The sequence below is a fragment of the Gossypium raimondii genome, chromosome 9, assembly GCF_025698545.1.
Source record: "Gossypium raimondii isolate GPD5lz chromosome 9, ASM2569854v1, whole genome shotgun sequence".
In the NCBI taxonomy this organism is placed as follows: domain Eukaryota; kingdom Viridiplantae; phylum Streptophyta; class Magnoliopsida; order Malvales; family Malvaceae; genus Gossypium; species Gossypium raimondii.
In genome coordinates this window covers 48,692,576-48,830,487 of record NC_068573.1, presented here as the reverse complement: position 1 = coordinate 48,830,487, position 137,912 = coordinate 48,692,576, and the positions used below count along the sequence as shown (strand labels likewise).

The 137,912-nt window shown below is 32.4% G+C and overlaps 21 protein-coding genes across 29 annotated transcripts; 13 read left to right on the top strand and 8 right to left on the bottom strand.

Annotated features, from left to right (window-relative positions):
* Positions 1-219: 219 nt before the first annotated feature.
* On the top strand, positions 220-3,745 carry LOC105800698 (probable protein phosphatase 2C 42). Of its 2 annotated transcripts, none has more exons than XM_012631968.2 (4): positions 220-955; positions 1,745-2,115; positions 2,715-2,951; positions 3,280-3,745. In XM_012631968.2, the coding sequence occupies exons 1-4, from the start codon at positions 622-624 to the stop codon at positions 3,493-3,495; spliced, it is 1,158 nt and encodes a 385-aa protein (XP_012487422.1). In that variant the 5' UTR covers positions 220-621; the 3' UTR covers positions 3,496-3,745. The 2 variants fall into 2 exon arrangements, with proteins under 2 accessions (XP_012487422.1, XP_012487424.1); XM_012631970.2 differs by having other exon boundaries at positions 744-955; positions 1,684-2,115.
* A 2,872-nt stretch (positions 3,746-6,617) lies between these two features.
* Positions 6,618-7,616, top strand: LOC105800697 (calcium-binding protein CP1). The gene has a single exon (XM_012631967.2). The coding sequence runs from the start codon at positions 6,681-6,683 to the stop codon at positions 7,173-7,175; it is 495 nt and encodes a 164-aa protein (XP_012487421.1). The 5' UTR covers positions 6,618-6,680; the 3' UTR covers positions 7,176-7,616.
* A 1,172-nt stretch (positions 7,617-8,788) lies between these two features.
* Positions 8,789-9,811, bottom strand: LOC105797995 (uncharacterized). Its single transcript, XM_012627854.2, has 2 exons — positions 9,001-9,811; positions 8,789-8,905 (listed from the first exon to the last, which is right to left on the bottom strand). The coding sequence occupies exons 1-2, from the start codon at positions 9,800-9,802 to the stop codon at positions 8,835-8,837; spliced, it is 873 nt and encodes a 290-aa protein (XP_012483308.1). The 5' UTR covers positions 9,803-9,811; the 3' UTR covers positions 8,789-8,834.
* Positions 9,812-11,512: 1,701 nt separating this feature from the next.
* On the top strand, positions 11,513-15,448 carry LOC105800693 (uncharacterized). The gene is made up of 11 exons (XM_012631963.2): positions 11,513-11,830; positions 12,075-12,182; positions 12,275-12,429; positions 12,515-12,608; positions 12,946-13,016; positions 13,091-13,197; positions 13,690-13,811; positions 14,135-14,223; positions 14,319-14,378; positions 14,804-14,908; positions 15,032-15,448. The coding sequence occupies exons 1-11, from the start codon at positions 11,683-11,685 to the stop codon at positions 15,146-15,148; spliced, it is 1,176 nt and encodes a 391-aa protein (XP_012487417.1). The 5' UTR covers positions 11,513-11,682; the 3' UTR covers positions 15,149-15,448.
* A 5,587-nt stretch (positions 15,449-21,035) lies between these two features.
* LOC105800696 (CASP-like protein 1D1) lies at positions 21,036-23,047 on the top strand. The gene is made up of 3 exons (XM_012631966.2): positions 21,036-21,341; positions 21,823-21,949; positions 22,658-23,047. The coding sequence occupies exons 1-3, from the start codon at positions 21,085-21,087 to the stop codon at positions 22,877-22,879; spliced, it is 606 nt and encodes a 201-aa protein (XP_012487420.1). The 5' UTR covers positions 21,036-21,084; the 3' UTR covers positions 22,880-23,047.
* Positions 23,048-23,935: 888 nt separating this feature from the next.
* LOC105800694 (uncharacterized) lies at positions 23,936-26,857 on the top strand. The gene is made up of 4 exons (XM_012631964.2): positions 23,936-24,102; positions 24,201-24,335; positions 25,202-25,450; positions 26,462-26,857. The coding sequence occupies exons 1-4, from the start codon at positions 24,031-24,033 to the stop codon at positions 26,702-26,704; spliced, it is 699 nt and encodes a 232-aa protein (XP_012487418.1). The 5' UTR covers positions 23,936-24,030; the 3' UTR covers positions 26,705-26,857.
* Positions 26,858-39,492: 12,635 nt separating this feature from the next.
* LOC105800692 (sodium/hydrogen exchanger 1) lies at positions 39,493-46,365 on the top strand. Of its 3 annotated transcripts, XM_012631961.2 has the most exons (16): positions 39,493-39,695; positions 40,128-40,206; positions 40,494-40,842; positions 40,947-41,065; positions 41,680-41,777; positions 42,447-42,506; positions 42,604-42,650; positions 42,743-42,937; positions 43,017-43,063; positions 43,151-43,217; positions 43,317-43,417; positions 43,617-43,718; positions 44,251-44,389; positions 44,494-44,556; positions 45,422-45,505; positions 45,637-46,365. In XM_012631961.2, exons 3-16 carry the CDS (start codon positions 40,666-40,668, stop codon positions 45,961-45,963), a joined length of 1,626 nt encoding a protein of 541 aa, XP_012487415.1. In that variant the 5' UTR covers positions 39,493-39,695; positions 40,128-40,206; positions 40,494-40,665; the 3' UTR covers positions 45,964-46,365. The 3 variants fall into 3 exon arrangements, with proteins under 3 accessions (XP_012487415.1, XP_012487414.1, XP_012487416.1); XM_012631960.2 differs by lacking the exon at positions 40,128-40,206; XM_012631962.2 differs by lacking the exons at positions 39,493-39,695; positions 40,128-40,206; positions 40,947-41,065 and having other exon boundaries at positions 40,673-40,842.
* A 4,659-nt stretch (positions 46,366-51,024) lies between these two features.
* LOC105800691 (acyl carrier protein 1, chloroplastic) lies at positions 51,025-52,792 on the top strand. The gene is made up of 4 exons (XM_012631959.2): positions 51,025-51,257; positions 51,587-51,679; positions 52,302-52,424; positions 52,507-52,792. The coding sequence occupies exons 1-4, from the start codon at positions 51,192-51,194 to the stop codon at positions 52,633-52,635; spliced, it is 411 nt and encodes a 136-aa protein (XP_012487413.2). The 5' UTR covers positions 51,025-51,191; the 3' UTR covers positions 52,636-52,792.
* Positions 52,793-53,832: 1,040 nt separating this feature from the next.
* Positions 53,833-69,581, top strand: LOC105800688 (chromatin structure-remodeling complex protein SYD). 2 transcript variants are annotated; one of them, XM_052620857.1, is made up of 34 exons: positions 53,833-53,970; positions 54,305-54,425; positions 54,515-54,576; positions 55,598-55,713; positions 55,825-56,601; positions 57,101-57,336; positions 57,535-57,701; positions 57,820-57,884; positions 57,973-58,304; positions 58,412-58,547; positions 58,760-58,935; positions 59,604-59,701; positions 59,857-60,042; positions 60,148-60,328; positions 60,412-60,594; positions 60,707-60,750; positions 60,889-60,945; positions 61,069-61,165; positions 61,257-61,429; positions 61,526-61,739; positions 61,914-62,039; positions 62,122-62,211; positions 62,586-62,702; positions 62,803-62,883; positions 63,206-63,313; positions 63,700-63,869; positions 64,494-64,572; positions 64,653-64,727; positions 64,816-64,913; positions 65,021-65,128; positions 65,405-65,462; positions 65,582-65,812; positions 65,915-67,139; positions 67,222-69,581. In XM_052620857.1, exons 2-34 carry the CDS (start codon positions 54,318-54,320, stop codon positions 68,994-68,996), a joined length of 7,749 nt encoding a protein of 2,582 aa, XP_052476817.1. In that variant the 5' UTR covers positions 53,833-53,970; positions 54,305-54,317; the 3' UTR covers positions 68,997-69,581. The 2 variants fall into 2 exon arrangements, with proteins under 2 accessions (XP_052476817.1, XP_052476816.1); XM_052620856.1 differs by having other exon boundaries at positions 57,961-58,304.
* A 1,101-nt stretch (positions 69,582-70,682) lies between these two features.
* LOC105800690 (uncharacterized) lies at positions 70,683-72,177 on the bottom strand. Its single transcript, XM_012631958.2, has 2 exons — positions 72,013-72,177; positions 70,683-70,974 (listed from the first exon to the last, which is right to left on the bottom strand). Exon 2 carries the CDS (start codon positions 70,970-70,972, stop codon positions 70,796-70,798), a length of 177 nt encoding a protein of 58 aa, XP_012487412.1. The 5' UTR covers positions 70,973-70,974; positions 72,013-72,177; the 3' UTR covers positions 70,683-70,795.
* A 544-nt stretch (positions 72,178-72,721) lies between these two features.
* LOC105800689 (NADH dehydrogenase [ubiquinone] 1 alpha subcomplex subunit 8-B) lies at positions 72,722-75,192 on the top strand. The gene is made up of 3 exons (XM_012631956.2): positions 72,722-72,884; positions 72,984-73,194; positions 74,890-75,192. Exons 2-3 carry the CDS (start codon positions 73,007-73,009, stop codon positions 75,020-75,022), a joined length of 321 nt encoding a protein of 106 aa, XP_012487410.1. The 5' UTR covers positions 72,722-72,884; positions 72,984-73,006; the 3' UTR covers positions 75,023-75,192.
* A 5,095-nt stretch (positions 75,193-80,287) lies between these two features.
* Positions 80,288-84,030, top strand: LOC105800685 (nucleoside hydrolase 3). Its single transcript, XM_012631953.2, has 9 exons — positions 80,288-80,711; positions 80,781-80,960; positions 81,043-81,666; positions 81,738-82,145; positions 82,229-82,423; positions 82,529-82,782; positions 82,874-83,075; positions 83,203-83,508; positions 83,599-84,030. The coding sequence occupies exons 1-9, from the start codon at positions 80,532-80,534 to the stop codon at positions 83,893-83,895; spliced, it is 2,646 nt and encodes an 881-aa protein (XP_012487407.1). The 5' UTR covers positions 80,288-80,531; the 3' UTR covers positions 83,896-84,030.
* An 86-nt stretch (positions 84,031-84,116) lies between these two features.
* Positions 84,117-85,996, bottom strand: LOC105800687 (histidine-containing phosphotransfer protein 1). The gene is made up of 6 exons (XM_012631954.2): positions 85,694-85,996; positions 85,482-85,612; positions 85,299-85,367; positions 84,550-84,621; positions 84,396-84,468; positions 84,117-84,293 (listed from the first exon to the last, which is right to left on the bottom strand). Exons 1-6 carry the CDS (start codon positions 85,751-85,753, stop codon positions 84,234-84,236), a joined length of 465 nt encoding a protein of 154 aa, XP_012487408.1. The 5' UTR covers positions 85,754-85,996; the 3' UTR covers positions 84,117-84,233.
* A 2,895-nt stretch (positions 85,997-88,891) lies between these two features.
* On the bottom strand, positions 88,892-92,882 carry LOC105800682 (probable prolyl 4-hydroxylase 4). The gene is made up of 7 exons (XM_012631950.2): positions 92,579-92,882; positions 92,433-92,490; positions 92,230-92,334; positions 91,553-91,610; positions 89,904-90,079; positions 89,560-89,626; positions 88,892-89,449 (listed from the first exon to the last, which is right to left on the bottom strand). The coding sequence occupies exons 1-7, from the start codon at positions 92,722-92,724 to the stop codon at positions 89,154-89,156; spliced, it is 906 nt and encodes a 301-aa protein (XP_012487404.1). The 5' UTR covers positions 92,725-92,882; the 3' UTR covers positions 88,892-89,153.
* Positions 92,883-94,527: 1,645 nt separating this feature from the next.
* Positions 94,528-97,832, top strand: LOC105800681 (receptor-like cytosolic serine/threonine-protein kinase RBK2). Its single transcript, XM_012631949.2, has 9 exons — positions 94,528-94,689; positions 95,180-95,310; positions 95,389-95,826; positions 95,921-96,172; positions 96,282-96,436; positions 96,517-96,596; positions 96,688-96,823; positions 97,061-97,210; positions 97,480-97,832. Exons 1-9 carry the CDS (start codon positions 94,655-94,657, stop codon positions 97,654-97,656), a joined length of 1,554 nt encoding a protein of 517 aa, XP_012487403.1. The 5' UTR covers positions 94,528-94,654; the 3' UTR covers positions 97,657-97,832.
* Positions 97,833-99,663: 1,831 nt separating this feature from the next.
* LOC105800683 (protein DMP2) lies at positions 99,664-100,513 on the top strand. Its single transcript, XM_012631951.2, has one exon. The coding sequence runs from the start codon at positions 99,727-99,729 to the stop codon at positions 100,291-100,293; it is 567 nt and encodes a 188-aa protein (XP_012487405.1). The 5' UTR covers positions 99,664-99,726; the 3' UTR covers positions 100,294-100,513.
* Positions 100,514-101,734: 1,221 nt separating this feature from the next.
* LOC105800680 (putative E3 ubiquitin-protein ligase RF298) lies at positions 101,735-106,424 on the bottom strand. 2 transcript variants are annotated; one of them, XR_008188775.1, is made up of 4 exons: positions 106,283-106,424; positions 103,685-105,798; positions 103,235-103,325; positions 102,275-102,417 (listed from the first exon to the last, which is right to left on the bottom strand). XR_008188775.1 is itself a non-coding variant. In XM_012631948.2 (3 exons), the coding sequence occupies exons 2-3, from the start codon at positions 105,788-105,790 to the stop codon at positions 101,884-101,886; spliced, it is 2,640 nt and encodes an 879-aa protein (XP_012487402.1). In that variant the 5' UTR covers positions 105,791-105,798; positions 106,283-106,424; the 3' UTR covers positions 101,735-101,883. The 2 variants fall into 2 exon arrangements, 1 of the variants encoding a protein (XP_012487402.1); XM_012631948.2 differs by lacking the exon at positions 103,235-103,325 and having other exon boundaries at positions 101,735-102,417.
* Positions 106,425-109,664: 3,240 nt separating this feature from the next.
* On the bottom strand, positions 109,665-112,151 carry LOC105800684 (peptide methionine sulfoxide reductase B5). Its single transcript, XM_012631952.2, has 3 exons — positions 111,842-112,151; positions 110,506-110,662; positions 109,665-110,407 (listed from the first exon to the last, which is right to left on the bottom strand). Exons 1-3 carry the CDS (start codon positions 111,937-111,939, stop codon positions 110,243-110,245), a joined length of 420 nt encoding a protein of 139 aa, XP_012487406.1. The 5' UTR covers positions 111,940-112,151; the 3' UTR covers positions 109,665-110,242.
* A 431-nt stretch (positions 112,152-112,582) lies between these two features.
* LOC105800679 (SAC3 family protein B) lies at positions 112,583-121,742 on the top strand. Of its 4 annotated transcripts, XM_012631943.2 has the most exons (18): positions 112,583-112,899; positions 113,143-113,181; positions 113,415-113,453; positions 113,707-113,745; positions 114,159-114,254; positions 114,534-114,764; positions 115,185-115,427; positions 115,919-116,137; positions 116,215-116,474; positions 116,695-116,795; positions 116,874-117,089; positions 117,430-117,657; positions 117,734-117,825; positions 117,904-117,997; positions 118,337-118,429; positions 118,527-119,458; positions 119,533-119,647; positions 119,904-121,742. In XM_012631943.2, exons 1-18 carry the CDS (start codon positions 112,787-112,789, stop codon positions 121,620-121,622), a joined length of 4,869 nt encoding a protein of 1,622 aa, XP_012487397.1. In that variant the 5' UTR covers positions 112,583-112,786; the 3' UTR covers positions 121,623-121,742. The 4 variants fall into 4 exon arrangements, with proteins under 4 accessions (XP_012487397.1, XP_052477306.1, XP_052477307.1 ...); XM_052621346.1 differs by lacking the exon at positions 113,143-113,181; XM_052621347.1 differs by lacking the exon at positions 114,534-114,764.
* Positions 121,743-122,428: 686 nt separating this feature from the next.
* LOC105800677 (probable protein phosphatase 2C 35) lies at positions 122,429-125,372 on the bottom strand. Its single transcript, XM_012631941.2, has 3 exons — positions 123,802-125,372; positions 123,415-123,546; positions 122,429-123,080 (listed from the first exon to the last, which is right to left on the bottom strand). Exons 1-3 carry the CDS (start codon positions 124,711-124,713, stop codon positions 122,841-122,843), a joined length of 1,284 nt encoding a protein of 427 aa, XP_012487395.1. The 5' UTR covers positions 124,714-125,372; the 3' UTR covers positions 122,429-122,840.
* Positions 125,373-131,981: 6,609 nt separating this feature from the next.
* On the bottom strand, positions 131,982-133,483 carry LOC105800676 (S-adenosylmethionine decarboxylase proenzyme 4). The gene has a single exon (XM_012631940.2). The coding sequence runs from the start codon at positions 133,334-133,336 to the stop codon at positions 132,305-132,307; it is 1,032 nt and encodes a 343-aa protein (XP_012487394.1). The 5' UTR covers positions 133,337-133,483; the 3' UTR covers positions 131,982-132,304.
* Positions 133,484-137,912: the final 4,429 nt, after the last annotated feature.

Sequence of the window (137,912 nt, the reverse complement as noted above, 5' to 3'; positions counted from 1 at the left end):
CTTCAAAGTGGAAGGTGCAAGCAAAGTGAAATAAAATCTTTAACTTAATAATTAAATATTTCTTATTCTCCATTTTAGAAATAAAACATGTTTTGAATGCTGAATTTAGTAATAATTAGTATGAACAGAGTAGATTAAATTTCAATAATTTGATTCTGTAGAAACATAGAAATTTACTTTAAGAATTCAAAATGTTTGGTTTTTAAAGAAAAAACAAAAGAAGCCTACAAATATGAATAAACAAGAAAACTGAAAAAAACAAAGAAAAAACTACAATAAAGAGCTTGAAAAATAACACCCCAAAAAAGAAAACCACCCAAGACCACCGACACCTCCGCCGATCATCCACCGCCGACCACCACTACTTCCATTCACTTCCCAACTGGAAAGATCTTTGGGTTTTATTTTTAAATGTGTTTTTTAATTTCAATTAATCATCATATCATTCTTTGATTCCTCAGTTTTAGGGAATTTTTGGGGTCTTTAAAAAGACCAAAAAGGGGTTCATTTTTAAAAAAAGCTTAGATCAAATCTTAAAAAAATGGGGATTATTCGGTGGATTTAGGATTTTGAGGGGGCTTTTGGGTTTTGTAAGGGTTTTTTTTTAATGAGAGATGTCTGATGCTTCAGGGATTAATGAATCTGCTCTCGGTTTGTTGGAACCCATTTGGGCATGAAGTAGAAAGTCACGAAACAAACGGCGTCCTTGGCGGCGGCGATGGCGGTGGTAGTGGTGGCTCAAGGGAAGGTAAAGATGGGTTGCTTTGGTTTCGTGATATAGGGAAATATGGGTCCGGTGAATTTTCCATGGCCGTGATCCAAGCAAACCAAGTGCTCGAGGACCAAAGCCAGATCGAGTCCGGCCAATTTGGTACCTTCGTTGGGATCTATGACGGACACGGCGGCCCTGAGGCGGCGCGTTACGTTTGCGATAACTTGTTCAGCCACTTTCGAGGTCCGTCCTTTTTCATGGATCTAAAATTTTTGCCCACAATTCCACTTACAAAAAAATAAAAAATTTCAATTTCCAGGGTTCTGCTATTCGGTACATGTGAACTGTATAGTATTAATTTTCATCCATTTATTTTTATTTTTTTTAAGAAATTTGACTTTTGATTGGTGGTTTTATTGAATTTAGAAATTTTAGTATCCAATAAGATTACAATTTAATTGAACTTGAGTGTGATTATTGGATACTTGTATAGTTCTGATAAGGTTATATTTCGAGAATCTTACGAAGATCATACCGAAGAATCGGAGTAATGTAGCTTTAAATGGTCTTAACTCTTAAGTTCATTTGTTGATCTTTGTGGCTATATGACATGCATGATGTTGAATGGTATGGAAGCCCCTGAATTGGGAGTTAGAATGCATTCTATCCCTCTATTTAAAAAATGACAAATTGGTCCCTATACGTTAGATTAAAGAGTAAATTGGTCCTAAATTAGTCCCTATACGTTAGATTATAGAACAAATTGGTCATTTTTTTAAAAAATTTCATCCTTTGTACTTTGAAAAACTAGCATGCCTGACAGAATAACCAAGCCGTGATACATGGCATGTCATGTGTACCTCTTGCTAATGTACAAGAGCTAATTTGCCTATTTTTTGACTATAGAGGCCAAAATGCAATCTGACTTTTAATACAAGGGCCTTCATGAAACTTTAGTTTTGAGTTTTCAGGATAGACGGATCTTAGTGCGGCATTGCGTTGTTGGTATTGTTAAGCTTTGTGTTTATGCAGCCATGACAGCCGAATCAGAAGGAGCTGTCACTGCTGAGACCATTCAAAGAGCTTTTCGACAAACTGAAGAAGGGTTTACGGCCCTTGTGTCGGAGTTATGGAGTACTCGACCAAATATGGCAACGGTCGGGACGTGCTGTCTGGTTGGGGTAATATATCAGCAAACACTTTTTATTGCAAATCTCGGTGATTCACGCGTTGTGCTCGGCAAGAAAGTTGGCAACACCGGAGGAATGGCTGCTATGCAGTTGTCAACTGAACACAATGCTAATATCGAGGCTATTAGACATGAACTTAAGGAATTACACCCGACTGATCCGCATATTGTTGTTCTCAAGCACGGAGTTTGGAGAGTAAAGGGCATTATTCAGGTTATAATATACACGCTTCTTATCTTCTGAAATTGAGTGTATTAATGGTAAAAGCACTATGGTGGTCCTTGTACTAAGAGTAGGATCGTATTTTGCCTCTCTACTCAAAAAATGGGTTAATTAATCCCTGTAAATTAGATTAAAGAGCAAACTAGTCTTGTTAAAAATTTCATCCACTTCTACTGTTAAAAATCAATCTTTTTTGTCAGAATGAGGTATTTGTGGCATGTCATGTTTAAATGTTTGGTTATTCCGTTAATCACGCTAGTTTTTAATAATAGAAATGGATGAAATTTTTAATAGAAATGATCAATTTGCTCTTTAAACTAATGAACAGGGATTAAGTTACTTATCTTTTAGTAAAAGGGGTAAAATGCAATTTAGCTCCTAGTATAAGGGCCTCCATGGTACTTTTACTGCATATTAATGCACGTATACATCCTTCAATTTTAATCTTTCCCGTGTTTTGAAAGCTTCATTATCTGTGGAAACCGGCAAAATTGGCCTAGGTGTCATTTGTCGTATTTCTTTTATCATTTATGTCCGTTGTTCATTAATCACTGAACATATCTTCAATTCCGTGATTGTATGTGGTGCAGGTTTCTAGGTCGATAGGTGATGTTTATATGAAACACGCACAGTATAACAGGGAACCGATTAATGCAAAATTCAGGCTTCCTGAACCAATGAATATGCCGATATTAAGTGCCAATCCAACTATTATTTCCCATGCTCTCCACCCAAACGATTCTTTCCTTATATTTGCTTCTGACGGTCTATGGGAACACTTGAGCAACGAAAAAGCCGTGGCTATTGTCCATAGTCATCCACGTGCGGTAAGATTCTGTCCTTATTTCCATGTTTTTCGAATACATAAATTCTCGCATCAAAGCTTGTGTTTTCACACTGTTTGCTGTTAGGGATTAGATGGCCTCCAAATTTGAAACTCAATATAGGTGTCTTCTGGTTGGTGACGATATAGAACTTCAGGTTTCTGATCATTTTTGTAACCTATCCGCTTTTTCCGAGTCTTTGAACTGTTTTATATCGGTCATTGGTTGACAACATGTTGTTAGCTCCCCCTTAGTGTGTTAGCATTTGCGGTTTCTGTTTCGTGCAATCAGCTGGTCGTATTACTGTGCTCACATGTCTCTACGAATGCAGGGCAGTGCGAAAAGGCTAGTCAAGGCTGCCCTACAAGAAGCAGCGAGAAAACGAGAAATGAGATATTCGGATCTTCGTAAGATCGACAAGAAGGTTCGACGCCATTTTCACGACGATATAACTGTTATTGTGTTATTCTTTAATCACGATCTTATCTCCAGAGGTGCCGTTCAAGACCCTCCGGTATCGATTCGAAGTGCATTAGAACACAATTAAATTCATATGGCCGAATAGATTTCTACTTCGTCCGGTTCCCCCGCCCCCCCTACATACACATGAAACTGTACCAACGGACGACCATTCCCCGATCCACCGGCTCGTATACTGATTATAGGGAGAGAATTCACATCTGTAAAATGATTAAAAAAAGTGTGACCAACATTTACTGCAATAACTTTGTTAACTCATCAGTGTATAATCTAATTGAATGCTTGTGGTATTTGCATTTGATCGCATTTCATGATAACTTTTGGTGAGAGGTCCCTGGAATTTGATCAAATTAACCCTTCTATTATTAAATAACTCAATCAAATAAGGTTAAATTGAAACAAAATTTAAACTTATTTGGTTCTTTTTAATAGTATACGCTGGTATAAGAGAAGATTGCCCGTGTCAGCGATTTGGATCCGAGACTTAATATAATTATTAATTTATGATTTAAGTCTTGAATTATATATTTTTCTTGTTTTCATAATTAAAATTTCTTTTATAATTAGAACACGCCATTGGGCGCTTCTTTATAAATGTCATTTGATGATGTAACATATTTAAAGAATATTTATGCATATACAAATTCATAAAAATTAAAATATATATAGATTATAATATATATTTCATATAAAATAAAATATTAGAAAAGCATTATATTAAAATAAAAAAATTAAAAGGAAATTTTTAGAAATATTAATTCTTAAAATTCTAAAATATATATTCTTAAAATTCATAAAAGTTTAAAAGAAATTAAAAGAAGTAGTTAAATATTTAGAGAATAAAAAATTCAAAAGATATATATATTTTCCGGTAACAAAGTTATATTCTAGAAAAATTCTTAATTTTTTAAAAAACTTGAAAATTTAATAATATATAATATTTTAAAACAACTCTAAAATTCAAATTAAAAGTAAAATTTAATAATGAATCAATGGTTAACATTCACATCATTAAAAAGGATATACACGGTGCACTCAGTAGCTGGATACGTGTGTTGGTTTTTTCAACTCCGTCAACTTTTAAATTAAAATTAATTAAAATTTTTTAAAAAGAGAGAGTATAATTTAAAAATCAGAACGTGACTTAAGCTTACATTTAAATATTCTTATTTAGAATTTTGATAATTGACACACAAAAAAAAACAAAATGTAAATTAAATATGATCACCTACATGTCAAATCTTTTAAAAAATATATAATAATTTAAACAAGATTTTTCTTTTACAATATTTAGAATTACTCAAAACTCCTCTTCAATCTATAAATTGGAGAATAATACACTTCAATAAACTCAATTCACGTCTTTCTGAATTGACAACAAATTAAACTAAACACGTTTTTGAAATTTATATAAAATATGTATTAACAAATATAAAAATTATATCGTCATTTTCATATGGGAATCGTAGCAAGTTTGATAACTTGGTTATCAAGTAAGCCGTGTTGACTCTCCATTACATTTTGTTTTTACATTAAAAACAATATTGACTATCAGAATGTACTTTATTTTAAAATAATTTATATAAAAATAACCCTAAAAAATATAGTGGTGTTAGAATTTGGTGGGATTGATTAAATCAATTGAATCTAAATTTGATGATATAAGTAAAAGTCGAAAACCAAAATAAAAAAAACTAATAATTAAACCAATTTTATAATTTCTTGTAAACATTTTTATTTAAATATTGTGAATGTGAAGTCATGAATTTTGTTTCAAGATCAAAATTTATGTTAGAGGGTCATATTTAATTTTCTTTTTTTTTAAAAAAAAATTAGGGGAAGAGAGATGAATTATAAAATATTGAGAATTAAAATGTAATTTTATTATTATATTAGCTTATAATTTTATAAACATTTAAAGGGGTCAATAAGAAATCTACCAATTTTTAGGGGGTGAATGACACTGCTGCCTCCTTGTCTCTTTCTCTGCTTACCTGCTCTAACTACGCTTGGGAATTATTGATCGCACATCCTCGATTGTCAATTTTTTTCTTAAAAAAAAAAGTCTAAATTTTGTATTATTTGTTAAAAAGAAAGAAAAAAAAATCTAAGAATCTTCTCGACTCTTTACAAATTGAGGGGCTCAAAACTCTTAAATAATAGAAGGCCAGAAATGAACACTATAAATCCCCCACGTGACCTATGACCCCAACCTACCACTCAAAACTCCATAAAAGAAAATCCATCTAAACCTAAAGAAATAATATGAGATAATTTTACTATAACTCCCCAAATCATGCTTCATCTTTCAAATTAGTCCCTAAATTTTAAAGTGTTCCGATTGAATCCTCAAAGTATCCGTACTAATTCGTAATAATCAGGTCCTACGATCAACCTAAAGTCAACTTGGTCCTTACATGACAGCTAGGACTTGAAACGAAACATTTTTAAAGCATGAGAATCAAATTTTAAATATGTATATACTTATTTTATGGATAATTTAGTTTTGATATGTTAAAATAAAAAAGAAATTGTTATTAAAATTTAAGAGGTTAATTCTTAAAATGTCAAATCTAAGGTGTCCATGCAATAAGATCGTACTATTTAAGACTTAATTCACGTGTTTTAAATACACTTAATCGATTGATATAATATTGATTTTACAAACTCCGCTTCACTAACAATATATCAAATTATTTTAATAATTTATATATTTTGTTAAAATATATTCAAGTTGTTGTACTCTTCGTACATTTAGGATTTAACCTCTATTTTTATTTCCAAAAATTAATTATCTCCTTTTCAATTTAAAAATCTAAGTTCAATTGTTAATACCAAGTAAAATAAAAAAACACTAATTTTGTAACCATGTGAAAATATTACATTGTAATGGATTAGAATTAAAAAAAAAGAAGTATAAGGATGTTAACAATCAGAAATTTATTTTTAAATTAAAAAAATAGAGGAATTGGACTAAATTTTAAATTTACGAAAATTACAGAGACTTCAAACAAAATTTAACCTGTACTTTTATGTCATAACGTCACTCCATACGAATGATCGAATTGGCAAAAATCCTAGGTGGCATCTTCCCAAAAAAAACCCGTGTGTTGACAATTCTAAAAGAATCTCCAATTTTACGGGGGTCCCACTTTCGTCCCTCTATAAATAGGGCTTGAAAATCAAAGCCAAATTGTTCAAGTTATTTGCCAGTAATCAAACCCTTCCCCCCCAAAAAAACAAAACAAAAAAATGTGTCCGTCGGAAAGAAACTTGAGACGGCCGGAAAATCGAGTTCCGACACCGGAAACCGATTTCAGATCGGCGTTCGAGGTACTCGACGCGGATCGCGACGGGAAGATAAGCAGAGACGATTTAAGAAGATTTTACGCCGGATTTTCATACGGTTCCGAAGATGCCGACGAAATGATCGGGACGATGATTTCGTTAGCGGATTTAAACAGCGACGGATTCGTGGAGTACGACGAGTTCGAACGCGTTTTAGGGGGGTATAATAACAGAAAGAAGGTTTCAAGTTACGGTGTAATGGAAGATGTTTTCAAGGTTATGGATAAAGATGGAGATGGAAGATTAAGCCACGAAGATTTGAAAAGTTATATGAACTGGGCTGGGTTTTCGGCTTCCGATGAAGATATTAAAGCGATGATTAGATTGGGCGGTGGTGATGATAAAGGTGTTTGTTTTGATGGTCTGCTTAAGATTTTAGCTGTTGATTTTTCTGGCTAATTTTAGAGTTTTTTTGGTGATTGAAATGATGAATCAAAATTCAAATCAATAATTGTTGAAAAAAAAAAAAGCTAAGAATGTGTCTTTGTTCATCATTTCTCTTCTGCAAAAAATGTAAGATAACTTTTTTTTAATGCAAAAAAAAAAAAGCCCCTTGAAAATAATGTGTGAACCCGTGATAGCCTGGTAATTAAGGTGTTTATCTTTCCAGACGTGAGTTTATGAATCCGTGATAGCCTCATAATTAAGGTGTTTATCTTTCTAGATGTGAGTTTGTAAACCCGTGATAGCTTGGTAATTAAGGTGTTTATCTTTCGAGATGTGGGTTAAATTTAAGTAACGCTAATCGGGTTAGTTTTAGGAATTTTCCATTCACTTGTAATTCAACAAAAAGACAAAAAAGATTATGACTTTAATGTTTAAACTTTTCATTCATCCGCACTTGAAGATATCATTTTCATCTCATTTAATTTGAAAATTTATGTCGTTTTTATTTTCAAATTTTTAGGTTAAATTCTGCTATCTGTCCTTGTCCTTTGTAAAATTGTCTATTTAATCCCTCTACTTTTATTTGGTCATTTTAAGTTCCTGAATTTTTTAAATTTTAAAATTTTCGGTTATCATCAAATAATAACTGCTAAATTCATTAAGCTCTGTTTTTCTAAAATTTGACGCACCAAACATATTATTATATGAATAATGTCATGCCAATTTGTCATTTATGTTGTGACTATAAGCATAGTACAATACGAGTAATTGAATTTAACCAACAGATTTATCTGTTACTATTGGAGTCAAGACTAATGACTAAAATTGACCAATTAAAAAAGTAAAGGGACTTCAATTGATAAAATAAAAATACGGGACTAATTACAGAATTTAACCATTTTCATTTTAAGAGTAATTGAACAAAAAAACTAAAATATTAAAGTCAATAATTCCAAGATTCTTTTTCGCATTTCTTGTTGGCCTCTCACTGGATGACTTGTGGACGAGAACTCAGAAGAATATATTCTATAAAGATAACAAAAGAATAAAATAATAAAACCTATCAAGTTATTTGTATTTAGGATAAACTATAAAAATAGTCATTTTTGTTTGTCTCGGATTATATTTTAGTTCACTTATATTTGAAATATTACTTTTTAGTCACGTTATTATTTTGTTACGAAGTAGTCATTCTACCATTAAGCTCCGTTACTTCCCTAATGACGGTCCTATGTGGCAGTCCAAATGGATTTTAAATGCTAATTTAGATGTCATACGTGACAGTCCAAATTAAATTTATTTAATTAAAAGCCTATTTTCATCCCAACAACTGGACATCCAAGTTGGTTACATCATTAAATTCAACAATTGGAATTTTAAAATATTAATCAATAAAAATTTATTGAAGTATATAAAACTTTTTGGTAAAAAGCCTCTCTTGTCTTTCTTAATTTGAAAATTGAACATTAATTGTTAACTTTCAAAATTAACACGGATTAAATTGTTTCAACTTTTTGTGAGGGATTAATTTGCTCAATTTATAAATTAAGAGGGTCTAGAGAGATATTTTTACCAAACTTTTTACACTAATGTAAGTATTTAAAAACCCTTTTTGTGAGTACATCCAAATTTCATTTAATAATAACTAATACTTCTTTAGCAACTGGGGATCTAAACTTCAACTTCTTCGGTTGTTTTTGCTTCTTTTGCCAACTTCTCTCCCTTCACAGTGTCTGGTTCTTCTGGAAACATACAAACATTAAGGACTTAAATTCAATCAGTGAATCCATTAAAAAAGTAATAAAATGCCATCTTCAGTTAATAATTATCACAATACCATTTGCACTTCCTTCTCTTGCATCATCTTCGTCTAGTTGCTTGTCCTCCAAGGTATCATCTCCTTTAGTTTCTTCACCAAATGTCATCTTCTCATTACCCTCATTTTGCTCTGCATTTTCAGTTATGCCATTTTCATTATCTACAATAGCTTCAGAGTTGTCTGCAATGGAATCTTCCCCTTCCTCTTTCGTTGAGGAGCTCATGTTTTCATCGGGTTCGCTTGTTTCTTCAATGGGTTCCTTCGATTCTAAGCTATCGATCACACCGTTTCCATCAACAATAATCTCGGAATCGTCTACAACGGAATCTTGTACGACACCTTTGCCATCTTCTTCAATTAACAACAAGCTCATGTTTCCATCAACTTGGCTTGTTTCGAGTTCGACTACACTGTTTCCATCAACGACAACCTTGGAATCGTCCGCTATAGAATCTTGTTCGACAATCTCGCCTTCCTCTTTCCTTAACGAGCTAGTTTTTCTATCAAGTTCACTTGCTTCGCCCGAATTTTCACCACCCATCGTGTTTTCGACCGCGTCGCATTCCGTTTCACCGCAGCCCGTTTCCATATCTCCGTTTCTCTTCTCTGTTTTTACCCTCTTGAATTCTTCTTTCGAATTCTTCCTACTAACAACAATTTTACCCTCCTCTTCCATTAATGAGGTAGCATTTCTTTCAAGTAATTTACTTGATTCTCCGATGCCGATTTCCGGAGTTTTGCCCTTCCTCGACCCGACTATCGAATTTTTACGGCTGATCGTGTTTTCAATCGCGACGTGTTTCGATTTACCGCAACCCATTTCTGCTTATTCCGATTTTAGACAACAGAACCACACTGCTACCCTTTTTAAAACAGGGAAAAGAAAACATAACAGTAATTTACTTCTTAATTACAGTTTTTATTTATTTATTTGAAAACGACCTTTATGTTAATGGAACAAAAGAAGCAATGGTTGTTATTAAATAGCTTTAACTAATTAACTGAATTCAACGAGAGGATGTTCGATGATATTGCTTGTTTTACATTAGTTTTGAACTGGTTTGGCCGGAACTTCAAACTAGTTATAACCACCTCGTTTTATAAGCATTGTTTCGGATCCTGAAATCTGTTTTTTTTTTCCTTTGTCATTTTATTAGGACGGAATTTGAGATTTAATCCCTTTAATTTAGGATTATTTAATTATTCTAATTTTATAATGTTATCAATAAGTTAGTTGATGCCCTTAAATTGATGAAGAGAATTTTTTAAAATTCACATATTTTTATATCGTCAACACATGTTGATTAAAATTTCAAGCTATCCAAACCACAATAATTAAAAATTGAATTTAATATAATATTGTAAAAATACACAACTTAAATAAAGTCAAATTAAACTCAAATGGTTAGATATTAAATTTTAGCATAATAAAGAGAATAAAACCATAATTAAATAGTATGTTAGTAAATAAAATAGCTTACCTCGTATTATATTTTAGTTATTTATATTTGAAATGTTATGTTTTAGTCACTTACATTATCGTTTTGTTACGAAGTAGCCACTTTACCGTTAAGCTCTGTTACCTCCCTAACAGCAATCCTGCGTGGCAGTCTAAATGGGTTTTAAATGCCATCTTGGATGTCCAACTGGAATGAGAATAGCTTTCTCAGTCAAATGGAAAAAGAAAACAAAAATAAAAAGAGACGAACGGTTTTTCTTTTCCAGCTCAAGGTGTAATCAATTTAAAGTTTTCAATTAATTAAATTTATTTATTCTCATCCTAGTTGGACATTCAAGTTGACATTTAAAACCCATTTGGACTGCCACATAAGATTACCGTTACGGAGGTAACGGTAGAGTGACCACTTCGTATCAAAATGATAACATAAGTGACTAAAACCTAACATTTCAAACATAAGTGATTAAAATATAATCCGAAGATAAACAAAAGTGACTATTCTTATAGTATACCCTAAAATAAATTATTAAGCATGTCAATTTTTAAATAAACTTAGTAATATGTCAATATTACAAGCTTATAAATTGAAAGACTAATAATCAAGACTTGAACATCAATATTAATTAGTAATCACCTTTTCTTTGTGTTGGAGATGATATTATTGAGAGGAACAATTATAAACCACGAATAGATAATGATTTTTTAATTTCGCATAAAATGAATTACTATATTAAAAAGTTTAAGTCACATTGTCCTTTGAATTATGTATTTTTAAAATTTTGATATCTAAATTTTTATTCAATTGTGATGATTGAATTATTGTTTTCGTCCCATTTTATTAATAAAAAATTACCGGCGTCCAATAAAATTATCACACCTAGTACATTTTTATTGGTAATTTTGTAATTTTGAGCTAAATTGAGATAAAAATGATGTTACAAGTATAAAGTGGAAAAATTATTAAGTATCAAAATGAAAAAATAATATAGTTCAAGGGTTAAACCATGAATTATGCTTAAAAAAAGTGAAAGGTCCATAGAAGATCCATGGACCGCCACCCCAAGGAAGTAAATCCTTCCTTCTTCCCTAAAACCCTGAATCAGCCACTTCCAGAGAAAAGAAAAGAAAAACCCATACGAGTTTTCGTATATAAACCCGCCGAGTTAACCCGCTTCATTACCTGACTCAGCTACCACTCAGTCCCAACTCAAAAGAAAAGAAAACGAAAAATAGAAAGAAAGATGCAAGTCCTTTCGAACGCTCGCAATCTCGCTAGGGTTTTAGGATCTCGAACAATTATTTTCAATTCTAATCAACGTTACCTCTCATCTTTGATTCAATCTCCTTGCTCTTCTCTTCAATGCCAAATTCATAGTGACGCTTCCTCAGGTACCGTCAAAATCTCTGTGTTTTTTTTATTTACTTCGTTTGGATACTCAAATACATTAGGAAATGATTGTGGTTATTTAAATAATTTAATTTAATTTTGTTATTTTTTCCCTGTTCGTTTCAATGCTAATTGATTACGTTATTAGCTAAGTAGTAGAAAAACTCACTAGTTCTCGCCGAGAAAGAAGATAAACAATTCAATATTGTTTATGTATTTTTAATTTTTAGTTATTGAAATTTACAGGGATTAATGGAAGCTGTTCTTATCCAATGCCACTGCATTCAATTTATCCGATGATTTCAAGGACATTTTTTTCGACAGAAGCTGGAACAGTTAATAGCAATCCAACTGGTACTTGATTTGCTCTATCTTAGGTTAGTTTGATATCATGTCCGAAGCTTTTTGTTTTATGTTTAATGTTTGGATTGTGTTGTCGAATTCAGAGGCAGTTAAGGAGCTCTATGATGACATGCTTCAATCTGTAAATGTTAAGCGAACAATGCCTCCGAATGCTTCTCTATGGTCAATGATTGGAAACTGCAAAAATCGTGAAGATATTAAGCTTCTTTTCGATGTTCTCCAGAATCTACGAAGATTTGTATATTCCTTATCTTCGTTTCCCCTGTTTTGTTAGTTTTAAGCATTTGTTGTTTATGGATGTACTGTCTGGTTTTTGGTTGCAGCGATTATCGAACCTACGGATTCATTCAAATTTTAATTGCAATCTCTGCCAACAAGTTGCCAAGACTTGTGCTCGTGTGGGAGCCATTGATTTTGGTATGCCTTATTGTTCTTCATATCTTAAGCCTATATTAATTTAACTTGAGTGGGAGTTTGGCATGCTGATATGTGTCAAAGACCAATTTTTTTCAAAGTTTTTCTACACATTACGAAGGTTCTTGGATAGTGCTTCGGACATGGGTACTTAAGAAACCTGAAGAATCAGTTTGACCAAATTAGTCTTTTTATAGGCCTCGAACAGTTCTCTGTAGTTTTACTGTTAGTTCTTTATTACCAGTTAGCAGAAATTTATTTGTTATTTAAAATATATACATACTGCCTGGTTTATTTAATGTAATTATATGAATATGATTTAGCTTGAATGCTTATGCAGGAAAGAAAGCTTTGTGGCTGCACAATGTTTATGGACTGACTCCTAGTGTTGCATCTGCACATCATTTATTGGTATAATTGACTCATCAATCAAGTTGTTCAATTTTCAAATTCTTTTGTACGTATAATTAATTATTGGAGTGCAGTCGTATGCTAAGGCTCATAATGATGCTAAACTCATGGTGGAGGTAATGAGGCTTCTAAAAAGGAACAACTTACCGTTACAAGCTGGCACTGCAGATATCGTTTTCAGGTAAATCAGTCTTCAGTTATGTCACATGTTTCACTTTTGCATTGCTAAATGCCCTAAGAATTCCTGTTTTAATAACATTTTTTTCCCTATTCGCAATAAAATTTTAAGTCTATGAAAAATTTGACCTGGCATGAAAGACTCATTCTCTTTCAATTCAAGTTTGATCCTTGTCCTTTTTGCTCTCCTGCACTAGGACACTCAAGACAATCAAATCCGAGCTATTTGAATGTGATGTGTGTCTATATGACTTTGCAGTATTGGATATTTGTTCTTTGAATGAACAAGCTATATATTGGTACAAATAGATGACCTGCTATGCTTTTTCTGACTAATTTTCTAAAATATTCGATTTTGTGTTCCAATAAGTGCCCCAAACTTAACAGATTAGTTTTCGCAGTTGTTTTCTTTTTTTTTTTTTGGTTGAAGGGATGTGTAATTATTTTCATGCTTCTTTTAAGTTGATTTAATATTTATTTGGATTAAATGTTGCAGCATTTGTTACAATACAAATGATTGGGAGTTGATCTCTAAGTACTCGAAGAGGTTTATGAAGGCTGGTGTTAAACTACGACAGACTACATTTGACACTTGGATGGAATTTGCCATCCGAAGAGGTCTATAATCTCTGAGTTTTTAGTTCCTTTCTTTTGCATCTCTTTGGATCTTCTCTGTGATTTGCATTTCTTTTTAAAACTGTCTCACTTAGTGGTGATGGTCGGTAAGAATATATTCCGGTTTTTGACTTGTGACTACAAAGCTACTCAGCTTTCTGAATAGACTTAGATAATCTTTGGCAGTGAATTTCTAGCCCAGGGTTAGAAAATTAGGGGGCACCGATAAAGGGGGAGAGATAGAGAGAGAGAGATAAAGCGAGAGCCAGATGAATGATTTTCTTTTTCCTTGTACTTGCAATTGATCTATCATTTCTTGGTAATAGGAGACACTGAGTCACTGTGGAATATTGAGAAACTGCGATCTGAGTCAATGAAGCAGCTTTCTCTCACCACTGGTTTTGCTTGTGCCAAGGTACTTTTTGATTCTATGCCTGTATGGAAATTGATTTCAGTAAATAAAAGAACATGATATTTGATGACCTATACATGTTATTTCTGCATTTTCAGGCTTTACTACTAGAACGCAAGCCCGAGGATGCTGCAGCTCTTATCCAATCCCTTAATGAGGTAAATCCGGTATCATATCAAGTTATGCCTTCTTGTGGTTTATATTTAAGTCATCCTCCCATGGATTCTCCACCCGTATCGAGCATGCTGAGGTAGGGGAAAATAGAACAAAATGGAATTTAAAATAAAAAGGAAGATAATTGGTAAAAGTCTTATGGAGGCCTTTGTATTAGGAATCAAATTGCATTTTGCCCTGTTTACTCAAAAAATGAGCAAAATGGTCTTTTCTGTTAAAAATTTCATCCATTTCTACACTTAAAAACTGGCATTGTTAATAGAATAACCAGACAGTTACATGTGGCGTGCCCTCATAAGTTCATAAAAATTTAAAAATTTTTAGTATGATATTTTGAGCTTATTTTCTATGTGCCCTTGAATGTATTTTGGTCTTACAATGTTTATGAGATGAACTCTATTCATGACAGACTCTATCCGATAGAAGGAAGCAGAGCATTACAGTTGAAGTTGAAAAGCTGGTAAACGAATGGCCTTCAGAAGTTCTTAAACATCAAAAAGAGGAGGATAAGAAGGTAATAATTTTTAATTGTACCATCAATTCCCTCTTAAAATTGAAAACCTTGTCATTTCTTTCAGAATTGTGTACTGAAGAATCTAAAGCTAATAGTTGTCTTTCAATGAATCAATTTGGTCAGGCATTGGCTGCGTCTTTGAAATCAGATATTCCTACCATGGTTGCTAGTCTACTAAACATTGGTTTAGCGAGGGACGTAAAATTGGAAGACTTTACGAAAAACGAAATTCTATCGTAGGGCAGGGAAGATCGGAGTCAAAAAAAACTGGAACTATGGTACCTTTGTCTCAACAAAGCTTCCTTCAACAATGTTAAGACATTTCTGAGAATTGTTGTCACAAGGTAAACACTTTTTTTTTTTTTTATCACTTTAATGCTCAAGAAATCCTTTTGTTCATTTTATTTTACAAAATAAATTTTTGAACATTTTAAGATTCATGATTTATGTTTTAGTTAGGAATTAATTTCTATCAAATTTTAAACATGCGTACTTTATGGAAAATTTGGATCTAATGTATTAAAATAATAGTTTTTCCAAGTTTTATTGATTTTTTATTAATATGTCAAATCTAAATTGCTAACACAACTAAGCATATAAGTGTTTATAATTTGTTTTATTTTAGTGTTGAATTTACATTCAACACCTAAACTGATAGGTAATTAGGCTAAAGGAAAATTTTGATTGTTTAAAATGTTTTGAAATAGACCAATCTAAAGTTTAGTGGAATTAACTATTTTATTATTTCGATTAATAATATTATGAGTTAATTGCACTAAACATCTTCGGTTTATGATACTCACTTTAAATTGCTCTCTGAATTTTACATTCGTAAACTATTGATATTATATCAATCAAGCTTTTCTATTATTAAAACCATTCATTTAATCATTAAATGATACGTAAAATTTTATGCGACATAATGTAAAAGGAAAAGAAAATTTAAAAGAAAAGTAAAATATTATTGTATAATTTTTAAAATTGAATTTAAAAATGCAGTAAAACCAACAAACAAAAAAAATTGTGAAAAATTAATAATAAAGAGTTTTGGGTCCTACTCCAACTTGAATTAAGAAAGGATTAAGTTTTATCACATCACTTTCAAGCTTTTTCTTGATCTGCAAATCATCAATTAACATATTCAATACTTAGAAGATTAAATAAAAGATAACTAAATATCGTGATTTATTATTAATCAATAAAATAAATCCGTTGACTTCAGATTTTAATTACCTAACAACGTGACTTGGTCCGTTGGTCTTATCCAAAATGATATTTATGATTTTGACCAATTAATTCCATTGGGTAATATATTATTTTCGGACTCCTTGTATCATAAGAATTTGATTAAATTAACCTCTCTAATTATTAAATAGATCAATTTAGTCTTTTTACTGTTAAAAAAAAAGCAGATAAGTCCAAATTGGAATAGAGTTGATATCTTTAAAGTTTTTACCATTTTGTAAATGAAATCTTCTGCTTGTAATTGAACTGCAATTGAAAAGAATAATTTTGAAGACATTTTTTATACAGTAAATGTTAACTCCGTTACAGTTTAGACTTATTTGATTATTTTCAATTGTATAGGGACTAAACTGATCCGGCCTCTTTTATACAGGGACCTCCGAAATACTTTAACCTTTATTTTTCATTTAAATAATTAAGAGTTTAAGACCCAATTAGTGTTCTTTAATGATATAATTAAAAAAATTAGCAGGCTTTCCCTTTCGTTTTGTCGTGTAAATTTTATATATAAAAATTCTTTCATTAGTTAATATACCATTTCTCCTTCACAATATATGAATACTTAAAATACTAAAACAGTGCTTCGACTTTTCAATTTTTTAAGGTAAGTTTTATATATTTACTTTGAATTTATTTTATCCAAAAAACATAGGTTTGATTTCAAAGAAAATATTAATTTATGTAATGATTTGTTATGGTATAAATAATATTTAAGTTTATTTTGGTGCAAATTAATGGTTAAGTAAAAGTTATGATTTTTAAAAAATTAATTTAGCAATATATCTCAATTTCCTTTTCATTAAAATAGTATATGATTTATTTATTTTTCAACCGGCTAAAAAATTATAAACTGCGAAATGATTTAATGATTTGGGTAAACTACACCAAAAGCTTTCATTTTAGTCAATAGATTAGTAAAACCAATGTTATATAGCTTTCTTTGTTCGTGCTGTTTGCATCAATCAAAAACTCTTTTTCCCTTCTCTTCTACTGTTCGATTTTTTTTTCCATAAAATAACTTTGGACGTCATGAATCTGCGTACCGAAATTCAAATAACTTTTTTCTCTAATCTCCGGCACTGACCGTCAGATCGACTTGGATTTAATGTGTGTTCTTCGACTCGTAAATTAGAATTGATCTATCATACCGATCATCGAATCATTGCTTAGAACTCGCTGATGGAACTTTTTTTCTTTTTAAAAAAAAACTTAACAACCTAATGATTTAAATAAAACCTTTTGAATAGCTCACTGATTTAAATGAAAATTTTTTGAATAGTTCAGTGACCAAACTGTAACTTTTTTAGTTAAGTGATTAAAACGAAAACTTGCCTATGATTTAGTGACTAATGGTGTAGTTTATATTAATGATTTTTATTTTTTATAATTAAAGAAAAGGAATGGAATTACTTGAGATTAAACCCAAACTCTTGTGCCTATTTATATAATAGGAAATATAAATCATGAATTAAAACATGGATGGTAGGTATTAACCATAAATTCAAAGAATGGAATGGTAGGTATTATTCATTAGTGATGATCCCCTCTGAACAGAGTGCCAGCCATTGGTTTAAATTTTTTATATTTTAAAACAATAAATATGCACTAAGTCCATTAACTTAGACTGACAGATGCAAGGTAAAGAAAATAAATGGTCAAAATACCTAAGAGATTTCTTTACAAATGAATTTGAATATTGGTTGCAGTAAAATGTAAAAAATGTGCCAAAAATGGTTACCAAGGGACACAATGGGAAATAGTGTTTACTTTGGAAAAGAACGGATTTGGCTATTTTCAGGGGTCAAAATTTTAGTACAGATGAAGTCTTCATGACCATTTTATTTTGGTCTAAAGTATTAATGTGGGTGACATTTGAGTCACAACAGATTGTATTTACATGGTGGGAAGCTCTTCGGACAAGGTGGTATAAACTTAATATGAATGGGGGAGTTGACATGTGATCTGGAAGTGCGATAGCGGGTGGGATAGTAAGATTCTACCAGGACGACTGGGTAGTTGGGTATGGGCGTAACATAGGTGTTAGCTCGATCCTAGAGGCAGAACTCCGAGCAATTGTTGATGGGTTAGAAACAGCTTGAGAGAAGGGGGTGCGTCAGCTGCTAATTGAGAGTGATAGTAGGACAGCAGTAGACCTAATACTTGGAGCTAAAATGGTGGGATTGCCGAGATTAGCACCGGAGGTTCACAACTGGATATCGAGGGATTGGCAAGTGGACCGGAGATCCGACATGTACCACGAACAGCAAATATGGTTGTTGATGCTATACACAAGACAATAAGGTGTTGCCAAATAGGTTTTTTTATTTTTTCTCACAATCTGCTTTGACGACGCAAAATGTAATGTTGAGAGATAATAGTTGAGTAACTAGTCTATTATTATCGGTTGAGCGTTATAGCTGAACTTCCTCTTGTAACTAAAAAAAAAAATACCTAAGAGATCCATGTGTTATAGGGATTGTATCAAATTAGTCATTCTATTATTAACTGGACCAATTTATTCTCTATACCATTAAAAAGAATATAAATTCAAATTTTAACAGAATAAACAATTGTTCTATTCTAACAAAATATTAACATAAAAAATTTAATTTATAAAACCATAAAAACTTTAAAAATATTAACATTACTAAACAATAAATGATGTTTACTCTATTTTAATTTGACATTATTTAATTATTTTTAATAATATAAATATTAAATTAATCTATTTAATAACGGAGGGATCAATTCGTATGAAATATTGAATCAACCATCCCATTGTGCCAAACACTTGGTGGATTATCAAGTTCTTAATAGATGCTGTTAATTTTTAATGGTTTATTCGAAACGCGGCGTTTTCACGTGATTTTAAAAAATAACGCTTAAAGTGATAAAAAGCGTAAACATTAGGGATCAAGCTCAGAATTATGCTTAGCAGCCATGTTCAACCGCCATAATGTGAAAAGGGGAAATTTTCTTAAATTCCCGTTTTGTTTTCGCCATACTTTCTCTGACTTTTTTTCTTTTTAATTTAATACCAAGTATAGAATGATTGGACGACTTTAAAACTATCTTTTTGATTCTAGATATTGCATTGAATTGAATAATCTCTCTCTCTCCCTATCTGACTTCATATGCAAGCTTTATAAAAACAATTGATATCTTGAAAGCAATGGCTTAGGGTCATAAATGCTAATTTCCCCATTCTTTATTGTTTTATAAAAATGTATTCCTATTCTATATAAATGTATATCGACCCAGACAGCAAATTGCTCAAAACCAATAAAAAATTAGATATCGAGACAAAAAATCGACAGTTGAACCAGTATAGCTAATTTTATTATATATTATTGTTTCTATGGTTTTTTAAAATTCTCGAATATCGACTTGAAAATCAGTAATTGGATCAATTCAACTACGAGTCTAATTATTAAAACATTGACATTGAGCAAAGGTCTCATTTGTTAGACCCGAATAACAATGGTCCATAAAAAAAGTGGATTAGACTATTTTACAGTTATAATGTCAAATTTAGCCCTCAACATTTATATCCATTATAAATTTGGTCCTAATTTTGTAATTTATAATGTAATACATTAATATTAATTTTATGCAATCTTATACATGACATTTTAATTTAATTTAATTTTCACAAACCACTAGCACCATTACTGATATCACATAAACAAATAATTATACTTATCCAGCATAAAAATAAAATGATATATTCATTTATTTAAATTTATAAAATTGAATTAAAATATATATATTTTATATTTAAATCAAAATCAATGTTTAAAATATGAGGCTAAATCAAAATTTCCTTTTATATAAAAATGAAGTTTCCTTATGTGAACGCTATCTCTGTTATGCAAACTAACCTATCTTTTCTCCTCATCTTACATCAAAGTCAAATATTTGATTTTCAAACAAATACTGTATATGTACATATATATATATATATATATAGACATCTCTTTTGGCTAGCAGTAGTCGCTTAGCCAGCGGGGCTGGTTGCTTAAAATAGATTTTTTTATGTAAATTAATAATGATAAAATTAAATTTTAATATTTTAAAATGATAAAAAAAATTAAAATTTTAAAAATTATGAATATATAAACTATTAAAATAATAAAAACATATTTTTACTATCATAAAAATATATAATTTAATTCTGACTCTAAAAAAATATTCTTCCTCCTAGACTAGCTAAGAGCCAATTTGCAAACCTACGGTTAGTGTAAAAATAGCGGTGGCAGTGAGATTAGATACTATAGCGATACTGTAGCGTGAGACAAAAAGTAAACTAAACGCACAGCACCCAGTCGCCCATCCAAACCCACCCCTAGTCAAATGTTGAAACAATATAATATCAACATTAACACAAATTGCAAAAACCATGTTGACATATATATATATATATATGTTGACAATCTACCGTTATCTAAAATTATTTTTATATTTAACACATATATGGTATGGATGGGTAATGTGGAGTATAGTGGCCCGTAAATATTACCCGACCCTTTTATTTTCTTTAAAATTATTCATTTAATACGTATTTAAATATGGATGATAAGATGTGGATGAATCAAGTACAGTGACTCACAGCATAATTTGACCAACATTCCAGAACCAATTGCAGATTATAATAAATTTCATCCTCCACTCTCCAACATGGTGTGAAACAGCAAGAAAAGTCCCCAACCAAAAAAAAAAAAAGCTAACATAATATTCAAAAAATTAAATTAAAAAAATAAGAAATCTCAACAATTGAAATTAGTAATCAACTTTTGAATGGCGTGCGGGGAATTCCAACCAAATTTGATTTCTTTACTCAAAATTTTCATTATATAAGTACCATTCCATCACTTCATAACTCTCTATATATCTATCATTTTGCCTTTGCTAGTTTCCTTTTAATTTGAACGATGGAATCTACAGATAAACCGGCGGCGGTAGCGGCGACGACAACCACACCACCATCAACGACGGTTGCTGCTAGCAAATGCCCTTTTAATTATTCAGCTGTAGATGTTGGTCTTAGGGTGGTATTGTTTGCTGCAGCTGTAATTGCTGTGGTGGTTATGGCTACTAGCAAGCAAACTGAAATGGTTCCTGTTCCAGGCTTGCCTACTTCAGTTAGGGTTCCTTATTCGGCCGAGTTCACTGATTCACCTGCCTTTGTGTAAGTCTTTTTTAACTTATATTAACTTGTACTCGGGTTTGGTTATATTCGATATATGTACACATTTCACATGAATACGTTGAAGAGTTATATTATATTTTGTCTTCTTTATTTAAAAAAAATGAGTAAATCAATATTTATTTGTTAGATTAAAAAGTATTATTAAATTTCATCCGTTTTTAATGTTAAAATTTGGTCTTTATACACTAGCATATCATGTGTTATTTTTGATTAGTATCGATTACGTGAGTTTCAAAATAAATCGAGATCATATTATATGAGAGATATATCATGTCGAGGTCAGATAAAGATTTAGTATTAAACAAAAATTCCAAGATGGATGTTATTGGATCATGATTTTTATTATTTAAATTATATCTCGGTATATTATATTCATAAAATGAGTTTTCGATAACCACTATGAGAAATCTAGTTTTATAATAATGTAATTAATAAAAACAATTATTATATAATTGTGCAGATACTTTATGGCAGCATTGTCAACAACAGGCTTATACAGCATCATCACTGCTCTTGCATCAACTTTGCTCGGCCGCAAGCCTTCTTATACCAACACCATCTTGCTCGCCTTTGCATTGATGGATGTGGTAAGGCTCATAATTATTCCTTTCAAACCCCTTTCATTAAGGGCTGTCAATTGATTTGTTTTGAATCGGGTAAATTTAAGTTTGTTAGTCGAGCATTTCGAATTTAAGTTATTTTTAGATACATTTTTTAGGTCATTTTATATTCAAGTAAGGTTTTTAGAATTTTAATCGATTCTTAATTCAAACATTTTGTCTAATTTAAACAAGGTTGGGTTCAAGTTATTTTGGTCGATCTTTAGGGTCAAGTCATATTAAATTAAAATCATTTCGGGTTTGAATCTTTTTTGTTTGGATCATTTCGAGCTCAAATTAACTAAATTTTAAGTTTTTTTTATAGATTCACCTAAAAGTAATTAATAGGTTGGGATATTCAATCAATTTCAATTTAATTTTTTTTGGAAAATCAGTATAAAATTAGCTGAATCAAAATGCTTTAAGGGTGAGTTTGGATAGGCGGTGCGTTTACCTGCGGTTAGTGTAAAAACAGCGGTGGCGGTGAGATTAGATACTGTAGCGTAAGATAAAAAGTAAACTAAACGCACCACACCGCACCCAATCGCCCATCCAAACCCACCCTTAACCGATTAACAAATTTTCGAAAAAACCAATAACAGACTAAACTAACTAAATAAATTAATTTTCAGATCCGATTAATTTTATAATCAAATAAATCAAACCGAATTAATCAATCTTGATCATACAATGCAGGTATTTGTAGGAATCGTTGCCTCAGCCACCGGTGCCGCTGGTGCAGTCGCATACATCGGATTAAGAGGCAACAGCCACGTCCGGTGGGACAAAATCTGCAACGTTTACGACGAGTTCTGTCGACACGTTGGAACCGCAATCGCATTCTCGTTATTTGCGGCCATCTTGTTGGTGTTCCTCACCATGTTCTCCACCTTCGCACTTTACAAAAAGATCCGTTGATATTTTTTAGAAACACAGTTCTTAGTTACTCTCATGTCTGAATTTGTATTGTGTGTTCATCTTTTGACTATATAGGTGGCAAGTGTTATTGTCTGTAAATGATGGCTTAGTTTGTATGTTTTTTTATTACATAGTAAATTGAATTGTTTCACATTTAAATCGTTTAAATCAGATAATTGCCCATGGAATAAAATATACTAGAATTTATTTACAAAGTGAGTAAAAAATATGTTAGAATATGTAATAAGTCTATCTATTTTTCATAAATTTAAAATTTAGTTTATGTATTTTTATTTTTAATAATTTAATTTTTATTTTAAAATTCAAGTTCAATTGTTAACTCTATTAGTTTTTGGTCAATTTTATTGGTATGACATTTTGAAAAAAAATACTCATTTGATAGCAATGTAACTATAAAATGTGTTACAACTTAAATTTAACAAAATAATTTTTGACAGTGTTAATATTTGGATTTGAATTTGAAATCTGAAAAATAGAAGAATTAAATTCTTAGAAATAAAAGTATAGAGATTAGATTTTAAATTTTCAAAAATACAAAAATTTAAAATGATTTGAAGTTTAAGACCGATTTAGAATGGGTTAAAGCACACGAGAGGCCTTTTTATTATAAAGACTAGATCAGATTAGTCCCTTTATTATAAAATAGATCAATTTAATCCTTATACCATTAAAAAGAATAAAATAAGTTGAAATTATAACAAAATTAACATTTTATATAAAAAATTTTGAAAATTATTTTTTAATTGTTCAAATCTAAACAAAAGATTTCATTTATAAAACTATGAATACTTTAAATATATTAACTTTATTAAACAGTAAATAACATTTTTATACATTAACATTAATTTTATTCAAATTTAATCTTATTTAATTTTTTTAATAAAACAGAAACTAAATTTATTTATTTCAGCCATAACTCGGCAACAACAAATGGAAAAATTCATGTACCTAAAACGACGTAGTTTGTAACTTTAAATCACAGAGTCCAAGATCTCAAAACAGACAGCCAAATCCAAATTTGGCCCACGTTGCAAGAATCCGACAATCGAACATGTTTTCTGAGATCTTCTAGTTCCCATAAATTTCAGACAAAACACAAAATCCCACTTTCAAAAAAAAAAAAACCCCACATGAATCAATCAGATTACTCATACAGTACACTACCTAATGATATAGCTCTCAAGATTGCTTCTTCCCTTGAGGTTCGCTTACTTGCTTTATCTCTTTTTTTTTTTCTTTTTCTTTTTCTGGGTATTGAATTGAAAGTAAATGAGATATTCTTGGGTATTCGGGTTTCTAGGTGCCGGATCTTTCATCATTGGGTTGTTGTTCTCGGGTTTGGCGAGAGATATGCCAGTCGAATTGTTTATGGGAGTCACTTGTTAAAGAAAGATGGCCTCTTTTATATGAAGCTGTTTATGGGAGTCACTTCAAGGTTGTATTTTTTGTTTTGTTTTTTGGTTAAGTTTTTAATGTGTGTAAATATATGGTGTTTTTTCCCCTCATTTAAGTTGTTTTGGACTAATTGCTCTTGTTTCATGGCTTTGAACTGGGTGTTTTTAGCGAGGTTATGATTAAGGGTGTAGATGAGATATTGGTGCTCATAAGCTATTCGAGTCTAATTTGGAAAAACTTGAATTTGCCCTGGTAACTATCGAGCCGAATTCGAGCACTATAATACACTATTTGGATGGCTTACGAGCCTAATCAAGCTTTTTCCTTTTTAGTATATTTTTATATCATGAAATTAGAAAGAGCTTAATTACCAATTACACGAGAGCCTAATTGAGCTTTTCCTTTATGAAGTTACATTTTTATTATAGAAAGAGTTTAATTACAAATGAGATCGAGCTTAATCAAGCTCAAGTAGTTGGATTATGTTTGGAGCTGAGCTCAAGCTTAGAAATTGATGTTCGAGTCGAGCTTGAGCTTGCCACTATTCGATTACACCCCTAGTTATGAGTTTTATACTTGTTTGGTAGAAAGGAAAAGGAAGGAAAATGGTGAGGAAAGAAAATATGGAGGGAAAGGAAGGTAAAGTTTCATATAAAATTATTAGCTTAAATTCATGAATGTTTTCTTTCTACACTTGGAAAGACAGGATTTTGAGGGAAGGAAAACTGTAAGTCCACTCATTTTACTTCACTCTTCCTATTCTCCTTCCTACCAAACAGTGAAAATGATGGAAAAAATGTAACTTTTCCTTTCTTTTTTCCCCCTCATACCAACCAAACTATTACTTTTTGTTGATTAAGCAAAAAGTACAATTCCTCATTAACTTGTGAAATGTATATGATATAGGATTGGCGAGGATTTTATGTAAAGCAGCACGAAGAGAAGAAGGGTCAAGCCGATTCTGTCATTAACTTGGTGGAACAATGCTCGCAATCCGATTCACTCAAGGTTATAGACTATCTGCATGCAATCAGATGCCTGAAAACGATGCAGTTCGGATTCAGAGATGTTCAAATGCTGCTGTTGAAACAGAAGCTGAATGTTCTGCTTAACTTGATTGGACTACATTACTGCCTTAGCATTCTTCAAGTGCCGGTAAACTTCTTTACCATTTGTTTTTGTTTTGGATCGTGTTGAAATAGTGTAGTGCTGTAGTGAAATATTTTGGTTTAAGTTGTTAGTTGATATATGTTGGTATTGGTTGTTCATGTTGTGGAATTTGTGTTTATGTTGAAGATCGGTTCTAATAAGCTTTGAAGAATTGAAATTCTTCGATGACTGGTGGATCGGAAGCTTCTTTTATTTGATGATGATAAGACGAGATGACGTGTTAAAGAAAATTAACCCCTTAAATTTTATTGACATGGTATGTTTTCTTTAACACGTCATATCCAAGTCGATTGTGAGGTAGGTACACTTACGTGTTCTAAATATGCTTCATGTATATGTGAACTAGCATTTAATGCCTAAATTGACAACTAGAATGACGGGTAAAAATATCAAGGAGGCCCCTATACTCTGTGACAAATTGCATTTTACCCCCTACTAAAAAATAGGCAAATTAGTCTTAGTACATTAGATCAAAGAGTAAACTTGTCCTTTCTATTAAAAGTTTCATCCATTTCTACAGTTAAAAACTTACATGATTGACAAGATAACCAAACAGCAACATGTGTACCTCATACTGACATATAGAGACCAGTTTTAAATAGTAAAAATGGATGAAATTTTAACAAAATGACCAATTTACTCTTTGATCTAACATAAAAGGATTAATTTGTCCATTTTTTAAGTGGAAGGGGCGAAATGCAATCTGGTTCTTAGTACAAGAGCCTCCATGGTACTTTTGCCTAGAATGACCTGGTTAATAAAAGACTAATATTTGAGTATTCAATTAGAGTGTTTTGAAGTCTAAGGACTAATTTGGAATCTTCATGATAGCTTGAGGGTGTTTAGTGCCATTAACCCTAGATTTTAACTCTTCATTTCCCAAAAGTAGAGAGCTAAAATCCTCTACGTATGTGGAAAACTTAAATTTTCGAGTACGCCTGTATGAGATATATATCGGTTCTACTCGCTTCCGATTTTAACATCGTAATTTTACAGGCTTTTTGTATCACGGAAGCACTTTGGGGTGGTAAGATAGTTAATCGACGAGTTTGCGTAAAGTGGCGACAGCCCGGGAGATGGTTCAACGGCTTCCGTATCCGAGATGGATATCATTCCCGTTGTGTCTATCTCGAAGATCTTGTGACGGGAGAAGATGATGGCGAAGTGTTGACGGTACTTGAACGAGGAGCTAGTCGTGAATTTTTACGAGTTCAGGTGTTTGTTGTTAATTCCCCCTAGCAGTCTCCGGTCTAGCCAAACCTCAAATGACTGGTTTCATGTAGTACAGTGTTCATGTCATAATGGTAATAACGTAGTAATATAACTAAAAATGACATTGTAATGAATTTAAAATTAACAAAATAGTTAATAATGGTAACAGTTGGACTTTAATTTTGAAATTTAAAAATTATAGAGATTAAATTCTAAATTTACCAAGAGTTATGACGTATTATAACATAATATATAATACCTTAAACATGATTATAAACGATGTTTTAAAAATCGGAATGGTGGCTAAACCGGTTAGATCATGGTTTCTCGATTAAATTGTTGGTTCAATAATAAAAATTTAAAAAACATATTAAAGATTGGTTTTTTTTTATTTTTTTATCTTGAATTGCTTTTTTTTAGTTTCGAGCGTCTCACTTAGAGATTGGTTTTATCCCTTTTGTTTTAATTCATATATCAATCTAATTATAGCAAAGGGAAAATTATATGAATAGTAAAAAAACAACTTTGAATCATATTAACTTAATTTTATCTTAATTTGATTTGATTATAAAAATTGAACTCGAATCAATTAGCTAGAACATAAATTGACTTAGGGTGGGTTTGGATGGGCGATTGGGTGCGGTGCGGTGCGTTTAGCTTACTTTTTGTCTCACGCTACAGTATCTCTACAATATCTAATTCCACCGCCACCGCTGTTTTTACACTAACCGCAGATAAACGTACCGCCCATCCAAACTCACCCTTAATCTAAAACTAGTTTAAACTTAATGTTTCAAAACAATAGATCTATTTTTTTTAACTAAAAGAAAATAAGTAATCTAAAATAACTCGAATTCATGATAATACAACTTCCAAAATTAAACTTGAAATCGTATCTATTTCAAACAGATTGAAAACATGTTGAACTGTTATTCAGATTAGAAAAAAGAATCCAATAATTCAATACTTCAAACATCGACAACCCATATATTTGAACCCCAAGCAGCAAATTTTCCCGGAAAAATAAGCGAAAAGAGCTCCTAAATTCTTACCAATTTCAACAAATTTGCAGTCACCGTATATTCGTTTTCCGATCATCGGTAACGATAAACAGCATAAGCAGGACGTCGTGGCTGAGGGCTACAAATCGACATCAACAAAATCGCCAAGATTAAAACGATGAGAAATCCGGTGAGACTTAAACCGGCATCATCGGATTCTTCCACGCAACATACTTTCCCCATTGTGAAATATGCCCTTCGGCACAGAAATTCTTTTTCTTTGTTTATTTGCTTAAATATATCATATGATGAAAATGAAAACATTTATAAGAAAAATATCTAGAGAGAAAAGTCAATTTGGATTTTCTATGGTTTTATTGTGGAATTTTGGTTTTCTTTGAAAATAAGTAAACAGGGTTTCTAATATTAAATTTCTAATTAAAATTTGACTTTAGCACTAATGAAAATATAAAATTTGCTACTATTTTTCCTTTGATAGTTGGGAGTGAGAGAAAGTTGGTTCAAACAGAGGGGGCTTTAGTCTATGAAAATAAATATATGGAAGACTTGGAATAGGTGTGCCAATACTAATGGGAGCGTCATAGCTCAAACCACCAACCAAAGCTTTACCTACCCCCATTAATCGAAACGCTTCTCTCTTTGAGCTGTACACAATTCCCCACAAAAAGCTAAAGACAAAACTTAAAAGTTCGAGTCAACTGTCTAGAGAACGACACTTTAAATGTTTCTCTTAAAAGAGTTGACTTCCCCAACAATAAAATGATTTTATTACTTTTATTATTTATTATTTATAAGTTATAACTAGTTTTTTTATTTAATCGTTGATGAATATAAGTGTTCAATTTTCTTGAAAAAGTTTATAAAAAACACGAGACATAATTTTAAATAAATTGATCTTAAACATAAAGTGAAGTCTTATAAATGAACTGAATACTATAAATAGAAAAAAAATAAACCAACAAACAAAAACCTTTATAATCATCTCAACATTTTTTTAGATGGGATGGATTGGCCATGCCTCTTTGGGATCATTGATTGACGTATTTGGAAGAATCAATACTTGTTTACCTTTCAAGCATTTCTTGGAGTAATGATGAGATTCTTAAATTTTCATTTAGTTGGGCAAAGCAATACATTTTAATCTCCAAAATTGCATTTCATAAGCCTCACAATTATCTCCACTCTTCACCTTTAGCTAGTTGTTGGGTTTGTTTGAGAACAAATGGTTCAGTTATGCTTGACGAAGGTTTTGCAGTAGTTAGAGGTTACATATGTTACCATAATGGTGGGTGGATCATTGGGATCTGTCGATATTTGGATAATTGCACAATGATGGAGGCTGAACTTTGGGAGATCTTGGATGGGTTAAACCTTCTTTTGAAAAGACGATTTGATAGGGTCTCAATCTAAACTGACAGTATTGAGGCAGTTAACATTATTCAAGATGGCTCTTCCGAAAACTTTAATTTTATCCTAATCAGGAGAATACTTCAAGTCCTAAATATGTTTAAGCAATGGAAGATTCAGCATTTGCCTAGAGAAGACAACTCAATTGCAGATAGTTTGGCTTTGGCTAATGTTTAATTTAGCAATGCTTCTCAAAAGTACTTTTGGGAAAAAAATACTTTTGGGGAGAAGCTAAAACTTTTAGCTTATCAAAAAAGTGCTTTTGGGTTAATTTTTGGCTTGGAGAAACACTTTTTCTCTCAAAAAGTAGTTTGTTCAGGAGTGCTTTTGTCTTAAAAGTGTTTTTTATCCCAAAAGTGCTTCTTAGAAGCAATACTAAATACACCTTAACCCATTTCACATTAGAAGCCTCAATTAAAGATTGTTTGAGGATCCTCCTTTGTTGATCTAGTTTAATTACTTTATAATTTTTAATTTTTCACTCAAAAAAAACTAACCCCGAATTTAACCCAGTTAGATGCATTCTATAACAGCCCGTTTTCAGTGAAATAGGAACAGTGGTTTCGGGACTACAAATCCAAGTCAAAAAGAAAATTTTATTTCAATATTATTGCATGGTCTGCATTATGATAGGAAAGACGTATAAAAATTCGATAAGAAAATTTTACCGATTTCATGTTTAATTATAGAAAGAACCAAATTGCATAAAATGCAAAAGTTGAATTCTAGTAGCTAGAAGGATTAAATAGCTATGGGATTCAAAATTTGAGGTCCTTATAAGACAAATAGACCATTAAGAGAAGTTAGTAGATATTTATGATGATTCATCCATAGAAATTTAAGAAAAGAAAAGGACTAAATTGGAAAGTGAAAAATAAAAGATGATAATTAAATTAAATAACAAAATATCATCTTTTTCATCATCTTTCCCCCAATTATTTTCATGAAAACCCTAGCTAAGTGAAAAGAGTTCAAGCAAGCTAAATTGGCCCATTTTTAGTAATTTTTATATTTCCGATATCGTAATTTCCTAATCTACCTTTTTTGGGGATTAATTTGTAAAGTTATCAAAGTATTAAAATTTTGTCATGGATGAGTATGCTGAAATTTTTAAATTTATGGTAGAAAATGAAAGGTTGTTGATAGATAAACAACTTCTGTAAAGTGAATTTTGATGAAATTGTGATTTAGGGACTAAAGTGTAAAGATGTAAAATTTATGGAAATTTTCTAAATTTTATGAATTACATGGGCTGTAAATGTTATTTGAAAAATTTAGTTAGACTTGAAATAAGGATTAAATTGCATGAATTTCATTTTCCGAGCCTAGGGATAAAATCGTCATTTATTAAAAGTATAGGGGCAAAATGGTAATTTTGTCTAGGATGTGAATTGGATGAAATTGAATGTGAATTTTATTAAAATGAGTTAAATTTACTCATATAGATCCGGATAGACCTAGTTTAGAATTGGATTGAGGAAAACAAAAAGTATCGGATTAGTGACCTACGAACACGAACAATTATCGAGGTAAGTTTGTGTAACTAAATTATGTATATTAATATGTTTGAATTGAATGTTATACATGTGTGAATTGTATAAATGTCTTATGTACGAAAATTAGTCACATATCCAATAATACCCGATAAACATTGTCTCGTTTGAATAAATGAAATTCGATGGATACAGGATTTCCCCTATTGGTTGTTGTCCTACATATGTTGCAGACACACTATAGCTCTTACGAGCATCCTGTTATAAGCCCTCTCGAGTTTCCCGTTATATAGTTTCTGCGAGCATCCCGATCGATATTGGCCCTGCATGTATTGCGGTCAACCTCAGCTCTTTGTGAGTGTCCTGTTATATGATTGGTATGGATCCTGTATATAATGTGGACATACCGCAGCTCTTTATGAACGTCCCGATATAGGCTCTTTATGAGCTTCGTAATATGGCTCACTTGAACTTCCTATTATATGGCTATCCGGAGCTTCTTGATAATAGCTATTCGGAGTTACCTGTTAAGCTCAATGAGCTTCCTGTTTTAAACTCTTATGAGTTTCTTGTTTTAGCCCGGATAATCTTCCTGTTACATGGCTCACATGAGCTTCCTATTATATGGCTCGAGAGAGTGCTTCTTGATTATGTGCCCTAATGGGTACCCCTGAATATGAGTTGACGGATTATAGTTTTGTACACTTCGAGTGTACTACATGTGTATCCATTCATATTTCAAATAAATTCAACGGGCAAAGTTCTGATATAGTTAAACTAAGCTTAAGATGATTTGTCATGGAAATACACATGTTAAATGGAAATATGATATGAAAAGCATATGTATATGAAAGTTATTACATGATGAGCTCATCCTTGATTCTTGATGTTTACATGTAATACATGACTAACAAGTTTCTTGAGATTATATGTGTTTAGGCAAATTGTCAAATTTCTTTGGATATATTTTGAATGCTTATTTTAAATGTAAATGAGTGGTAAGTTAATTTTCTGTTATACGAACTCACTAAGCATAATATGCTTACTTTGTTTTACTTCCTCTGTTTTATAGTACTCGGAAGCTCGTGAAGGTTGAAACTTGGTCGGAGACATATCACACTATCCCTTGGACTTCTCGGTATATAAAGTAAACTAACTTTTGGTATAATGACATGTATAAGCTAAGTTAAGCATAAAGAAGAAATATTTTGGTTCGAACTAGTCATTGGAATGGCTTGTAATAGTTATATTGTGAAGTAAAAGTATATATATTTGTGTGTATCTTTATCATGCTTGGTATGTGTTTGAAGTGGTTAAGTGATGCAAAGCATATCGTTATATTGATGGTTAAATTGAGTTAGCACATTAGTTCCAATATGCATATAGGTGATATTATGTCATACTTAATACATGAATTTGGCTTGATTTGAATGGTTTCAATTGGTTGGTGAACATGTTTAAGTGTTTTTGTAGGTGGAAGGTGATTTGAGTGAGAAATAAGGTTTGGAAATGGTTTTATTTTGTCCACACGAGCAGAGACACGGGCATTTGTCTCAGCTGTGTGTGACACACGGCCATGCGCACGAGCGTGTGGTTTGGTCATGTGTCCCCTGCATCTTAAAATTTGAGAAAACAGAATGCTTCGAATTACTCACACGAGCAGAGACACGGGTGTGTGTCTCAGCCGTGTGTGTCACACGGCCTAGCACATGGGCGTGTGACTTGGCTATGTGACCCCTGCACCTAATTTTCGAAAATTAAATTGTTCACACAGCCTAGTACACTGGCGTGCAGCTGGCCGTGTGATCCAAGTCAGAGAGTTACACAAGTATGGATACGGGCTAGGACACGATCGTGTGCCTTACATCGAATGCCCACACGGCTTGGGACACGAGCGTGTCACTTGGCCGTGTGGCTTATACGGCCTAGCCACATGGGCGTGTGTCCCCTGCAACTAAGAAAAACTTTGAGATTTTGCGAAAAATTCTTTGAGTTCCCAATTTAGTCTCGACTTGTTTCTAAGGTATAAATCGGGTCTCAAGGGCCAATTAAAGGGACATTATGATTGAATATGTTTGATTTCGGTTATGAATAGTAAGTGATATGTATAAACTATTTTTTAATCTGTAAACTCCGGTAATGCTCTGTAACCCTGTTTCGGTGACAGATATGGGTTAGAGGTGTTACACAATCATTGTTAGTATACATATAAAATATTAAAAGGTAAAATATATCTAAGGTAGTTAAATTATTAGAAAGTTTACATTTTGGTCACTCAACTTCAAAAAGTTACAAAATAGTCACTAAATTATTTGAAAGTTTTTATTTAATTCATTAGGCTGTTAAAATCGATGTTGTATAGCATTCTTCGTCTACACCGCTTGCACCAATCAAAAGCTCTTCTTCCCTTCTACAATTAAATATTTTTTCATGAAACAACTTTGAATATCATATATCTATGAACCAAAATCCAAACACTTTTTTCTCTGATCTTCGACATGGATCGAAGGTATGTTATTTTACTCATCGATGAGTACCGATTCACTCAATGGCGGAGCCAGAAAATTTTTTTGGGGGGGCAGAATTAAATTGTATATTTTTACGATAGTAAAAATGCAATTTTACCATTTTAATAGTCTATATCTTTATAATTTTTAAAGGAGTAAATCAAATTTTTATTATTTTGGAAGAGCCAAAGTGTAATTTTATCATTATTAATTTAAAATTTTATAAATTATAAAGGGTCTAAATAGAAAATTTTCCATTTTAGAGGGGTCGTGCCCGTTGCTATCCCCCTGGCTCCGCCACTAGATTTACTGTACCAATCTTCGAATCATCGTTTGGAACTCACTAACTGAACATCTTTTTTTCTTTAGAAAAAATTTAACAGTCATATGACTTAAATAAAATATTTTGAATAGTTTAATGACTTAAATAAAAACTTTTAACATAGTTGTATTTTAATTTTAATTATTTAATTTAGATTTTCTCAGGTTTAGTTGGTGGAATATTTATTTGTATCCCTAAAGACTCGGATAACGATTACTTTTACTAATTTTAAGAGTAATTTTAAAGTAATAATAATATAATAATATGAGGGATACATTTCTTAATTTAATATAATAATGCTATAACAAAATTATTCTTTAATGTTAACTTTTTCATTTAATATTAGAAAATTAATTATGTCTTTTATGAACTTTACTGACCACTTTATTAGTCATAACAGTTTTCTTTAATCAAATGTTAATAAAAAGTAGTTTCAAAAGATAGAATAAATTTCGTATTTTAAAGGTAATAATATTGAGAGCGATAATCACGAATATTGAATATGAATAGTAGAACGAATATAAAAGAATTGTTATTTTATTAAAAGATGACCCACTTTTTTTTCTTCCTTTTTATCTGATTTAAATTTGAACGGTCGTGATCATCATGATCACCATAAGAACAACAAGCAATAATAAGTGAAAATACATTGTAAAACCAAAAATAAACGGTACGGATGTTGGTGACTCACTGAGTCGTGTACATATTTAACGCAACAAAGGCATCATTACAGGCTGAGTCAAATGCCGGCAGCACTGTTCCCAACTTTTTTATTTTATTTTTCTTTTAAATGCATCAGTGGGAAAAAAGGGATATCTCATGATGAATCTCACGGTCCACATGATTGCCAGGTGGAGTATCAACTAAATGGATCCTCCAATTTTTTTAAAGGGTTAATTCTACCAAAGTCCTCTGGTTATGGTCTGGATTTTAAATTCGTCCTTGATCACCAAAACGTTGTGATTGATTCTTTTAAGTATTAATATCATTTTAATCGGGTCCTTATTACATTAGCCGTTAGTTTAGAAAATAAATGTCAGCTCAAATATGATGTGATGCATATTTAAAACACGTTGATTACATTGTAGATATGTATATATCTATTGCATAAACTTGGGGGCAGAATGTCATTGGAACCAAAGGGGCCGTAATTTTGAAAAATGTTCAACATGTCCTTTGTTTGAATGTTTTAACTAGGTCCCTCAAAAATTTTAAAGATACTAATTAAGCCTTTCAAAAGGTGTAAAAAATTTAATTAGCCCCTCTCAAAAATTAAAAATTCTCATTAATTTCAATATATATTTTTAAAAAATTTAACTAGACTCATTGAGATTTTTGAAAATTTTAAGAGGTACCTCAACACTTAATGTCATGTTCCGCCGCTACATAGGCTACTTGAATTGACGTATTAAAAGAAAAAATTTAACCAGACTAAATTTTATTGACATATATATATTTTAATATGTAGCTTTGTATTTACAAATCGATTTACGTGTTAAGCATGCTCAACATCAAATTCGAACTTCATTTAACATCTAGATTGACATTGAGGCTATCGTACAGACCTAAATTCAATACTCTTAAATTTTGATTATCCAATTAGAACATTTCGAAGTTTAAGACCGATTTATAATCTGAGTAATTGTTTAGGGGAATTTATTGAAATTAACCCTTATTTCTAAATTTATGTTTCCTGCTCCCCACCCGTGGGGTTTTTTTGTCTGCACCGCCACTCGCGTGGGCGTGGATTGCAGGCACCATGATTATGTCATTTGTTTCACTTTTTTTAAAGATCTTTTTTATAGTTTTAATTATGTTTGATTAATGTCGTTTGGTTTTATGTCATTAATGAAATGAAACAAAAAAAAAGGACAAATTTTATAAATAACCCACAAACAAGGAATAATAATATTCGAAAATTTAAAAAATCTACATCATTTAATTATTAATTTTTTAAAAAATATAAAATATAATTATATTACAAAATAAAATACAGTTAAACTAAAATTGCTTATTTTATTGCAACTAATGAAAGTTGCCGCCAGCAAATGTCACTGGTGCTAGTGAAGGTGGCTTTTCACAATGGGTTCGTGTTCCATTAATTAAAATAATTTTATATTTATTGGGAGAAATTTTCGAAGCGTTATCTTTTGAACAATTGATTTAGATCTCAATAATTAAATATATTATTCTCGTGTGAGGTTTTGTCTTCAACTTTTATGGAGAGGGTGTTTCAGTCGGTACAGAAGTAGATACTTGGCCTGGTGTTAATTTTGGACATCTCAATGATAATAGAGATGAATAAGCATGACGTAACTCAAACCATCAACTTTAGCCTTATATGTACCTTATTTGCAAACATTGTGCCACTTGGCAATCTTGCAAGTACCTACCTCCACCAATTGATACGTTCCCTTCCGTAAATCGTATACGACTCTCCGTGAAGGTTGGGAGTGAAATCCAGAGACAATATCTTTAATTATTGGAATTAATATTTGCTGCCTAGACTACTTCAAAAGAGTCAACTCTCTCTTAACAATTATAAATAAAATATAGCACAAATAAAATTATTAATTATATTATGATTTAATAATAAAATAAATATTAAGCTATTCTCGAAAGAACTTTTTCCATAGAAATAAATAAATAAAAATAACTTATTTGAGTTTGTTTCAAACAGTACCAAATTTTTTGTGCATGATTGTTTATTTAAGGGTTAATGTAACATTTGGCCTTCAACTTGTAAGTGGGTTCATATTGACTTCTCAATTTTTTTTATTCACTTTGGTCTCTAAATTTGTAAATCGTTATTCATTTAAGTATATTTTGTCAATAACTATGAAAAAAAATGAGATAATGTAACTTTTGTCCCTTGAATTTGGTAAGTAAGTCCACATTGACATCTGAACTTGACAATTAGGTTCACTTTAATACTTGTACTTTTTTTTGGCTCACTTTGGCACTTGAATTTAATAACTAGGCCTATTTTGGTCCTTGACCTTGAAAAATCTAAAAGATTGATGATGTGGTACTTTGAGGTTGAAAAATAAAAATAAAATTTAAATAATTATATGGTACAATTTTAGAGTGTCATATTTAGTGTTTTAATAACCAAATCGATAGCTGAATAAGTTAGGACACCAAATCTCGATTCAACCAATTTGATTGATTTGACCGTATGACCACAATAAATAAATAACCATAAAAATCTTTGAAAAAAAATATAATACTGGTTTTACTTGGCTTTCTAGACTTTTATGAATTTTTAATTGTTTATTAATTATTGTTGGTTTAACTGGTTGAATCTAGAATAGGTGATCTAACTTGTTCAACCATCAATTCTGTTATTAAAACATTGAGTATGTCACTCTGAGATTGTACCACATCATCATTTTTTTCCAAGTGATGATGTGGTATAATCTCAGGGTATCATATCATCAAAATTTCAGATTTTTCAAGTTTGGGGATCAAAATGAACATAATTGTCAAGTTCAAATGTCAAAGTGAACCCAAAAAAATTATAGGTACCAAAGTAAACCTAGTTGTCAAGTTTAAGAGCTAATGTGGATCTACTTACCAAGTTTTGGGGCCAAAAGTTACATTATCTCCATTTCTTTTACGGTCATTAACAAAATGGACTAAAATGAATAACAATTTTTATGTTCAAGGGTCAAAGTGGATAAAAAAGTTTAGGGGCCAAAAGTTGCATTATCCCTTTATTTAATTCGATAAACATTGAATTATTTGTCAAATCCTTAAAAAATCTTTTAAGGAGGTAGGTTAGGGTACAGTTGCACTTACATAAGCGCATTAGACTTGGTCGGCCAAGTAATTTTGTTTATTCAGACAAACCTTTGTTTCCGACAGGAAAGCGACAGACAGAACAGAAGGCTACAAAAACTGAAGCAATAACCAAAAGGCGAATCTCACTGGTTTTCACTTATTTTATACACTTTTGTAATCTTTATATTGTTTTAAATAAATCATGAAAAATAATAATATAAATATATGACATATAATAAAACCATTAATAAATCACTATAAATTAATACATAAATACATATAATTTTGAAAAAAAGAGAGGTAATTTGACAGTAATTGTAATATTAGAATAATTCAAAAACAAATAAATCATACATCAACTTGATCAAATCGTTAAAATTTGTATCCTAACTTTGCCATCGTCAAATTAACCTGATAATGAACACCAATCAACCAAAAAAAAACTATCAAAAGTCCTGAAAGACACACCAGATCGATGATACACAAAAGTCAAATCTCAAAGGCCTACACCCTCCTCCTCATCTTCTTGAATTTATCACAATCATTATAATCTATCATGGTAAAACCATTCGAGAATGATTCTTAAGAGATTTGACTGTACCTTTATATTGGCAAATCTCATGTATATTTGATAACATAATTAAAAGTGAAAATAAAACTATGTATACTTTAAAAAAATGGACTGGACAAAATTAAAAAAAACTAAAAATGTAGACAAAATAAAACCACGAAACTAAAAACAAAATAAAAGTAAGAAGAAAAAATATTGAAGACATCACTACCCATAATTAGCCCAAAGTTCGGCATTGTCATCGACAAAACAAGGATTTAATTTGAAAAAGTTGAGTGGTTAAAATTTTTTTATGAAAGGATAAGAGAAGATTTATATTTATACTATTGTTATTTTAATAGTCATTAGTTACATTCAGTATAAATTATGTAGGTTGAGTATTGAGTAAATTAAAAATAATGTAAATTACACTTAAAGTTATTAAATTATTAGTAAGTTTACGTTTTCATCATTTAACTTTACAAAAGTTATAAAATAATAACTGAATTATTTAAAAATTTTCATTTAAGTCACTAGACTATTAAATTCATTGTTGTCTGACATTTTCTGTTTGCACCATCTGCACCAATCGAAAGCTTTTCTTTCCCTTCTCTTCCACGATTCATTTTTTTTTCATGAAATAACTTTGAAAATCACAATTTTGTGAACCAAAATTCAAATAGCTTTCTTCTACGATTTTCAACACTGATCGTCAAATCGACTTGGATCTAAGGTATGTTTTTTTACTTTTCAATGGATATTGATCTACCATACTAATCGTTGAATTGTCACTTAGAGCTCAGCACTTGGATTTAAAAAAAAAAAAAACAACCCAATGACTTAACTTTTGAATAGTTTAATAACTTAAATAAAAACACTCGAATAATTCAATAACTATTTTACAACCTTTTGAAGTTAAATGAAAAAAAAACTTAATAATAGTATAGTTTACCCTTATAAATATCTAAATATTTAACATTATTCAGTATTATTAATGTTACAACATAACCCAAATCACAAACATTCTTAAAAAATTCCAATTGCTATATACGTTTAATCTCTAAATTCAAAATTTTTACTAAACCAGTTAAATTGATGATTTTGTTTTGGTTTTCAAGTTTTATCAATTTCAAGTACTTTTTGAGTCAAACGATTCAAGTTTCAACCCTGTTGTTTAAATCAATTCTCAGTTCATCTGATCTAGTCCTATTCTAATAACATTGGTCAGATCATTAAATATTAACACAATTTAAATTCAAGGCTAAAATAGATCAAGTTACCAATTCGAAAGACCAAAATGAACAAAAAAAAGTACAAGTACAAAAATAAATGTAGTTGCCAAGTTAAGGGACCAAAAATTATATTATCCAAAAAAAATATAAAGTACATTAATTTAATAATCCTAGGAGAGCGGAAACCCTCCTATTCCATTACACCAATATAGATTCGACAAAATGATACTGTGTGGGCCCATCCGTAATTCATTCCGATTTTCTTTCTCTTTCCCCTTTTTTTTCCACCTTCAAAAATTAAGGAAATAATCGCATGCAAACCGAAACCATACTACAACTCCATCACAACCGTTTATTTATCATACTTTCTATAAATTAATTCTCATCAACGGTTAAAATCGTTTCCATCTTTTTTGAACTTCTCATGAAAAAAAAAAAACTATAAATATTTTGGCGGACTCTCTCACTTTTCCCATCTCTTCGCCTTTTGCTCCTGCACTCCCACTCTCAATTGAACTGCAAACTCTCAAAGCTTTGGACTCTCTCATTTATTAAAAAAAAAAAAATCTCTGCTGATATTCGTATTTTTTTTGTGTTAAATTGAAATCAGCATTGCTTTGATTCAGTAGGAAATTTGATGATCCAAAAAGGAATGTGTTTTGTTACTGGATTGAAGCTTTGAAGTACAGAAATCGAGTTAAGGTGAGTTGAATTCTGAGTCAGTTTTTTCTTTCACTGATTTATTTATTTATTTTTGTAAATAAATTCTCCCTTCTCTCTGTTTCTATAATATTTGAAGTTCCCGAGATGAGTTGTCGAGGTGGATCTGTTTGGCCGGTAAGAAAAACCGTAGGAAAAATATTAAAAGAAACGAACATTAGTTAACTTGATTTTCTGTTTTAAACTTTTCTTTCTGTTTTTGAAAAGTTTTACTTTCTTTGAGTTTGAATTCTTCTGCCTTCTTTTTTCTTTAAAAACGCCCTTCCGTTTTTGTTCAAAAGTAGAAATTATGGATTTTGAATCTCATTTGTTTTCAACTGATTTTTAACGGATCTAGCTGTTGGAAGTTTCCGAATCTGGTTCCAGTTGGAATTTTATGATCCAAAACGAATCCGTTTTATTCCTGATTTGCAGTTTTGAAGTACGGAAGTCGAGTTGAGGTGGTTTGGATTCTGACTCAGTAAACTATCTTTCACTGATTCATTTTTTTTTGGTAAATAAATCCTTTTTTCTCTCTCTGTTTCTACCATATTTGAAGTTTCAGAGTTGAGTTGTCGACGTGGTTCTGTTTGGCCACCAAGAAAATGTGTAGGAAAAGAAGAAAATTTGAAATAACATGATTTTGTGTTATAAGCTTTTGTTTTATTAGTTTTTCGATTTTTCAAATGTTTCACTTTGAGTTTATTTCTTTTTGAGTTTGAATTCTAGGATTTTGAATCTCATTTTTGCTTAAGAAACAGAGCAATCGCTAATGAACTTATCTTGGTTTTTTTTCAACAGATTCTTAGGGGAGCTAGCAGCTGGACGTCACTGGAATGAGAGTTTTCTGATCGAAATTCAAATATTTAAAGGAAAAAAAATCTGAATTATAAAACCGAGCTTTGAGTTGTAATATAAATTAAAAACTCTTAGCAAAGACTTCAAAATCATTAAAGTTTTGTTCGTTAACACAATGGCAATCGGGATATTAAGCACTCTTTTAGCAAAACCAGAGACGATTTTAGGGTCTGGTCACAGCTCAGTAGTTTCAATGAATTTATTCGTTGCTCTTCTTTGCGGGTGTATCGTGATCGGTCATTTGCTAGAGGAAAGCCGATGGATGAATGAATCCATTACTGCCCTTGCCATTGTAAGCTTTTTTGATTTTTGTGTATAGATTTCTTTATTATTATATATATTTATTAATAATAATAAGCTATTAGTTTTCGTAATTTTGATAAATTTTTATGATAGGGGCTGTGCACTGGAATTGTAATTTTGCTTACAACAGGAGGAAAAAGCTCTCATCTTTTAGTTTTCAGTGAAGATTTGTTCTTTAATTATTTGCTTCCACCTATTATTTTCAATGCAGGGTTAGTTTTTATGCTTGTATTTAATCTTTATAATAAAACGATTGATTTTTGCTTGTTTTGATTTATAAAGTGCAATTAAATGTAATTTCAGTTTATTTCGAGTGTTGGTTTTGTTTTAGGTTAATATAACTTTTAGTTCTTGATCTTAATTATTAGATTCACCTTGGTATCTATTTTTTAGTTCATTTTAATACATGAACTTGGTAATTAGGTTAGACTCTAAACTTGACAAACGTAAAAAGTTTGATAATGTGATACTTTAATATTGTGTTACTGAAATCAAACTTGAGATGAAATTTAACTTCAAAGACTAAAATGAACTTAATTATATAAGTTTAGGTATTAAAGTGAAAAAGTATAAGTACTAATAATCATTTTAAGTGTGTGGGTATTTTGAATGTGAGTTTTAGCATAGGAATATTGACACTCGTAAAGATAATATTAAACGAAAGAAATATACAATTAATGGATTATTTTTAGTAATTAAATATTCCTTAAGCTCCTTACTTTTAATTTAGATCATACAATGGGATAATACTTGATAATATAGTCTGCTTTAGTGGAAGCAACTAGACATTGACAATGATTGATATTATGTTTTTCTTTGGTTCCAGATTCCAGGTGAAAAAGAAGCAATTTTTCCGCAACTTTATGACCATAATGCTGTTTGGTGCAGTTGGCACTTTAATATCCTTTGCCATCATATCTCTAGGTAATGTGTTAATGGGGCTTGATGATAGATAAACCTTGGTATGCATGCACATGTTTTAATCTTATCATTGCCTCTAGAAGTTCAAAAGTATGGACGTTGTTGCATGCGTTGTCTTCAACTACTTGACATTGTAGTGATGCTCTATGAAAAGTCCATTGCTTTCAAATAATAGTCTTTATTGGCCTATACAAATAATACAAACATGCACTTTTGTTGGTAAAAATATTATTGAGGTTTTTGTACTAGGTGTCAGATAAAAAGAGCAAATTGATTCTTTCTATTAAAAATTTCATTCATTTCCATGATTAAAAACGGACATAGCTGACATAATAACCAAACAATGACATGTGGTGTGCTATGTGTAACTCATGCTAACATATAATGACCAGCTTTTAATGATAGAAATGGATAAAAATTTTAACAAAAGGGCTAATTTACTCTTTTGATCTAAGGTATAGGGATTAATTTGCCTTTTTTTTTTTGCGTAGAAGAACAAAATGCAATCTAACTTTTAATATAAAGGGTCTTCATAATACTTTTACCTACTTTTGTTCATACACAAGAACAAATACAACATGAAATTGGTTATTTTCAGAGAGTATGACCTTAAGCTGTTTGTGTTTTTAACTCACCGCTATTTCTTATATCTTTCTTTATTGTGCGACATAGGTGCCATACATTTTTTCAAGAAAATGAGTATTGGTAATCTCAAGATAGGGGATTATCTTGGTAAAATTTTCATGCCACTATATCTATTTTAATTCAATTTCTTTTTGTTTTTATATTATAGTCTTTTGTTAATTCTACTTGCTCTTCTTAATTGCAGCCATTGGGGCAATATTTTCAGCAACAGACTCTGTTTGCACTTTGCAAGTATGCATGTTTAAGAACTAGAATTCCCTCTTTACAACTCTTAAAGACCAGCACTTGTGCTTTAACCTATTTACCTCTCCTTGTTGGCTCAGGTGCTTAATCAGGACGATACGCCTTTATTGTATAGTCTGGTTTTCGGGGAGGGAGTTGTCAATGATGCCACAGCTGTTGTTCTTTTCAAAGCAATCCAAAGCTTTGACCTTCCTCACATCAACACCACCATTGCTTTGCAATTTGTTGGGAACTTTTTATATCTATTCATCTCGAGTACATTGCTTGGAGTTTTGGTAACTCTATTTCTCTTCTCAGTCCTTGATTGTTGGTCTCTATCTGCTCCTCATGATCATTTTTGTTGATCTCCTGCAGGCTGGATTGCTTAGTGCTTACATTATTAAAAAGCTCTATTTCGGAAGGTTCGTATACGGTCCGGTGTTCGTATGTCTGAATATTAAGTTTTTAAGATAATGTCCTTGATATCTCTTCCCTCTTCTTACAAACAGGCACTCAACGGATCGCGAGGTTGCTCTTATGATACTCATGGCTTACCTTTCATATATGCTGGCTGAAGTAAGGTTTTCATAATTCTAATGGTGACCCCTTTTTCTTTAACATTATGCAAAAAACAGTCTAATAATCACAATGTTGGCATTACTGTCTTTCTTGCAGTTTTTCTATTTAAGTGCGATCCTCACTGTGTTCTTTTGTGGGATTGTTATGTCTCATTATACATGGCATAATGTTACCGAAAGTTCAAGAGTGACAACCAAGTATGTTCAATATCCACTATCGGTTACTTTTAACACTTGAATTAGTTTCCCACCTTTTCTTGCGGAAAAGCCAGCCAACTCGGAATGGCAACGGGTTTTCTCACTGCAATCCCGGTTGGATTCGGGGTTTTTTGGCCAACCCTACAGCCAACATTGTCGTGCTATTGATATTTCATTACTTACCAATTGATTATTGCAGGCATGCTTTTGCCACACTATCATTTGTTGCTGAGATTTTCATCTTCCTCTATGTTGGTATGGATGCTTTGGACATTGAGAAATGGAGAGTAGTTAGTGATAGGTGAGGTCAATGGTTAAAATATTTATATTTGATGCATTGATAGTGTAAAGTTAACGAACTAGATTTGGACATATATCTGATTGGCAAATTACCATGCATGTTCTTATTTTATGAGTCCAATTGCATTATATCCCCTTCATTAAAAAAATTGGCAAATTAGTTTCTATGTATTAGATTAAAGAGCAAACTAGCCTTTTTGTTAAAAATTTTATCAATTTCTACTGTTAAAAATTGATCCCTTTATGTCAACAAGAGGTATGCGTTTATGTCTAGTTATTTCTTTAGTCACGTCAATTTTTAACGGTAGAAATTAATGAAATAAATTTTTAACAGAGATCTAACATAGAATGACTAATTTATCTATTTTTTTAGTAAATGGAATAAATTGCAATCTAACTTCTAGTATAAAGACATCTATGATACTTTTAACTATCTGATTCATCGTGACATTGTACCAAATATAAATAAATTTGAACTTAAAACTCGGTTTTTTTGAATTGTGAGGTTGATTTAACTCATTTTTTCTTCTCAGCCCTGGGAAATCAGTTGGAGTTAGCGCAATTCTATTAGGCTTGATTCTTGTTGGGAGAGCAGCCTTTGTTTTCCCTTTATCCTCCATTTCCAACTTGACTAAGAAAGCTACAAGTGACAAAATTGATTTCAAACAGCAAGTATGAGTTTCAAAACACTTATTTGACTTTGTATGATCTCTATTCGGTCTTTGAAATGGATTGATGAATGCTTACTTCGCTTTGGACTTATTTAATTTTTGCAGGTTACCATTTGGTGGGCCGGTCTTATGCGTGGTGCAGTTTCAATGGCACTTGCTTATAATCAGGTATAAAAGATTTTCTTCTTCCGTAGATAATACATTATATAATTTCCGGAAGGATGGATGTTTGGACACTAAAAAAGAGTGGTAAATTACAAGTATGATAATTCAACCTGATTTTATCATAAAAGTTTTACGATTTAAATTTATTCAATCAATTTAATTAAATTGATGACAATTTAGATTCAAATCGACTTCAACAAATAAGTTGAAATGACACAATTCTAAAGTAATCAATACATAAAATGATTTAAACTCGTAACGACCCTACTAAAAAAACTTGAGCTTTAAATCCAAATGACTTGAACCAAAAACATGTAACTAATATGATCCAAACTTAAAATTAGCTTGAATTTAAATGACTTGAAAATTTTAAATAATAAATTGATCCGGTTGTAGATTAACTAGATCCAAAATTAACTTAGCTAAGTCTAGTTTTCCTTTGGGCCATTCATGAATGTTCCTTAGGATTAGCAACAGTGTGGGGGTGGGGTGGGTGGCTTTTTGCTTGCCCTAACCTTGACCTGATCCAATTTTTATATATACTACCCCGACTCTGCTTGAATCTAATTTTATTTAAAATTTTTGCTTTCGTCTTTGAAATAGTTTTCTTGATCTTGTCCTAATTCGTCGTTAAATTTTAAATAACATTACATAATATATTGTTTTAAAAAAAATTAAACCAAATATATATTATAAAATCCTATAAAATTAGTTTAAAATATAAAAATAGTTATAAATTAAAAAAGAGGTATTTTAGAAAATATATAAGGTAAAGGCGAGACAAGATGAAAAGGGTTTTTACCTAAACCCGACTCTGCTAAAGTATAAGAAATGTGTGACAATGAGCTTTACTATTCGTTTTTTGCAGTTTACCAGCTTGGGCCATACTCAATTGCGAGGGAATGCAATGATGATAACCAGCACAATCACAGTTGTACTTTTCAGCACTGTGGTAAGAATCTCAATTCATCCAACTCGATTCGAACTGTAACACTCTGGTTTTATCACATGAAAAAACATGGAAAAAAATCTGAAACTTATTAAGTTCATGATCCCCAATTTGATCATTGGAATCATTTGCAGGTTTTTGGCTTGATGACTAAACCATTGATTAGAATCTTGCTTCCTTCACCGAAAAATCGAATGCTCTCTTCCGAACCGTCTACACCTAAGCCCCTCACCGTGCCGCTTCTCACTAATGGCCACGACTTAGAAGCTTACGAAAGCGACCGAAATCTAATAACCCGGCCAACAAGTTTAAGGATGTTCTTGAGCACTCCTTCCAACACTGTGCACTACTATTGGAGAAAATTCGACAACGCGTTCATGCGACCTGTATTCGGAGGAAGGGGTTTCGTACCCTTCGTTCCGGGGTCGCCCATTGAACAAAATGATCAACAATGGCAGTGAATAATGAAGAGATCACATATACCAGGTACTAAAATACTACACTAATTTTTATAAACTTGTAGGATAGTGGAATGAAAACCGGCTTTTCAGTGTGAAGTTTGCTAATATATACGTGAGACTTATGTTATTCGAAGGGTTTGAGTTTTTAAATATGGGTATATGTCTGACATGGATATATTCATAAAAAAAATCAAAAACAAAATAGGAGGACATAAAAGTGAGAGTTTGGCAGGTTGATTTGATTTTAACAATTTTTTTCCAGCGTTTGCTGTTTAATGTTTGGTTGCATCTTACATTGAATGCTGTTTTGGAGATTTTTTTTTTTGTTGTGAGGGTTTTTTTTGTAAAAGGCTTAATTTTATTGATTGTATATCTTTTTATTAAAAATACTCCCTTCCTCTATTTATATTTTCATTTATAGACTCTTGCTATATAATAATAAGGTTAAAATATATCATAGGTTCCTATATTTTTTTAAATTTAGAATTTAGTCATTGTATTTTTATTTCAAAGAATTTAGTTTTACTTTTGAGGTTTCAAATTCAAGTTCAATTGTTAAATTCTTTTGTTAAACTTATTGTGTAACAATTTTTGAAATAAAAAATACTCACTTGGTAGCAATGCAGTTGAAAAATGACATTATAATGAACTTGAATATAATAAAATAATTTTAAGCGTGTTAATGACTAGATCTGAATCATGAAAAAGTAGAGGAATTAAATTCTTAAAATAAATGTATAAAGACTAAATTTTACCATTACTAAAAATTCAGGGACACGACTTACTATTTGACCTAATTTACTATTTAATAATAAAAATAATTGGATGATTAGACTAATTTAACCTATTCCAACAATGAATAAGTTAATGTTAGATTTTAACATATTAACGATTTAATTTCATTTAAGGGATTAAACTCGGGTGAATTTTTTATTTAATTGTAATTATTGTTATGATTAAATATAACATTCTTTTTTATTTTTCAAAGGAGATTGAGTTAGGCTATCTAACAAATCAAAATAGTTGGTATTAGGTAATTGGAAAAATTTGGGAAATAAAGAGAATAGGTTTGATAGTGTACAATAAGATATAATTATTTTCTTTAAATAAAAAAATGTTTTTCAGGTCGGGTAACTATTTAGTTGGAACTTTGGCCATCTTAAATGAAATTTTTTTCAATTTGGTCACTCAACTTTTAGAGCGTTTTCATTTTAATCACCCAAATGTTAAATATTTAATAACGGTTAACTGTATATGTCACATCATGTTTACACTTTCATTTTAGTCACCCAACTTCTAAGTCGCATTCATTTTGGTCACCCAATTTTCTTTTTTAAGTTTTGATTGGGGTAAAAAAAATTAAAGTGAAAAAGCAGTAGAAACTAAAATATTACACAAAATTTGTGAAATTGTATTTGTTTATACCATCACAGGAAATTTAAAATTTCTATTTTTAATATTCAAATTTTAAAATTCAAAACATCAAAACAATTTGAATAAATTGCTAAAAAGTTATCTATTGATAATGTCAATCAATTTGTTACTATAATATTAAAATTAATTAATTTAGTCTCTTTTTAATTTTAATTTTTATTTTATGTTTTCAGACCATCCTTAACCAAATCAACTCAAATAACTCATATTTAATAAATGTCTACAAAATTTAAATTTCTTTTGATTATATAATCTAAAATATTTCATGCTAAGCTAAAATTAAAAGAAAAGATACTTGTAATTAATTAAATTAAATGCTTGTTCTTCGTTTGGGTAAAGAAGTGATGAAAAAATTTATGAGTTTTGTTTGGAATAAAAGATAAAATTAATTAATTGCAAAGACTTTTTTTTTTTGCTTTTAGCTTAGAATGGAAGATTCAATATCATATAATCAAAAGAAATTTGGGTTTCATGGACAATTATTAAAGATAATAATTTTCATTTATAATTTTGAAAATAATTTCAAACATCAAAATAAATTAAATAAATTGCTGAAATTTTTTATTCATTAATAATGTCAACCGATTTGTTATGATTCTTAATATTTTATATTTTATATTTCAAAACCTAAATTTAGAATTTTCGCAATGGGATAAACAAATACAATTTTGATAATTTTGTGTATTATTTTAATTTCTATCATTTTTTCACTTTGATCCTAAATTTTTTTACCCAATCAATACTTTAAAAAAATATTTTTTGGGTGACCAAAATGAAAACAACCTAAAAGTCGGGTGATCAAAATGAAAGTGCAAACATGATGTGGGGTATACAATTAACTGCTGTTAAAAATTTATCGCTTGGATGATTAAAATGAAAGCATCCTAAAAGTTGAGTGATCAACTAAGTAGTTTACCCTTTCATTTTTAATTAGATTTTTTTCACAATTTAAAATATTTAAAACCGGTGTTAGAAACATATGATGGCTTTTTTAATCTTATTTATATTATTTTTCTGAAATTATAATTATATTGACAATTTCAATCAAAATCAATTAGTTTAAAATAATGAACTAAAGAATTAACTCCACAACTAACTAAACCCAAACTAACTAATTATAATCGTAATAAATCTGGGAGACGATACATATATTTCAAGAGGATTGGACTTGAAATTGGAATCTGAAAATCCCCGTTTTCTCAACCTTGTCATTGAGACGAGACCTCGATGACATGTTTATGGAGTGTATTAATTTCACATTAAATGCATCTAATAGTGATATTTAAAAGGTTAAAATGTGTCATAACTCTTTAGATCCTTCATAAATTTGAAATTTAGTCTCTATTTTTTTATTTCTAAGAATCTAGTCTTTTATTTTTCAAATTTTAAAATTTAAGTTCAATTGTTAACATTGTTAAAATTATTTTATTCAATTCAAGTTCATCACAACAATTTTTGATTACATGACTGCCAAATGATTTTTTTTAATTTCAAAGTATCACACCAAGAAATTTAATAACAAAATTAATATTGTTAATAATTAATCATGAAATTTTAAATCTGAAAAAGATGGACTAAACCCTAAAAAGTGTAGGCCCTAAATTCCAAATTTATAGAAAAGTAAAAGAAATTGACATGTTTTAACATATTTAAAATTAGGATAAGCTACAATTGTTTTCATAGGTTTATTTTTGGTCTTTCAACTATGAAAAGTTACAAAATAGACACTCAATTATTTAACTTTTCTTCTATTAAATGACTTACAAAAATGTGGCGTGAAAGCTTTTAAATTTGACATAATAACAACTTTAGCCCTCAATATATATACATTATATCAATTTAGTTTTGATTCTAAAAAATTAACCTCAATATTTACACATTGTGTAATTTGCCTCCCACCCTTTTAAAACTAAAATTGATCAATGTGCAAAAATGAAAACACCAAAAATCCAAAATAATAATTTTCATAGTTTCTCTTTATTTTAAAACTTACTCTCAATGTCACAAATAAAAGTAAAACTACAAAAAGACTAAATTACACATTATGTAAATGTGAGGGTTACTTTTTGGAATCAATATTAGATTGACACGATTTATAAATGTTAAGAGTTAAGGTTGCTATTATCCCAATTTTAAAAGGTTTAAATTTGCTATTAGTCATTGTACTTTGCAAATGTTGTGAATTTAGTCCCTAAACTTTAATTTGGTCATTTTAGTCAGTGTACTTTTTAAATTTTAAAATTTAGTCCTCACCAAATGATAAGTATTAAAATTTTAAGGTCTATTATTTTTAAAATATGACTTAACAAATATATTATCATATGTGTAATGCCATGTCATATTGTTATTTCCACAAGTTACTTACTAAAATTTCAATTAATGGATTAACGATGTTATTTTGCATCAAAACTGAAAATTTAAAATTTGAAAAGTATAGCGACTTAGAATAATTAAATTGGAGAATATCGACTAAATCTACAATTGTACGCATGCTACTGAACTAGTAATTGAATTTAAATAAGCGATTTAATCATATTGTTTGGTGGATGACTAAAATTTTAAAATTGAAAAATATAAAGACTAAAATTGACCAATTCAAGAAGTACAGAACCAAAATTAATTAAATAAAAGTATAAGAACTAAATCCATGATTTCCGTAAAGTATAAAGACTAATAGTATAATTTAATATTTAAAAACTGTTGAGCTACTTTTCTATTAGTAAATTTTCATCCATGAATTAAAAAAATTGAATAATTGAATAATTATTTTATAACGAAGTCCAAAGATTTTGCCAAAATAACAAACACAAAATTCTCATATTCCTAGACAAACTTGAAACATGCAATTCTTGTTTAGTTTTTGTTATTCTCCAATTCAATCGTATGGGTTGAGACCATCTCCTTTTAGTATAATTATTTTTCCAACACGTGAATTGTTGGTGAATATATTCTGTCTTTATTTTCATTATTTAATTAATAAATTTATTTAATGCAATTACATAAAATAATTTTAAGGATAAATTACATAGGTCGGGAAATTATTAATAAATTTATGATTTAATTTTTAATTTTAAAAATTATAAAATGATTATTGAATTATTTAAAAGTTTCTATTTAAGTCATTAAGTTATTAAAATCGTTATTGTATGACTTTCTAAAATTCTAATTTTTCAGGAAATAACTTTGAACATCATAAAGCTGTGAAATAAAATTTAAACAACTTTCGTCTCTGATATCTAACACTAATCGATAGATCGATTTGGATCTAAGTTATGATTTTCTACTCATTGATTGACACCAATCCATCATATCAATCGTCAAATCGTTAATAGTCCATAACTCAAATAAAAAACTTTTGAACAGTTCAGTAACTTAAATGAAAATTTTAGAAAAGTTTAATGATTATTTTGCAATTTTTTAAAGTTTAGTGACTGAATTATAAAATTGCTAATAGCTTAGTGACGTTTGATACAGTTTGCCCAAAATGTTATCATTATACTATATTAAATTATTTAAAAAAAGTTTGCCTGATGGAGAAGGCAAGTAAGAACAGTGTTGTTTTTTCGATACAAACTATGAAATGCAAATGGGAAATTAATGGCCAAAACAAATCTCAACCAAATTCCAATACCTTCATAAGGCAAAAAAGCAACCACCAGAGGCATCTATAAAAACATCTCATTCTTTAAAGCTTTCCAAAGAAAAATTATAACTTCAAAACACCCCCCTCCCTCTTTCATCGTGATCTCCGCTCTCTTCTCTCTTTCATATCGAACCAAAAAAACCCGATCCCAATGGCTTCTTCAACTGGATTTTCACTCAATTTCTCCCCTCTTTCAACTTCTTTGAAGCACAACCAGGTCTTCCTTTTTCCTTTCATTTTTTGGTGTTTTTTTTAATCTGATTATTGTGCTTTTTTTTTTTTTTTGGTTTTTTTAAGTTGGGTTTTGGCTATACATTGAATTTTTTTTCTTCTGTTGGGGATGTTTTAGATTTGATGCTGAGATTTGAATATTTAGCTGAAAGATGATCTTTTTAATCACTAATCAGTTATTGAATTTAAGTACAAATAATCGAGTTCAAGCAGTTGGATTTTTATGTTGAATCACATTTAAATTCTAAAAGTGAAACACGATCGAGCTCGACTTCGAATTTTTCATTGATTTTATTCAATTCTATTTCTCTGCAGGTACCTCTTCATGGGATCTCTAATGTCAAGTTACTTAGTCTCCCATCTCTTAGAATCCGACCGGGACCTATGCGCCTCCGGGTTTCTTGTGCGGTACGTATCGATTCGAGCCTAAACCGTTACCGGCATATACCAATATGTGTAGTTAGGGTAATACCGAAATGATATATTTAAACACACCCATATCCGGTTCATACCGAGAATGGTATGTTACCGCATCCGAAAATATAGTCATTTAATGGTACAATGCTGACTAATTAACAACCGGATCCGCATCGCTAAATGGCTAATACGATGCCGATTAGCCGATCATTGGAATCCTTTTATACGAAAACAAGATCATAAGTGTGTAACTGTACCGGTGAAAGGACCTTTAACTGCAACTGTTTGGGCCTAGCCGAAGTTGTTTTTAGGAAAATATATTATGTTAAATCGGATTTTTCGATTTCTATGAAATATCTGTATCTGATATTTGCTTTCTTTATATAGTTGGATACATGTAAGTCTAATTGTGTAAAAATGTGTGGAAACTTAAACTTTGAGCATGCTTGTATGTAACATTCAGTTTCGAGTTCGGGTAACATAGTCCATATGATGAAGCCTTTACATGCATTTCTCCGTATCAATATAGTCCATAGTCCATATGATGAAGCCTTTACATGCATTTCTCCGTATCAATATGCTTAACTGGCTCTGGGGATGTTAATATCTTCAGGCCAAACCTGAGACGGTGGACAAAGTTTGTAGCATAGTGAGGAAGCAACTAGCACTACCCGAAGATTCTTCTGTTACCGGAGAATCTAAGTTTGCTGCACTCGGAGCCGATTCTCTTGACACGGTAACCAAATATCTACCCTATAGGATCTATTAATAAACTCGAAAAACACTAAAATCTGATGGTACTTGTTCTTGTGATTCAGGTCGAAATTGTGATGGGACTCGAGGAGGAGTTCGGAATCAGTGTGGAAGAAGAAAGTGCCCAAAGCATTGTCACCGTTCAAGATGCAGCGGATCTGATCGAGAAGCTCGTGGAGAAGAAAGATGCTTAAAACACCATTGAAAACGGCTGGCTGTCCGGCAACGAGTCCTTAAAAAATATATCCCCTGTTTTTTTCTTTTTGGCCTCTCCTATGTTGTTTTAATGGTAGTTTTGTTTTTGTTGCTTATGGAACATGTAAACCAACATGAAGTTTGGCTGTTTCTTCATTGTGGTTACAGTTTAAGGGTAGAAAACTCAGTGTCTCATTTCCATGTTGTCTTGAGCCATTTGTTCTATGAAATCTCGGATTTAATTAAAAAAGATTCCACGAGATCTCACTAAAATAAGGTTATAAATTTACGGATTTTTAAATTAAAGTTTAATTATAAAATTCTCCCGTCTAATTTATGAAATTTGGGAAGTGAGAAGTTAACCCCTTTTTACTAAAATTGTGAACTTAGTGCAATTGATACTTCTAAACCATATCATTTAAATTGCTGACTTTAAATTTTATACATTAGCAATTTATAGACTAGTAATAAGCAAAAACCAGCACTGCAGCAATGTATATGTCATAGTTCAGCAAAAATCAACCGCTTAATTCATGTGTTTACCAGAGGATCGAGTTTTGACAAATTATAATTCAGAGGTCAACTTTTCAATTTTCATAAAGTAAATGGTAAAATTCAGAATTAAAAATATAAATTCCCATTATCTTGGTTCACAAAAACAAAAAGGGTTAATATACCATTGGGTACCTAAGTTTTTCTTCAATGTTTAATTTGGTACTTGAATTTTTTTTTAATTTAGTACCCAAGTTTGCTTTCAATGTTCAATTTAGTACCTATATTAAACAACATAACGTGGTTTGATAAGTGTGTTCTGATAAAAAAAGGACTTAATTGAGTAAAAAAGCTGAAGTACGAAATTGAAAAAACTCATTTACCAAAGTAAATATTGAAGCCAAAATTCAGCACCAAATTGGGGAAAAAAACTCAGGTATCAAATTGAACATTGAAGCCAAATTCAGGTACTAAATAGCACATTAACCGAAACAAAGGGAGAAAATAAGAAATTTCCCCAAAGAAACTCGGCACGCACGTAAAAGGTGTACGTGTGTTTTAGGACCATTTTTATTTACTCTCTTCGTCTTCCTTTTGTTTCCTACAAAATCAGAGAGCTCCATTCCCATTAATGAAGAGGTTTTCAAGTTCGAATCACTCTATGTAGCTTACCTGAGAACTCTTCGATCTCCGACTAGGTTTGTTTTTGGGCCTTTTATTTGATTGAATTTTCTTCGGGTAGGGTTTTCTCGTCATTGATATTATAACTTTTTCGAGGAAAAAAGAACGATCGTTTGTCGAGAAACAAACAAATTGCTAAGCAAGTCGCATTACAGTGTGGTGTAAGTAGTTTTGGATCTTAATTTAGTGGTTTTCAGCTTAATTATAGATATTCTTCCATAAAAATGCGGTTACTGTGCTAGGAAGTTTTAGGTGGCCAAAGAAAAGAAAAAGATTAGGAAATTTTAAGTCTCTGTTTTATTTTATTTAGTGTTTTGTTGTTTTATTTTATTGAATTTTCAGTTTAATTACGATCATATACATGGAATTGAAAATTTGTAAGTCTTAAGTGTCTAAGGAATCGGAAATTACAAGTTTGGTGTGAAATGTAGGGATTAAATCTGATGGTTTGGGACTAATAAAATTTTACTTGCTTATTGGCTGTTAATTTTGTAGTTCGTAGGAGGAGATGGCGTCTTCTTCGCATCATGTTGAGTTGGAGGCCGCAAAGTTTCTGCACAAACTCATTCAAGATTCTAAAGATGAGCCAGTGAAGCTAGCAACTAAACTTCATGTGGTATGCATAGGTTTTTGGTCAATTGAGCTGTCTTATTGTGTACTAGTTAGCTCTTAAGTTTCATACCATTTATATGGATTTTGTTTTAGATATTGCAACATATGAAAGCTAGTGGAAAGGAGCATTCAATGCCGTTTCAAGTAATATCAAGGTGAAGTATTTTTGTCTTATCCGTCATTAGATGGGCTTTATTAATAATTCTTGTTAAAAGACCATTGGATTTTTGTAGCTTGGGGAGAGAATGTATCCAAGTTATTTTCATCTATATGGAGATAGCAAATTAGCAAATTGAGTTAATTAAGATAATGTTGGATCTAATAAATAATTTTGATAGAGTGTGCTGTTTACTTTGCTTATCAATTGGCACTTGAAGTGTTAGTTTCTTTATTTTCCTTTAAAGGGATGCAAGTGCTTTATATTATTTTGTAGATATTGAAATGACCAGTGGAACTACTTGGTCTTTATTTGGGTAGTCATGCAAATCTTGAGACACCTTTAATGAAGAGTGTGCCCTCTGCTGTTATCAGGGCATCAATTACCCCACCATGCATATGGTTGGATAAGCTAAATGTCTCTCTGTTGCAGTTAAAACTTTTACTTTGGTCTGCCCTCTTTTTCGCCAAATGAAGCTGTTCTTACTAAATGAAGCTGTTCTTACTTTTCTCCTCCTGGATGGAACCATGTATTGTAGCAACCAAGACATGCTTGAATTAAATTAGAAATTTGGGTTAACATTTAGCTTTGTTCGCATATATGATAATTGCTTTTTAACTTTGATTCAAGCTGTAAAATATAATCATATGTAACCCTGAAGTAAAATATACAAAGTGTTCTGAGCTGCAATAAAATTACACTCACCTAAAAATCAAATTACAACTTGATGTATCCTCCTTGTTCAGTGTACTTAATTTTATGTTTATTAAAAAAAACCTGTACATGATTTCATATATCTTCATCTTGCATTTGTTCTTTGGCTGATCCAACTGTTGTGTTAACTTTTGTTTGTCCTTTTTAGTATTGGCATGGTTGCAATGGAGTGTTGAACTTACTGTTTCAACTGTTATGTTAACTTTCTTTTGTTCTTTTCAATATTGGCATGGTTGCAGTGGAGCTTTTAACTTCCTATTCCAGGATGTGCACCCTTTCTCTGATGTTTTTTTTCTTTATTGAAGGGCAATGGAGACTGTTATCAATCAACATGGTCTTGATCTTGAAGCTTTGAAGTCATCTCGGCTTCCTCCAACAGCGGGACCGCAAACATTAGATGCTACATCTGGACAATATTCTGGTAAATTGCTGTTAATCAAACTTCAGTTAGCTTGAAAAAACATTTTGCAAATGTGTCCTTGTTAAGTGGCATACTGAGCTAATCATTTACAAATGAGACTCTTCTGTCCAGGATCTTCCCAGGGTGTTGCAGTTCCAAAGGATTCTAAAGCAGGATTGGCCCAAATTGAGATGCCTAAATTTGATCCATTTTCATCCGGCAGGCAGCCTGTTGGTCCAAGCATTGCTGGACATGACTACTATCAAGGAGCTGGAACTCACAGGAGTAGTCAGTCTTTGGATCATGAAAGTCCATCTAGTTTGGACACTCGGTCTGCTAACTCACAATCCCAAGAAAAACAAATGAGTCAAAATGATAATAAAAAGGCTGCATCTAAGCGAAAGAGGGGTGATCCAATGGAACCAAAATTTGACACTTCCCAGCAACTTGATTCTAGTAATGCTCCGATTGATCCAAGGAAAGGGAAGATGAATAAGGCTGAACCATCTGGCTCTAGTAACTACAACATGGTCCAAAGTAGTGTCCAAATGGAGCATTTTCCATCTTTACCTGGTAATATCAGATCAGTGCTTAGGGGAAGACAGGATGGTCAGAATGTTACAGAAAACCTAGTGGATTCAACTAGCAATTTGATGTCACATGCTCCTAGTTCAAAGTATCCTGAAGAAGTGGAAGATTCTTCCACTCAAAATGCACCTGGGCTGCAGCAAGAGGGACTACTTGGTGCACATGAAAACTTTCCCTCCGGGGGTGGTGTATGGAACCAAAACAAGGCTGGGTTAGCCTTTGATAGATCTCAACTTCACAGGTTTTCTCCAAATGTTGTTTCTGGCAACATGACAGCTGAAATTTCGTCTCATCAGTCAATGCATGCATCATTTGTACCAGGTGAGCTGATAAAAGGGAAATAATTTCTATTTGTTAGATATTTTAATGCTCATATCTGTCTCCCACACTTGTGTCTGAAATAGTTCAATTTTATCTGGGTGACAAAGGAGAAAGAAACCTTAGCTTTAGATTGTCTGAGTTAGAGAACTTGTCTCTTGACGAGATCATATATTTTTTGCTCCTTCACTCTATTTTTCTTGCTCTGGTAAAGCTTAGTTGTAGTTTAAATATATACTGGACCCATTTTGGTCTTGACTGTTTTTGTATTTATTTTGGCCTGGCAAATTAAATTTAAACCTCCCCTGCCCTTTTCACAGAGTAAATATATTTGAGAACGATTATTTTTCTTGTTGATAACAATCTATAAATGGAAGTTGAATGACAATTTTACTTGAGGTTGAACAGTTCTTAAAATGGAGTCTGGATTTGCTGAATTTCCAAAGTATCTCCTTGGTCAGATAAAATAATTATCAAGTTATTGGTATCGTTCAACTTTCAGGTGCTTTTGGGAAGGTTCAAGGACTGTTGCCTGCCACATCTATTTCATATCCTGCAGGTGAGCTACCGTCCTCAGGCCCAGGCCAATTTAGTAGCTCTGAGTGTCAGAAGCATGGATTATCCAAAGGTTCTGTAGCAAGTCCTGATGGGTTGTCCACAACACTTTCTGCTGGAAAAGTCTTGGAACATGATGGAGGAAGTTCAAATATGTTGGCAGAAGCAAATAAGGCAGCTCAGGTAGTCACTATGGCTTTTCCTCCTTTTCATGCACTTCTTTTTATTTTTTATTTTTTATAAGTCACCATAGCTCAAATATGCTATTTTTTTATCCAAAGGTGCTAATTAAACTTGGACTTCTTTTTAATATGTTGCTTTGAATTTAATTGATTTTATATAGTGAATTTTCTGGCAGTTCATGTTATTCGCCTTTTGTAGGTTGGCAGGCAAAATATGGCTTCTGAGATGACCATGGTTAGAGCCACAACTCCAAGAGATATGGGAAAATCTCCTGTCTCCCAATCTTCCACTTCCTCTGGCATGCCCTTCAAGGAACAACAATTGAAACAGCTTAGAGCCCAGTGCCTTGTTTTTTTAGCTTTCAGGTAGTACCAATTTCTTGCAATATATGCTACCATCTTTAATGGGGGTATAGGTGGTAAGAATCTTTGCATGGTCTGTTGTTTTTCTTTATTCTGTATAACTTGTGTTCTTTACGTGCAGAAATGGTTTGATGCCCAAAAAGCTGCATCTTGAAATTGCGCTTGGAAACATATTTCCCAAAGAAGGTTGTTTTAATTATTTAAATTTGTTTTGCAAAATTTAATTTTCAGTAGTCTATATCATTTACTTGGTAATCATCAGCTGGCAATACAGATGGCCCTCACAAAGAATTGAATGAATATGGAGGGAAATCACAAACTTCCAATGAGCCAGGTAGCATATCTGAAGTTGCAATGCCATTTGGAAGGATGAATAATACACCTCCAGGTTTCACATCTACTGGAAGATTCCCTGAGGCTGATTCATTGTCAAAAGAAGCTGAAACATTGAAAGTGGAGGAGAGTAATGGCCCAACTTTCGATCTTTCAGCAATTGTGGACGAAAGGAAACAAATTCTAGCTAGAAGGAATGCAGAGCCTGAAATTCACAGCTATGAGACAGTGGGGCCACAGGCATATTTAACTAGACAGCCTGACTCTGCTACTGTAAGGGGTGGTTTTACTGTTAGTAAACCTGTGGATGGCATGGATAACTGCCATCTGCTAATGAGAAAACCTGATCTAATTTCTTCTGTGATGGTGCTAATATGCAGGTGAACCCTGAAATGATGGGCTGGTCTGGAATTGGCAGTCATAATGAGGTTTCCAGGGCATCTTTGCCAGCCGCCGCTGTCCAGCATGATTTGGTGCTAGAGAGAAAAGATTCTGATTCTCAGTTTCAAAGTCCTGGTAATGTTATGGAATCAATATCTTCCTAAAAGTTAACTTCTTATTCATCAACTTTGTTGAAACTAGAATGATAATCTTTAAAGCTTTTTTGATTAATTGAAGTCAACTTTTAGGATGTGGTGAATCTGGTGATTATGGAGCAGGGGATTCAAATTGGGTACAAAGTTCATTCTATTAACCATTTGCTAAGAAATTATGTCTGTTTTACACAGAGCAAGACGAGGAAGATAAATCTGTATCAACTGAGCCTTTGCCTTCTCCAAAGCACACTATGTCAGAGAAATGGATTATGGATCAGCGAAGACGGAAGCTATTAGCTGAGCAGCAGTGGGTTCTAAAACAGCACAAAACCAAGCAGAGAATGATTACTTGTTTCACCAAGTTAAAGGTTTGCTACAAACTTTCTTCTGAAGTTCTTAATACCTGGTTTAACCTTGTTTTTCCTTCTATTTGTTTGTAAAACCATCCTGCAACATTTTTAAGGATATAACTGTTATTTGCTATATTATTTGTGAGATTTTATTGAAAGGAAAAGTTTATGTGTCCCCTGGTACCCACAAATTTTGTATGAATAACATAAGTGGAAGAAAGGTTGTAAAATCAACCGAAAATTTCTCTGTAGAATAAGTGAGATTGGAGTAGAAAGTTAAATTTTAGCAGGAAAGACCAAACGAAATGTTCTATTGTTTTAGTAAAGCAATCGTCCATTTTTAATTTGTATGCACTTTATATTCTCACTAACAAAAATGTTTGAGATTTTCTTTCTTTTTTAAGTAAATTTCTTTTTGTGAAAGCCAATGAATGGTTTTGTGTTTAGCTTTAGAATTTGGAGTGATTCTGCATCATAGACTGTGATCAAGATTGAAAGGAATTCATCTCTAAAATTTGGTAAAGCCTTATTATTGGGTAGAAATGGGTGATTTTAGCACTTCAGCTTGCAAATTTGAGTAAGAAGCTCACTGGATGGTATAATAACATCAAAAGTAGTGCATGGTTTTATTATGGATCTAGAATTGCATGTGCACATGCTTTTGTAATTAATGCATTCACATGTAGGAAACTGTGAGCTCATCCGAAGATATATCTGCAAAAACCAAAAGTGTTATAGAATTGAAGAAACTCCAATTATTAGAGCTCCAACGCCATCTGCGGAGGTAATTGATATGTAAAATTTCCCCTCAAGTTATTATTTTTTGTATTTCTTATCTTGGTTTTTTGTTGCCAGTTGTAGCTATAAGTAGTTGGTTTGGCTGTTTCCTTGATTTTGTTATGAATTTTCATTTCACATTTTCTTCTTAAATTTTGGCAGTGGTTTCCTGAATGATTTTTTCAAACCAATTACAAATGATATGGAACGCCTCAAATCATACAAGAAACATAGACATGGTAGAAGGATAAAACAACTTGAAAAATATGAGCAGAGAATGAAAGAAGAGCGGCAAAAGAGAATTCGTGAGAGGCAGAAGGAGTTTTTCAGTGAGATAGAAGTTCACAAGTATTTACCACTTTGCTTTTCTTACCATTTAAAGCCTTTGTCTTAGTTGGTTGCTTTGAATAAATCTACATCCTTTCTAACTAGCTTGGTAAATTGAAACCTCAGGGAAAGGCTGGATGACGTGTTCAAAATTCGGAGAGAACGCTGGAAAGGCTTCAATAAATATGTGAAGGAGTTCCATAAGAGAAAGGAGCGTATACATCGTGAGAAGATCGACAGAATCCAGCGTGAGAAGATTAACTTGCTCAAAATCAATGATGTGGAAGGTTATTTGCGAATGGTTCAGGTTAGCTCAGGCTTACTAGCCTCTAGTAGTGCAAAACTTTTTCATTCATATTCGTATTGAATATAGTTCTTGATGTTTTACAGGATGCTAAATCAGATCGTGTTAAGCAATTATTGAAAGAAACTGAGAAATATCTTCAGAAACTTGGATCCAAGTTACAGGATGCCAAGGCTATGGGAAGTCGCTTTGGGAATGATATGACTGAGATGCGAACTGCAAGTGTTTTTGAGAATGATACTGCTGTTGAGAATGAAGATGAGGCTAAGGCAAGTTTTTTACTTGTGCATTTCTGGAGTTGCTGTCTTTCCTTATCCAAAAGTTTTTCAGTCATCCTTTGTTTAAATGTTGAAATTTTTTTATCATCAATCTGGTCTGCAGCATTATGTGGAAAGCAATGAAAAGTACTACTTGATGGCTCATAGGTATCAGTTTTTCATATTTTTTCTTGTATTTTTTTTAATCAAACATCTTGTGGTTGTTTTGTTTCCTAATTCTTTTCTTAATTAGTATTGAATTATTTGTAATTGCTGAAAGTTTCACAATTAAAACTGTTTTTGCAGCATAAAAGAAAACATCAATGACCAACCAACTTTTCTTAAGGGTGGAAAATTAAGAGAGTGAGTAGAATATGCACTTTGCCAACATGTACACGTATATATATTTTGGGAAGGGCTGGCATGGGGAGTGCTTTGTTCGTTCTCTTGCTTGAAGTTTCTCTCAATTGTACTTTTTATGTGCAGGTACCAGATGAATGGTCTTAGATGGCTGGTTTCACTATACAATAATCATCTTAATGGAATTCTTGCAGATGAAATGGGTCTTGGGAAGACTGTTCAGGTATTGATGGTTCTATATCTTCTCTTGATTGCAGTTTATTTTATAACTTATTGTAAAATATTTTCATTTGTAATGTTATATACTTTTGTAGGTTATTTCTCTTATTTGTTACCTAATGGAAACCAAAAACGATAGAGGACCATTTTTAGTGGTTGTTCCATCCTCAGTTCTGCCTGGATGGGAGACAGAAATAAATTTCTGGGCACCTGATCTACGCAAAATTGTTTACTCTGGGCCCCCAGAGGAGAGGCGTAAATTATTCAAGTAATGACATTCAAACTGTGAATAAGAGCCCTTCCTATCCTATACTTTTTGTTGTTTTAAAATACATGTAAGCCTAGTTATCCATTTCTGGTGCAGGGAGAGGATTGTACATCAGAAATTTAACGTCCTCCTGACAACATATGAGTATCTAATGAACAAGCATGATAGACCAAAGCTAAGCAAAATTCACTGGCACTATATTATAATTGATGAAGGTCATCGGATAAAAAATGCTTCTTGCAAGTTGAATGCAGACTTAAAGCACTATCAGAGCTCTCACAGATTGCTGTTGACTGGAACACCATTACAGGTTACCAATAATATTCTTTGGATGCCTTTTAATATATTCTTTTCATTTAACATTTGTAATCAATACTTGCTGTCATTTCCTTGTTGGTGAGCCAGCTGTATTTCGTGCTGCTTCTTTATGAGATAATGTGTTGATACAATGTAATTCTAACCTTTTACTTATCTTTTTATGTAGAACAATCTTGAGGAGTTGTGGGCACTACTCAATTTCTTATTGCCTAATATATTTAATTCATCAGAAGATTTTTCTCAGTGGTTCAATAAACCATTTGAGAGCAATGGGGATAATTCTGCTGATGAAGTAATTAACTTCGACCTTCTAGCTATTGGAGTAATTTACTCTATTATCAAACTTCCGTGTTTATGCTAAATATTTTGACTAGGCCTTACTCTCTGAGGAAGAAAATTTGTTGATCATAAATCGTCTTCACCAAGTTCTCCGACCTTTTGTGCTTCGGAGGCTGAAGCATAAGGTTTGTATTTACATGGATATTGTATTAAGGATAACTTTTTCTTAGTTGAATACTGATTGTCTTTGTTTGTTTTTATGTGTCTCGTCATAAATGAATGCATGACTTAGCACTTATGAAACATTGAGGGTGGGTTTGGATGGGCGGTGCGTTTACCTGCGGTTAGTGTAAAAACAGCGGTAGCGGTGAGATTAGATACTGTAGCGATACTGTAGCGTGAGACAAAAAGTAAGCTAAACGCACCGCACCACACCCAATCGCCCATCCAAACTCACCCTGAGAGGCTCAATATTTTGAAGTCATTGTTTTGTGTGGTATTAAGATCCTCGGAATTCTAGTATGCTAATTGTCTTGCATCTTCTTATCTCTTTGGGTAGGTTGAAAATGAGCTTCCTGAGAAGATTGAGAGACTTGTCAGATGTGAAGCTTCTGCTTATCAAAAGCTTTTGATGAAGAGGATTGAAGAAAATCTTGGTGCAATTGGAAATTCAAAGGTTCCTTTATGACATTCTATTCTTATTTATAGTGAACTCTTAAGTATATCACTGTTTTAGACATTTACAATTCTTTATTCTGATCATTCTTCTTTTGCAGGCTCGATCAGTGCACAACTCTGTTATGGAGCTCCGTAATATATGCAATCATCCATACCTCAGCCACCTTCACGTGGAGGAGGCATGTCCTTTTCCTATTTACTAATGTTTAGTTTTCTTGAGAATTCTAGCAGATAAAAGATAAGAAAGTATAGGACAGTCTCTTTTCTGAAGCATCCTGTAAACCTTTTATCTTCTTTATGTAATTAATTCTGGAATAAATCAGTAGTTCTTAAAAAAAAAAAATTCCTATGAAAACTTGGTAAGTTGGAATACTCAAAGAGTTAAAGATAATATCGATCCACTTGATTATTTTCTTGTAGCAAACTAGGATATCCTTAGTTGGCTGGTATAAATTTTGCCTAGACTGGTACAAACCTAACTTTTGGATAAAACTTTTGTAGGTTGATAGTTTGATACCACAACATTATTTGCCCCCAATCATTAGGCTTTGTGGCAAGCTTGAGATGCTGGATCGAATACTCCCCAAGTTGAAGGCAACTGACCATCGGGTAGGCAAATCTTCTGATGTGGTTATGCTAAGATCCAACAATTTCTTAAAGCTCCCTTTTGATGCATTGTGGTACTTTAGTTGTTTGTTTGCATAAAAAATCCTATTGCGGAATCTGGCTTCTTCTTTTTTTTTTGCCTGTGTATGTTCTCTATTAATATGTTTCTAATCTTGCGCCATTGGTTTTATTTGGCATTTCTAGTTTAAGCCCTCTTTATTCTTTTCAATCTTGGTGGAATGCATAAAACTCTGTTTTAGCATGATCATCTGTGATTTTCCTTGCTAGAACCTTCACATTCTTCCTTCATTAATGAATGCTTGTAAATATTATAGTTTTCTTAAAATATAAATTAATGAAAGATTCATCCCCTTAATTTGAATTTGTAGGTTCTTTTCTTTTCCACAATGACTAGGCTACTTGATGTGATGGAAGACTACCTCACCTTTAAACAGTATCGCTATCTTCGGTTGGATGGCCATACAGCTGGGAATGATCGTGGTGCGCTTATTGATAAGTTTAATCAACAAGATTCCCCCTTTTTCATATTTTTGCTCAGGTATAATTTTCTCCTTGGTCCTAACATGCAAAAATTAAGTAATATGGATAAAGTTTAACTGCACCACACCAAAAAAGAAAAGAGGGGGTGGGTGGGTGGGGAAGTAAAATTCAGCTATTCTGTATGCTTCTGAACTTCACAGGCTCTTTAAATGAGAGTTATTTGGGAATTGAGACGAGATTAGAATGTTGTAGCAGAGAGGAGTAAGGAGGGAAAGTTCTAGTCTAGAGGTTTATCGAAACTCAGGCATGTTCTTATAATATATTTTGTTCCAGTTATACTAGGGGGTTATATGTGGTAAGGGTTTAGACATTAAAGGGGATCAGGTATTTGAATATTGGATGGGTAGCATGCACTAGGCATCATTTTGAACATAGAAGTTTATCAAAATTTGGGCATGTTCTTATCATTTAAAAAAAAAAAATTACACCTGCAAACCCCACTTTTGGAACTCATCCTTAGTAAATGTTCTTTATTTTGGGAGGTTGAAAATAATTTAATATACTAAAAGAGAGTAGTATTAGACTGGGACTCTTTGCCTAATCATTTGCTACTTAGATTATTTGTATGTCTTACTACTGAGTAAATAGTCTTGTAGTTTTGACATTTGAATGTTGGTGTCAGTATTCGAGCTGGTGGTGTTGGAGTCAATCTTCAAGCTGCTGATACTGTGATCATATTTGACACTGACTGGAACCCACAGGTTTTATAGAATGTTACATTTCCTTGATAGTTTCTTATGATATTGGTTGTAATATATATATTTTGGTTGATACTTCTTAGGTTGACCTGCAAGCACAAGCAAGAGCTCATAGGCTTGGCCAGAAGAAGGATGTACTTGTTTTACGTTTTGAAACAGTATGTTCCTAATCATTAAGTAGTGTTTTCTGTTGCGTACCATTTTGTTTTACCTTGAGTTGTGTTTGATTATATTTTCTTTGATAAGGTTCAAACTGTTGAAGAACAAGTCAGAGCTTCTGCTGAACACAAATTGGGAGTTGCTAATCAGAGTATCACTGCCGGTTTCTTCGATAATAATACAAGGTAAATTGGGTTGGTTGTTGAGCTGTAGTTTATTGCATGGAGCACAAGCAGTTTCAAGAGTGTTTTGACTCATGCTCTTAAGTAAATTTCTGTGATTTTATCGACAGTGCTGAAGATCGTAGGGAGTATTTAGAGTCCCTCCTGCGGGAGTGTAAGAAAGAGGAAGTTGCTCCAGTGTTGGATGATGATGCTCTAAATGATCTTTTGGCCCGCAGGTATTTTTAGATTTGATCTTATTTATCTATCTGTAATTGACCGGTGAAGGATTCCTTATATAAATAAGAGATTTTGAGCAGTCAACTTTCTCTGCAAGGCTATGTCTAGTTGGAAATGACTGCATTTTCTTTTAGATACTTCGAGATTTTTATACTGATCCAACTTTACTGTTGTGCTGTAATTTAACATGGCAATTACTTTCTAGTAATATTATGAGCTTTTAGTTAATGACATGATTTTGGTATTAATATATATTACATGTCTCTGTGATTCAGTGAGTCTGAGATTGATGTGTTTGAATCGGTTGATACACAAAGGCGGGAAGAAGAGACGGTATGCATCCAAGTCTCTTAGACAGGAAGTTTCTCCATTGCTCATGTGCAGCATAAACGTGCTTGGCCTGTTGCGTTTACTTCTATTTTGATGCCTTTTTTTTCCCTTAAAACATGCAGGCAAAGTGGAAAAAGTTGGTATGTGGATCAGAGATGGATTGCTCTAAGCCTCTACCACCATTACCACCTCGCCTTGTTACAGATGATGACTTGAAGGAATTTTATGAAGCAATGAAATTGTATGATACACCAAAGACTGAGTTACAGCCTAATAATATTGGGTCAAAACGGAAAGGATCTCTTGGTGGTCTTGATACGCAGCAATATGGGAGGGGCAAAAGACAAAGAGAGGTTTGTTTTCTCTCTAATATTTATGGCTTTGCCTGGTGCTGCCGTTGCCTCTTTAATCAAGTGAAATTGCATTTTGTCAATCTTAAATTATTGCTGTATTAGGTGCGCTCATATGAAGAGCAATGGACAGAGGAGCAGTTTGAAAAAATGTGTCAAGTTGACTCACCTGAATCCCCCAAACCGAATGAAGAAGCTGTTGAGAGGAACATGCCAAAAGATGCTTCAAGGGGGACTGTCAGTAACACACAATCTCCAGCTCCACTTCCTCCACTACCACAACCACCTGCGGTGGAGCCTGCACATCAGCCACTGCAGCAGAACAAAGATGCAGCACCACCACCTAAACGGGGACGTGGAAGGCCAAGAAGAGTACCAGTAGAGAAATCTCCCACTACGCCAGTGTTTTCAACACCTTCTGAGACCAGTAAAGTGGATGTTGGGTTACAAAAAGCAGCAGGCTCTAGCTCATCAGTATCTACTGCTCCTGATCCTCCTAATACTTCAGGAGTTTCTCCGAACTTGCAGCCAAGAATACCTTCTGTTTCTATTACACCTGTTGAATCTAGCCCACCTGGGTTCTCTTCACCAGTGCAATTAAAAGGACAAGGTCAAAAGGCTCAAAGTGGTGGACAAGCACCTCGTCGAAGGGCAAAGAAACAAGAGCCTGCGTCCATCCCTGCTGCCGATGGTTTAGCTAGTCCAGGTCCAGAATCAAATGAGCAATCTCAAATTAAATTAGTTAATCCACCTGATAATCAAGCTGTTGCTATAAGTGGAATTGTTCCCAGTGCCTCCAATGTTCCCATGACCAAGTGCACCAATCTTTTACCCATTTCTCCTGGTATGGATAGTACTAGTGTAACCAATCATCCTTCTGATGCAGGGGTTAGTTTGAACTCTCAGTCACTTACTACTTCTGGTGCCCCAATGGCTCAATCAGCTCCATGCCCTACAATACCTGTCCAAGTTAAAGGCCAAGGCCGTAAGGCTCAGAGTGGGGTAGGGACACCTCGGCGTACAGGAAAGAAACTGGCACAAATATCAGCTGCCGCTCAGGATGTTTTGGTTGGTCAGGATTCAAAATTGAATACTCAAGCACAGGATCAATCTGCAGCTGCATCACCAAATAAAGTCATTCCAATCAGAAGCAATCAAGAATATGATGCTGCTTCCCCAACAAAGGTTATTCAAGAGCAAGCACAGGGAACTAATGCACCTGCTGTAGTAACTGGTCATAACCAACATTCTGCTGAACATGACAATTTATCTCAAAGCAAGCGATCAGAGAGCTCACCGGAAGTACCTAATGCTAATGCCGTAACTCTTGGTAAGAATTTGGATGAAATGGATCCTTTAATAATAGTCGAATGGATATTGTAATATATACTCAGTATGAGAGACTTTTGCAGGGCCTGCTGTGGGACAAATTCAAAATGCTGATGCTCGTGACAAGGTTTCTGTTATTGCAGAAGTTTCACCTGTTATCCCTGTATCAAGTCAGACCGCAGTTGAATTGGTAAAGAACCAGATTGCAGCACATAAAGCTTATACAACAATGTCAACTGTGAAAACATCTTCAGTTGGTAGTGCTATGACAGATAATTTGCCTTCATCAAATCCTCTAGAAGGTGGCAATAAAACCATTCCTAGTCCTGGTGCAAAGACTGCTTCGAGCTCTCTGCCTTTTCCAACTAATGCTTCTGTTTCTTCAGCACCACAGTCTGCCGATTCTAGTCCTGCTGAATCTGTTCAAAGCAAAAGGCCAGGTCCCAAGAACACGAACAGGACAGAAGCACCTAGGCGTAGAGGAAGGAGACCTGCTATTCCTGATGCTTCATCTGGCCAAGACTTGAAATTAAATTCGTTGCCCTCGAATAAATCAAGGGAATATTTGGTCAATAAAGTTACTGCAGGGAAGAGCAATCAAGATTCGGGTCCTCATGAACTGGTAAATGTCACTCCCGTACATGCACCTGAAGTTCTTTCTCCGGGTGCTTCTGTTGGTCATGATTCAAAGAGAAAAGTGACTAGTGCAATTCCAGCATATAGTCGAATACAGACTGCTGATGTTAATGATGTTGCCCGAGTGATGAAGGAAATTTTCTCTGAAACCTCATCAAAAACCAAAGCTGGTGAAACTTGTGGGAGCGAGGGCAGGAATACTCCTACTGCACCCGCACCCTTATTGAACCAGACACCGGATGTGTCAGATGAAAATAGTTTAGATGGTAAATCAGCTGTCTGCACACCAGCTCGTGAACAAGCTGCTCCAGCTTGTGAACAAGCTGCTCCAGCTTGTGATGTTCCCAAAGAAGAAAGTAAAAAGCTATCTGTTACTGAAGCTGATGCTAAAGAACCGGAAAAAAATGCAACTCTTGTGGTCGAGGCCTCTGTTCAGGGGGCTGATTCTTTGAAACCTGAATGCAAGACCCATACTGGCTCGGAGAATGTTGCAAGTTCAGGACAGGTTCCAGATGAAAATTTAATTACAGATTGTAATATGGAGGTTGATATTACATGCCCTCAGAAAGCCGGTGGCAATCAAGATGTGTCTAAAGGAACTCCTGCTTCTGGTGGTGATCAAACAGGTTCTGGAGTTCAACCCAAGTCTCCCAGTCCAACGGAACTGCCTCGAACCGGTGAAAGTGCTAAGAGTGATTGTGTTGAAGTTCGTGATAAAGAAGTTAGGCCCTCAGAAGCATCATCATCCGAGACAGCTATGCAACCTTTGGAAACAGCAGTTCCTGTTTCTGATATCTCACAAGACAAGAGTATTGAACAGTCCCGGTCAGAAGCAGATGCAAGCGAGTCAGAGGAGAAATCAGTGGCTGCTACTGGCCCTGATAACATTCCAGATTCCAGCCAGCTTTCTTGCGAAACCACAATCACTGAGAGTGGCAAGGAGGCTAAGGGAGATGGCACTGACCCTATTGTTGAGCCCTCTAGCAATCAATTAGAATTATCTGCGGCATCTCCTACTAAGGTAGAATCTGATCAGTTGAATCAGAATAGTTCTGAAAATGAAACAGCGATCTCTTCAGAAGACTCTCTGGAAACGACTCGTGGTGTTAGTAAGCTTGAATCTGCCGTAGAGTGTACAAATGGCAGTCAGGGCAAAGAAACAAACCCCACAGGAACAGAACTTCATTCACCCCAGCTGGAACATGTTGCCAAAGCTCCATAGCTAGCCTAAGGTTGATAGTTTTGATGTCTCCTAATCTGATTCATCATATTCCCTCGATCGATAAGCTCTGAAGTTCTTTTTTCTAATCAAGAACTCATTTTTATTGTTCAGAGTATTATAGGATCGAAAATTTTACCCTTTTATTCAGGTTCTGTATGCAGATTGAATGATGATTGCAGCCTTGCAAGGCTCGATGATGGCCGTTATATATTTTTTATTTGACAGGGTTTGTTGAAGAGCTTACTTATGAGATAGATCGCGTTGCATTAATGGCGGATAAATGGTCGCTTGGCTGGGCTCGACTGCAATGCAGTTGAGGCAAAAAGCGGGTCATTATTAGGCTTTGCTATGGTAGAAGCATGTTCCTGTCATGGATTTGAGGCAATGTTGGGGGATTGTTTACCATATCCTGGTCGTAAAGATATATTGGCCATGTGTGTTTTATTTAATCAAACTATAATATTTCAACATTCACATGATTAGTTTATTTATATACAAGGGAAAAAAATTAAATTGATGTGGAGGATATTGTTAATGCCTTAAAATTATGAATCCAAAATCCTTTGAAGTTCCAAATTTCTACAATTTTGAATTACTAAGTAGGTCCTTTTATTATTGAGATTTAATCAAATTGATCCTTTTATTATTAAATATAGACAGTCCTTTAAAAACAATATTAGATAAATTAGTAAATGTTTAAAAATATCATTTCTTTTTATGGAGTTATTATTTTAGAGTTTATGTGGTTTTGCAAATAAATTTTTTGTTTAATTATGCTATTTTTAAACAGTAAGTTTAACTCTGTTACTTTTTTTAATAATAGAGGATTAAATTAATGGTAAATTATACAAATGGTCACTTAACTATGTTTACATGCCTTTTTGCAAATAATTCCTTTTGTTTAACGCTTGAATTTGTTCTGTTTTGGTCATCTGTCATTAAATTTTAAACTGATAACAGAAAATTTTTTCTAACTGATATAATAACACATTTAGTCTTCAATAATTACATATTCTATCAATTTAATCTTAATTCTATCGAGAACTTGTTTTAAATTTTTTAAAGCTTATATTTTATTAATCTATTTTGAAAATATTTTGTTTACATAGTTAAAATTTTAAATTCAAGTATGCTACTTAAAAATTAAATTATTTTAATTTACTAATAGTTGGACTTGGATGGCTACCAATATAGTTTATTAATTTAACGACGGATGATAAAATAAGAACAAATTTAAACTTTACTGTTTAAATTAAAAATTATTAAAGTTGAGTAACTAAAACAGGAAATCAAGCATAGTTGAGTGACCATTTCTAAAGTTTACCATAAAATTAATTCAGTTACCACTTACCAATCATGTAAATTGTAATGGTGAGAAGAACCAAGTATTGATTGCTACATAGCATACATACATGGTATAGAAAAAAGTGGTAATAGAGAGAAACATGTATTAGCTACTGTTGCAAATCATATACTGAAATATGAAAACCGAACTGAAACTGAATCAAACATTTCGGTTTCCTTCGGTTTTCAGAGAAACATGTATTAGCTACTGTTGCAAATCATATACTGAAATATGAAAACCGAACTGAAACCGAATCAAACATTTCGGTTTCCTTCGGTTTTCGGTTTTCAGTTTTCTTTGGAGTTGAAAAGGGAGGGTAAATAATGGAGAAACGATGCAAGTAGAAACAAATGTCAATTTATTCAAAGCTTTGGCAAAATTTGATCTTGTCAACGAGAAACAGAACCTAGTAGTAACATTGATTTCAATAGCTGCTACGTACCAGCTTCAACCTTTATTTCATTTTTTGTTCAGTGAAAAGAACATGGCGATTTACACGAGGATCGTACTTGCGGAACTCAAGTTTCTCAGCCACTTTCTTAGCACTTTTCCTCTTCACGTAGAAGAAACCGGTTCCAGCAGCCGAGACAAGACGAATGAACATGAAAGTCTTTTTCTTTTTGTCACCCATTTCTGGACATACATGATATAAAAAAAAAGAATGAACATCAGTAGAGACAGAACAAATCCGAGTCTGAGTAGCATAGACATTAATCACTCCAATTGGTAATCAATCATCAATTCTGTAGTTTTACAAGTGTAACCCTAGTCCCAAAACTACGAGGTTCCGCTATGACATGTATCCTTTTCAAAGAAAAACAAACCCGAGTCAAGTAACATAGACATTAATCATCCCAACTGGTAATCAATCATCAATTCCGTAGGTTCACAAGTGTAACACTCTAGTCCGAAAACTATGAGGTTCGGCTATGACATATAACTTTTTTGAAAGAAAAACAAACCCGAATCGAGTAATCAATCGCAAATATTGATTACTCAAACTGTAATCAATCACCAATTCCATAGGTTTACAAGTGTAGCACCCTATTCCCTAAACTATGAGGTTCAGCTATGACGACTTTTTTGAAAGAAAAACAAACCAGAGTCTTGTAACATAGACATTAATCACCCCAATCGGTAATCAATCACAAATATTAATCACTTAATTGGTAATCCATCTCTAATCCTGTAGATTTACAAGTCTAACACCCAAGTCCTAAAACTACGAGGATCCGCTATGATGTATATGTAAAGAGTTAAACCTACAAGTCACCTTTTGTAAAAATAAAACAGTAAAGGGCATCGCTCAATATTGGGGCCTTTCTTCATTATATTCCAAGTTCCAAAACCACCCCAAAACCCTAAAATTTCTAAGTTGATCGTTGATGGCAGCCATTTCAGAAGAATAACCGGGTTCTTTTTGGCAACGATTAAGAACATATATCTAAAAACCCATTGCAAGTAAAATATAAAGAACCATAACCCCAATGCAAGGAAAAGGAAACACTTTTTTCTTTTTTGCGTAAATTCTTAAAATCAGATGGAAAATCTCTGTAAATTTCAGCAAACTCAGTACTTTACTCCATCACATGAACCATAGAGAAATACACACATATTAATAAAGAAGTGATTATAGCCATTAAATCAAAACAAAAGGATTTGAAAACTTACCTTTGAATTATGTGGCGGAATCACTGTCTTGAAATCAGCTGAAGAGAAAGCAATGAAATTGAAGAGAGCCACCAGGGTTTTTGGCCTATGGGGACAAATTGAAATGATGTAAAGACGTAAATACCCTTCCTTGCAGAAAAGATTAAGGTCAAATTTTGCTTTGTGGATTTTAACTCTATTTCTTCTTCTATTTAGAGTGTAAGGTCTTTTACCATTTTTTGGATTAAGAGTTAAAATTTAAAAAATAGAGTAAATTAGCCCCCACTTTGAAAAATCGAAGGTTCTAATTCCGGTCACTTTTTAAGCAACCAAGGACAATAATTTGTGTACACATAATTTTAATTGGTATAACAACAATTTTAATCTTTACTGTTTAAATATTTTATCAATTTAGTCTTGATTCTTAAAAAAAATTAACCTTAACATTTACACATTTACATAAAATATTGGAGACTAAATTTGTTAAATTAAGACCACATTGATAGAATGTCTAAATTTTGAGAGCTAAATTTATTATCATATCAATCAAAATCATATACAATTGATGGAAAACGTTAACTCACGCTAATTATCCTTAATTACTCACTCTCAAAATTGAAAAAGATTAAATTGATCAAGAATCAATTTGCTCAATATAACAATTAAGAGGGACTACAGAGGTCTGCTTATCGAAAAAACTAAAATTGAAAATTAGAGTAAAGAATGAAAGTCGAAACTCAACATAATATAGGGACTAATAGTAGAATTTTATCAAAGTATTACAACCCGTCTTCACCGTAAGTATCACTACCTAACCAAAAAGAACTCCCAATTTCTCTCTCTAATCCCAATCTTCTCTTTCAGTTTAAAACAAAACCCATTGATTGATTAAGGTAAAAGATTAGTCACAATCTTAATTGTATTGAATTAACGACTTTGATTTTAATGAAGTTTGGATTATTTTACTTTGGGTACTTTTTTGATTGGTTCAGAAAGAAGCGATCTTTCTTCGGAAATGGCGGACGTGGTTGATGCGGCGGGTGAACCGATCCCGACATCGTCGGTTCTAATGGCGGCCGCTAAGCACATCGAAATTAATTGCATGTCCGAAAACGTGGAGTTCCTTAAGTGTAAGAAGAAGGATCCGAACCCTGAGAAATGTCTCGATAAGGGCCGCCAAGCTACTCGTTGTGCCCTTGGACTGTAAGCATTTTCATTTTTCAGTTTTTACCTCTTTTATTTCAATTTCTTTGTTGTTATTGTTGATTTCCATTTTGCTGGATTTTGTTTCATATGAATTGGGTTGGAATTGATAAGGAATTCGTATGGGATTGATAATTAGGGTTTTCGGGGTAAAAGTATCATGGAGACTTCTATACCGGATTGAATTTTGCCCCCTCTGCTCAAAAAATGAATAAATTACTTCATTTATATTAGATCAAAAGGCAAATTAGTCTTTTTGTTAAAAATTCTATCAATTTTTGCAGTAAAAAAATGGTTCTCCTATGTCACCATGAGATACATGTGGCACACCATGTGTCACTATGTGGTTATTCTGTCAATATTGTCAATAGTACAAATGGATGAAATTTTTAATAGGAACTATCAATGTGCTTTTTGATCTAATGTACAGGGATTAGTTTGCCCATTTTTTGAATAGTGGGGGAAAAATGCAATTTGACTTTTAGTATAAGGGCCTCTATAGTCTTTTTACCGGTTTTTGGGTTTTAAAAAGTTGAAATTTAGGGAATGATATTAAATCTAATATGTGTATGGTTAGATTATGTGCATAGTTAGAAATTTCAAAGTTTTTTCAATGTATTTCGAGGATTGTTGAAGGTGATGTCCTGTGTTGCTTGAGTTCTTCATTTTTCATTAAGCACCTTCAAATACATGGAAAAACTTATAAAAACTCACCATACCCATGTCAGATACATACCTGTCTTCGACACTCACACTCAAGTCCGAGGAACATAGGTCATATCTATATCCTTGTATCAGGCATGAAAATCGGATATCATTACTTTAAAGAAATACAAAGTGAAAGCAACATAGGTTCTATAATGTGAAAGTTTGGCTAGAGAAAACAGGGATCAGTCCTTGCCGGTTGGCAGCCGGAGAAATGAGTAGGCCGGGTAGTTTTGGATATGTCATTGAAAAAAATAACTAAAATATGACAAATTTATGCAAATACACATGATCAAATTTAGAAATGAACCACTATTGCGGTTTTGATTTGTTTAACATTTGGATGTGCTTATTAGTTTTAGATTTGCTTAATGTAAACCATGTTTTTTATTAGGTTTTAGCCTTCTCTTTGTTAGTAAGATACCGAATACTATTTGGTTAAAGCATCTAACCAGTCCCTATATTTTACTCGAAAGTGTAACTTCGGTTTTTGTATCATAGAACTGAGTACAGTTTAATCCTTGTACCTTTGCATTGGAGCAAACAAGTAAAATGAAGTCGGTTTCGGGTTGGGTTTATTGGAATCTACCTCAGCCACATTTTCATATTTTTTCTATGTTCTCTGCTCAATTTGCTTGAATAATCTGTAATGGTAACCATCTTATATCTTGATGGTTTTAGTTCCACTATCAAAATCATACATATTTATATGGGCTAATTTGGAGTTAAAATTGAATACACACAATATGCATATATAGATGTTCAGTTCCCCATGAAAATGTGCTACATTCTATGTATAATTGGATACCAACATAAGTGCACTCAAAATTTGAAGAACCGTTCTCATCCTCATGTCTAAATATGCATTCAATATAAATGTCAAACATGACTGTTTTAAAGAAAACAAAGAATAGGGATAACATAGCTTCAATGCTTTACACTTTTTGTATTTCTTTTCATAATCATAATGTAATGTTTTTGAGTGTGTAGGCTTAAAGAGCTTTATCAGAGATGCAAAGACCCGATGGAAGGATATGTAGGATGCCTGTATTACCATACAAACGAGTTCGATTTATGTCGCAAACAGCAACAAGCATTTGAGAAAGCTTGTCCTTTGGAGTGAGTGATATTTTGGCAATGGCAACAAACATTGTTTGAGATTTCCATGCTTGAGAAATAAAATTTTTAAAATGAAAAGGACCGGTTTTGCATTTGAGCAAAAAAACTTGTTGCAGTACACTTGTATCCTGTTTTCCATTGTGATAAGCAGCAATGTCTTTTTTTAAGCTAAAATTTGACTCTCAAGCTGCCTTTTTTTTTAACATGATTAATCATTGTGATGAATGATTTATTCATGGTCTCATTCGGATATGCACTTTCGCATATGATTTTTGTTGACTGGGGTTTTAATAGTTTGGGGAAAAGTCTGAAATGTAGTTCTCTGTAGAGAGTTGATAATAGGTCTAGTATTATCTTCGGTGGAAACTTTGTCTCCTCGCCTTTGCTTAAGAGCCACAAGGGTTCACGAAAGTAGAGCACTGTTGTCATAAGCCTAGACCTTTAGCCTAGTAAACTGGGAGAGCGCCTTTGTCACAGGCTTTAACCTAGCAAATCGCGTGGTTTTAGGCGGTAAATTCGTTTCAAATATGCCAGGACACTTATGTTAAAAAGCAACCAACTTGGTAGGCCTTAGGCGGTAAATTGATTTCTCGAGAACTGAGGATTTTCAAATAGAGTTTAAAATTAAGTGTTAGAAAAAATAAATGTTAAAAAAATGGGTATTGAAATATAAAATATATTTGGTATTTTATTTAAAATTAAATATTAAATAGATTGTTTGTTAAAGGATAATATAATCTTAAATGAAATAAAATAAAAAATTCGTTGAATTTATTCTCTATTAAGTGGTAAGTAGGTCTCTATCTATTTATTATTTTCTATACTTTGTTTATAGAAAAATTATATCTATAGTTTTTACTAGGGTTGTCAAATGTGTTTAGCAAATTAAGTTGTTGAAAATATTAATTTTCAATTGATTAATTTCTTTTCAACACTTTATCATGTGAAATAAAGCACAAGAACGCAAAGCTTGAGTAAATGCTCTCAAATTGATTATTGAGTAAAAATGATTACAAGATTGAATAATACAAATGAGGTGGGAGAAGACTTTTATTTACAATTCAGCATTTCTAGATTCAACGATACAAATTAAATTATATCAACGACTCAGCTCCAAGCTTTTCTACAAAATAGAGTCCTAAGGAATTTAAATTTTCAATAATCTTATCTTTAGAATTACAAAATTACCCTGATAATTACAGTTTACTGGATCACCAGACAACTTTCCATAATGTTCAAAGACTTGAGTCAGTCTTGGTAGATTAAGCAACCCCAATTCAATAAAATAGTTACTTCAGGCTGTTCTATGTGCTTTGATCACGAGCCTTTGTGCAAAAAAATCTAGTAAGATTTGAATTCATGCCTTCATATAACATTTGTGGTAAAATGATACCTTTATTTGGAAGGAAATTGAGTTGGGTTCATTTACACTGTAATATGATTAGCAGTCTAATTCGGTCCCAAACCTTGGGCTGGACCACTTGAACAATTGCACCAATACTAATAATCAGAGTTGGAAATATTAATTAATAATTACACGTTATTCATTCATCCCAAAGATAAACGAAAAGTAGGAATAAATAAATATATATTAAACGAAAATAAATTAAAGATAAACGAGCCCTATATTATAAATATAGAATTAAAATAATGAATACGGCCATTAATGTCATTTAGATGAAAGCTTTAATTAGATTCAAGATTCTTCTACAAGTGGTGAGATTGGATCGAGATTAGATTAAAAATCAATTAATATATTGATTCATATTAATGAGTTAAATTGATTGGATCGAGAACAGTTCTAAATCAATTACACCAAATTTTATAATTTTTAATGCATATATTTATTTGCATCTAAACCAGGCGAGGTTATTGGATTGAAATTTAGTATCTAAACCAGTCTGATTCTAAAAACCGTGCTAACTTAAAATTCTGATCCGAACGGGCAAGCTGAAGACTATCAATTCTGACTCGAATTTGAAATTTTGATCCCACTTACTTAAATGCAGACTTTGACTTAATTTAATTTGATCATAAAAAATCAATAACTCAAACTTACTTAACCCAAATTTCAAAATTGGTAATAATAAAAACCTTCTTGGTTTTATATCCAACAATGTTTCATTATAAAACAGTGGGAAAACTTGAAAAGAAAAACCTAAATTATCTATGTACTTTGTCAACAATTTGCAGATTTTCAAAATCTTATAATTAATATGTATTTTGACCTTTGAAGCTTTGCGTGAGATTATCAACGGTGATTTCATCATTTTATTATAATAAATCTTTAGAAAATGTATATATTTTAATTTTGGTCAACTTAATGAATCTCCTTTTCTTCTTAAAAGTCACGCTTGCTCGTGCTTTGGAAAAAAATTGATCATTAATAGCGTTTTATCAATTGCTTCATTATTCAATGCATCTAATTCTAACTTGCTTTCCAAGTTTTATTTTTCTTTTCTCCTTTTTTAATAATAGATTAAAAAAAAGATGAGTTTTGTGACTAGGGTGAATATGAAATTTTTTAATTATAAATTGTTGAGATGTTTATCATATATAAAATTATGATTTTATGATTTTTGAAAAAATTAAATATTTTATTTTTAAGAGTCAACATAATTTTCTTCTATATTAATTTATAATTTGATCATTTATATCTTTCTTATCTTTTGTATTTGCCCTTATTTTGATTTAAACAGATTAAAATCATTGAAGTGTCAAATTTATTTGATAAAAAATGGTGTTGGAATTTAGATTATTTAATGCATTCCAATGCTTAAATAATTGGAAGTTTTATGATTTTTCTGGCACATTTTGTTGATATTATTTTCTTGGTGGAGAAGGTGTAATGAAGTTAATGCCACTAATTACGTAGTTTAGTGACTAATCACTTCTTATATATGTAGTTTTATTTTAAATCATCGGTGTGTCAATTATATTAATATTCAATTGCAAGTACTTAAAAATGTTTAAACGCAATTAAATGTATAATATTCCTTATTTTAATTAAATAAATTTAAAAATTTAGCGTTGATTTAAAAAAGTACAAAAATACTTACAATACATCAAGAGAAACTATTTTTAATAAGATTTAAAAGTAAATTACATTAGTTACTTAATTTTATAAGTTCTTATTTTAAGCACAAAAAAAATTTCTTTATATATATTAGACAACAATGATCAAAAACAAGTTAAAAACCCAAAATTAACATAAAATAATTTTAAAAGATGGAACTAAGGTCAGCATAAACCCTATCCAAACACATCATATTGAGAATAAAGGAAAAAAAAAGAAGAGAGAGGATGTTTTGAGTTTGACTTTGACCAAAGATTAAAGAAATAGAACTAGTGGTAAAAGGAAAGCTCCTTTTTTGTTATTAAAGCTAAAACCATGCTGTCTACCCTATCCGATTGTTTATAATTAAATATATAAAAGCAATGCACTTTTCAAGTTCCACAACCGATGTGGGACTATTTCTCTGCTCAAAACCTATAAAGGCAATTCTCATTCAATGGTTGTGAAACAAGATCTCTCCCTTAGTGGGATACCCCTTTGAAAACTAATTACCAAATGAGAGTTATATTAATATAAATATAATTTAAGTTTTTTCTGAAATTGACTCCAGATTAATATTAACTGAATATATATATATATATATATTTATCATTTCATCGGTCGACATGCATGTTAAACAAAATTTTCGAAGTTCCTTTTAGATTTGAATTCATGTTCAAAATGGGTTTGATTTTAGGGATAAAGTAATATTTAGCTTTTGAACTTGATAATTTTTCAATTTGGTCCTTAAAATTTTTCCACATCAGTCTTACATTTTGATAATTGTATGTGAATTATTGGTCTGATTTTTCCTTTTTGGTTTCCAGTCCATGACGTTTTCACTTTGTTTTCATTGTACTTTTTGCATCAAACACGGCAAGTCATATTGAAGATGTCTCAAAAGAAACAAAGTCTACTGATCCAAAATAAAGAAAATAAGAAGCAAAGTCTGAATCCTGTTCCCTTACCTGCCAAAACATGTCCAGTTCAACCATTACACAAATTTCGTTATTAGTCCCTGTATTATGTATAAATTATAAATTTAGTTTCTATACTTTTTGAATTTTGAAATTTCAAAATTAATGCAAAAGACATCAATTAAATACATTAATTGGATTTTTTAGTAATATGTAGAATAATAAACTAACATGACATTATACATGTGATAATATATTTGGTCAATACTAGAATTTCAAAATTCAAAAAGTATATATAAGGACTAAAATGATCTAATTAAAATATAAAAACTAAATCCATAACTTATATAAAATATAAAGACTAGTAATAGAATTTAACCATATGTTTAACTAAGAAAATGCCCAATTGAACAAATGAAAATGATGACCGCCAAGAAGTCAAAGCATATGTCTAAGGATCAACCATGAAAAACAATGGTTGTTTCATTTTTTTCAATGTTTATTTTATCTCACCTACCACATATTGTTAGACTCCTTCAAATTCATTATATTTTTTATAGTTGAGTTTGATATTTTTTTAATGTGGTATCGATACTTTTATTTAACAAAAGTTATACATTTCGGTACCAAAGGTAATAATATTGACTTTTAGTATTTAATTGGGTTTTATGATTGATTTCATTAACGTTAATTGAATAAATTTAGTGCTAATTGTGAATTATTTAATTTTGTGTTTAATTTGTTAAATATAGTTTGATGATTGTGCTTTTTCAACTATCAAGGTTGATTTAATGAAATTTAATTATTAATATTATTAGTTAATTAAGAATTTCTATCTTATCAATTATAAAACCTGAATTAAACATTAAAATTTAATATTGTTAAACTTTTGTGTACCACATGGGGAAGCTTGCCTCATTAGTCCTTTTAGAAATTGCAAAATTTGAAGTTAATTTAATGGTAAATTTTATTTTGACTCCTAAAATTTAAAATTCAATTATGTCTTTTTAAAATTGAAAAGTTTATAGTTTAATCCCTTAAAAATTGTAAAAATTTATGCTAATACGAGGCCGAAATTAAAATTTTATCTCCCAAAAGTTATAATTCATATTCCAACCAAAAAATAATACAAGTACTTTTTAATGTAAATGATATGTATTAAGGCTAATAAAATTAATATAACATGAGTTTTAGTTACCATATATAAAGGTGTGGTGAGGTGCTTGACTTTCAAACATTATAAAATTTCCAACTTTTCCATGTTTTTTACTTTTTATTTATAATTTCCGTATTGTTTAAAAGTTATAAGAATCTGATGCAGTACTGTTAGAGAAGACATAGTTTCATCTCATTTGTCTCTTGTCTCTGACCAATAATACCTCCATTAATTTTCAGAACATTTATCATTCAAAAACTCCCCTAGTTTATTTTGAAACTGCATATATTTATTTTATAATTTCTTTTGAGTTTTATAGTTTCAGACATTGATGTAACACTTGTTTGATCACTTGTCTGAAAGAATTTTCTTTCTTATTTTAGCTATGAAAATGTCAAGGCAACTGAGAAATTCATGGATGGTTATAGTTTTGATCTTTGGAACAAGTCTTTACTCTGTCGAAGCCGAGCCTCATCGGATTCTGTTGGATACCGATGCCGATACCGATGATTTCTTCGCGTTATTGTACCTGTTGAAGCTTAACAGATCGGAATTTCGTTTGGAGGTAAGCTTTATAAAGAAAAATTGTAACAACTTAAAAATTAAATGAATGGTTCATCATTTGTGATTGCAGGGAATCACTATCAGTACAAATGCATGGACTGATGCTGGTCATGCAGTGAATCAAATTTATGATATACTTTATATGATGGACCGTGATGATATACCTGTTGGAATAGGAGGAGAAGGTGGGATTATGGAAAATGGTACGATACAACCGAATGTTGGCGGTTATCTTCCGATTATTGAACAGGTACTCGGCGGTTCGAGTTTTGGTTTATGTGTTGGTTCGAGTTGTTTTTATATACATGTTGTTTTGTAATTTGATTTAAAAGGGAATGACGACGTACGGAGGTTGTCGATATAGGCAAGCGATTCCGGTAGGACTCGGTGGACGGTTAGATATCGACACGAATTACGGTCTTCGAAAAGAGTTGCTTCCATGGGGTAGTCGGAGATATGTTCCTCTTCAACAGCTTACTGCACAGCGAGTGATGATTGATACAATATCTGCTGGTCCTACTAATGTGATTCTTACTGGAGCTCATACAAATTTTGCTATTTTTCTTATGAATAATCCACATTTGAAGAGAAATGTTGAGAATATATATGTGATGGGTGGTGGGGTCCGGTCCAAAAACCCGACGGGTTGTTGTCCCGAGAATGGTACGTCGTCTTGCCAGCCACGACAGTGTGGAGACCGTGGTAATCTGTTTACAGATTACAATAGTAATCCCTATGCCGAGTTCAATATCTTTGGAGATCCTTTTGCAGCATATCAAGTGCTTCATTCAGGTATACCAGTAACACTTGTTCCCTTGGACGCAACGAATACGATCCAAATAACTGAGGAGTTCTTCAAGGCGTTCGAGGAGAGGCAGGGCACTTATGAGGCGGAATACTGCTTTCGGTCCTTGAAAATGGCTCGCGATACTTGGTTCGATGACCAATTCTACACGGTATGTACTCTGCAAAATGCTAATGCCGTTAAGTCTTATGTCACTAACAGTTGTGTTACGATGTTTTGCAGAGTTATTTCATGTGGGATTCATTCACGTCCGGTGTAGCAGTCTCGATTATGCGTAATTCGCACAAGAATAATGGGGAGAATGAATTTGCAGAAATGGAATACATGAACATAACCGTAGTTACTTCGAACGAGCCTTATGGAATATCCGATGGTTCTAATCCCTTCTTTGATGGCCGAAAAATTCCAAAGTTTAATCTAACAAAAGGCGGAGTGCATAGCGGCCATGTCCAGACAGATCTTCGAGACCCGTTTTGCTTCGTCGAGGATGGAAAAGGGAAATGCAAGGATGGTTACACAATGGAGGTAACTGGTCCGGATGCAGTTCATGTTCTCGTTGCAACAAAGGCAAAACCGAATAAGGACGTTAGCAGCAAACTCGACCGGGAATTTTACATAAGTTTTCTCGATGTAAGTTCTTACAAATTTTTCATTGAATGTCTGATATTTATGTATGATGTGTCATGAACATTGTTTGAGCCTGGTATGTGTAGGTTCTAAATAATCTGGAGCATACAGGGCGGTTCAATCTTATGACCGAGTTCCCGTATTACAGAGAAGTTTATTACAAACCGGATTTTCGAAACAAAAAGGGGAAACCAGTTGTTTTCGATATGGATATGAGTGCCGGAGATTTCCTGGCTCTATTTTATCTCCTCAAAGCACCTGTTGAAGTGCTCGACCTCAAGGTAATGGATTTCGGTTTCATTGGTTTCACTTGCTTAACTAAGAAATAAGCCTTATGAGCTCTCCAAAAAAAATGGTTTAATATGCTCGACTTTCTCCTTATGCAGGCAATATTGGTAACTCCGACCGGTTGGGCTAATGCTGCAACTATCGATATCGTCTATGATTTACTACACATGATGGGTCGGGATGATATTCCGGTTGGTTTAGGAGACGTATTTGCAATGAATCAATCCGATATAGTTTTCCCTCCTGTTGGAGACTGTAAGTATGCTAAGGCTATCCCGCATGGAAGCGGCGGATTCTTGGATTCAGATACTCTTTACGGGCTAGCTCGGGAATTACCGCGAAGTCCTAGAAGGTGTTGTACAATGTCCTTGTTGCTCTTTAACTGTATTTCTTGTCGGAAAATGCTCGGGAACTGAACTGAAACATGTCGGTTTTAACTGCAGGTATACTGCAGAAAACTCTGTAAAATTTGGAGCTCCTCGGGATACTGATAATCCCGAACTAAGACAACCTTTGGCATTGGAAATTTGGAACTCAACATTGAAAACTTTGGATCATGGATCAAAAATTACTATATTGACAAATGGACCTTTGACTAGTTTGGCCAAGATTATAACTCAGACAAGAACAGCTTCATTTATCGAGGTACTTGGGTTTTCGATGTTTTCTTGGAATCGACTTTTTCAATGTTTTCTTGGAATCGACTCTTCTTTCGATATTTATATTCCATGTCGAGTGATATTAAGATTTTTTTTACTTGCTGTAATTGCAGAATGTGTATGTTGTTGGAGGACATATCAACCGAAGTCACCTCGATAAAGGAAATGTCTTCACTATTGCTTCCAACGAGTATGCCGAATTCAATATGTTTCTCGATCCATTCGCTGCAAAGACGGTCTTCGAATCAGGGCTAAACATCACACTTGTTCCGCTTAGTATTCAACGCAAAGTTGGTCAGTTTCTAAAGACACTCGAGAGGCTAAAGTTGACGAGGAAGACTCCCGAGGTTCGGTTTGTCAAGCATTTGTTGTCCCGACTACAAGCGTTGCAACGAACTCATAAGAGATATCACCATATGGTAAAGTTTTTAAATGAGCTTAAAAGAAAATTTCAGTTTATGCTTGATTTCTTGTGCTACAAGTAACAACCGAATCGAATTTAATTGCAGGGTACATTCTTGGGTGAGATCCTTGGTGCAATATTAATGGCTGAAAAACATCACAATCTGAAACCCAAAACAGAAGAAATGGCCATTAAAGTCATTGCCGAAGGTGTCGAATCGAGGGACGGGCAGATTTTAATTGATAAAAAACGAGGGAACACGGTGAAAATATTGAAAAACGTTGATCATAAGGCTTATTATGAGCTATTTGCCAATAGATTGGGTGATGAAAAGCAATCTGCTGTTTTAGGAAGCTATGATGAACAGAAAAAAATGTGGAGAACACCATCAAATCGAACTTGAAAATGGTTCAGATCACGAACTTGAGTTCTGTTTTTATGTTAGTGTTGCGGATTTATCTGTATTTGCTCAATCTGTTCATTGTAGAATCTCCCCCAAGGGAGACCATATGCTTCAAATAAAGCTGAGTTAAATGAAGATGCCATAAAAGCTCATCAAACCCAAACTCAACTCGTAAATTACATCAAATCAAAGTGGTCGAAATACGGAAACCTGCACTCAACTTGTTCAACTAACGAAATATTTAAGAAATCTCTTCATTCATCAAATTCAAGCTCAAAGTCTGATAAAGAACATGAAGAGAACTTCATTTTAAGTCATTACAAAACACTATTTGCTACTTAAAAACCCAATTCGATCGTCGGAACTGACCCACCAGATGCCATGATCTGTTGCTCTAACTGCAATAGCAAAAGAAACTCATTATTTTAAACCGAAAACCCATCATGAATGAATGAACCAAATAAACAAAAAAAATACTAGGGTTCTTTTTAAGTACTAACCCTGAACAAAGTTTCAAACTTGTTCTTCACAAGGTAACACTCTTGTTTCACTTGTTGCAGACATGTTAGGCACCTGTTTTGAGCTTCCGTAAATTTCAATTGAAAAAAAGAACCGAAAAACGAGATACTTTTCGAAGTGAAACTAAAATCTCACCCTTCGATGTTCTGCACATCACAGTAGTTGCGGAAAGCAATGCAAGCATTTTTAACCCTTTGTGCACCAATGCTGTTTTAAAACACACACAAGGAACCATTGAGTCTCATTAGAAAAACAAACAACGAGCAAGCACGGCCAAGATGGTAAGGGGTTCTCAGTCGCAAATTCGAGAGAAGATTATAGCAAAAATGAACGGTTTATCGGGAAACAGGCCGGTAGACTCGAACTTTGTTCTTACATGATTGGTTTGATTTCGAGCAAGGCAACCAAGTTGTTCGAAAGAATCAAAATGGACAGATATTAAAGGGTTTCTTCTCTATCAAGTTAAAGTTACCCCAATCTTTTTGCAGTGAAAGTTTGAGGTCAAATTCTTTTATTAGTCCTTGTACTTTTTATAAGTTATGAATTTAGTCCATGTATTTTTATTCAGTCAATTTTAGTCATTATACTTTTCAAAATTTAAAATTTCAGTCCAAATCCAAACACTAGAAGTTAAATTTTGTACTAACGTTGCAGATTTTGTACCTGTTCTCCAATTCAGTTAAATTTTAGACATTTAGTACATGTATTCCACTAAAAATGACCAAATTAAAGTATATGGACTAAATCCACAATTTAATACTAGTAAAAGGACTAACAGCAGAATTTAACCAAACTTTAAGCTACAACTTTCAACTACTGTTGAAGAAAACAAAAAAGATATTCAGACAAAATGTAAAACAGTAAAGGGGCAATTTTATAATTACCTGGAACTGCTACCTTTCAATTGATGAACATGGCTGTCAATTTTTTTAAAATCCACATTTGGCTGATCTCTGTAAAAAAAAAACAAAAACAAAAACAAAAGAATAATCTTTAAAAAAAAAAAGCAGCAGCCATGGCAGGGATGAATGAAGAATTTTGACACAGTAACTCAGTGAGTTTCTTACAAAGCAATGATGAGTTCATTGAGGAGTTTCTCGGAATCCTCGAAGAAAAGGGACACAACTTCGAAGACAAAGTCTGGGTTACTATCATCTTGAAGCTGTTGAAGCTGTAAGAACTGAGCATCCAGGAAACCCTATTTTTTACCAAAAAAGGAAGGAAACAAAATCAAAATATACCCAAAATGAGATTTTTGTTGGGTTTTTTTAGGGATTACCTCCATAAACAGGGATTTTGTGTAGTCCACCAAACTTCTCTGAATTTGAACCAACTCCATTTTCTCTTTGCCTTTCTTTTGTGTCCAAGAATTCTCACTAATAAATGCTGCAAATATGAGTGTACATATATAAATATGCAAATATGAGTGTGTGTATATATATGTGACCCAATCCCAATAAAGGTGAAAGCTTTGTGGCTTAAATTTTGTATCTTTTGGGGGTTAGAATTGAATGGAATTCTTGCACACTGAAAAAGAAAAACAAACAAACAAAAGGGTATAAATGCTTTTATAAACTTTTCAGAGGGATTTGATGTTTCTTGGGATTTATAATTAGCTACAAAGATTCCAAAGTTTTTTTTTCTCTGTCTAAGTCCAAGTGTCGCAACTTGCCATTTTTTTGGGTTAATGAATTATGTCCCTTAAATTTGCTAACTAAGTTGATTTTGGTATTCTATTTTTTTTTGTCTATTTTGATAATTAAATTTAACAATTAGAACAATAAAAGTTTGATTATGCAGTATTTTGATATTCTACCACGTAATTACTCGAAAATAATTTTAAAATTTCTAGATGATAATGTGATATAATTTTAAAGTATCACGTCATTAAATTTTGACAAAACTTAATTTTAAAGATTAGAATGAATTTAATTGTCAAAGTTCAAATATCGAAGTTGACAAAAAATATAGGTACCAAACTAGACATAATTACGAAATTTGGGGACCAAAATTCATATTAACCTTTCTCTCTCTCTTTGAGACCTTAATTTCATAGTCTAATCGAGTCAAACTTTTAAATAAGAAAAAATTCTTTTAATATTGTATTGTTCATTTACAAAACTCGAATCTCAAACTTTATTTAAAGAGTATTGAACTCATCACTCATAATCTGCTTATAATTATTTTTAAAATATTATTAAGTTAAATTTTAATAGTAATTAAATTGAAATATATTACGTGTTTAAATGTGTTGAATTCATAATCGAGTTAGTACCTAGTTAACCCTTTTTATTATTAAAACATCAATAAAATAAATATTAAATTTATATTAATGTTTTTAATTATATTAAGTGAAAATTTATATAGACTAATTTCTAGTAATATATAAGAGTTATATATATATATATATATATATATATATATATAACTAGTATGATTTTCGATCCACATTTCGTTTTAAGTTAATTATTTTTGGCCTAAATAGTTAAAATTTAAAAGTTACAATATGCTCTAAATTTTGTACTCTTTTTATATTTGAAATTTGGTCATTGCATTTTAATTTTAAGAATTTAGTGCCTCTATTTTTAAAATTTAAAATTCAAGTCTAATTATTATCATCGTTAAAATTATTTTGTTAATTTAAAAGCCCTCGTTTGATAATCATGTGACAAAGAAATAGTATTGTAATGGACCTAAATTTAACAAATAATTTTAACGAAATTAACACTTTTAAAAATTCATATCAACATTTTAACTAGAATAAAATATTTCAATTAACTAATGGAATTATAAATGTTGATGTACCAATTTATATAAAAATTAAAGTATAAGGATTAAATCTTAAATTTAAATATTGTATACGTGTCAAAATTAAAATTTAACTAATTTAAAAATAAAAAAACTAAAATTGAAATTTAACCAATAATGTGAAAAAAGACACTTGTCAAAGAAAGAAAATCCCATGTTTTATTTGAGTTTGAAATGGTAAATATGATATTTTCCACCAATTACTTTATGTCATGTGGTTGAAATTATGGAGGCACGACTGTATAATAAAAGGATATTTTCGACAATACAAATTGAGTTATACAAATTAACACATTATTTTAATTTATTTTAATTAAAAAATGAAAGAATCCTGTTAGGGAACAAGAAGCCTTACATACAGCTAATTTTACTTATTTTAAAATTAAAAGAAAATATTGTTAAAATGATATTATTAATTTTTAAAAAATTATTTTTATAAAATAAATATTTACCATTTAACTAATTATTACATATATTTTTCAAAATATGATATAGTAGAATCATTTCTCAAAGTTGAATTCCTTGGGATATTTTATTTTGTGTGGACAAGATAAAAGCATAAACGTGGAGAAAGAATCTTATCTTTTGCCAATATTTTATTCTTTAAAAACATTTGATGGTAAATGAATCCAACGAATCACAGTAGAAGGATTTTAAATAATTTATAATTAATTTGTAATTATGTTCAAATAAAATTTTCATTATTTTTATTTTATTTATTCACGAGATATTTTATCGTAATTTGTTATTAGTGCATAAAATTTATGCATTAACAACACATTAAATATTACACCGAAAAAATTTGGTAGATATCTATGTCCATTGCATTATTGGTCTGTTTTACATTATTGGCGTATGTCATTGGAATGATCACAGTTATGATGAATATTCCGATTACCTGCACTTAGTCCCCCTTTTGTTATTGTTGCTAGAGGACATTGAATTTTTTTTCTACCTTAAAATTTTAAAAAATTCTAGTTGTATTATAAATAAAAGTTAACATTTAAAAGATGCTGAGTTGAATTTAAAGAGGGTAGATATTAAAATTATAAATAAATTTTGATCTAATTTGTAATATCGCATATGAACTTTGATTTTGTGTAATTTTATAGATTAAATTTTGATTTGACTCAATTTTCAAAATCATTAACAATATTACCAAATTAACATAATTTTACGTTAATATATTACATACACAAACAATTATATTAATTTAATATGAAAATAAAAGTGTATTTAATTATATAACTCAATTGAATTTTTCAAACACACTTAAAAGTACATATTGCTGTTTAATTTAAGGATATGTAAGAATTTACATGTGGTAATAAGAATGGTATAAAAAAAATTTAAGGTTTAAAAAGGCTGGATCTGATTAAAAAAATTTTCTCAAAAAATAAAAAAATAAAATTCAGGTACCAAAACTAAAGATTATTGATCACGTATTCACAGGCCGGTCCTCACTCGTACAACTTTAGTATAAGACTCAACTCATACAGACCGAGCCGCCTCACCCGATCTTTGGTGCGGTTTATATCCACCACATAAAAGGTATGGGAACATATTGCTTTTAGCTGCAAATTCCCAAGGCATCTATGGTTGGATAAAAAATTTCCGTCCATTTTTTACAGCTAATATATGTTTTCAAGCACGAGTTGAATATGGAGAATGAAAAACTTAGCTATCTGATAAAGACTTAAAAGATAAAATGATAATCTTCATAAAGAATGTGCTGACCAATGCTAATAAGACCGAATCCGGTTTTACAAACAATCGGGTTTTTTCGGGGCAGACGGAGGACGAAATCGGTTAAGTACTTAGTAGAGCTAAAGGAAAAGGAACATGTATGAAAAATCAACAAATAAGCCACATGAGAAAAGTTCAATAGCAGAAATAATCATGTAAAGATGGGAGAGCATGTAGTGTAAAGTTTAACATACTTTGCAACTTCTTCTACAGTATCCAGGAAGCTCGGGAGATCCAATCATGTATTCCGGGTTCTTCGAACACTCGCCGAGAACAGCCCATCTCTCGCAGCTTTCGTTCGAATCCATGCAGTTATCGCCAGCTGCCAAATTTTTGTCAAAAGAGTCAACATGAATCCACTTTGTTGCTGACCATTTCTCACCTTCGGTTACTGGGCATCCGGCGTGAAGACTGCTTGGATCGGGGATAGCATTAGGGTGGAGACTGAAGAAGAGAAGGGCATCCCCTCTTCGCGGTTTCACTAATTATTTCAGAGATGCAATGGTAAGAAAACAACAAGATATCAATTAATAACTTGAGTAAAAGTATATAAATTTTCAGAAAAGCTGTTCTAGTTTCTATGTGGCTAACCTGCAATGCCTTTCTTTGCACAGTCCGAAAGATCGTCTTTTGCAGGAGTCGTGTGAAGTGATGATTCCTGTTGATGAAGTTAAATTAGAAAATTAGTATTAAGTATAATAACATAACCACAATCATCCCCGCCTAGCACCGTATTGGAAAGCTTATCCCATTTATCATCTATAAGCATGTATCTTATATGTAAGAACAGATATCAAAAACTTCCAAGGATGAAATCATGAAGCCTAAAAAATGTTTAAACCATGAGAAAGCACCAGTCGAAAAGAACATGCAACTTAAATCACGTGAAATAACAACGGAAGAGTTCTAATACGATTATGGACACTTGAACAAACCTCTGCTTCAGGGAACACGGTTTCACCACCTTTGGTCACATTTGTAAGATACATTAGTACAGTTGCCGTGCGGTGTCCACCCCTGGCAATGTTCACCTTGTCAACAAAGTAATCATAATGCGGATCATATTTCTGTCCATGCTCATATCTCAATACTTGTATGTCTTCCCCATTTTCTGGAATGAGAAAACAAATCATGTTAATATGTACTTAATTTAATCACAATTTCTAATGTTTTTCCTCCATTTTCCTAAAATATATATACAGATATGTATGTACCTGGTTTTACATTAAACCTATCATACATAAGGTTTGTCACTCAACCAGGGAGTAGCGTGAAGCTTTATGATGAAGACTAGAAGATAATCACATTAAGATTATTTAGATATTGAATGTTCACAGATCCTTAATGCTCTGTTTGGGAACATGAATTTCAAATTTTGGATTTCATTTATTATATAAATGGTAAGAATGTGATGCATAAATTATGAGCAAATTAGTTGAGATTCAATACAATATATGTTAGAAAAGATAAAATTATTGATTTGTGAAATCCAAGAATACTTTAAGAATTTCAAATTTATTACTGAATAGGCATTTAACAAATACATGAATTTGAGAAATTATCATGAATGTTACATTTCTAAATAGTTTACTACTTAATTTACACTATTTTTGAAATCCAAATTTTAAAATCCGAATTCTCAAAAGCTACCTAAAATAAAGCACTGGAGATGCATAAATTAGCTATCCAGCTATCTGATTCACAGACACAGAAATGTGCAGAAATAACAACTTTTATCTTGTAAAAGTACCATGGAGCCCCATGTACTAGGAGTTAGATTGCATTTTGCCCCCTTCACTCAAAAAATAGGCAAATTAGTCCTTGTACGTTAGATCAAAGAGCAAGCTGATACTTTCCAATTATACTGTTAAAAACTAACGGGGTTGACAGAATAATCAAATAGTTACCTGTGACGTGCCACGTTTACCTTGTTTTGACATACAAGGACTAGTTTTTAACAGTAGAAATGGATGAAATTTTTAACACGAATACCATTTTGCTCTATAATCTAATGTACAAGGACTAATTTGCCCATTTTTTGAGTAGAGGGAGCAAAATGCAATCTAAATCCTAGGACAAGGGCTCCATTGTACTTTTACCGCCTTTATCTACGCAAACTGCAGAACATTCAACATTTTCCATGCCCACAGCATAGTCTCTGGTCAATCTTGTCGATTGAGACTTATCAAATAAGGTTTCGTGCATTCAAACTGGAGGATACAATCACAATAGCAGAACCTAACTAAATTAATCATTAAAATGCAACCTAAAACCTTGACGGCTTGAAGATATATTTCAAAATTCACTAACCTATAATCATTATGGTATGCAAGAAATCTTCACATCTTGTCAAAAAGTCATGAAAACATAAATTTATGCCAAGGAAACAAAGGAAGTGATTGTAGTAGTCAACACCAGTTGGTGCCAATGGTACTCAGGCACCAAGGGTAAGCTGGTTCCAACGATGCTCGAGCACCAATGACCAGCTGGTGACCAATCGTGCTACTACCCAAATTAATTATGGTAATAAGTTAAGATAAGGAGAGAAAGATGCATGACCAACATTTTTCTTGAGCATTCATACCTTTGGGAAGAAATGTCCATGTTGAAATCTTGTCCTCAATACCAGCAACAATAGGATCCTAAAAAAAAAATGGAGAGTTTACATAATGTGTCTCGTAGAAATACCCAATAATCAAATGCATAATAGTTTCAATGTTGTGAGTGCATCCTTTAAAAACTTATGGCTAAAAGCTTGTCAAAGAAAACTCTTTTGAACATCATTAACATATACTTCTCATCATAATATGCCATACAACTCAAGGCTATATAAACAATGCAAAAGCATGAAACTATGGGACCAGCACTATTATATGTAATAATAAAAGCATGAAATTTACTACCATTTTCACTAAATCCCACAAAAATAGTTTCCTTATATATCAAATGGCCAATGTTAGAAGGGGCGAAGCCAAAACATTGCTTTAGGGGGCAGAGATGAATCATCAATTTTTGGGGGCCAAAGTGCAAATTTATCATTATACTAATATGCAATTTCATAAAATTTTAAGGGGCTAAATGGGAAATCTACCATCTTTTTTTTGAAGGGGGGGGGGGCCAAGGCCGGCCTAAAGTGTTAAAGTAAAGCCTAGAGCTTAGTTTCTATAAATGCCAACAATTAGGAACTTCCATGATTGGATCAAATTAAGATTTAAAAGCAATACAAATATAATGCATAAAAAAGTGGATAAATGATTGAACCTTTGCTTTAGAAATAAACATCCCTGAGCTAGTACGGACTTCGCTAAGCTTGCTTTTTCCACTAACATTATCAGCAACCGCAGATCTCTTTAGCTCAGATTTCGCCTTCATAGTAATAAAAAAAGATCGAATCATTATAAAAGTACTGAAATTAAATGAATTCAAGTTCTAAAACAATCGATGGAAGTGGAAATGCAACTTACAAGAGATATCAAGTGATCGCATTCGAGGTCCGTCAAGAAGCCTTCATAGACAAAAGCTCTGCAAAAGAACAAGAAAATCTTTTTAAAACAAAAAGAAAATGAAATTTCTACTGAAAGCAGTGGCGAAATGAAGAGAAAATTGAGACCTAGGTTTCCAAGAAACTTGTTTGACTTTGGAAGGATTAATAATGGAGCTTGGAGGAGACAAGAAGGAATAGCAAGACTGGTACAAGAATGAAGCGATTGAGAACAATATCATGAATCGCAATGTGCAACTCCTCGAAGCTGCCATTGAAAATATCGAATGATTTGGATCGAAACTAATTTTCCGCGAAAAAGAAAGAATAAAAGTCAAAATTTTCTCGGGAAAATGACACTTTCTTGATCTGATTCTAAGTTCTGACTTTCTGACAAAGAGAGTTATTTAATTAAACTATAAGAGCAGCAATTCACGACGGTTGGTTATTCTTCAACTGGTTATTATTTTATATGTGATGAGATAAACGGTGGCGTTTTATATGATATTTTTGAAAAAGAAATTATTAAGTTGTAAAATATGCCTTGTATTATTTATATGGTCGGAATTTATTTATTTATTTATTTTACTTTTATGAATTTCGTCACTCTAATTTTTATTTTAAAATTTAAATTTAATTATTAATATAATTAAAATTATAATATATTTTGAAATAAAATATTCTTTTGAGAAAAATGTAATAAAAAGATGATATTAGAATGCACTTAAATTTAATATAATAATTTTATTGATGTTAATAGCTGGATTTAGATTTTTAAATTTGAAAATTAGATGGATTAAAATTTTTAAAATAAAAGTAGAAGGATTAAACTCTAAACCTATAGAGAGTATAGAGACTTGAGTACAATTTAGCTATTATTTAATTATGGTATAATGATAAATTTAACTCTCAATGTTTACATCATCTTTTATCAATTTGACCCTTATTCTTTTTTAATTAAATTTACCTATTAACCTTTCATAAAGAATCAAATTATTTTCCTTTTAATGAAAATGTTGATTAAAACATTTTCTTTTATAAATTTTATAATTTTATAATAATTTTAATTTTTAAAATATGTTTTTGAATTTTTAAATTTTAAAAATAATTAATTGTTGACATCCATGTTGTAATACACATATATGCCACGTCAACAATGTAAGTTGATTTGATAAATAATGCAAGTTTAAGAACTAAAAAGACAAAAGAAATTAAATAAATAGCTAAAATAATTTTTTATAAAGAACAAATAAATCATTATGCCTAATAAAATTAAATTTAACATCTTAAAAATTTATAATTTAATTTTTGTCTTAAATTTTTTTAATTTCGTCCCTGCTTCGAGGGCCATCCCTAACCATGTTACAGCATGGACCAGTTTTAATTCTGGGACTCTTAAACAATGAGATGTAATGTATATTTGTCAATTGAATCATGATGAGAGGGATAAAAAAGTTTCTATTAAGTTTTTAGTTAGGTAAAAGTATAGTAGCAAAACGCAATCTCACTCCCAATACTGCGGCCTCGTGGTAATTTTACCTTTTTAGTCGATGACCAACTTCGAGTTGAATCTCGAAAGAACTCCAATCCCTTCCCTGTTATAACTAAACTGAGTGGAATTTATCTTTCCTCAATCACCTTTTTTTTCACTTGTACATTTTGTATGTTGCTATGCTCGAGCTGTTTGATTGGTGAGAAAAGAAAAATCAAAATCCATGTCAAAGGAACATGATGAAACATAATCCCTTAAATTGTAGCTTCTTCACAGTTCGAATAATCACCTTCTGGCAATGCACATAAAACTGAGAAATTCTCTGGTTTTCTCAAAGGAAATTTTTTTTGGCTGAAGTGTCAGCAAAAGAAAATGTAAAAAAGAACAAAAAAACTGGTAGTTTGTTTACTTTGTTTCACGTTCTAAAGACCCAAAATTCCTTCAATAAGCTAATTATAGGAAACAAAGTAGTTTCAAACTTTCAGTTTTCAATTTGTTTTTATAGATTTATGCCAAAATAAGGGAAATGGATTGAGAGAAAGCCTACTTTTAGGCACAAAAAACCAGGTGATCTGTCGAAGTAAAAAAAAAATCCAATATTTCAATTTTCACACTTTTTTTTAATTATCATTTTCAGTATCTCCATATTCTTTGGCTATTGTTGTTTTTTTGTTTGGCTTCTATGGTCTCCCTGGTTTAAAACCAAAAAAACCATGGGAGGTACCAAAGAACCTTCTGCAAATTCATGGTATATTCTTGCATATTGCTTCTTTTTTTCATTTTCATTTTGTTTGTATTTTTGCGGCATTGGGTTTTCAAAGAATTTTAGAATATTCATATGTTTTTATGCTTTGATGTTATATGTGTACATATATATATTGTGCGGATGCTTTGAGTTTAATTTTAAGGTTTATTTTCATAAAATAATTAGCATTTGATGATTTGAATCATTTTTTTCTTCTTTTTTTGTGGCTTCTCAGGTCTCCCTGGTTTGAAAAGCCATGGGGGATACCAAAGATTCTGCTCATTAATGGTACTTTTGAATGCATCCTTTTTGGACTTTTAGCCTTTGAGTCCCTCATTGTTTATGTTTTGCAGCTTTGGGTTTTATGTATTTATACTCATGTTTGATCTTTTTAGGCCTCTTTTCATATTATATATATATATGTAATGGATTTGTAATTTCTTTTCATTCAATTTGTTCACACCATCTGTTTGTTAAAATTTCTCACTTGTAGTGGTGAAACACCAATTGGCATCAAACTAATCAAGAAAGCCTCTCAAAGGAGGAGATGGGAGCCTTTCCGGTTTCGCAATCCACGGAGACAGCAACATCGAAATGCTTTCTCCGACACGACTGCAACTCGTGGTAATCAAATCATCCATTTATTTGGTATAAGAAAACATCAATGATCTTTGCTAAAAACATGTTGGTGGCATTTTTCAGACATTGCATCATTAAGCAATGAAGTAGAGACAATAAATGTGCCATCTTCAACAACTGTTAATGAGGACTGTTCAACACCTACCATAGAATGTATAGAACCAAATCAAGAATCTATAGGAAGTTTAGGGTCTATGGAACCTGAACCAAATTCTTGTAATAAGGCCAGCATTTCATCGGATTCCGAGAATCAGTACAGTTTTGCTCAAATCGTTCAATGGCGTGGTTTCCTTCAGTTACTAAAGAAAGGTCCCGGAATTGCTTCTCAAACTTTACCTCAATTCAAGCCTAGGTTCTCTAGGAAAAAAAGCAAAAGGCTTAGAGATGAAATGGTTCCAAATCTATGTTCAGCTCTTGATGCTGAAATGTCCTGTTCTAAATCTTCATGGAAGAACTTTTCTCTTTCAGAACTTGAAGAAGCAACCGATAACTTCAGCCCTGGTATTCGTTTCGATTTCATTATCCTATGATCTTTTTTTGTGTGTGTGTTTATAAATATTTATTTGATAGTCTTTGTGTTTTTTTCTTTGAGAAGAAAATCTGATAGGTGAAGGAGGGTATGCAGAAGTTTATAAAGGGAAATTGAAAACTGGAAACCTCGTTGCGGTTAAGCGGCTAAACCGCGGTCCGTCGGAAGAGATGACCATCGATTTTTTATCTGAGCTCGGAATTGTAGTTCATGTTGATCATCCAAATATTGCTAAGTTGATTGGTTATGGAATTGAAGGAGGACTGCACCTTGTTCTTCAATTGTCTCCCCATGGAAGTCTTGCTTCATTACTTAATGGTTCGTTTTCGCCCCCCCCCCCTTCAAGCTGCTTTAAGTTCTATTTCCTTTAAAAGTTCTTAATTCAACTTATTGCAATGCATGCATATGTGCATAAATATACATCCAGGCTCAAAGGAGAAATTGAATTGGCAAATCAGATTCAAGATTGCTTTAGGGGCTGCTGAAGGCCTCTGCTACCTTCATGAAGGTTGCCAGAGGAGAATTATCCATAAAGATATCAAGGCTTCAAATATTTTGCTTACAGAAGAGTTTGATGCTCAGGTACATGCATGCTTGCATGCATGCATACATACATACATATATAAGTATAGGTTTGGGTTGAATTTCCAATGTGTTTGCAGATATGTGATTTTGGACTAGCAAAATGGTTACCTGATCAATGGACTCATCATACAGTCTCTAAAGTCGAAGGAACATTTGGGTTTGTAAATCCTAAACCCTAAACCCCAAATTTTTTTTTCTAAACCTTTGAAAACTCTTTTTTTATTACATAAAAACTCTTGTTGTGACAGTTATCTTCCACCTGAGTTCTTCACGCATGGTATAGTTGATGAAAAGACAGATGTCTATGCTTTCGGTGTGTTGCTATTGGAGCTTATCACTGGGAGGCAAGCCATAGATAATTCACATCAAAGCATTGTTACGTGGGTAAGGTTTGCTTTACTGCACCACTTTGTTACTCGGACTTGGTTTTAGCGTTGGATATGAATTTGAGTATTCGGAGTAAACTTGTCGATTCTTTACCTGATCAACTGGAACCAACCCATATCGACCATAACAAGTCAATATATTGAAACAAAAAATGACTCGAATGTGAAATGATCTAATCTTGAAATGATCCAACCCTGCAAACTGAGTGTATTCCCATGATTTGAATTTTTGCAGGCAAAACCTTTGATCAGAGAAAACAAGATGGATGAACTTGTTGATCCGATTTTGGTCGATGCTTATGACTCAGACGAGTTGCACCGTATTGCTGCAACAGCTTCTATTTGTGTACATCAAACTGCAGCAAATCGACCCCAAATGAGCCAGGCATGTCCCTTTCATTTTCCTCTAAACTAATTTTTTTTCCTTCCAACCAAACAATCATTATAAGTTACTTGTACTCCAAGTATCAACTGCAGTTTTTGATGATTATTTTTAAACACAAGTCATTTGTCTTAAAGTATTTATCTGATACTTATATTTGACATAGGCATGAAGATATAATCCCCATTAAATTCTTCAAATATAGGAAAAAATTATTTTTGATCTATATACTGGTCTAGTTTAAATTGAGTAACATGGGTGTTTGAATATAGGTTGTGGACATCTTGAAGGGTGATCTTAGCAGCTTGGAGATGCTGAAACAAAGAGAGAAGGACCAAAGGACTTACTCAGAGGAGATCTTTGATGCAGAAGAATACAATCCAACAAAGTATTTGGATGATCTTTATCATCAAATGGAGATTCTTTTAGAGCACTCTAATGATGTTTAAAAAAAACTTTGTTAGGGGCCTCATTGAAAATGTATCCTTAGTCTTCTTTTTGTAGGTGACTTTGATTTTTTTATTCTTACTCTGATTTTGTAAATTATGTAAATTGTGGATTTTTTTTTGGATAGTTGTTTTCTTTTATCTAAGAAGCAACAAAATTTCACTGTCAACTTAGAAAATATTTTACTAGAGTTAAAATGTAATTTTATTATTTTAATAATTTATATCTTTATAATTTAAAAAAATATGTATGTCACGTTAATAATTAATTACTTTTAAAAATTAAAAATATTTATTTTTAAATATTTTTTTGAATTTTTAATTTTAAAAATTAAGTAATTATTGACGTGATATTCACGTGATGATCCGCATATATGTTATGTCAATAAAGCTTAAATAATAGAATAGACAAAAATTAAATAAATAGTTAAAACAAATTTTCTGTAAAGTTGAAAAGTTAAATATAAATTTATAAATATTTAAAATACCCAAATAATTATTTTATATTCAAAATAATTCAACCTAAAATTATATATATATATATTAGAGAAAGTATGGGCATTAAGGAAATTCCGAACTCCAAGCTTAAAGCAGAGGTATGGCGAAGACTAAAAGCAAAGCCATTCTCTCTGTTACACCATTTTTACGTACAAGCAACTCTCTTTAAACCACACGAAAAACTCAAAATAAAAAATATTTAAATTATGACATTATTAATATATATAAATCTAAACTTCTCTAAATATAATATAACACAAATGTATTAAAATTTATATAAATATAAAATAGGTTAAATTTTGCTATTAATCCTTATACTTTATGAAAGTTATGGACTTAGTCCTTGTACTTTAATTTGGTCATTTTTGTCCATGTACTTTTTGAATTTTAAAATTTTAGTCCTCAATAAGCGATAATTGTTAAATTTATTAAGTTATGCTATTTTTAAAATTTGATGCAGTGAACATATCATCATATATGTAATGCTATGTCACTTGTTATTTTTATATATATGGATTAATGATTGTTATTTGCGTCAAGATTGAAATTTTAAGATTCGAAAAGTATAGGGACTTGGAATGATTCGATTGAGAGTATTAACAAAATCTACAACTGTATGCAAAGTATAAGCTAGTAATTGAATTTAACTTAAAAAATTAATTGTTGTTGCTTGGGTCGAATTAAAATTCCAAAATTTGAAAATTATAGTATTAAAATTTATCAATTCAAAAAGTACAGAGACTAAAATTGATCAAATTAAAATACATGGGCTAAATCTACAACTTTCGTAAAGTATAAGGACTAATAGCAAGTTATAATTTTGGTCATTAAACTACACCCAAGGTCATTAAACTATTAGTAAATTTACATTTTGGTCACTCAACTTCAAAAAGTTACAAAATGGTCACTTAACTATCCAAAAGTTTTTAATTTTAGTTATTGGGCTGTTAAAATCGTTGTTGTATGGCATTTTCTATTCGCAACCTCCAATTGAGAGTTCTTCTTCCCCTTCTCTTCTACAGCTCCATGTTTTTTTTTATGAAACAATTTTGAATGTCACAAACTTGTGAACCAAAATCTAAACAGTTTTCTTCTCCAATATTTTACACTAACCAACAAATTGACTTGGGCCAAAGCTATATTCTTATACTCATCAATGGGTAGTGACCCACCGTAAATGATCGTCAAATCATCTATTGGAGCTCATTAATCGAACTTTGAAAAAAACTTAACAGCTCAGTGATTTAAATAAAAAACTTTTGAATAGTTTGGTGACTTAAATGAAAACTTTCAAGTAATTCAGTGATCGGCTCGAATCCGTAGTCAATCCTATTTCCGATAGGAGCAGTTGACAATTGAATCCAACTTTTTCCCTTATTTTCGTATCCGTAATAGTGCGAAAGGAAAATTTTGTAACTTTTTAAAGTTAAGTGACCAAAACATAAACTTTCTAATAATTTTTTCCCATGATTCTCTTTATAAATACTACTAATCTTTAATCTTTGCAAAAACCATCATCCACAACTAAAAAAAAAAAACCTGTTATTGAAGTCATTACCAGCATTTTCACTTTCAATGGCTAAATTCAAGAATGCTAATCCCTCTTCTTCATCAACTTCAATTTCAGACAAGACATTTACAAGTTTAGGTAACCTTATCAAGCTCCTTCCGACAGGAACTGTCTTCATTTTCCAGTTCCTTAACCCTGTTTTAACCAACTACGGCCATTGCAGCCCTGTTAACAAGGTCCTAACCAGCACCCTCATTGGCTTATGTGGTTTCTCTTGTGCATTTTCTTGTTTTACCGATAGTTACAAAGGCGGCGACGGTTTAGTTCATTACGGCATAGTAACGGTTAACGGACTTTGGCCGTCTTCGGGTTCGGATTCCGACTTATCGAAGTATAAGCTGCGTATAGGCGATTTCGTTCATGCTTTTTTTTCGGTCATTGTGTTTGCTGTTTTGTCGTTGTTGGATTCTAATACCGTCCAATGTTTTTATCCGTCATTTGAGGCTACTGAGAAGGTTTTGCTTATGGTTTTGCCGCCGGTTATCGGAGCGGTTTCGGGTTTGGCTTTTATGGTGTTTCCGAATACTCGACACGGGATTGGATACCCTTCATCCACTGATTCTTCCGATTAATACTCTTCGGACGATGAGTCGTAAATTTGCTGTGTATGGAATAATTTTCCATTTTGCATGAGAAAAACTGTATAATTATATTTTAATTTGTTTGTTTGGATTGTAATGTGTGTTTGAAAATATGATTTTTTATGTGTAAATTAATGGGATGTTGATGATGTTTCTATAATTCAAAGGTAAGGTAAGATGGAGATAGAAATATCGAGGAGTTTCTATATTATATTATGTGATATTTATTTAAAAATGAGTAAATTAGTTTTTGTATGTAAAAATCAGTGAGCAAACTTAGTTTTTAACCGAACAATCAATTTATTCTTTAATTTAATGTACATAGATAAAATTACTCATTTTTGAGAAGAGAGAATAAAATACAATCTCACTCCATAATACTTTTACCCAAAAACATATTTAAAGAAGCAAATATGACAGTTGATTTAGGCTTAAAAGTTTGTTTCATGGACCAAAGTGTTAAATATAGATACGGCTATATTAACATTTTAAAGTTGAGTGAATATTTCTTTTATACAATATTAAAGGTAGGGATGGAGGTAATACAATTTGAACTCATACTAAATAGGTTTTGATAAAACTTTAACCAATATTTCATTTAAATTTAGACAAGAATAGATATTGAATCTATATAACTGATAAGAATATCTTTTATAATAGTTAATGCAATGAAAATAATATTAAATATAAATTTTGTAGACATTTCATATGTAAATATATAAATGGAATTTATTCCTTTAGTTTTAAAACATATAGACTATTTCCATTTTCATTTTTTTAAATGAAAAATATTAAGGTTGCCTTTGGTTTTTGATAAACAATAAAAAAATTATTTTAATAATCAAAACATTAAAATATGTTTGGCAATTATTTTATCAAAATAAATAAAATAAAATAAAATTACATTTATATAGATTCAAAACAGAGTACCAAATTTAGTATTAAAAACAGTTAAAAAATATTTTTACGCTTATATGGATTTGAATGATGACCAATTCATCTAAAGCTAAAATTTTTATTTTTATCTTTTATTTTACAGCTCCTCATTATTTTTAATTTTCACATATTTTCATTTTCCAAAATTATTTTTAAAAATTTCAACTAAAACGCAGTAAGAAATAGAAATGAAAATGATCTCTATTTCTCTATTTCCTGAAACCAAATACGAAATGGAGCTTAAGAAAAACATGTTTGGTTAAAATTTTGAAAATAATTTTTGAAAATTTGAAAACAATGTAAAGTCATTTCCATTATATTCACTAAAATTATTTTGTAAAATTGAAAAAAAGTTGAAATAAAGATTTTAAATTTAATTAATTAATGAATTGGAACTGACTCAAAAGGACAATCTTTTAATATCAAAATCTCTTAATCTCAAAAGAATATATATATAAGAACTCTTAAATTAGCAGTTAAAAAAGAAAAGAAGAAATGAAATGAACCATCATCTTGCACTATAATGCAACTCTCAATAGTCTCAAACTCTCCAAAAGGTATATATAAACTCACATGATTATTCAATTCAAAAGAGTCCCACAAACATTATTGATTTAACACTCAACTTCAAATATATATTAAAATTTACGAGTGAGCATAACGTACATTAATACGCCGCTGGATGGGACTCCTACAAGAAGGGCAATCCTTCATTCCTTGTTTCTCATGGAGCTCATTGCATGCAATGCAAACAACTTGATGAGCACATGGGATGAAAACCACCGACATCTCCTCCGAAAGACACATCACGCATTCGCGTTCGCGTTTCACGGCTCCTTTCCCCGAGAACTCGTGAAAATCTATCACTGTAAGAGGGGTTCGAGATTCCTTTTGACCTGTACCGTGTCTGTTTTCTGTAAACCTCCCTGCGTGGCTTCCATCGATGCCCCTTCGAAGTGCAGCGATTTTTGAAGAATCTGTTTTCAGTCTCAATTGAGAGATTTCCTTTTCGAGTCTGTGAATGTCTTCTTTGTATTTTTGTAAACTGGTTTCGGCTTTTGACTTCATCATGTCCTCCTTTAATTTTGTTGAGGTTTCAATTTCTTCTCTTTCCTTTCGTATTAAACTAGCTCGAGTAAGTATTTCTTCCTTCGCCTTTTCTTCTTGTTTCAATCTAGCCTGTCATTGTTTTTCTTTTCAATGAGAGTAGGATCACAACATACCAAAGACTAAAGTACCCTCAAATAATATAACTTTTTTAAATACGAAAAAACATTTATGTAATTTCCCTAACCGAGTTGGTGTCTGGTTAACTCGTGACACCAACTAAATAAAGGGGGCTTAAATAATAGTATAGAAGTCATAATTATCAGGAACAACCCCAAATAGCAGAGGTTCATTTTCTTCAACAAAACAAGCATCATACCTCAAAATTTCTGTTAAGTGGTGGCTTGAAACCATACAATTGATATGCTATATCCAATCAACTTGGAAATACATAGAAATATTTTCAAGAAAGCATGAAATTTGTGGAAAAAAAATACAAGATAACTACACCAAATGTTTTGATATAATTTGAAATTAGCGCTACAATGTAACAAATATTAGCTTCTACCCAATTTTATTCAAAAAACTTTTGACATCAAAATCCAAACCAAAAATGTTAATTTAAAATGAAAAAGATTAAGTATAGAATTGACCTGCAAATCTAGAGCAATTTAGGCAACCTATACTCTTTTGGCATGTCATTGCAATAAACAATCTCAAAAATATCTACTCTTTAGAAACATTGTCCAAACAAAAAATATGTAGTAATTAATACGATTGACCCACATAGCTTGAGCAATTTACGCAATCTGTACTCTTTTGGCATGCCATACAATGGATAATCTGAAATTTTCTAGAGACTTATTCTTTGCATTTTTATTAACTTTTACTGGCAAAAACATATCTTTTACACCTATTTCATGCAAGTGCACCATTTATATGCATTTACCGTTTGTCACCTCAAAGGAGTTTCCCAATCGTCTGCTGCACTTACTATGATGTGAATGTAACACCTACATGAAATAAAGGACGCCAAGAGACTGCCATGCAAAAATATTTTAGATCCAACACTTCACTTTTGGGACTTCATAAATGGTGTCAAATCATTAAAAACACTTTCCACAATCTCATAAATGGATTACCTTTGTGGAGCAGATTGGCAATTTCTTTTGAAAATTCAGATTATATAACATGCAAAAGATTATGAAGTGCAACCAGGTCTATTATCAGAAATCCGAATCATCTACATCAAGCAATGGATGATTTCCTCACGAAGTCTCATTTTTATGAAGCAGCTGGTAGAAAATTTTATAACATTACCTCTAGTTTCTATGAGGAGAACATTTGAGAAAGTAGAGATGAAGATATGCTTGAAAATTAATCGTTCATGAAGACATACCTCAAACTGTTCTTCAAGAGCTTTAGCCTGCTGTAATTCCTGTAGCATCTGGGCAACCTTGCGTTTTTCAGTCATGAGTTCTTCTTGGAACAAAGCTTTTTGCTTCTCCCAAGACTGAACTTTCATCAGTGTTTTTTTCTCCCTCTTTGATACCTCCTCACAGCTAGCTGCCGACTCTGCCGCATGTAATTTTGCAGCTTCCATCTCTTGTCGTAGAGCCGCATTTTCCACCTCAAGCCTGCACACAGTAGCATTGGCACGTTCAACCTGCCCACTAGCCTTAGACAAAGCAACATCCATTTCAATGAGCTTCTTCTTAGTGTTTTCTTCCAAACTCAACTTCTCTTTCTTAAGCCGTTCAACTTCTTCTTTCTCTTGCCTCAAAGTCTTAAGTTCAGCTTTGTCCTTACTTAGCCGACAGGCGGCCTGCATGACCTTTTGATTGGCCCACTCAGTCCATTCCTGGAGCTGATTTTGCAGTTCCTGCACCCTTGGGACCAGCTTCAGAATCATCTCATCCTTCTTATCCTGAGGGGCCCAATGCCCATACAGCATCCCAGGATAGCTTGAACTACTAGCCTCGGAATGAGAAACAGTAGGCACTATAGTTGAATTGCTTTTGGTGGGCAATGAGAGGGAAAGCTCCGTATCAGCGGTTGATAATGCAGGTGAATGTGGGTTTTTGGTAGGTGGTAATTCAGGTGGAATGTTTACTGGTGAAGTATGATTATCATTATCTAAGCAAAATGCTGCAGAAGAAGAGGGACCAGAATTAACCGAAAGATTTTGACTACCATTATCTTGAAGGACATCAGCTCCCATTGCTTTAATTTTCAACGATGCATTTTTTACATTAAGAGCAGCAGAGTCCGAGGCTGATTTGAGTTTCTTGTCTGTGATTAAACCTCCAAAACCGCTTACTTTAGCTCTCGATGATCCTTTAGATCCATATGTCCTATAGTTTTTATCTGGATGAAGTGACTTCTGCCGAAGAATATGTTCTCTCTTGGAAGAGTGAATCTTTCTACCCACGAACTTTTCTTCCAATGTTGAAGACTGAGATGTTCCTGCTGCAGTGAAGGTTTTATCTGCACTATCAGATATGGAGTTTGTTCCGTCTTTCTCTGAGGCTATACCACTTAGAACAAGGGAATTCTTTGATTTTGTTGTGTTATTGATTCCTATAGATGGTACATCTGGCACTGGACTATGAGAACAAGGAATAGATGGAACAGGTTTACAAGGACTCGGAAGGTTCAATTCAGAAGTTTTGGCTTCTGTCTTCAACACAGGTTGGTTGAAAGTAAAAGAAGTCCCATTTGAACCTCCATCGCCAGCAAAACCATTTGTCGGGTCACCATCCATAGCACAAGCATGCGAGACATTCATATCACAAATTAACAAGCACCACATTGCGTCCCCAATGCTGAAGAAAGGCCGAACTTCTCGAAGAACACAAACCAATTCTGCTAATATATATTTCTCCAGCTGCTGCAGATCCTCAAAACAGTGGTCCTTTGAAGGAATACAATCTTGGCCACTTCTCAGATATGCTAGGGTATTATCCACTATATTCGAGACAGTGTCTTTACAACCATAACAAAGGCCAGACCTCAAGACCGCCTTAATAGCCATCTCTTCTGTGTAACCGCAAGCAACGATTTTCTTTATTGCACTCTTGAATATCGCATCCAAATTGCTTAAAACAAGTTCTTCTAGCTGAGCTTCTGTGAGATCACTCCAATCAGCGTCTTGAAATCCATCAGCTTCTATCTCCTCTCTAGGCTGACTTGGCCAAGCCTCGGAAGAACCTAAGGTGCTAGATAATCCCAGGTCGAGTTTTAATCCGTTGGAGTGATCCTGATTAACACCGCACAAGTCACATGCACTAGCTTGACCATGAACTGGGTTGACATCAAACCTCTCAGCACAAAATTCATAACTCGGACACCCATTTTGAGGTGAAGTTATAATCTTATTCGGATCACCTAAAGGCGGATCAGCCCGGAACTTCCTCTTATTCCTACTACCTTTTTCTTGAATTGATATCAATGGAGACACTTGGTTACTACTACTACTACTACCTTTAAGAACCATTGATGCCATTTTTTAAGCTGAATCAAAAACAAGAACAATATGAACACGCTTATAAAGCTATCAAACCCAGGCAAAACTACAACACAAAAACCCCAAATTCAGAATTGAAATTTTATTTCATAATCAGCTCATTAGATCATTCACTGGCAAACGAAAAATAGTATTTACATCATATTATACATTCAAAATAAGATCGTATCTTCATATCTCAATATCTCATGTACCGAAATTCACAGCACCAAAAATCTAAATTCCGATACAAAAAAAAAGAAAAAGACGAACTCAATTCAAAGAAACATAAACTATCCGATCAATGCATTAGCAAAAACCCACCAAGTAAAACCGAAAATTTTTTATCCGATCATTCATTTCCGATATGAAAAATAAAATTAAAAAAAAAACCAATAGATCAATAAAAAGTTTCCAAAAAAAAATCGATTCAATAACAAAAGATACTTTTACTTGATTCATGATCAGATTTCGATAATAGATAAAACATACCCGATTGTAAGCTTATTTTCGTTGTAGCAAAAATCAAAGGCGAATCTCTCAGAGCATCGGCAAAATGGAAGAAAATATATATATAGGAGAGAGCTATTTTTTGGATTTTTGCTTTGTTTTATTTGATTTTTATGTTTATTTTATGTTTATTTTACATTAAACGTCTCTCGGTCACTTTCTACAAAAATTCTTAAAAATATTTATTTATTTATTTACTTTTAATGTATGTGGTTGTCTATTTTGCATTCCTAAATTAGCCATGGTTAAAGAAAAATAATTTTGGGCTTGGAATTTTGTTTAATTTTTGAAAAAAAATTATTATTATAATAAAATTTCAAATAGAAAATTGTCTCTTCAATTATTATACCAAAGAATTCCTTTAAACCACATTTCTTTCAATTCATTTGTTAGTTCACATTATGAAGTTTATGTTTGATATCTAAAGATGATTAAATTATAACCAAAAAATTATTAAGTTTTTAAATATGATTTATTATATTTTTTACTGATTTCAAATAGACAAATACCACGTAAAAAATATTTATTTTGTTTTACAAAATTTAGCTCATTATATATATTATTTTTAAAAATACATTCAACTTATTTATTTTATTGAATTTGGTATCTAGCATTAAACGAGCTCAAATTGTCAACCTTTCATCGTATTAAAAAGTAAAATGATTAAAAAATAATTATTTTTTATATTTTTATTTTAAAAAATTATTTCTTAGTGGAATAAGATATACGATAAAAAAAATCTGGTTACAAATAATAATAAAAATTTGGTCACACTCAGTTAGAGGTGTTCATCGGCTGAACTAAATTCAAGTCAGACCTAAGCATGATATTAACATAATTTATGCTTATCCAAATTTGGTCCGACCTAAAATATGGATCTAAAATTTTGCTCAAACCCACCCATATTCCAAAAAAATTTAACCCATATTTTCAAAAAAAAATTAACCCAATTTTAACCAAACATGTTTTTGTTAAGCTCCATTTCCAAAAAAAAAAAATTGCCGCTTGAAATTAACTCATATTTTAAACAAATCTAGTTTTTTTTTGTCTAAATCCATCTTTTGGGTCTAATATTTTTATTCAAACTCTCTTAAAATTTGGATGAACCATTAAGCTTGAACAAATAACCTGACCCATGAACAGGTTTAACTCCAACTAATTAAAAAAAAGCCCCCAACAAACTCGTAAGGAGGGTTACAAACGACCAAGACGCAAAGACCTCAAACAGTCTAGTGATGGTAAAGAAGCAAAGACCATGGGTGATCTAAACAGCAAGGCAACCAACGACCAACAAAACACGATAGAGACCAATATAACCAATAAAGCCACTAAATAGCTCCAATTAGAGGAGTTCATGGGTCGGGCCCAGAAAAAATTTCGGCTCGCATCTTAGGTCCGGGTCTGGCCCGGCCCGAAATACTGGCCTGAAATTTTGTCCTGGCCCGACTTGGGAAAAAATTTCTAAGCCCGAGTCCGGCCCAATCCGACCCTTTTTTTTAATAAAACACTAAAAATTTATTTTAAAAATAAAAAAATAAAAAGTATTTTAAAAATATTTTAAAATTAAAAAATATATATATTTTTCTTATATTCGGGCCAGGCCTGGCCGGACTCGGACCAAAAAAGTGGTGCCCGAGGCCTAGCCCGTTTTCTAAACGGGCCTCATTTTTTTTGCCCAAGCTCATATTTTGGGCTTATATTTTTACACAAACTCTCTCATATTTCGCGTAGGCCATCGGGCCAGGCCGCCATGAGCACCTCTAGATCCAATCCACAATACATTTATCTCAAATGAACAAGGAAAAGAGCATCACCCATTTGAGAGCGGTTGATAAAGGAGGTAATCTGAGACTTCTAACCACGAAACTCTTCACGAGGTGTCACACAGCCTAGAAATGCTTCACAAACTTACCAGAGGTCAAATGGCCAAAGCGGAAAGAGGTTATCTCATTCAAGGTGGTGAACTGACACCGGGGGTCAACGACAAAGTGAAGTGAGACCCAAAAAAAAAAAAAAAACTCGAGAGAAGCAACCAGCAACCGTCTGTCCTCTATCCCACAAAGAAATTTTGTCGAATGGCTATGGCGAGGCGAAGGCAAAATGCGCAGCCATTATTATTCCAAGAAAAAATAAGAAAAATAATAGTGTAACAATGACACACAAACAATTTGTGCATCACGTAAGAATATAAACTAATTATATTATTATAATAGCTAAGTATAATAAATGAAAGTGCAAATTAAAAAAAAAAGTTGTAAACAATAATTAATTTATAATTAAAAAATATGCAAATCAAATTATTTAAAAATTTATCCAAACATATTAACAAAATATACTATAAACGTTTTGAAATCATCTTTTAAGTAAGAAACATCATATTAACATTGTTTTCTAAAATAAATAATAAAATATAGTATATTTCAAATATATATATATATATAGTAAATGTAAAACTCTCGTGATTGGCTTGATAATTAAAAGTTATTCATCTTAAAACATATTCGGGTTCAAACTTTCAAGAGAGCAGTGATAGACCTTTTAAACAATTCTCTTTGAATATTTTTTTTTGATTAAAGTTAGAAATCTCTTTATAATTAATTCAAAACATTTATTTATTTGCAACATAAAGTGCTGGAAATCCCTAAAAAAAAAAAAAAATCAAATTCTGCTCTCTTCACAAGAGTTTCAACATGATGGGGTTTTAAAGGATTCAATGTAAGAACCCTGCACCTAGACAACAATGGCGTGATCAAATGAAACGAAGGGTTCTCGGTAGTCAACCCCAAAAACACAATGTTTCCATCTTCAATCACAAGCAAGAAATAATTTAGCTTTGACTTCTTAAACCTATGAGCTTCATCAACAAAAAGCAGTCCTCTTATTATTCTTAACCCTCATTTTCCTAGCTTCGTCAATAGTATCTTTAACATCTTTAACCCCACAAATAACATTAGATAAAGATACAAATCGATACAAAGGCCGTTCTTGAGCCGAGTTAACAATGGATATAGCAATCGAAGTCTTACCGGTACTAGGAGGACCCCAAAATATATTAGAAGGGATTCTGTTACAATCAATAGCAAAACCCCATCATGTTACAATCAACAGTCTTATCTATGTGTAGGGTTCTTACAATCCGACTTCTAATACAGAGACCAGAAGGAATAATATTATAAAAATTATGTATATAGGTTGGATGGGGATATTACACTCGAATATCCATTATCCAATTTACTTTACTTTTGCATGAAAACCATATACACTTTATTTTATTTTTGCGAATACTAAAATTATAATTTAAACATTTTTACTTTTTAAAATTTTATTTAAATATTTATTACTTGCTAAATTTGAATATTTAACGGATTTAAATATCTAGTGAATAATTTATTTAATTCAAAGTCAAATAGTAATACTCAAGTTCAACACACAAAAGTTTACTAGGGAATTGATACAAAGGACTCAAATAACCAAATGACAGTCACAACTATTCACAGCTATCTTATTTTTTATGGTAAAAGTATAATGGAGGCCTAGAAACCGAATTGCATTTTGACCCTATATTAAAAATTTAAGTAAATTAGTCCCTGTGTATTAGCTCAAATAACAAAATGATCTTTTTATTAAAAATTTTATCCATTTTTACTGTTAAAAACCAATCCATGCACATCAACAAGAGATACATGCAAGTGTCACTATCTAGTTATTCTATTAAGCACGCCAGCTTTTAATAGTACAGAGGGATGAAATTTTTAAAAGAAAAAACCATTTTGCTCAGTGATCTAATATAAAGAGACTAATTTGCCCATTTTTTAGTGGAGAAGACTATGCAATCTGACTCCTATTATTAAGACTTTCATAGTACTTTTACTTATTTTTTGTTTGTTAAAAGTCATACACATACAGCTTGTTCTTTATGCTGAAACAACCCTTTTTTCCCCCTCATAGTGAAGAAGTTGCATCGGCTGGGACAAACTTGATTGAAACGCTGTTGACACAGTGGCGTTCATCAGTCGGCACCGAAAATCCTTCCCCTTTAAAAACATGACCCAAGTGTCCCCCACAAGCTGCACAAGTAATCTCGGTTCTTCTCCCATCAGGATCAGGCTGCAAAAGCATCAGTTGCATGTTTATGATCTAATTGAAGGCCAATAATATTAGTATGACACCGAAAAGAAGGGGATTCGGGAATTAAAAAGACTCACGGTTCGGTTTATGGCTCCAGGGAAACCCTCGTAGAATGCAGGCCAACCGCAGCCGGAGTTAAATTTGGTTGTGGACTTGTAAAGTGGTGTACCACAACCGGCACAATTGTAAACACCTTCCTGGAAAACTTTGTCGTACTCTCCAGTTCCTCGTAACCTGTAAATGATGGATATCATCAAACTTTTGGGGCATTATAGACCAAAGTATCTGGCTACCTACATCAATTAAGCAAAGTTCTAACATTCCATGTTCGCCTAAACTAAAAGTTTAGCAGTCTTCTAGGGCAAATTCCCGCACATTTTGAACTCGACGTTTTGAAATTTCATGTTTCAATGCTGGGCTACGGAGGATGACACTGAGGCTTATGAAATGGAATAAGATAAAAAGAAAAAAGAAAAAAAGGGTCATTCGGAGCTTAAGAACAAAATAGATAGCAATGAAGCAAATCAGTGTCTCCAAAACCTTGCAGCCAATTTAATCTCCAACTATGAACAATGACTACTGGTGTCTAAGATGGATGTCCCAGAGAGACCAAAAGTGTCACGATCCACATCAACTTGCAATATATAGTACCTATTCATACTCACGGTTTTGTCCCAGAAAAAATCATGTAGGCTCAAAATGGCACAAAAACTTATATCTCCAGTCCAACCATAGTACATAGCCGATATGAGATTCGTGACTCCCTCTATGATCATGACACCTTCTCTACCTCTATTATTCGTTTGGTTACTAGTGTAATAACATGAGAAAAACCTAATTTAATATATATGCTCTGAAATAATTAAGACATAAAATAAAAATAATTAGTAAAAATTTAAAGATGTAATTAGAAAAATAAGTAAAACTAATAAGACATTTTCACAATAAGCGAAAAAGTTTTCCTCCTCTTTTGACATAAAGAAGTCATGTGGCTAAATATTACCAATTGTGATTAGTTTATTACTAATGAAAATTTTATGCAGATCTGAAAGCTTTCTTTTAGATCAGGAACATAACTTTTCAAAATAAAATAACTACGAAATCTATTAACTTTTTTTTTTTCAATTGAAACCCATTAGCTATAAGCCTGGTAGCTTCTTCATCATGATTTACAACTAATGGTCACAGCAAGAAAACTGTAAACTACGAAATTCTAAAACAATCAACAAATTTTACAGTCAATATGAATATTATTTTTTTAAATGAACAAAGTCAATCCAAGAAAACTCAACATTGCGATTCAAATACTTGTTCAATGGAACAAATCAAAGATACCCAGAATCTAAAACAAGTCAAAGTTTCTAAACGGAAGTAGTGATGATGAAATTGAAATGATGGCGATTTTGTTCTTACTCGGTTCCTTTTTGACGTAGGATCCGAAACTGTTCTGGGGAAAGAATCGCCCGCCATTCTTCCTCTGTTTTATGAACGGAACCCGATGATGAACCCATATTCAAAAGGCTACAAATTTACAAAGCTCGAGTCTCGTATGCTGCAACTTCACCTTTAAAACCCTAGCGTATGAATCTGGACTGATAGTAGAAAGAAATTGTCTTCTTTTTTTATAGTTTTTCCCTAATTACTGGAGAATGAAACTGGACCGAATGTTGGGAAATGGGGAAGAATTTAGGATAAAGCGCGATGCATTTAATTTTTTCTTTATACTAGAGTGTTGAGAAAAGTTTATTTAAATTAGAAAATAAAAACCATTGTAGGTAGAGGCTATCAAAGAAGATTATATAACACTTATTTTTAACAATTTATTGATTTAAATAAAAATTTTTAATAATTTAATGAATATATTATAATTTTTTAAAATTAGTTCACCTAAATAAAAATTTATTAATTAGATATTGTGATTTAACCTTTAAAAAAATAATTATCCACTATAAATTTTATGGGCTTTTGGACCAGTAGTGGATACTATAGAGGCTCAAATTTAAGCCCATGGGTTCATTATGAAATCACTCATACAGCTTTACCAATGGAATACAAACAAAACGGCTGCGTTTTTAGTTATAGAAAACCTGATATAAAATCTAAACTTTTTTGTTGATGAAATTGGGTTTTTATAAAAATATATATATATTTTATTTACCAAGGTCTCCTTCTTCTCCTTTTGTCTCTAGATTCAAAAAAAACCCCAACGTAAAACCAAGGTTACTGAGCTCCAAGCTTAAAAAAAAAAAAGAAGACCCTTTTTCTTGCATCAGCAAAGGGAACCCATGTTTTGAAATTCCAGTTTATGCCTTAAAAAAGAGCAAAAAAATTAAAAAGCAAGGTAGAAAAGTGAAAACAATGTCAGGCTTTGGGAAGCATTCAGGTCCAACAACTGCTCCAAAATCTGCAAATCCTTTTCAGTTTCAACGCCCTCCTCCTCCTTCATCCACTCCTCCAATCAGACCCTCGAGGTATTTTGCTTTAATGCTTGTTCTTTTAACGGTTCTAATTTGATTTTTTTTCAGTGTTTAAGTTCGAAGTAATGTTTTTTTTTTTGTACTTCTTTAATGGGTTTTTATTAGTTTGGGGTTTAGGAGATTGGTTGTATTGAATGAGGGATCGAAGAATGTGAAAAAAAAGGATCGACTTTTATGGTTTTTTTATTAGGGTTTAAATTGCTAACCTGACTGCTAGTTTATTTTGTTATGCACCAGTTATACTCCTTCATCCACTCCTCCAATCAGGCCCTCCAGGTATTTTGCTTCAATGTTTGTTCTTTTAATGATTCTAATTTGATTTTTTTTTAGTGTTTTAACTTTTAAGTTCAAAGTAATTGTTTTTTTTTTTTTTTGTACTTGTTTAATGGGTTTTTATTAGTTTGGGGTGTAGGAGATTGGTTTGAATGAGGGATCGAAGAATGTGAATAAAAGAATTATTAGGGTTTAAATTGCTAACCTGACTGCTAATTTATTTTGTTATGCACCAGTTATACTCCTTCATCCACTCCTCCAATCAGACCCTCGAGGTATTTTGCTTAACTGTTTGTTCTTTTAATGGTTCTAATTTGATTTTTTTTCAGTGTTTTAACTTTTAAGTTCAAAGTAATTGTTTTTTTTTTTGTACTTGTTTAATGGGTTTTATTAGTTTGGGCTTTAGGAGATTGGTTGCGTTGAATGAGGGATCGAAGAATGTGAAAAAAGGATTTACCTATACGATTTATTTTTTTGCTAGGGTTTAAATTGTTAACCTGACTGTTAATTTATTTTGCTATGCACCAGTTACACTTCTCCATCTACTACTCCAATCAGACCCTCAAGGTATTTTGCTTTAAAGTTTGTTCTTTTAATGGTTCTAATTTGATTTTTTTTTATGTGTTTAAGTTCAAAGTAATTGTTTTTTTTTGTACTTTTTTAATGGTGATTTATTAGTTTTGGGGTTTGGGAGATTTGTTTGAATGAAGGATCGAAGATTGTGAAAAAAAGAATTGACCTTTATGAGTTTTCTTATTAGGGTTTAAATTGCTAACCTGACTGCTAATCTATATTGTTATGCACCAATTATACTTTTGGGATTTAGGTGCTAAGTTTTAGAATTTAGGTGAATGGTTTTGCCTTTATGGAAGTTTTAAGTTGCTTGTTTTGTTGAATCTAGAAGCTTTTCATCGCAACTAATGCGGATTTGGTTCCCTTTCTTGTTGATTAAAAACTTATTGTTTTTGTTCTTATTGTAGGGTAAATGAAGCTGCAGATAGAGTTCGGACACCACCGTCGGCTTTTGAGAATTTTGGTCCTGCTTTGAGACCTTATCAGTATGGTGGGGTCCAAAGGTAAAGAACTCATGTTATTTTTATCTTATTTGTATGTATTTATTTCTTTTGTTAATGGTGATAGAGCTCCAATTAGGTAAAATGCAACCCTCATGCAACAGTTTATGTGTAATCCTATGATGCATAAATAAGCTTTTTTTCTATTGAAAATTATTTCTCGAGTTGAAAAATGCATTTATCTTGTATTGTATAATATATGTTGCAGTTTTCATGATTATGAAATAGAACAAATTGTTATTTGTTCTGGAATGTGGATTTAATGTTCTGCTTCTCTTCTAGGCCTATGGAATCTTCTCCTAGATGGGATGATGGCAAAATTCCCTTAAAAGATTATGATGCCCAAACTCGTTTCAGACCACCTGTGGTCACATCATTTGCTGCTTCACAAAATCCTGAAACTAGTTTTACTGCTAAGGCTAGATTTCAAGAGTCAAAGAGTACTAAATCACCACCGACGGTGTCTATAGATGACACTGTACCAAGAAATTCCAGCCAAATGATCCTTCAAAGGCATGTTCATACATTCGTTTTTCAGCTACTTGCATGATATAGTATAGTTTATTTTGTTGATAATCGATTTGAATTGGCGCAATTTTGTGACATTTTGAACTTGGTTTTTTCCGTTACAAATTCCATTGTTTGTAGTTGTATATCAAGATGTCTCTGGAGTCCGGCTTCTATTTTGTAACCTATCTTAAGACTTGTGGCTTGAACTGATTTTACCACAGTTGACTTTATTCTATCTTTTTAAAATCCAGAGTGATCATTTTTTTTTCATTCATCCAAGCCAAGTATTTTGATAAGTCAACTCTGTTAACTCACACATGTGTGTTCAGTCATATTCTTGGGGCTTTTGTTGAAGATAATTTCTTTATATGGTAGAGACTTCTATCCAGGCACTTCAATCGTAAGGATTATGTTTTCTTGCAGGCCTTCTTTTAATCCCCATATGCCACAGAATCCTGTCAAGTTGCCAGCCAACTATCCCAATTTCCCAGCTCATCAGGATCGGTCTGTGGCCTCACCGCATTTAGGTTCTGCTGATTACAGGAAAAACTTTGCAAATGAAGTACCCGATATGCAAGTTCCCAAACAAGGGAGGTTGCCATCTCAACAGTTTGATGACGAATTTACCCAGGAGCATCATAAGTCTGTTCGCAATGGTTCTAAGAGGTGAGTATGCTATATTAATGGATGTATAAATGCTTTTTTAGTTTTCTCCATTGAGAGCAGTGATCTTAAAAAGGTAAATGATTTCCTTTTCTTTTTCCTCTATTTTCTTGCATAAAAAATGAAGAAACTATCTTAATAGAATTCTTGGTATTCAAACCAGTCAGTATTCTACAGTGGTGTTCACTCTATAATTTTCTTGCATAAATGCTTTTTCACCATCTTATGTGTTTGATAGCCACAATCTTAAAAGGCAAATGATTTTGTTTTCTTTTTCCTCAATTTTCTTGTATAAAAATGAAAAAACTATCTTGATAGAGTTCTTGAAGGTTAAACCAGTCAGTATTGTACGGTGGTGTTCACTATATGATTTGTTGGGAAGTTGAGAGATTATGTACCCATGCGTACAGATATCTTTACTGCCTTGCTGTTTTTATTCATATGCCTTTGTGAATTCCATTTTTTCCCGTTAATTCGGTCATTTACTCTTACAGGCCATCTGGATCTCCTCCGAGGTTAGGTACCAAGTCAATCTCTCCTAGCTCTAATTTTCCAATTCGCCCAAGATCCTTGCCTTCTGTGCGCAATGATCCTCCTCCCACGGTGAGAAACATTGGGCCTCCTGTTTCTAAAAGAACGAGGTCTCCTCCTTTAATTTACCATGATGACTTTCTTCAGGAAAGCTCCACTCCTATTGAAGATGATACTGAGCGGTAAATTTTAATATCCGGTAAAACCATAACTGTAAATTGCATTTTATTATAGTTCCAATATTCCTGTTTTATTGCAGAGAATTGCAAGCTAAAGCAAAGCGATTAGCTCGTTTCAAAACTGAATTGAGTGAAACTGTTGAGACGAAACCTCCAGATATTGCAGATCAAAGATTGTCTACAACTAGATTTCAGCACAACGTGGAGGAGAGGAAGAAGCATGTTGGGGAACAGCCTATGGATTCATCTGGGGAGTCCTTGAATGACGTTGTTTCATCCGATTTTGATGGCACAGAAGCATCCAGAGTCATCATTGGGTTATGTCCAGATATGTGTCCGGGTATGTTCCAAGACTCCTGAAACTTAGAGATAAGATATTGATGGGTATGTTGACCATGCCTTGAAACAAAGAAAGTCACTTTATATGGTTCATCTCTTTCAATTTCTGTTTTATCTTATTGTCTTGTGTCTTGGAGAAGCAGATATCTCATTACATATAAAATAGCTGTCTGAAAACAGTTTCATTTTTTATTCGATCCAAATTTTGTATCAATTTCTAGAATCGGAAAGGGCAGAAAGAGAAAGAAAAGGTGATCTTGACCAGTATGAACGTGTGGATGGTGATAGAAATCAAACAAGTGAATCCCTCGCTGTTAAGAAGGTAATGTAAAAAGAAACTTCTTTTCTCAGCAGTTTGTGTGTGATAACGAATGATGAATATCTCTCATTTACTGTACAGTATACTCGGACAGCTGAGAGAGAAGCAAGTTTGATACGGCCAATGCTAGTCCTGCAGAAGACAATAGATTATCTACTCAATTTGCTGGATCAGCCATATGATGACAGGTTTCTTGGAATATATAACTTTCTATGGGATAGGATGAGAGCAATTCGAATGGACCTGAGGATGCAGCACATCTTTGACCAAGGGGCAATCACTATGCTAGAGCAAATGGTATGTCCTTGCAACTGGATCTTTCTTGTCGATTGGCCCATTATCTTGATTCTTGAATACTTGTGAATGTTGTGTAAAAATCAACCCAACAAATATTATTAGAAAAAGAAGTCCATTTTCATTTACATGGTCAGGTAGAAGTTATTCCTATTTATGCCGTGCTTGTGATTTTAATTATATTTAGAATGAACTGATAAACATAGCTGTTTTTTGGTCTTGCCTACATTTTTGTTCATCATTGTTTTGCTCCATAAGTCATAATGTCTTGCATTTGGGGACAAATATCTAAATCATTGCTATGATTTGTTCAATTAGTGGTGCTGATTGCTGTTTTTGTCAGATAAGGCTTCACATAATTGCCATGCATGAATTATGTGAATACACCAAAGGCGAGGGCTTCTCTGAGGGATTTGATGCACATCTAAACATCGAGCAGATGAACAAAACATCAGTTGAGCTATTCCAAATGTATGATGATCACAGGAAGAAAGGAATTAATGTTCCAACAGAAAAGGAGTTCAGAGGTTATTATGCACTTCTCAAACTTGACAAGCATCCGGGGTATAAAGTAAGTCGATACAAATGTTGAATCAATTATTCAAACTTCATCAACTTTATTTTTGAAAATAAGCACTCCCCACTAGGTTGAACCTGCAGAGCTCTCACTGGACCTCGCTAAGATGACTCCAGAGATAAGACAAACACCAGAAGTGCTATTTGCTCGTAATGTAGCTAGGTTGTTACTTCCCTTCAACTTTCATTACCACTGGGGTGTTGAACTTGGTCTAACTATTTAAACTCTTGGCACTTCCAGGGCTTGCAGAACGGGTAATTTTGTTGCCTTCTTTAGACTAGCGAGGAAGGCAAGCTACCTTCAAGCATGCTTGATGCATGCCCATTTTGCAAAGGTAGGTACAAGGAATTTTTCGATCCTGCACCTCTCCCCCCATCTTCAACGTAAAACTCATTTTCTTGGTTTTGCATTCATTCTACTCACATTCATACTCGTACCATTTCTTTGGTCTGCTTCTTGGAACCAGAGGTGGTTTTGGGATGATCATGCCTGAGGGAGCAAACACGTTTTCTGTAATTGCACGTTCATGCCATATTAGAGTCTGACTAAATTGTGCTATTCACAGATGACACTTTGTCACGAATCCTCTATAAATTATGACATTTATTTTGGAGTGCTGCATGATTTCTCTTTTCTATATTCATTGGGTTTTAACCTTTGGCGCTTTTATCAGTTACGAACCCAGGCTTTTGCTTCTCTACACTCTAGTCTTCAAAACAACCAAGGCCTCCCTATTTCCCATGTTGCCGAATGGCTTGGGATTGAGGTAATATTATTACCCTAAAACGGAAACTAAATTTTATTTTTCATCATCATGATAAGTTCTTTATTATCTTATGCTGCTTCTGGTTTTTGGATTTTAGGAAGAGGACATCGAAAGCATTTTAGACTACTATGGCTTTTCAATAAAGGAATTTGAAGAGCCGTATATGGTGAAGGAAGGTTCATTTCTTAATGCAGAAAATGACTATCCTACCAAGTGTTCAAGACTTGTTCATCAAAAAAGATCTAGAACAATAGCCTTGGATGTTGCAACTCCTCACGAAGTGACTTCCTTGCCCATAGGAGCATCGAAGGAGAGTCAACCAAGTAAAGCTCATAAACAAAGGGCAAATGTCTCACCTTCTCCTAAAAGGAAGAGTTCTGTTTCAGCAGCTGATGAAGAATTGCCTGATTCTAAAGTTGTTCCTTCTCCAAAGTCTAGTTCGCAACTGCATTTGGTGACTGAGACATCAAAAGGGTTACAACAGCTCCAAGATGGTCATCTCAAGTCTGGTGCCTCCGAACCGTTTAATTTCTCTGTGGATCGTAGTTCCCCTCGGTCATTTCCAGCGAAAGTTGTGGTCATGGAGAAATCAAACAATATCGTTGTTTCCTCAATGCCTGACAGAACAAATACTTATGGCATGGAACAAATGCCACCACTAACTTTTTCACAAGTATCTCAGCCTGAGAGATCACCTAGTGGTAGATTTCATCTCTCTGCGGAAAACTCCGTACCTCAAAGTATGGCTATTATTGACAATGTAAAGTCCTCACCAATGAGATCCCCTAGTGGTAAATATACAAAGAATGCATTGCCTCAAACGATGGATCTTAGTGACTTAAAATCTCAGTCAGAGAGGCCAAGTGTTAAATATGATAAAGCTTTGGAAAATTCAGTGCCTCAAGGGATGGAAATTAATGATTTAGGAGATAAACCTCTGGATAATCATCAAGAAATTGAGAATCAGGAAATAGTAGCAAATATTCAACGCAAGGAAGTTGCCGAAGCAAAACTCAAGTTGATCCTGAGGTCTGTAACATTGCCAATCTTGTTTTGGCTGCAACATTGTGTTATATTTTTCTAACCAGTATCTTTTCTTTCAGGTTGTGGAGCCGACGTGCTGCAAAGCAAAGGGAATTACGGGAACAAAGACAGTTAGCAGCTGAAGCTGCACTAAGTTCATTACCACTGGGAATACCAGTTCGGCAGAACAATGATGTAAGATTTTTTCGCACACTACTGGAATTTTCAGATTGTGCAATATGTTCTAAGTTTTACTTATTATTTACTGTGCAAGTAATCTAATTCCCATGTCTTATTTGAGACACTTACATTGAAATTTGAACAACTGCCCTTCTTCCTCTTGGAAAGGATAAGTTCCCATTTCATTACTGGTGCCTGTCATTTTCTTTCATTTTAGTTTATGCTAGATTTCACTCTGCTTATTCCTGTTCTTTTTATTGATCCTTTGTAGCAATGGAGCACATTTGGTGAGCTTGATTTTGATCATGTAATGAGTGAGAGATGCGAAAAATATGAAAGGTCATGGTCGAGGCTGAATGTTTCTGATGTAGTGTCAAGTATTTTGGGTCAAAGAAACCCGGATGCTAAATGCCTATGCTGGAAAATTATTTTATGTTCTCCGGAGAGCAGTCAAGGAGATCAACCAAGGCAGAATAACCAGGTTGGCCATTTGGCAGCAGGCCCATGGTTGTTCTCTAAGATCATGCCATCCACAGAAGATAATAACGATGATGATTTAGCAATCACGTCTCCTGGTTTGTCGATATGGAAGAAATGGGTTCCTAGCTTATGTGGTACCGATCTAACTTGCTGCTTGTCTGTTGTGAAAGATGCAAATTGCGATAATCTCGATGAGGTCGTATCCGGAGCAAACGCAGTATTATTTCTTGTATCTCAGTACATTCCATGGAAGCTCCAAAAGGCCAAACTTTATAGTCTTTTGAATTTAGTTCCTCCTGGTGCATGCTTACCCCTTCTGGTCTTGAGTGGTTCTTATAACCTAGAAGGTTCAGATCCTTCCCCGGTTATAGTTAATGAATTGGGGCTGCATGAAATTGACAAATCACGAATAAGCTGCTTTTTGGTGGTTTTCCTTCTTGGTAAGTGGCATTTAGAACACTCAAATGGATTTTTCAGTGATGAAAAGTTAAGAGAAGGACTGAAGTGGTTGGCCAATAAATCACCTCTACAACCTGTTCTTAGCAGTGTGAAGATACGCGAACTTGTCATGTCTCACTTGAGTCCGGTGTTGGAGGAACTGGATAAGATGGGTGATTATGAAGTAGGTCCGAATCACTGCATTTCAGTCTTCAATGAAGCATTGGATTGGTCATTTGGAGAAATTGCTGCTGCTATTAAAGCAAATCCTACCAATTGGCCTTGTCCAGAGGCTATGCTGCTAAAAGACTTCAGTGACGAATTTTTAGCTGCGAAGTTGTTCTTGCCAAGTGTGGGGTGGAGCTCGCCAGCAAAAACTGCACCACTCGAACACGCATTGAAAGATTGTCGACTTGCCCGTTTTCCCGATGATATCTCATTGCTACAAAGGGGTTCAATGATGGGAAAAGATATTGATAACCACAGATTACTACTAGAAAATTGTTTAGTAGAATACCTAACACAATCAACAAAGATGATGGGAATTCCACTAGCTACAAAAGAGACATCCGTGATGATTCAAAGAAACACACGGCTCGAACTCCGCAACTTGAGCTATTATCTTGTGCCAAACTGGATCACGATCTTCCGACGGGTTTTCAACTGGCGACTTTCGAGTTTATCAACCGGGGCCTGTTCCTTTTCCTATGTATTGCAGACTCATCATGTGCCTCCATTGGGAGATCTACTTAAGTTACCACTTGAAGTCGACACTTCACCGTATTGCTTGAGTCATCCATCTTTAGATGAAATACTTGAAGTTGGTTGTAGTCCCCTCAAATCTCGGAGGATCAACTTCGATCCCCAACCTTCTCAGGATAAAGAAGACCATACTTCACAGAAAAATGGATTGGCCATTACAGGTGATGTTGCTTGTACTACAAGTAAACCAGATAGCAGTTACGGTAAAATGGTGGTGGCTGGAACTGAAACTGATAGATTAAGCCAATTGTTGGAGAAATGTAACATAGTACAGAATAGTATAGGTGAGAAGCTTTCAATTTACTTCTGATATACGGTTCTTTCTTGTAACTTACACATCTCATTAAAATTGAGGTGGTTTTACAATGTTATATTTGTTCAAAAATGTTTCTTCTGTATGATGAGAAAATAACAAAGGTTTTTGCATTTATTAGCCTGTATATTTAACTTTCCTCATTTATGGGTATAAATGAAGTTACAAAATAATTATTTAATTATTTAATCGTCTTTTTAGTCACTAACGAGCTAATAATAGTAATTTTAACCTTCAATGTTTATATATTGTGTCAATTTAATTTTTATTTTAGAAATTTAACTCTAACATTTATACATTGTATAATTTAATTTTTTTCAGTTTTATTTTTTATTATCCTTTTAAAAACTAAATTTATCAACTAAATTTGATTGAAATTATATAAAAATAAAATACTAAAAAATTTAAAATAATACTTTTCATCTTCTACCTTTCTTTTAAAATTAACCTTAAATATAAAAAAATATATCACAAAAATTCAAATTACATAACGTGTAATACGAGGACTAATTTCTTAGAATCTGAGATTAAATTGTCATAATTTATAAATAATAAATTTTAAAATTATTATTATATCAATTTTAAAACAGCCAATCATTAGTCAATTTATGATTAAAAAAGACAAATTAAACTAAGTAACAAAAAAATTTCATAATGGATCTATAAAAAAAATTTACAAAAAAGCATAAATAGGGATATTAGACATGGTAAGCTTTAACTTTTCTGCTACAATAGCATTGATTTACCATCCAAGCTTTCTTTAGAGCAGGAAATAGAATTTAGAAAATGGCTACTAAAGAGCATGGAACATAAAGGCCGTTAATTTGTCAATTATGTAGCTTATGCACTGAAGTCATTACAATTGATATATTTCACATGAGAATAATAGAATCCATGGTGAGCAGTTAACAATCAAGTCTTATATCTCTATGCCTCACATAATCCCAGCAGTGTGCGGGAAACAGCTTATGTCTCCTCATGGTAGTGCTTTAGAGGCAATAAACAAAAGGGGAGTTCTTCATATTTCCGATTCCGTGTTTCCATCAAGTAACTTGCTAACATAATTACCTTCAACCTTCAAAAGATGGGTTCTTTTTCTCTACCTGTTCAGATCGTACCGGGTGCAAGATCACAGTCACCATGATAGGGCCTTGAGATCATTCACCAAGTGAATCTTGTGGTGAAAAAGGTAACTCTCTTTGTTTCCCTTTGTGCTTACCCCACATCCAATTGTGAAGGTCTCTGATGCATCATTGGTGACGGAACAACAATGGCAGCACTTCGATTCATCGAAACACTATGTTGACAAGACTGTTGTGTATCATACAAATCAGTTCTTACCGAACCATATGTTTCTTCCGGCTCTGAGACACTGCTCGTATCGAAACTTCCCTTGATTGACTTCATAAGCATTGGCCCGCAATCTACTTCATTATCCGTAGCACTAGCACCTGACTGCAAAAAATAAAGAAAAAGGTCAGTTGATCAGAATGCATTTAAAGTGCAAAACATCACACTTTCTATATTCTATGGCCACTACCATGTTTTTTTTAGATTACGTAATCAAATCAACACTTTTTCTTTTTTGAATGAAGATAGATTATGCAACTCGTAGCAGTAATTCGGTTTGGCACGAGGCTTAAAATTAGGTGCAAAAGCGGAACTTTCTACTTTGCAATCTAAAAGATCATACTTCAATCACTTCTAAGAAAGAATACACCAGCAGAAGAAGAGTATTTTTATACATTGAGAACATGAACAGCCAGATACGGATTTAAGTAGGGCATACATTAGACAAGCCTTTAATCTGTACAATGATGATTGTAATATCATCGGTCCGATTTTCATTATCCAACCAAAGCTTGTAGGATTCTCCAGCAATTGCAGCACAAGCATCCCTAGGATCTGCATATTCCGCTGCCTATGCGAAGAAAAATTATAAATTTGTTAAGAAAATGCTCAAATGACTCAAATATAATGAGTGGAGAGTTCCCTAACAGTACAAAAAGCAAACGACACGGGAAAATTCATTAGCACATTCCTTTAAGACTTTATTGTATTAAACAGGTTTACAAACATCATTTTGCAAGAAACATGATAAAGACACTTCAGTATTATAAGCAAATGAGAATCATAATGGTGATTTATCAATTCCAAGGATTCGTATGAACCATACCATGTTGACAACAGTTCTGCTAGAGAGAAACTCGAAAACTCCATCACTTGCAACAACAAAGAATAGATGATTACACGTAAGCCGAACAACCGAGATCTCAGGAACAGCAATCACACCAATCTTCTCCGCTGTACTATCGCCTACACTCCTCGTAAATGCAGTCCCAGGATACATTCCATCAGGAACCCACAACCTCGGAGGATCACCACCTTGGCTATATTCGTCGCCCCAATTTTGAATATTGGGGTCTTTAAGGCCTTCCACTTGATCAACGCTCAAGACCCTAGCACCACAAAGCTTCACCCTTTCATACTCATCTTTCCTAAATGGTGTTTGATCCTCAGATAAATCCTCAGCCAAAATTCGATCCCCATCCTTAACAGCAATCACAGCTCTTGAATCGCCCACATTAGCAACATAAAGTGTATCCCCAACAACAAGCACAGTTATTGCTGTGGTACCACTCATGGTATCATCAATCTCACTATCATGTAACTCAGAATTTGTAGCTAAAAAAGCTGAATTATAAGCTTTTAAAGGATCATCCAACAATGTGGTGTCATTAGCTAATCTTTCTACAAGTCTATCCTTAACAAAGTTTGAACATTCAGCACCATATTGACCATGTCCATCAAAGACACCAAAGAAATGAATATTCGGGTTACCTTGAAGTTGTGTTTTGATACAGAAACTATCCTGGTTTTCCCTCTCAACCGTGTCTGGATAATAACCATGCTGTGTTAAGACAGAGAACTGCAAAGTGAAGTTGTGAGATGGAACAGGAACCAACTCCAATGACCTTTGTGTAAGAATGTGTTTGCATTTGTAAGGCCTCTTTTCTCTACGGCGACCTGAATCACCATCAGATGACGATGGATATCTAGTACAACACTTTCCATGAACACACCCCATGATTTCAAAACATAAAAAAATGATTTTTTTTTTTTGTTCCAAAAAGTGTAGCTTAAGTGTTTGAGAAAAGGCCTCAAAGGATATTGAAAATCAATGAAAGGGTGTAGAAAGATCCAAATTTAGGTGAAAATGGAGAAATGGGTTTTTCTTAAAGTTAACAATTTGGGTATTTTTATAGGAAATTTGGTTAGAAAACATACTTTTAAACAGAAAGGACGATAAACAAAAAAAAACCCAGAAGAAAAAGGCAAAAGAAGTGATTTTTATAGACAATGCAAAACCAAGAGAGTGGGTTTCCAAAGACAGAAAAAAAGAAAAGAAAAAGAGAGAATAAACCCCAAACCAAGTAAAAGAAAAGTGAAATTCTAAATCAAGGGTAAGGGAAAAGAAGCAAACAACAGTGAAGAATCAAGGCAAAAAAAATTACTTTCTTGAGAGAAAAAAGAAGATCAGACTTGATGATAAGTTTTGCTTGAGTAGGAAAAAGAAAGGAATCAGTGAAAGAATCCCCAAATCAAACAAACAAAAAAAAAAATGGAAAAAGGAAGCCCTAAAACTGAGGGGGAAATGTGGAGTTGATTGCTTCAAGTTTTCAACTTTTCGAAAGAGAGAGAGAGAGAGAGAGAGGCGGAGAAAAATCGATAAGTGTGCATGGGTGAATTTTGTCTTTGTACAGGGAAAAGCAAGGACAATGAAATGAAAATAAAATAGAAAATATTTTTTATTAAAAAGTAATGGTAATAATAAAATGGGGCAAATGACAAAAAAAGCCCTTTTTTTCAATATTTATCGAAATGGGCCGGTTTTTTAATTATTTACTGGAATGGGCCATTTTCCACGAAATCGCGTCCACGTCAGGGTACTGTCAGGACATCGCGTCCACGTCAGCATGATTTGCTTATGTGGACACAAATCGCGCCTACGAGGACGCGATTTGCTGACGTGGCATGAACAGTTTCTCATTTTTAGCTTGGAAAACTTTGAAAGGCCATAACTTTTGGCTCGGTTGTCCGATTGAGACGAATTTTTTTTGATTTCGAATAAATTTTCGAGATCTACGCGCTGACAATCAGCCGAAGGCGGTTTGTAGTAGTTTTCGTCGAAAAAGATCCTTTTTTGCCCCTAAATTTTGAGTTTTCCGGTTTAAAATTGAATTTTGAAACATTCAAATCATTATTTTCCTTATTTATTTGAAGTAAACACTGGATCTTTTTTTACAGAATTGTCTTATATCATCCTGTTATAGGTATAAGTCATCTCATTCTGCTTTTGAGAAGTTCCCTAAAATTTTCCATTTTATTCAATTTAGTCCCTAAAACCTAAATAGTCATATTTTCAAATCTAAGCTTCATTTTTCAATTCAAATTCAATTTCATCCTTCCAAAACATTCAAATATTCTTAAATACAAAAATTTCATGCTAATTTTGAAATAATTACACTTTAGTCCCTATACTCGTAACTAACAAATTATACTTTACAAATTAGTCCCTATTCATCTCTAAGCAGTTTGTCAGCACGTAGATCTCGAAAAGTTATTCAAAATAATAAAAAAAAGTCTCAATCGGACAACCGAGCCAAAAGTTATGGCCTTTCAAAGTTTTCCAAGCTTAAAAACATAGACTGTTCATGCCACGTCAGCAAATCGCGTCCTCGTAGGCGCGATTTGTGTCCACGTAAGCAAATCACTCTGACATGGACGCGATGTCCTGACATGTACCCTGACATCGCGCTGACGTGGACGCGATGTCCTGACATTTACCCTGACATTGCGCTTACGTGGACGCGATTTCGCGGAAAATTGACCATTCCGGTAAATAATTAAAAAACCGGCCCATTTCGATAAATATTGAAAAAAAAGGCTTTTTTTGGTAAAATAGCCAATAAAATGCTCATTTTCCGAGAAAATAAAATATCAAGAGGCCTTACAAATTATATTTTATTTTATTAAAAAAATAAATAAATATTTTGTATTAAATTAAAAAATAAATTAGTCTTTTTCGTTAAAATTTTTATTTTTTTAGTCTTTTTCGTTAAAATTTTTATTTATTTTTATTTTAAAAACTGATATGGATATAATTTATAATGACTAATTTGTTATTTTTAGTAAAAAAGTAAAATATCATCTAACGCTTAACACAATAACCTTCATAATATTTTTACATTTTGTAACCAATGAAATCTTTTTTTATCACCGTAATATTAGAAGGGAAAAAGATTATAAGATTTCAACTCATATTATTTTGGTGCCAAATAAAAATTTAATTACTACTCCACACATGTCTCAGTGGGATTGAAATCATTTTAAATTCAAATATCACATGCTCGAATTATTAATTTTATATTGAAAACAAGTTAGGTTAAGTTGAGATTTAAACTAATAGAATTAAGTTTTAAAATTTTCAAATTTTATCAAAATTGAGGTATAAATAACAGGAATTTGCGATGAAAGAATTTTTTTAGTTTTTTTCATTTTATTAAGAAAATTAAGTTTTGATATTTTTTAAATATAATCAATGCACGAATACTTTTATGGATCAATATGTAATATATATTAAAGGGAAAATGAAATATAATTTATTTTTAAAGTTCAAACATAAATATGATATACCTATCTGTATTAATTTTTTTGTAATAAATCAATTTTAATAGATTTTTTTTGTTTTTTCATAAGCATTCGATAAAATATTAGTCACACTAGGTCTCGATTAAATTTAAAGTTGAATTAGGTTGCAAACATCTTCCAATGTTGCATTCTCCTTTTACAAAATTCAAACTCCAAATCTTATTTAAGGAATATCGAATTCTTTACCATTCAATCAAACAACTGTTGATAATATTAACAGTTCTAAATTATTAGACCCAATCTAAATTCAATATTCAAATATACCAATCGAGCATAAACCTTAGGGGTGTAGCTAGAGAGTGGTAGGCAGGAGCTTTGGCCCATCAGAAATGAAAAATTACCTCTTTAGTTGCTTGAGTATTTATAAAGGTTTAATTTAATTTAATGGTAAAATTATATTTTGACTCCTAAAATATAAAATTCAATTATGCTCTCTCTAAAAGAAAAAATATATATATAATATAATGCATTGAAAATTGTAAAATTTTATATTAATATAATGATAAAATTATATTTTTAACTCTCTAAAAAATTTATAATTCAAATTCGTCTCATCCAAAAAAAAATCTGACTTCAAACCCTGGTAAGCCTCGATTTAATCTAATCTAATCATGAAAACCCCTACAAAACATTTCCACTCACTTTGTTAAAAAAGGTGGTTGGTTTTTTATGGATTAGGTGAAGGTTAGTTGTATAGTTTGCTTTTGTCCAATTGATGAATGTTTTGGAAGTTTCCTTTTTGTACGAGAATAATAAAAGACACCTCAAACATCAAGGCAAATTAGATAGACTTGGGTGAAGGAAAACCAAAGGCATGCCCCTTTTCTACCCCAAAGTGTTTCAAAGCAAAATCACAAAATTTATATTTTTTTATTAAAAAGCTTTTGTATAATAACAACAACCATTAGTCTGGTCTAGACCTGTCCATGGGCCGGGCCGGGCCGGGCTCGGAAAATTTTTTGACCCGCCTCTTAGGCCGGGCCCGGACCGGCCCGAATTATGGGCCTAAAATTTTGCCCAAGCCCAGCCCGGGAAAAAATAATAAGCCCGAGCCCGGCCCGGCCCGATTTTTAATAAACACAAAGAATATTTTAAAAATAAAAAATAAAAAATTTTTTAAAGTATTTTAAAATTAAAAAATAAAAATATATTTATTATATTCGGGCCGGGCTCGGGCCAAAAAAGTTGAGCCCGAGCCCGGCCCATTTTTTAAACGGGCCTCATTTTTTTGCCCAAGCCCATATTTCGGGCCTATATTTTTACCCGAACCCTCCCATATTTCGGGCGGGCCGTCAAGCCGGGCCGCCATGGACAGGTCTAGTCTGGTCGAGATTAAGCTTGATTTCCAAAAGAAAAAAAAAATCAAGTTCGGCTCGAGTATGGCTTGGTCCAACTTATCTAAATGGGTCGTTCTATTGTTTTAAAAAATAATATATATTTAATTTTAATTATAAATTATTAATATTAAATTATTTTTATTTTTATTATTTTATATAGTAAAATAGACCAAACCAAGCCGGCTCAAGATTAAAAACTTTACAACAAAGATACTTTATTTACCTTTTAACCCAAATGTTATAAATTTATTCACGAATTACAAGTAAGAATTAAATTGAAATTAATCATATAATTCAGATTTTTTTCAATCCAATTCATTATTTAATCAATTAATATGTTTTGTAATTGATGAACAATAAATAAGCTTTTATTGTATTTTAATATATTCTAATTAATAACACCAAAACTAGATTGTTCACTATATCAATCTACTTATATACTTCCATTACCAAGACCTTACCACTTGAGACAATCTAAAAGGACTGGTTTCTACACCATTTTGCAACCAATTTTGTGAATTTTAATCTGTGCTCAAAATTTCGATTCCATCAATATTAACTCAATTTTAATTAAATTCAAATTGGTCATAAAATATAATTATCTTGAAGTTTAATTAACTTAACATAGATAGTTCAAATTAAAAAAATCCAAATCTCGAAATGATTAGAACTTAAAATAATTTGAACATATAATAACCTAACTTAAAAAGTCAATTTCCAAACATGAATGATCTGAACCCCTAAAACAACCCAAAACTAGAATTGATTTAAACCAAAATGTCCCCAAAATTTTAAAAGTTAGGATTTATTCAATCCAATTTGATTTGGTTAAAAAACCAACCTGATCAACTTAGTTTATGTGATTTCATTTTTAGTATTATATAATTAGAGGATTAATATTCACACACGATAAGAACACGCCTACACATCACATTCAATAAGGAACTACTCTTAAATTACGCTTCCCAATTTGTCTCAATAAACTCGAACCCGAATGAATTTTATAAAGTAAACATCCATAGATCATTAGTTGGAGATTAAAGTAGTGTTAGTTGAAATAGCAAGGGAAATAATGATTGAAAAGTTAGTTGAAACCACAAATTTGTGTTTTGTGTTAATCCCACCCAATGCAAAAGCAACCAAATAATCCCCCCAACTGTAACTTTGTGTTGAGCCACATGTTTAACTCCAACAGGTTTACTAATGCCCCCTACCAAAACCCAATATGTAGAAGCAACCTTAATGGTTATTTAAACTTAACAATCTCATTATGGGATTCCAAATATTAGGGGATTTTTACCTTAAAATGTTCTAACATTCAAATACAAGGTTTCATGCTTTGCTTCAATTGCTTTGGAATATCAATCAGCAATTTCGTTTGGCAATTAAATGGTTCCTTCTCCTTTTATGTGGTAAGCAATTTATTAATTTCTTTTACCTCACATGAATAGATTTAAAAATATGGTAAATTATGAGAAATATTAAATTTTGATATATTTTTAACACTTTTATTATATTTTCATTCATTTATGAAAATTGTGTTATTAGTTGCATTCATTTAGCATTGAAGTAGAAACAATTCCTTTTGTAGTTTATAATGTATATTTATTATCCTCAAATCTTTGAAAGGTTGTTGTTTTATGCATATATCTTAGAGGGTTTTTTTTTTACATTTTTCAACCTGAATTTTATTATAAACACTTATTGAATTTGTTGAGTTAAAATATGCTCTAAGTCTTTGTATTCTATGTACTTTTATGATTTAAAATGCAAGTCGAATTGTTAATACCGTTAAATTTCTTCTATTAAATTCAAGTTGATTACAATGACTATTTTTACACGACTACCAATTAAGTATTTGTTTATTTCAAAAACGTACTAGCAAATTTAATAGAAATTTTTAATAATATTATTAAATCTAAAAATATGAGGATTAAAATCATAAAAATAAGAATAAGAAGATTTAGGAACTTATATTTTAATCATTTTATTACATTCAATTTGACATTTGGATTGAGTTTTTTGTCAAACAAAAGAATTAGCCCAAACCCAAAAGCCTATTTAGGACTTAGAATCAGAGCCCAACATAAAAACTTAAGCCTATTTTAATCTACTTTGCATTGGTTAAATAGCTAATCTCCTAAAATAATTGATTAGATTTGTTCATAAAATCTATCTTTTATACTAACAACATAGTCTTTTATATTTCATTCTCAACTCTTTAAATTTGCATGAATACAGCCAAACCAATGTGCTTATTTTATATACACATGAATTTATCGAATTAAATTTGATGAAAGAAAATGTTATAGAGGTTTTTATATTAAAAGATGGATTGCATTTTATTCCTTTTATTTAGAAAAAAAGACAAATTATGTTATAACAAAGAGCAAATTGGTTCTCCTGTTAAAAATTTCATCTATTTTTATCGTTAAAACCGACCCATGTACGTCAACATAAGGTACATATGACACGCCATATGGAACTATCTGGTTATTCATCGATTATGTTAATTTTAACAATAAAATAGATAAAATTTTATTTTAACAAAAATTACCGGTCTACTCTTTAATTTAACATTAAAAATTAATTGTCTTTTTTTTAATAAAGAGGACTAAATGTAACATGACAGTTAATATAATGGCTTTCATGATACTTTTAGCTCTTAAACATATATAAGCAAGTTACAAAACTCAAGCTCAAGGTGAAATTGATAACACTAATTTAATCAATTGAATCGATATGATTAAATGTTGATTTAATATTTCCTCATTTCAAAATAATGACATACAAGTCAGATAAATGATTAATTTTCAAATTTATCCATCCAATAGATTGGTTTGTTCCTATATATTGACAAACGAGGCAAGGAAATGAAAAGAAGAAGAAGAATAACATAAGAAAAAAAGTGCAACCTTTATTTTTTTCCATATCTTCCCACTACATGTAAACCTCAAAAATCTTAGGCGTGACAATCCTAAGTGGGGTGCATTATAATGGTGATTCCAATTTCCCACATCTTCTACACCCAGCCATTCTGATGATGCCACCTCATCTTCCTAAAATCCCCACCATTCATTTCTTTAGGTCTAGTTCTGCCCTCACTCCCTACACTTTTGGGACTTTTGAAATTTAAGTTACTCTTCTTTTAATTTCAAAATCTTATAGTATGATTTAAAAAATAAAATCCAATTAATATTATTATTAATTAATTTTTGTTAAATTTAAATATGTGCTATCGGTTGGGTTTTAATTTTAAATCAAATATTAAAATATTAAAATATCATATATTCAAATTTAACAAATGTATTTCAATAGTGTTTTAATTGGACTTTAAATTTTGAATCACATAAGTAGAAGAACTAAATTCATGGAATTAAAAGAAGGACTAAATTTCAAAAGCCCAAAGAGTACAGGGCTGGGGCAAAATTAAACCCTTTTCTTTATCTTCTTTCTACTAAAGTCAACCCACATTCATTTTCAACCAATGAATTCCTTCCACGTCATCATATAAAATTCCCCTCAATTTAAATATTTTTCCCACGACTAAAACCCACTCTAAACTAAAACCCCTTTCCCACATTTTTCTTTTTTATCTACCTTTTTTTGTCGTTGTTTCTTTCCCCGATGTTATTTCCGGCGAGCCGCCGTGAATGTTTGGAAAACAACGGTACCGGCGGCGGGGAACTCATCCATGGCAAAAGTCCGACATTTAAGTCCCAACGGTTCCATAGCACGCGCCACCGTCGTCCAAACTTCACGGCTATTACTCGTCGTTGAAACGGAAACCGTCGCCGGCTTGAAAACCTGAACGGCTTTCTTCAAGGTCTCAACAATGTCGACATCGTCATCGTAAACGGAGCCAACGCACTCGAAGCTCGCGTAGCTATACCCGTCTTCAGGTGTGACGTGGATCGTGGAGTAACGATCGCCGTCGATGCCATTCATGGAATACCCACAAGGATCAAACGCAAAATCACAAATGAAAGCTCTAGGGTTTATATCATCAATCCCGGTCAACACCGTCATCTCTTTCCCGGCCGAATCCCCTGTTTTGCAATCCCCGGCTTTTTTGTAAAACTTACGCGCCAGATGACGGTCAAGCTCCGTCATACAAATTTCAAACGTAACATCGGAATTCGATTTCTTTCGGTGGTTTTGATCACCGGCGGCGAAAACATGCCACGAATAACAAGGATTTTTCGACGGCATAACGGCGGCTTTTCTATAAACAAGATTTTTCGGGAGATTTTCTTCGATGTAAATCACTTCTTCTTTGAAATTCGTATGAGGGAAAGGCTGAGATTTGGGGAAAATGAAACTTCCCCTAGTGTATCGACACCCACATAATTTAAGATTAAGCTTGTTGGCAAAGTGAGTCAATGGACGAACCGATTTGAGTAACTGAGTCGTCCCACAGGTTTTGATTATAATCTTAGTCGGATATACGAACATACTCGATTCCGACAAGACGTAAGCATCAAAAAAATGGTTACCGACGGCAGAAACGACGGTGCATTGGACGGCACGAAGGACTTGTTCGATTGATTCGAAATCAAGTAAGCGAAGACCCATATTGTTGTTTATATTACTCAATGAATCATCACCAAAGAAATGAAGTTCCAACCGCTTCTCAAAACCTTCAAACCCTGAAACCGCCATTGCCAAACAACAACAAAAAACCAGAGACAGGAACTTAAAAACAGGGACAAAAAACAGGAGAAAATGTAGAAAGAAAAAGAAGATGTTGGTTTTTGGTTTTAATGGTGGGATTTGATGGTGTTAAAGAAGATTACTACAGGTGAGAGAGAGAAGTGGGGAGGGAAATGGGGTTTTATAGGTAGGATATTGAGAGAGAAAGAGTGGGGGGGGGGAGAGTGGATATTGAAAGGGGCATGCGGGTGTGAGCCTGTGAGGCAACCAAGAATCATTATTGCAGGCATAATGAAGGTGAATAAGATGATGATATGTTCTGGATTTTGGTTTTTTTTGTGTTGTTTTCTTCTTTGTTGGGAGTTTCGATTTTGATTCAATGCAAACAAAATTTTCATGAAAATAGAATGGTTTACAAGGGAACCGGGAAATTATGCCCGCGCGCATGCATTTCAGCTCTTCTACGAAGGGTATCGTAATTGGATAGATAATCGAATTTAAATAATTAATTTTTCTTTCGATTAAATAAATTTTAAAAATTTTAAAAAAAAATTCAATTTAATCAATTCATACTAGAGGTGTCCATGGGCCGGGTGGTCCGGCCCAGCCCGATGGCCCGGTCGAAATATGGGAGGGTTTGGATAAAAATATAGGCCCGAAATATGGGTTTGGGCAAAAAACGAGGCCCGTTTAGAAAATGAGCCGGGCCTTAGGCACCACTTTTTTGGCCCCGAGCCCGCCCGGCCCGGCCTGAATTTAATAAATATATATTTTTATTTTTATTTTTTAATTCTAAAATATTTTTATTTTAAATTTTTTTTGTGTTTATTAAAAAATGGGCCGAGCTCGGGCTTAGGATTTTATTCCCGGATCGGGCCTAGACAAAATTCTAAGCCCATATTTCGGGCCGGGGCAAGGGCCGAGTCTAGGAGGTGGGCCTAAATTTTTTGGCCAGGCCCATGGACACCTCTAATTCATACTAATTTTTAAGGTCAACTGTTGTACCTCAACTGGTTCAAACATCATTGTTTGTCTGGTAATTCTTGCTCACAAATTATCTAGTTTTATTTGAAAAAAATTGAAATTGAATTGAGAAATATTAAATTGAGTTCAAGCTTTTGAGCACCTTGATATACTCGATTTGAATGGATTTTTTTTTACTTTTATTATATTTATTTACGAACAAGTTTAATTGAGCTTGAGTAGAAAAATTGATAAAAGAGTTGTGGTTCGGTTATGTCTCTAGTCGAGCTTGGTCTTATGAATTAATGTTTAGTCGAGCTTAAGTCAAGTATTAAGCCTCGAATTTTGAGTCAATTTCAAGCTTGTTACTGTTTGAGCTCGACTCAGCTCAATTACACTCCTAATTTTGTGTTTATATTGTATTTCATTTATGCTATGTAATCATAGCGTATTTTATGTTATATTTTTCATATTTGTAAAATTGTTAGTTCCATTTAGATCTATTTATGAGTTGAATAAATCCATCCCACTTTATATGGAACAAAATTATTTTTATATCAGGTCAACTAGGTTTGGCCCGTCTCAAATTTAAAATAATTTTTTACTAATTTTTATTATATAAATCATAGAAACAAATTATTGAATTGGATCAAATTCAACTTAAATCATTATGATTATATATTTTTAAAAATCACGATTAAAAATCTCTATGAATCAAATTAGATTGATGATAATAAATTTTACCCAAAATTAATCTAAATCGAGTCTAACGGATCGAACCAAACAAATCATTCAACCTATGAATAAATCTAGTTGGCAAGGTTGAAGTTTAGATACAATCAATTACTCTTACATTACTAATGAGTAACAATTCAACAGTGTCTTTGGATTAAAAATCACACTATCTTTTTGTTAATTAAAATTCGATTTATGAAAAAAACACAAAAATAAAATAAAATGCATTAAACCAACACAAACACGATCTTTTTTTACTGTTTAAACCACTAAAAAATATTTTTCATAAATAATTAGTATAATTAATTGTAAAAAAAATCATAATTGAACCACTAAAATTACATGCATAAAGTTTAATACAAATGGAAGGGCAAAACAAGGTTTGATGTTGTCGACTCTAACACGATCTGTCATTACAGTCATAAAAAGGTTCCACTGTTCATAGTTTTGATTAGCCAAACAAATGGGGATTTTAGCATGGCTTCATCAAATCATTGAAAGCTTTTTGGTACATAATTTAATTTTAAAGAAATTAAAAATAATTATTAAAATGGGGTTGGAAAAGAGCAAAAATTAAATCTTTTTGGTCGGAATTACTGTTTATAAGTGACTGGCATGGGGGGAGTTTTTTATAGAAAAAAAGAAGAAGACATAATCATAGGATGGACCAAATGGTTTGAAATCAGGACATATAATAATCAGAGTTTTCAATTTAGAAAATATGTGTGTTTTTGAGTGCTTAATTTTGATGTTTATAGATGTTTTCAATTAGCTTAAATAGAGTTTAGAAAAAGCAAACAAGGGGGAAAACAAAAGAAAAAAACAGTACTGTTAAAATGAACAAAAAAATTTGACATTGGTTTTGCTTTTATAAACATGGATGGAAAATAAAATTTTAAAAATTGGAGGGATGAGAGGTAGAACTTCAATGTTAATATGACTTAAATAAGTGGCGAACTTAGGGGATTGGCAGGGGTCCGGCTCCTTAAAATAGAAAATTTTCATTTAGTTCTTTTAAAATTTTAATGGTAAAATTGTATTTTGACCTTTAAAATGACAAAAATTTAATTTAATTATTTAAAAATTATAAAGATATAGGCTATTAAGATGGTAAAATTACATTTTACTATCGTAAAACTATATATTTTAATTTCGCCTCAAAATTTTTCTTATTTACTTCTGACTTAAATTGAATTATAGAAATATTACAGGGCTAAAACTAAAAAAACAAATCATTTAATTAAGACAATAAAAGATTAAACTGAATTAGAAACTGTAGTAGGTCGAATATCTGTATTTTCTGAGTTATCCAATTTTGTAAAATTCCAAATTCGATTTCATATTTTTTTTGTTATATATATAAAATTAAAATTATAAGCATTTTACGTATCTATTATCTGAATAAGCAATGTGGATTTGAATAATACATAATTGAGAAATCTATCTATATATGCTCCAAATCTGCAATGGAAATAAATTTAAAATACAAATCCAAATATTATTTGAATCTGCAATATTTGAACTTGTAATCTTAATTGACATCCCTAGTAAAAGTCCCTACATGCTTCCTGCTTCACTTTTAAATATTTGTATACTCTCGGATCAAAAATCAAATATATATATATGTATATTCAGACTGAATATATATTTATTATTGAGATAATATAAATTTTAGCTCTTGAACTTGACAATCAAGTTCACTTTGGTGCTTGTAATTTTTTATTCGCTCTAACATCTGAACTAGATTCATTCTTGTCATTGATCTTGAAAAAATATAAAATTTTGATGACGTGGCTCTTTGAGATTACATCACATCATCACTTAAACTGGTCAAACCATTAGTTCTCGATTCAATCAGTTTGATTGGTTCAACTGTTAGACCAATGATAATTATGTAAATAATTAAAATTCATAAAAATATTAAAAAGTAAAAAATATTAAACCGGTTCAACCTTTGTCCCAATTTATTACTGGTTTTGAATAGTTCCCGGTTCAATCACTTCAACTCCTTTGCTTGGACTAGTATATCGAACGGTTCTCAATCCAATTGGTTCAACCAACCAATCAATCATGTTTTAATAATATTGTTCACATCATTAAATCTTGATGGAATTCAAATTCAGGGATCAAAATAAATAAAAAAAATATTCAAATACAGAAATATATCTAATTATCAAGTTCAGGGATAAAAAATATATTATCTTTTCATTTTTTTAAAAATTTGGGATATGGGATAGATGATGATATGAAAACATGAGAGTAGGACTAAATGAAGAGGTTTTGTCGATCTGAAAGAAGGCAATAAGCATATATTGGTGATGAATGAAAAAAAAAAAAAAAAAAGGGTAGACGTGCCAAAAATATCATCAATATTTATTGGGTAAAAATAATAATTATGCAGAACTATAAGGTTGCAGAAAAAAAAATCCCCCCCAAAAAAAAAAAAAAAAGGAATCAGGCGTGGCAACTAAATAATGAGAGTATCCTTGAAATTAGGGGGAAGCCCCCCCTAGTACATGAAAATCTCAAGCAATCTTGCATCAATTTTTTTAGTGATGTTTAGGAATTAGATGAGTTGGATATTCATATTTTTTGAATTGTTTAAATTAAATTTAATTGAATATTTATTGAAATTTAAAATTAAACATTTTTAAATTTGTTAGATATTCAATCTCAATCTTCAATCCTGCTGCGGCTTTATCTATATCTACTTTAAATTCTTAGAATCCGAATATCTAAAATACAACATTTAAATTCACGAAAAATAGATTGAATACTCGAATCTATAGTTTGAATTGGCATCTCTAATAATGTTGGTGATTTGAAACTTTTTTATTTTAACTACAAATAGAACTGAGTTTATACAAATTTGATCACTCATTTCACT

Excerpts from the sequence above, each read along its gene's own strand:
- LOC105800682 (XM_012631950.2), bottom strand. The coding sequence starts at position 92,724 with ATGGCAGCTTCGAGGAGTTGCACATTGCGATTCATGATATTGTTCTCA. Across the intron at positions 92,335-92,432 it reads GCGATCACTTGATATCTCTT|GCGAAATCTGAGCTAAAGAG; the intron begins GTAAGTTGCATT and ends ATTACTATGAAG. Across the intron at positions 91,611-92,229 it reads TGTTTATTTCTAAAGCAAAG|GATCCTATTGTTGCTGGTAT; the intron begins GTTCAATCATTT and ends TTTTTTTTTTAG.
- LOC105800696 (XM_012631966.2), top strand. The coding sequence starts at position 21,085 with ATGGAATCTACAGATAAACCGGCGGCGGTAGCGGCGACGACAACCACA. Across the intron at positions 21,342-21,822 it reads ACTGATTCACCTGCCTTTGT|ATACTTTATGGCAGCATTGT; the intron begins GTAAGTCTTTTT and ends ATAATTGTGCAG. Across the intron at positions 21,950-22,657 it reads CCTTTGCATTGATGGATGTG|GTATTTGTAGGAATCGTTGC; the intron begins GTAAGGCTCATA and ends CATACAATGCAG.
- LOC105800689 (XM_012631956.2), top strand. The coding sequence starts at position 73,007 with ATGGCGGACGTGGTTGATGCGGCGGGTGAACCGATCCCGACATCGTCG. Across the intron at positions 73,195-74,889 it reads ACTCGTTGTGCCCTTGGACT|GCTTAAAGAGCTTTATCAGA; the intron begins GTAAGCATTTTC and ends TTGAGTGTGTAG.
- LOC105800685 (XM_012631953.2), top strand. The coding sequence starts at position 80,532 with ATGAAAATGTCAAGGCAACTGAGAAATTCATGGATGGTTATAGTTTTG. Across the intron at positions 80,712-80,780 it reads GATCGGAATTTCGTTTGGAG|GGAATCACTATCAGTACAAA; the intron begins GTAAGCTTTATA and ends TTGTGATTGCAG. Across the intron at positions 80,961-81,042 it reads ATCTTCCGATTATTGAACAG|GGAATGACGACGTACGGAGG; the intron begins GTACTCGGCGGT and ends TTGATTTAAAAG.
- LOC105800676 (XM_012631940.2), bottom strand. The coding sequence starts at position 133,336 with ATGGCGGTTTCAGGGTTTGAAGGTTTTGAGAAGCGGTTGGAACTTCAT.
- LOC105800688 (XM_052620856.1), top strand. The coding sequence starts at position 54,318 with ATGGCGTCTTCTTCGCATCATGTTGAGTTGGAGGCCGCAAAGTTTCTG. Across the intron at positions 57,885-57,960 it reads AAACATATTTCCCAAAGAAG|CTGGCAATACAGATGGCCCT; the intron begins GTTGTTTTAATT and ends GGTAATCATCAG. Across the intron at positions 65,813-65,914 it reads GGGGCAAAAGACAAAGAGAG|GTGCGCTCATATGAAGAGCA; the intron begins GTTTGTTTTCTC and ends TTGCTGTATTAG.
- LOC105797995 (XM_012627854.2), bottom strand. The coding sequence starts at position 9,802 with ATGGGTTGCGGTAAATCGAAACACGTCGCGATTGAAAACACGATCAGC. Across the intron at positions 8,906-9,000 it reads AAGAGAAGGAAGTGCAAATG|AAGAACCAGACACTGTGAAG; the intron begins GTATTGTGATAA and ends GTATGTTTCCAG.
- LOC105800677 (XM_012631941.2), bottom strand. The coding sequence starts at position 124,713 with ATGGGGTGTGTTCATGGAAAGTGTTGTACTAGATATCCATCGTCATCT. Across the intron at positions 123,547-123,801 it reads GCAGAACTGTTGTCAACATG|GCAGCGGAATATGCAGATCC; the intron begins GTATGGTTCATA and ends TTCTTCGCATAG. Across the intron at positions 123,081-123,414 it reads AGATTAAAGGCTTGTCTAAT|TCAGGTGCTAGTGCTACGGA; the intron begins GTATGCCCTACT and ends TATTTTTTGCAG.
- LOC105800692 (XM_012631960.2), top strand. The coding sequence starts at position 40,666 with ATGGCAATCGGGATATTAAGCACTCTTTTAGCAAAACCAGAGACGATT. Across the intron at positions 42,507-42,603 it reads CAAGATAGGGGATTATCTTG|CCATTGGGGCAATATTTTCA; the intron begins GTAAAATTTTCA and ends TCTTAATTGCAG. Across the intron at positions 42,938-43,016 it reads GTACATTGCTTGGAGTTTTG|GCTGGATTGCTTAGTGCTTA; the intron begins GTAACTCTATTT and ends GATCTCCTGCAG.
- LOC105800687 (XM_012631954.2), bottom strand. The coding sequence starts at position 85,753 with ATGGAGTTGGTTCAAATTCAGAGAAGTTTGGTGGACTACACAAAATCC. Across the intron at positions 85,368-85,481 it reads AATGAACTCATCATTGCTTT|AGATCAGCCAAATGTGGATT; the intron begins GTAAGAAACTCA and ends TTTTTTTTACAG. Across the intron at positions 84,622-85,298 it reads TTGAAAGGTAGCAGTTCCAG|CATTGGTGCACAAAGGGTTA; the intron begins GTAATTATAAAA and ends GTTTTAAAACAG.
- LOC105800698 (XM_012631968.2), top strand. The coding sequence starts at position 622 with ATGCTTCAGGGATTAATGAATCTGCTCTCGGTTTGTTGGAACCCATTT. Across the intron at positions 2,116-2,714 it reads GAGTAAAGGGCATTATTCAG|GTTTCTAGGTCGATAGGTGA; the intron begins GTTATAATATAC and ends TATGTGGTGCAG. Across the intron at positions 2,952-3,279 it reads TCCATAGTCATCCACGTGCG|GGCAGTGCGAAAAGGCTAGT; the intron begins GTAAGATTCTGT and ends CTACGAATGCAG.
- LOC105800684 (XM_012631952.2), bottom strand. The coding sequence starts at position 111,939 with ATGGGTTCATCATCGGGTTCCGTTCATAAAACAGAGGAAGAATGGCGG. Across the intron at positions 110,663-111,841 it reads CTACGTCAAAAAGGAACCGA|GTTACGAGGAACTGGAGAGT; the intron begins GTAAGAACAAAA and ends CATCATTTACAG. Across the intron at positions 110,408-110,505 it reads CTGGAGCCATAAACCGAACC|CCTGATCCTGATGGGAGAAG; the intron begins GTGAGTCTTTTT and ends ATGCTTTTGCAG.
- LOC105800694 (XM_012631964.2), top strand. The coding sequence starts at position 24,031 with ATGAATCAATCAGATTACTCATACAGTACACTACCTAATGATATAGCT. Across the intron at positions 24,336-25,201 it reads TTTATGGGAGTCACTTCAAG|GATTGGCGAGGATTTTATGT; the intron begins GTTGTATTTTTT and ends TATATGATATAG. Across the intron at positions 25,451-26,461 it reads TTAGCATTCTTCAAGTGCCG|GCTTTTTGTATCACGGAAGC; the intron begins GTAAACTTCTTT and ends GTAATTTTACAG.
- LOC105800683 (XM_012631951.2), top strand. The coding sequence starts at position 99,727 with ATGGCTAAATTCAAGAATGCTAATCCCTCTTCTTCATCAACTTCAATT.
- LOC105800693 (XM_012631963.2), top strand. The coding sequence starts at position 11,683 with ATGCAAGTCCTTTCGAACGCTCGCAATCTCGCTAGGGTTTTAGGATCT. Across the intron at positions 13,812-14,134 it reads GGAATTTGCCATCCGAAGAG|GAGACACTGAGTCACTGTGG; the intron begins GTCTATAATCTC and ends TCTTGGTAATAG. Across the intron at positions 14,224-14,318 it reads CTGGTTTTGCTTGTGCCAAG|GCTTTACTACTAGAACGCAA; the intron begins GTACTTTTTGAT and ends CTGCATTTTCAG.
- LOC105800681 (XM_012631949.2), top strand. The coding sequence starts at position 94,655 with ATGGGAGGTACCAAAGAACCTTCTGCAAATTCATG. Across the intron at positions 95,311-95,388 it reads CGACACGACTGCAACTCGTG|ACATTGCATCATTAAGCAAT; the intron begins GTAATCAAATCA and ends GGCATTTTTCAG. Across the intron at positions 96,824-97,060 it reads ATCAAAGCATTGTTACGTGG|GCAAAACCTTTGATCAGAGA; the intron begins GTAAGGTTTGCT and ends GAATTTTTGCAG.
- LOC105800690 (XM_012631958.2), bottom strand. The coding sequence starts at position 70,972 with ATGGGTGACAAAAAGAAAAAGACTTTCATGTTCATTCGTCTTGTCTCG.
- LOC105800691 (XM_012631959.2), top strand. The coding sequence starts at position 51,192 with ATGGCTTCTTCAACTGGATTTTCACTCAATTTCTCCCCTCTTTCAACT. Across the intron at positions 51,258-51,586 it reads CTTCTTTGAAGCACAACCAG|GTACCTCTTCATGGGATCTC; the intron begins GTCTTCCTTTTT and ends ATTTCTCTGCAG. Across the intron at positions 52,425-52,506 it reads GAGCCGATTCTCTTGACACG|GTCGAAATTGTGATGGGACT; the intron begins GTAACCAAATAT and ends CTTGTGATTCAG.
- LOC105800697 (XM_012631967.2), top strand. The coding sequence starts at position 6,681 with ATGTGTCCGTCGGAAAGAAACTTGAGACGGCCGGAAAATCGAGTTCCG.
- LOC105800680 (XM_012631948.2), bottom strand. The coding sequence starts at position 105,790 with ATGGCATCAATGGTTCTTAAAGGTAGTAGTAGTAGTAGTAACCAAGTG. Across the intron at positions 102,418-103,684 it reads CTCTTGAAGAACAGTTTGAG|GCTAGATTGAAACAAGAAGA; the intron begins GTATGTCTTCAT and ends AAACAATGACAG.
- LOC105800679 (XM_012631943.2), top strand. The coding sequence starts at position 112,787 with ATGTCAGGCTTTGGGAAGCATTCAGGTCCAACAACTGCTCCAAAATCT. Across the intron at positions 116,138-116,214 it reads ATTGAAGATGATACTGAGCG|AGAATTGCAAGCTAAAGCAA; the intron begins GTAAATTTTAAT and ends GTTTTATTGCAG. Across the intron at positions 117,826-117,903 it reads TTTGCTCGTAATGTAGCTAG|GGCTTGCAGAACGGGTAATT; the intron begins GTTGTTACTTCC and ends TGGCACTTCCAG.